The sequence below is a fragment of the Micropterus salmoides genome, unplaced genomic scaffold (genome assembly GCF_014851395.1).
Source record: "Micropterus salmoides isolate LMB-PRFRI ecotype aquatic unplaced genomic scaffold, ASM1485139v1 Ms_hic_scaffold_2, whole genome shotgun sequence".
In the NCBI taxonomy this organism is placed as follows: domain Eukaryota; kingdom Metazoa; phylum Chordata; class Actinopteri; order Centrarchiformes; family Centrarchidae; genus Micropterus; species Micropterus salmoides.
The window spans coordinates 31696729-31840178 of NW_024041150.1; the positions used below are offsets into that span (position 1 = coordinate 31696729).

Sequence of the window (143450 nt, forward strand, 5' to 3'; positions counted from 1 at the left end):
TTTAAGATTTTGTCTGCAAGTTATTTTAGTTTTAATTATTTAATTATATTTTAAATTTCTCTGTAAAGCACTGTGGTCAGCAACTATTGCTTCTAAAAAGGGCTTTACAAAATCAATTTGACTTTTAGCCACAATTTAAAATTCTTTAGTTGTTTCATACATTGTTTTATACTGAAACATAAGCAAAAGGTTTGTCAAAAGTTTGTTTACTCTGGTATTTTGTAAGGCCTTTCTAAAATACCTTGGAAACTGTTTTTTGTCTTCTAACAGCAGTTACATGTTTTAATATTAAAACTCTGAAAACCATTAGCTTGTTTGACAATTTGGCAGATTCCCTTCTCTCTGTTTATGGTGAGGCTGAGAGAAGATAACTACCGGACATGTTCACACATCGCGATCTGTTGGACATTTGCTTATTTAGCATATCCTTTACAATTTAACCAAATAATCTGTTCTTTATGGCTTCACGTAGGAAAACAGGAGACAGTACAAACATAATTTCTTTCTTAAATGTGTAGATTTGAAGCCAAGCAGGCCATCTTTAAAACAGGGTGAACATGCTCTTTTTATTTTATCTGGTTTTCAATCACATATCAAAAGAAAGGTCATCCGTTTGGCGGGGTGAATTGGAGACAAAAAAAAAAAAAAAGGGAGAGTACATCTTTTTAGTTTTTTTGTAAAGATTTTCTCTAATGTTAAATCTTTTGTTTGTTTACAACCGCAAAACCAACTTTGAGGGGACCTTTTGGAGTGTTCTTACTCCGAGACCTTAAAATCATGGCCCTGCTTTAAATTTAAGTGTATTCACTCCTCAGTCTCCCTGGATAAAACACATTTTAAAAGTAAAGTTACCCAGTCTTACTCTTGAACAGGAAACATGACAACTGCAAGTATCAAATACGTCATGTTTATCAGTTAGCAGATGTTGTTACCAAATAGCAGGCCGACCTGTCGAAGCCGATGACTACACTCACCAGCTCATTTGGGTAACGCAACAGAACAGGTTGGACTGGGACTCCGGCAAGGAAGGCACCTGGTCACAGTGAGATGGGAAAAAATGAGACAAGAGTGGAGAGACTGGATTGAGTCATTTTATTAAAGACAGTAGTTGATCATTCAGAAACAAAACAATCCGCTGCTACGCCCTCTCACACCATGCATGCCTCTCATTCCAATGTAATGATTTGCACAAACAGCGGCCACCTTTAATAATTTTAATAATAATAATAATAATAATAATAATAATAAGCGTTATGAATACATAATACCTTTCTTAACAATGTTAGAACTAGCTTATGTTACGGTTTGTGCCGAGAACCACTACTCACCAGGCTTGAATTTGATGAGAGCGCTCCCGTTGGTCGTGGTTCCCTCAGGAAACATCAGCATCTAGCCAAGAAATAAGAAACGTAATTCATGGAGTTAATTCAAGGCTTGTGCCGACTAAACGATTTTCAGCATCAGCCGATGGCCGTGTCGTTCACACTACACAACTTGTGACAGGAGTCTTGAAGTCGTTTTGGCGTTCACACTACGTGACTGATTGGTGACAGGGGGTCACACACTACACGAGCTGACAGCAGCTAAGTCACCCGACGCTGGTCTCCAAACCACATTTTTTCAAGAAAACATGGAAAATGTGAAACGGGAAATGACACGAACCTAAAGACAACAGCTGTTTGTTATTATAAAGATAACAATTATAAAGACAAAGAATATGGGTGAAAGAATGGATTAGCACACGCAGGTAGCAGGGATTGACTGAGCTACAGAGAAAGCTGCAGGTCAGTAAAATGTGTTTTGCAGAGAAAAAGTAGCTGCCTGCTCTCATTGGCTTACTCCTCCAAATATTTGCATGCTAGATATCTGGCAGTCGTTGGCAATGTGTCAGAAATGTGTCAGGGAGCCGTTTCGATGAGTCGTTGAGTAGTTCACACATAACGACTGATTTACCCCCAATCACAGCCTGACAGTCGCTGAGCTTGCCCAGCGGCAAATCAGGCAAAAAATTGTGTAGTGTGAGCAAGGATTAAGGTGTGACTGCAGCTCTGTGCACTTCCAGCAGGTGAATTTACAGGCTTTCAACACAACATTAAAACCTGCATCAAAGAAACAACTACTATACTGATAATTAGGGCTGCGACTAAATTATTTTCATTGTCGATTATTTTCACGATTAGTTGTTTGGTCTATAAAATGTCAGAAAATGTTAAAAATGTCAGTGTTTCCCAAAGCTCAAAATGACTTCCTCGTCGACAACCCAAAGGATATTCAGTTTACTGTCATAGAGGACTAAAGAAACCAGAAAATATTCACATTTAAGAAGCTGAAATCAGAGAATTTTTACTTTTTCCCCCTTTAATAAATTAGTCAAACAGATTAATTCATTATCAATATAGCTGATAATTCATTTAATATTGACAACTAATCAAATTATTGTTGCATCTCCACTGACAACGTATCTTAAGGCCAAGCTTGTGGTTCTGTACAGATGGACTGGTTTTAATTTGATTAAACGCTCAGCATCTTCTGTTTATTCCCACTAAAGGACTGACCTGAGGTTAACTTTGTGCCATTTCCCACCCCAAAGACTTCATCTAATCTTGATCATCTGTTTTCAGGTGCTGAAGCAGAGATCTATAACGCTAATCCTGACAAGTCATTTGTTAGTTATTCTTTTTGAACGGTTTCTGGTTTGTCTTGTTATTGTTGTTTAAGTGACTACAGCATCACCCTATTTGTTGCAGGATGAAGTAGATAAGTGCTTATCTGCCTTTTCACTTAAATAAACAAGGTGCACCAGATAATCTTTTGTCAACACTCTTAATAGCGTTCGGTTGTCGATCATCAACACATTTTACCTGAGGCCAGTAGCCATTGGAGGTCAGCCTCTCTTTGACCTGCGCGACTGCCTTTTTCCTCGACTGTGGATCCTTCCTGCTCACCAGCACAGACTGGTTGAACTCCAGCAGAGCTGAAACACACACACAGTCAGGCAAGACCAGAACCAAGGGAGGAGTCCAGAGCAGACGGCCAAAACTTCAAGACAGGAAGTGCCAAAGCAGGCAGAGCTGAATAGAAGCCAAGGAGTGAGTCAGGAGTGAGTTGTTTATCTTTGGACTTCTCACATACTTTAATTTTGCTCTTGACCCCTGTATTCAAGATGTTAACCCTGGTTGTTTGCCAAACAGGTGGGCGACCCGGGTTGAGATTTCCCATCTTCGAGCACTGTAAAACGCACTGTGCCCTGCAAGTTAGTGTGCAAGAAACATAGAAGAAAAATTTCCAGCTGAGATTAAAACCAAAATTTGGTAAGAACATAATTTCATCCAAGCATAAATACAAACATGACAAGTGACTTCATCCTGCTGGATACAAGCTGGCAGTACTACGTTTTTGGCAGGATGCTCTCCATTCAATACCTCCTATTGCTTGCCCAAGTGAAAGTTTTACACTTTCCTCTGCGTGCCTTCTATTACGTCTCGGCAAAGATATTTTCCATTGCTCTGTTTCTCCTGTTGTCCTTCACATTTTCACTGTCTCCTACGAGGAAAGTATGCAGATACAAGGAGAAGGGGGAATAGGTAAAGATGAAACTCTACAGCTTTTGAAGCCTTTATGTTGACATGAATTTCTAAAATCACCATTAAAAAAAAAAAAAAAAAAAAAGTATGGAAAATTACCAATTGAGAAAAACTTAACCCACGATCTATGTGCGTTTTTCTGCTATGGGACAGTCAAACATCTTGCATCTAACACAGTACAGAGTGTGGCCACTTTCAACACATTTCAAATAAACAATGAACTTCACACCCAAACCAAAAGACAAGACAGGAGTGTCTTACAACAGCAGGTAAGAAAAAAGCAGGTGAACAAGGTGAATAGTGTGCAGTGCAGGGTCAGAGGCAACATAATTTATTTGTTTTTTAACGAACAAAAGGAGAGGTTGTCCACACGATGAGTTCAAAGTCTAAAGAGGCTAAGTTTTGACCAACAGGGGCACTAGCACTTTTTCCAAGCAGGTAAACATGGCTTCCCCACCCCTCTCTCCGCCTCCATGACAGAGCTACCTGGTACCAAGTGACTGCATTAATGAACTACAGCAGTTAACAAGTGTCTGGGCTGCGACTAATTATATTTTAATGATCACTTACCTGCCAGTTACTTTCTTGGATTACTTATTTGGTCCACTTACGAAAAATGTCCATCACCATTATCCCGGAGTCCAAGGATGATGTTGAGTGCTACCAACAATCCAATTATTATTAATAATAATTTTTACATTTATTGAGTTTTAGCTGACGCTTTTATCCAAAGCGACTTTCAATTTCAATTTCTCTTTCTCTCTCATTGATTCATTTATCAATCAACTAATCATGTCAGCACTGGTTAGATGATCCAACTGCAGTTTTAGAAGGAACAACCAACATGTCAGACTAACTCATTCACAGCCCCTCACCTCCTATGACTGGCAGGCTGGTGTTCTCCGACCGCGACACCACCGTTGCCAGCTGGGTTTGACACAGAACCATCATGTCCAGAAAGCTGCTGTGAGGTGCCACCACCAGCACCGGTGCCTCCTTCAGGTCTGCCCTGCGACCTTTGACCTTCACCCACAGAAAGCCCAAAAAGAAGAAGGCAGCTCGGCTCAGCCACAACAGCATCGGGTGGAGGAGCCAGAGCCGCCAGCCCTTGACGGGCCGAGAGCGTTCCTCCTCAGGCAGGCCGGCCAATCGTAGCCGGGCAAGAGGCCACATGATGAGGAAGCAAAGAGCCGCCAGGATCACGCGTAGAGGGAAGAGGATGCTGCCCAGGATGATGCCCTATATATATATATATATATATATATATATTTTAGAAGAAAAAGAAGGTACATTTAAAACATAATTTAGGTCTACATCTTGTAAAATCACAAACATGGTTGATGTTAAAACTCTGACACAATCACTTTTTATTGATTTAACACATTACTTAAACGCAAAGTAATTTGTACTGTCACAATGTATCATGATCAAAATAAATTATTTAATAGTCTTTTGTCTGGTGTATAGCAGCACACCATTTACTGCATTGACAATCACTTTTTTAGATAGATTCATTTGCCATATTTTGCTTTCTATCAGTATATCATTTTCTTATGAGCATCATGAAACCAATTTAAGGCCATGTTGTCCAGCCCAGCTTGCACGTTTGTCATAGGAGTTATGCAACTCTGTGGTATGTAATCAGTCATGCTTTTTCTATGCAAAAAACATTTATGACTCGTCTGTTTTGCTTAAGCACAACACTCAAAAGAGAGCTGTGACTTTGTTCTCTTATGAGCAAAGAAGTTGGGAAACAGAAATGAGGCATGTTTTAAAAAAAGACCATAAAAGGTAATTTTATAAATATAGCATCATTATCTCACGGACTCTTTGAAATCACAGTAAGTTGCGTTTACAAGTTAGGATGGAGGTCAAATTACTACTTGAGTTTCCTCAGGTGGCCGATTTTGTGAGAGCTGAGTGAAGCCCTTCTTATCTAGCTATCAAAAAGTACAGCGTCTTTTCCTCTCCGCTCCACTGCAGCCCTGAAATCAAATGTTCAGACTTTAAATTTGGACATTACCTTGATCCTCTGCGCCCTGGTCAGCTTCAGGTCATGAATGAAGGGATCTGGATGCTCGTGCGTTGCTGAGTAACCGTCGTAGCTCTCCATGGCGAGGCAAACTTGACAGTTAAACAAAAAATAAATAACAAACTTGAATAAAAAATGTTTTATATCCACTCCCTTATCGGTTGAAGAAAAGAAAAACAAGTCAAACAAGATGTTGGTAAAATAACGTTAGGCTTGTTTTTGTGTTGACGGTTTCCCAATTTGTCGAACAAACGTTACAAGTGTTTTGCGCAGTCCGATTAAAAATAGACCGTTCGCTAAAAGATAAAACCAACGGCTGGGGACAAACACACAAGAGACGACGTCGACGACGACAACAACGACAACGACAACAACAACAACAACAACCTGGCTAAAAACAAACTTCTCTGATCTCCAACCAACACATGGCGAAACACACGCTAAAGAAATCCAACCCACCTACCACTCTCTCTTTCTTTCTTCTATGCTTTCTCCTCACCTGTCCCGCCCCTTCTCTCTGACAGCCAGGCCTACCACCACGGCTCAGGGTTGGGTCAGGCGAGTCGAACCGGTCCCTGAAACTGAACTACGGTGTGTCCCTAGACTTTTTTGGGGGAGATGTATGGAAGCCCGCTACTGCTAGGAATAGAAAACGAAAAAATCGATGTCATGTTGAATCATACAAATAAAAATACCCCTAGTAATTCTGAAATCTGAGTTAAAATTCTAAGAAAAATCTGAATTATATGCCTACCAGCTGTTAGCTAACTCAGAAAGAAAGAAGAAGGAAGTTTGAGGATGAAGAGTTTTTTCTGCATTTTGACAATAAAGTTGAAATGTCCAAATGATGATAGCAAAGTTGAAGTAGCCTACCATTTCAACTTTATTCTCATAATTTCAACTTTATTCTCAAAATGGTACTTCAACTAAATTCTCATCATGTTGACTTTATTCTCGTAATTATAATTTTTATTTTCATTGTGTTGACTTATTGGCTTGTTTTCCTTTGTATAGCCTACATTTAAATCCTCCTGAAGCTATTTTTTGCACAGGCACTTAGGCTACAACATGAATAAAAATATATTTTATATAATACAAACATTTGTCAAGAAATATCACAGTATTGCACTCAATCCCAATCACTTCTGGTGTAGGCACAATGGGTAAATAAATGCAAGAGAAAACCCCCCAAAACGTAATCTCATGAGTTTGCTTCTCTTAAAGTTGAGCCCTGTAAACCGTCCTCAACTGACATTAACTTTAACAAGAGCAGTTAAAGTGGGCGTCAAACGTTTTCTGTAGGTTTTTTCTGCATATTTGACATCTACATAGGCTACATCACTGAAAGCAGGTGGATATTAAATATTATGGTAACTTGTGTGGATTTAAGAGAAAAAAAAACAGAAAAAAAGAAAACAATTTCTGTCCAAATTAAATTACTTGTTTGCCAATTAAACTGTTAATGCCCTCCTCTTACACTTCCATCATCCATAACAAAAGCTTTCTGCCTCTAAAGTTTTTGCCCCACCTAACCTGCTTTTGTTCTCCCTCCAGGGTGTTGCTGGTGATACTAACACAAACTCCTTCTGTGGAATAAAAATACACCCACCCTGTCAAGGATAACATTAAATAGCACAATTTACAGAAAGAAGGAAAAGTACAAGGTTGAGAGGTTTAAATAGTTTTTTTAAATTTTATTTCTGGTTAAACTAAACAGAACGTTTTACATAATGTATAGGCCTTCAACTCATAGGTTGCCAAGTTGTCACACTTTTAGTTAGCAGTAATTAAGTAACAATATTGTAACAAAGTAGCTGTGGTTGCTCATAATTTATTTTTTTATGATCTCCAGGTCATGTACTAGCCGAAGTATCTTATTTTCTCAAGAAACACCTTAGTGCCCCTTCAGTAACTTTAGAGTTACACTAAAATAAATTCAAATAAGGACAATGGGCAGGTAGTCTACTTTTGCTATGCCAGTAAAATAATAATAATAAAAAATAAAAAAGGTACATCCTCACACTGATGTAAAACTCCTATACACAGGCTATTGTTTATTTGTACATTTATTTGCAATAAACACCCGGGTGGGTGGTGATGGTACAGTGGATAAGACCCATGACCTGGGTTCAACTCCCCACTGTGACTCACCAATGTGTCCCTGAGCAAGACACTTAGCCCCTAGTTGCTCCAGAGGTGTGCAACTTCTGACATAAATAGCAATTGTAAGTCGCTCTGAATAAAAGCTAAATGAATAAATGTAACCAGAGATGTAAGATTTGCTAGAAACAGTAGGCCTATAGCTAGATTTGTGAAGTTCTAATGTCTCATTTCATAATGTTGCATAATCATACTTGAATTGTTTATCATTGTTAGCTTGAGATATCAAACCTGGTTTTCTCGTGGTTGTGACTGAAATATCTTATTATCTTAAGTAAACAAATTCATGTTTTTTCATGATTGACTCTATACCAGGTGTGTCCAAACTACGCCCCGCGGGCCAACTGCAGCCCACTGCATGATTTTAAATGGCCTGTGGGGAATCTCTAAAAATTAAATTAGAAAATGGCTTGAGCTTATTTCTAATAAACTGCACTGTACCTACATTGCACATCATAGTTCCTCCCTAGGATCCTCAACTCCCAGTCAGGACGCCATCATCTTTCTGCTCAACCACATCTACGCCCACCTGGACAAGCCGGTGAGGGTCATGTTTTTTTGACTTCTCCAGTGCTTTGAACACCATCCGTCCGGCCCTGCTGGGTGAGAAGTTGACAGCGATGCAGGTGGATGCCCCACACGTGACCACAGCACGTACACCTGCAACACTCTGTGTCGGACAGCGTGATCAGTAACACCAGGGCCCCGCAGGGGACTGTCCTGTCTCTCTTTCTCTTCACCATCTACACCACAGACTTCAACCACCACACAGTGTCCTGCCAGCTTCAGAAGCATTACAAATACCTGGGAGTGCACAATGACAATAAACTGGACTGGGCCGACAACACTCAAGCCCTCTACAGGAAGGGCAAGAGCCGCCTTGTCTTCTGAGGAGGCTGAGGATGTTTAAAGAGTCTGTTGTGGACAGTGCTATCCGCTTTGTCGATGCAAGTCGGGGAAGCAATCAGAATTCAAGATTCCCAGAGCAAGATTAAATCTTTTTTTCCATCCAACACGTTTATTGACACAGTTGAAAACACTTTAAATTCAGCCAATAAGAATTTATTTCATTTACAACATTTTTATAGAGCAAATCTAATATAAATTAAACAGACCTATAAATTAGACAGGTTAGTAAAAGTTGCTGGCTAGCGTGCTGAAATCATGTTGACAAAAAAAACGAATGAAATAATGGAAAAAAGAAGAAAATTCTACTGTAATACAATCTAATAAGACTCCTTCCCTGACAAACCCTTTACTGACCGATACCTGTATTTTTTGAGTTTTAGATATATAAAGTTCTCTTTTAATAACGTCTCCTCCTCCCAAAGCTTGCTATAATTCTGTATTCTGTAAAATAACCTCTTAAATAACCTTGTTGTGTTAAAAAGAAAAATACAGTGGTTCAACAGTAGTCAACATGATGATCTGCTGGCTATTAAATCTTTATCAAAAGAATCATGAAGCAGAGCAGCAGGCTGAAGTAAAGCAACATTAATGTTTCTGTCAAAGAAGGCAAACAAAATGTGTGTTTGGGTGTGTGGCGGACGAGGCCCGTCCGCACACCCCGCTGCTGATTTAAGAAACGTCGTGCCTGTTGTACCTGCCGTTGTAGAGGTTGAATGTGTCGTGGACAAGAGCTAGAGAGCTTTTAACAGGTAGCCAGGCTGCGTAGACAGGTGGAGAATGTACAGTATGTAACCTCTGTAAATATTTCAATCTGGTATGTGCACCTCCTCTTCACAACACCATCCCTCCACCCATGATCTCCATCCTCTGTTGAGAAGAAACAAAAACAAAAAGGGGTCAATTAGGTCTGTGTTTGGTGAAACTGGCTTTCGGTTTTAAACTGGAAAGAACTACTTTCTAGGTTCTTTGTGTTTATTTTCTTTGTTCTCTACACTTCACTGAACACACATGCTCACACCCAGCACACTACTGTTGTTACTGATTTACATACTTTTATATCTCGATTGGTTAATTTCCATTTTGTTAAATAAATCTTTAGCTAAAAGTCGAGTGTTTTTCCTCTTCTCTTTGAGCCCGGCTGTGACCAGATAGATCTGTGTTGGCTTATATATGTCAGCCTATAAATGACAAGAAATTAAAGAATAGAAATGCCAAAGATATGTTTTGAAACAGTGTCACTAGGGCTGGCTATCGGTACCCTAAAAAGGTATAAATAGCCCAGTAGCAAGTAGAATCGAACCTTTTTCCACTCAAACGATTCCTGCATTCAATCCTTTTTGTAACCAGATGTGGAGAAATAAAATTACTATTTGTTTGGTTTTACTTGCAGCGAATCACTGCAAGTGTTTTTCAATTCATTGCAATGTATGATTGTATGTATTGTAGCTGCTGCAACCAGTCTGTGGTGAAGTCGAGCGCAGTGTGTTTGACAGAGTTGGCAGTCCAGCGTGCCGACATTCCACCAAAACGTTCAAAAGTACAGCTGTACTACAGGCATGTGGAGTCTGATTACAATTGTGCTCAGCTTCTGTATATCTGTCACGACTTTTAAAGAATGGTAAAAAATCAAACATTTGCTCTCCCTCGTCTATGTTACAAAGTAATCTGACATGTACTTTGCTATAAATCAGTTACCACACACATCAAGTATAAGAACACCACTGTTAAAGTGCTTCTTTAGATTTAACACTGTTAAAAATAAACCAGTTTGCCTTGACTTGAAATTACAATTTTAATGATAAAATAGGTGTGTTCTGCCATCTACTGGCTTAAAAGTGAGTGAACAACACATGAGACTTTGTCAGCACTTCTGAGAATCAGAGACCAGAGATGAGTCAGAGCCCCAAAACCAGCAGTAAAATGAGACGTACAGAAAAAGTCTGTAATACTCAAAAATAAAAGATTAACTGGTAGCAAAGGAGACCGCCAACGCACTTTCTCATAGGCCCTGAAGGTTTTTTGTACTTGTATAATAATTCGGTGGTTTGTGGGTAATATTTATGGTGTTGAATTTTTCTATAAATTCTATTGTTATTTAACACATAAATGAATGAAATATGAAATGATTGAATCTTGTGAGTTTATTACGAAACTTCCACTATTAGTTATTGATGTTTAAGGTACCAGCAAGATTTGAGAACATCTATTTATGAATGGATTTTGTTTTTATTTTTTGGCTGGCATTCATTATACAGAAATCTACATCACTGGGATAATATATTCATGCTATTATAGAGTGTTGTATTTAAGCCCTATCTATACTAATGGAAATGTGAATTAATGTTTTGTAATGTTGCCTTTCATATGGAAGATGGCTTCTCAGTATGCGACACCATTTTCCTGACAAAGGTCTAGTACCGATACTTTGCCAGCTTATAAATGTATTTTTGCAAGTTAGACAGTGTGCAGGTGTTTCTTTGCAAATTTATTGACCAGCTTGTCGCCCTCTGATGCGCCTGTCTCACGTTATAGATGTAACTTTCTATTTAGTGCCGTTCAGTAAAAACTACAATCTTCTACGTTTACCTGAGGCGGTTCTATGAAAGCCAGCCAATCGGACGAGTGTGTTGGGAGCAGCCCCATCGACTGACACTTGTAGATGGCTAACGCCGAGCCCAGGAGGTTACCGACCAGGTAGACGAGGCCCTGAAGCCACTGCTGACTGGAGCTCTCCAACAGCTTGAAGGCTGAGAAACAAGAGGACAAAGGAATGAATGAAAAAGCCCAGAAAACCTTGACAAAGACGTTAGCTTGATGTGAGCTGATTTGAGAACGGTCTCTGATCCAGACAAGGAAAAGAAATAAGGATTTCCACACAGTTTTAACAGGAGTAGGTGTCCAGTTTAAGATGCTGCGTACTCACTGGCAGACATGGACATGAGCGCCTGTATGGGCCTCCAGGCCATCATGCAGACCATCATGATGGGGAAGATGGAGATGGTGTTGCCTGACATGTACATGATGAACAGGTTCATGGGGATCTGTTTTAGGGGCCCGAGAGCCACGTCCCAGCAGCGCTGAACGACAAAGGAGGAAAGAGACAGAGGTGCATATACTTCATTATTGTCTTTATTTCTGCTCCAACGTGTTTCACTCCTGTATGGGTGATTATTGTAAACCACTTGTTTTGGGAGGATCACAGTAAAAACACCAGAAATGGTCGTAATTCCTGGTATTTATTTCTGTTTACCATTTTTCATAATTGATTCTGTATTAATGTATATTGTCTGCTATGTAGCAGAAGGGAGTTACAAAACTCAACTTCACTCTATAACTTCTTATAATGTGACAAACCTAACTACCTATATCATGTAATAACTGTAATTGTGTAAACATTTGTGGTATTTTCTATGAAAACTAACAATGAAATGTTTGAAAGAACTGAACTAATGTTTTGTTTGTGGGGAAGTTAACCTAAATATAGTACGATTTAAGAAATTAGTAGGATGTGTTCATGAAACATAAGAAACCCTGAATAACCACTAACCCTCACCGGTGACAGATATATTTTTAACAATCTCAATGTAGAGCTTAAGTCCCTTGCTTCTGCCCCATGAGACCTTATTTCGGAAAACTATGTACGGTAGGCGAGAGACAACACATTTTTTGATCCGGTTTGAATTATGCCCTGAATTACACACTTTGTTTATAAGTTTAAAATATAAGTTTGTCCGTCAATAAAGTTGCAGCTAAAACAGCAAAGTAACATTTAGTTCCATTACATTTGCATCTCTCGTCTCGCACAATATACATCACCAACATGTTAACGCGTTAATGCTAACTAATATTTATTGCTTGCTTGCAACTAGCGAAGTAACTTATATATTCCACGCATAATGTGTTTAATCAAACGACTCTCGGCCCTTTCATCACATCATCTACACACGTTGTTTGACGATAGCTTCAGTAATGTTAAAAGTTATGACGTCACATCCTTGACCTTTGGGTTTGTGGTCTTTATAATTATGTGTTTTCACAGTCTTATATTTCAAATGTATATTTTAAATTGACAAACATCGTCAGTGTCATTCAGGGCACAAATCAAATGGGATCAAAAAATTAGTTGTCTCTCGCCTACTGTACATTTTCTTGCTGAAATCAGGTCCCATGGTGGTCCACTGAAAAGGGAGGGCCTCCCTGCTTACCTTCTCCACCAGGTTCTTGTCTGTCTCCTGGATGCTGGTGTCGGGAACGGGCTTCTCAGAGTACCCGATGGGGTAAACGACGTCTCCCTGACCGCCCTGCCGGTCACCGCGACTCCTGCAGCACAAAGAAAACACAAAAATATCAGCTTTTATTCCGCATGACCAACTGTGAGTCTTTCATTTTGCTCTGTCTTTTAAAATTACAGAGAAGAGCTTTGCTGTGACTGAGAGCTGTTGTCACCGCCAGTTAGTTAATGATCAGAGTCAAAGTCATGAAAAGCAATTTAAGTCACACGTTCGTGCACTTTGAAGTGGTGAAGAGGCTCGAACCATAAAACTCTGTCTGAACTTGCTGTTGTTCAGCTTCATATTAGGGCTGCAAGTGTCAAAATAATCGCAATATGATGATGATTTTTTTACCATATCGTGCAGCCATAAGTTTGAAGTATCCAGCTGTGGGTCACCTTTATCAACATGAGGACGTTATGATTGGACGTATGCCCTTAGGCCGCCAGGCAACAGGGAGGGCACGAGTTTCCTACAGCTCTAAGTGGTTTTGTAGATTTCCAGGTTGACAAATTGGGTAGTATTATGTGAGGGTTTGTGTAACTATCTGAATTTTTACTTGGAATTACCTGGTGTTGCCCAAGCTCAGCTCCAGAGCCCACTTCATCCTCCTGGCCCCGCTGCCTCCTCTCGTCGACAGAGCTCCTCCTCCTTGTCCCGCTGGAGACGTCATGGCTACTTGCTGCTCTGCTGGACCTCAAGAGACAGAAAAGTACCTACAGAGATAAAAAACAACAACAACAACAAAAGAAACAGACATGCGATGAGTCTTTGCTTTTTGTTCAGCTCTCTACCAGCATCCACGTAGAGGGTTCTGGGTGTAAACAACCAACAAACCATCAAAGTACAACAGGACCAAAACCTGAGTGCTTGGTCGTCAGTTTGTGTTGAAAGGTGGTGGGGACATAGGGGCTCAGATCAGGGGTGTGAAGAGACACTTTACTCACGAGACGTATCGATACACAGTAGTGAGTTTATGAGAACGAGAAGATCTGTTAACAGTGCTTTAAAGAGATCTTCAATGCTGAGCTATATGAGCGGGTCCTCCCCCATAAGATTTTGAGCATTAAACAGTTAATTTCCTGCATCCTGGTGAATTTTCCTGCTTCAATTTATGGTGGGAATGTATTTTTTTAAGTAAAGGGAACCCAAAATTCAGATGGCAGATGACAATTTAAAATCTACACCTCTAACAGAATATAATGCAGTGCAGCTCTCAGGCTTTCTGTGTTGCTTGTTTCAGATATATTTTCTCCTGCAGATCGACTTTGCTCATTTAATATCATCCCTGCTGAGTCAGTCAGCACACATGCAGACAGGATTTAGACTCCCCTCCTCTTTTGTCATGTTTACAGGGAGAAAAAGGAAAACTTGGCCAATAAGAAAGCCTCAGTTTCCCTTATTTAACAATCATCTGTAACGGTTCGTGCCAATCTTTCTCCCGTTAAATGCCCGAGGGAGGGCTGTTACAAGGTTATTGATTAATGACAACGTCGCTGTGATTCCAGCAGCAAGCACCTTCGCACGGTTTCTCCTGCACAAGTAAAATACAAGTAAAATCAGTGCCAGCACGACAAATCAAACAGAAAAGCTGATAATTAAAAAAGCAGGATGTTAACGTTAACGTTGCCCTCACTTCACGTCGCCGTTGTTAAGTTAAGCAGCTCAGACGTAACGTAACATGCCGATATTTAAACACTTACCGTACCTTATAGGAACATCCAAACGACAGCTAGCGGGTTTATTTAACGTTATTTTTGACGAAATTGCGAATAGTAGCTTGCTGCGCCGAGGAATAAAAATCGACCCCTCGTCGAGTTGTTTCCGGGGCTCGTAATGATGACGCAGTTACGCTGCAGACGCAAATATTGCGTCACGGCCGCCCTCTAGCGACTCCCCTTAAAATTAATAAAAGAATAATGACAAAAAGACAAAAAAACACTAAAATTAATGCTATCAATCAACTGTTTCTGCAAGACACTACAATTACACCTCCTGCCTTATCGTATTTGTCCAGTTTTATGGGAAATATATAGATTACGACCCTTTGTTCTGACCAGCAAAGCCACAGATATCCTTTAAAATGCTTCATAGATTTTATCCAACCACTTAAATATTTATAGAAACCTGAGAAAAGTTGTACGGAAGCTCATTTGTTTCAGCCTTTTCGGCCTCACCTGTGGATACATCGTAAGATTTATTGTTCATCATTTCTACTCTACTTTGTAAAACATGTTTTTTAGATTCACTGGACAGGAACTCCTGCTCTCACATCTATTTAATTCATTTATTTTGACCACATTTTATATGCATACATGAAAATTTGGAAGGAAAACATTTCAGAGCGGATTATCTACCATTTGTCAATTAATATATTTATAGATGAATTTACAAACAAAAGCTGTAGTAACTTCCTACATCTGTTTAAATGAAGATTATTGGGGGGAAAAGAACTACCTCAATAACATAATTAAATGGGTATATTTCATACACAAAACAAACTTTCTCCTAATGTAACCTTAAAAATATTTAGATATTCTTAAAGACTAATGAAATATATTCACTTACTGTTACTTTTGTTTTTATATTATTTTATATTAAGGTATTAATTCGACTTTATTGTCCCCCAGAGGAAAATTCTTTTTCACATCACTGTAGATCATCAATTAACATACATCATTTCCCTCCTCACAAATGTCATGCTATGGCTGCAGGTACCAGGAAAACTTACTGTCTGCAGCTGCTGTATAATCTGTGCATGTTTGTGGATAGATTTCAATAAAAAAAAGTGAGACAAGTATAAACAAACTGAAAGAGTATCAGAGCATTTATTAGCAAGGACATGGTCCCCATCGTGTGCAGCTGTAATATATTAAACAACCTGTAAGTGATACAAAAGTTTAAACATCTGTGTGCAGTGTTTACAGTCAGTTTAAAGGCAATGATATCATATTTACACATACTGACGTGTAAATGAAGCAGTGCAAATTGAATTGGAAAGTGTACGTGTTACACGTTACAGGCACAGTGGTTCTGAGTGTTAGCTTTATTAAAGGCACAGGAAAACTCAGGTGTCAAGACCTTTACTGCCACCCAGCAAATACATTTTCTCACATTTCCCGTCATTTGTTCGATAGCCCCATGAGATGCTGTGCATCATACTGTTGTTCTCATGTGAATGTTTCTTGATTGTCACATTTTTATTTTGTGTGAAGAGATCACATGTAGCTCTGAGGTCCAGTTCAGTCCTTTGAAAACGGCACAACTTGTCTAAATGGTTTCAAACTTAAACGCACATTGTCCAGGTGGTCTTTCAAACTGATCAGCAATCAATTACAATTAGAGCTGAACTGATACTGAATATTATTTATATATTTATTTTTTAACTTTAACACATAATTAGAACTAATATTTTATTTGGCTCAGTTTCCAAATGACCTCAAAACACGTTTAACATCTGTACTGCATTTTTGTTACTTATTAGGTAACATATCTCTTTGCTTGGATTATGAACTAGAGTCAGGTATTTATTTATTAATAGGAAAACAGGATGCTTAGCTCTGTGACTTGAACGTAATGGTTACACATGATGAATCACCCAAGATGCATTTTACTGTGAAGTGTAAACAGGGCAGAAATTCATTACGGTTACTCAAAAAAAGTCATATTTCGGACGTGTATGGTTTTCTTCTGACAGATAAGCCTAAGACCCTGAGGAGAACATGTTTGTGTCCGTTGCACAGCGCCTTGTTCACTTGTACAGGCTGAGCTCAGGGCTGTGGTACAGACACATGTAGGAGTCGCAGAGCAGGCGGCGGGTGGACTCTCGTAAGGAGGCGGGGTCAACTCTGCTCAGCTCCTGCTCTGACAAGCTGAGGTAGCGGCCCACCTCGGGACATGCCTTCACCTGGGGGATGTTGAAGCCGTTCTCGCCGCCTGGGTGAGAGCACAGAGAGATATGGGAGCGCTTTAATAGCCGTGTTTCATTTTTTGACTCTGAAACTGAAATCCTTGTTACCAGAACCAAGTGAGGATCTCTCACCTTCCCGGTCTGCCATGCTGTCAAAAAACAGCCAGTTGGCAGGGAGGGGTCCGTGCTTGACGAAGCTCACGTAATGGCTGGTCTCGATGCATGTCACTGCAAAGAGAGACATTCGCTGGCGGGTGCAGTGAAGAGGACCGGTCAACACCCCCCCGGGGACGGCAACCTTCACAGGGACGTGGGACTCCCGCTTCCTGTGACTGTGGACCTGATGATCGACAGAAAAGACAGAGTCAATATGTACGAGACAATGAAGCTCAGAGTGCTTTACATTTGGTCTAAACCTCTCCATCATTATTAATCATCATCAATCATTTAAACCTGCAGTCAGGGCTTTGCAATATGACTAAAATCTCTTATCCCGATAACGACACATATCCACCGATACAGAACATTCTTTGTAAATTCAATGAAATATGATTATAATATAAAGGCGGCAACAACAGCACATCATGGTGAACTAGGAAGTAAGCTGAATGTCCGTGGGCAAGACATTTAACGTTAACTGACCATTGCTTGAACTGCTGTATTAGTGTCTCCCCCATGTTTGTTTATTCTGAATGCCAATATCGTACAGCGGTGAAGTTAATATCAAGTTGGATGGTAGTTTTAAGGAGGATATTCAACAGAAGTCTGTCCCCTCGTGTTGAATTTGTGACACAACGAAATAAACGATATAGCATCATTATAAAGAATAGATGTTCTTCTATCGTCAAACAAAATATGTCGTCATATCGCACAGCCCTACCTGCAATCAGTTTTTAGCCACTTGGAGACAGCGACATGTTAAAATAAAGTTAATATGGCAAACGTGTGCCAAATAACAGCAACATTCAGACTGATTTAAAGTTGTGTGTGTTGTGTGGGCCATCTGATGAAGAGCTCTGTTTTGGCCTCCACCAAGTCCTGAGGGAAACACCTGCCTCTTCAGCTGCTAAATGCTTCACTATTTTCACCAGCGAGTTGCTACTGGGTCTGTCTGCTGTTTGGTGCTGAGCAGGTGAGTGCAGTGAGTTTATATCAGAGCTTTTTCTGATCTTCCAGTTGTCGTCTGGACACAAAGTTAATGAGAGTGAACCAAAACAGTAGAGTTGTGCACCAGAACACCAAAACAATGAGCTGAAAGACACCAAACTGCTCTGCAGAGACGAAGGGAACTGAGTCCGGTGATAATTCTCTGTGGGTTCATCAGTACGAGCAACACCTTTTATATTCCTGGATCCATTGTTAATATAAAAATATGATCATTATAAAAACTCAGAAAAGGTCAGTCGCATCCACATACCTTAACAAACATTTCTAATCATAAACGGATCGGATGTTTAGAAGTTTGGAAACTTTTCAATGCACCAAAACAAAAGTAGGACCGATGACTAAGACTGGCGAAGACTCGTTTTAGTCTGTCGAGGCTACAACTCGGTCTAGGGTCCAAAGTAAGAAATGACTACCTGTGTGTTGCAGGTCTGGCAGTACTGTTTGAGACGACCGGGAGTGATGTCCGGGTCTTCATAACACTGCAGACACTCCCACTCAGCTACAGTCTGACAGATGCTGCACTGTCTCAGAGCTGGAAAGACGAAGAGAGACAAAAACTACACTTTACACATTTAGTACAGTACACAATAAACTCTTATGTGTGCTTTGATAAATCTGAAGTAACTATATAACATCTTGACCAAACCAGAAACAAGCTAAAATGCAGATTGTCCTTACTGTCGTCCAGCAGGTCTGTGATGTCCAGGCTGAGAGAGGGCAAGATGGCGTCAAACATTTTGAAGTCCTTTCCAAACCTGGGCATGAGCAGTACGAGGCAGGAGGGAGCCTGGTGGGGGGGATCAATACACGTGATCTGATCGCTACAGTAGAGTGATTTCTTTTAACAACATGCTGAGTTTTTCTCCAAAACGACCCTGACATGAACTTGTTTCTGATACCTCGACAAACTTGAGGCCGGCGTGGAGGAAGGAGGATTCCAGCAGCGCCTGGACGCTGGCGACTCTCATCCGACTGGGCGAGGTTAGGGGGATGGGGGAGTCAACTGGGGAGAGAGGCGAGGGCGAAGAGGGAGAGGGAGGCAGGGTAGGCGGGAAGAGTTGGTAGAGGTGACACTCCTGAGGCTGCTGAGTCATCGACCTTAAAGAGAGGAGAGGAGGGAGAAAAGAGACAAAGTGTCAGTAAATCGACAGGTGTTTTCTTTATGGATCTGCAGTAACAGACTGTATATCAAAAATAGAACAACAGAGGGTTTTTTTTTCCCCTCAGATGCCTCACAAGGTTTTGCATGCCCACAAAAACTGCAGCCCATTTCCATAGTTGCACAATTTTGAAGTACTCCTCCGAGACATAGTTTGACACTAGAAAGACGTTTCTCTGTGCTCACCTTAAATCTGAGGCACGTCTTTTAAACACAGGCCATTGAATCTTTTTGTGAAAAAAAACATCACATCAGACACAAATTATTATTCAAAGAAAGAAATGTCTACTGTTTTAGAGATTTGGAGAGGCAACATTCACATAACATGAGGAATAAACACAATTTTGTGAGGTGGAAATGAGTGTTTTCCCCGTACTTTCCTGTTCTGTTAATCATCTTGAAACCCCTTGTGGATGTTTTAAACCACTCTACAATCAAGTTGAGATGGCAAATAGATTTGACTCAGATTCTCTACCCGTATGAATTCACTGATTATCATATATCTGTCAAACTCAGACACCGTGTCTTTTACTTAGGCACTGGAAACTTTAACAACTAAAGACAGATCACCAGCTATAAACCTAAATCCCCCCCACTCCATGAACGACTCACGCCTTGCCAACGAGTTGAACCAGTTTTACTGTCGCTTTGAAAGACAATGGGACAGACCTGACACCATCCCCCATTGGCCACAGTCCACCATCTCATCAGTGGGCTTCCTCAACAAGGCCCGGGTCCCCACGGTCACTGACTCTCATGCCACCCTCTCATGCCACCCACACACACACACACACTTTGACCTAAAACACAAGCAGGTAAACTTTCCTGTGGCTGTTTGGACAAAAGAAAACACGTCCCAGGTGTTTTTACAGAGATTACTTTCTCATGCCAGAATGCAGAAAATAGCTGAGGTAAAGTGAGTTCAGCTTGCAGCCTGTGTGACAGCCTTTTTTTTTTTTAAACAACTGGCCCGTGTGATGATGAAGCAACGTGTGTGTGCGCGTGTGACTGCCTTCAGGTAAAAGCCTAACAAACAGCGTGTGAACCAATGGCTCGTGAGACAGTGTGTTACTACTACGTACTGATTTTACATTGAGCCTGTAAACAAAAAGAGTGGTGGTGAGATTACCTAATCTTGAGGAGCGGCTCGACTCGGAGGAGCTGGAAAAGCTTGTTGAGGAACTCCTCAGGATCTGACGGACAGAACAGCGGCAGCATGACAGCATTCCTCAGTCTGATCACACACAAAACGCTGTTCATGGCAGGAAGCACTCGTACCTTTCTCCTGGTTGGTGAAGCCTGTGTTGCTGTTCGCAGCCTCCAGCAGTCGTCTCAAGGCCATGGTCTTACTAGCACACACGTAGCCATACCTAGGAAACAAGCCAGTACACAAATACTTCAGGAACGCTTGGTATTTTACATAAAATCAAACAGCGTGTTGTGTTAAGTGACAATTTCACTTCTGAGCCAGTCTTTCATTTCAACATGTTCACAGCTGGAATGTCGACTGTGCACATTTCATTATATGTTATGTTTGCAGCGGTTGCAAGTTGATCTTTTCCACAAACAAAAGCTGCAATAGTGAAGAAATACTACGTTGAAAGTAATTTTACTCAAGTACAAAAGCATTAGCATCAAAATATATTAAGTAAAAGAATGATGTATATTATTATAATTATAGATGCATTAATGTGTACATCACTGGTAAAGGTGAAGCTTAGTGCAATGACTTTCTACACTGACATAATAATACATCATCACTTATTAGTTGATTTATATTTTGTATTAATAAATAAATAACAATGCTGCAGCTGACCAGTAGCGCCTGGTAAGTGGCACTGTAGTTTCTTGTAATAGTAAAAAATAGTAGCGTGTGATTAGAAAAATCCCTGCCCAACCACACACAGACACGTTTACACACCTCCGCAGGGGGTTGACTATCTCACAGCGCAGCAGGTCCTGAGCCTGACTCGAGTCAGTTTCAGGATCAGAGGGCCAAAACAAGACCCAGTCTGCTGAGCTGCAGCAGGAGAACAGACTGTAGAGAGACAGTGGACACAACAGAGGAAATACAATAAGCAACAGTACTTTTGTATTTGTATTTGTTATGTATGAATTCAGCATAATGTGGAGCCAAACACTTTTAGTGAGGTTGATCCCAAAACGTTCTACAAGTTTATTTTTTTATTTTTATTTATATGCATTTGATTTTTTTTACATCCTCATCCCTGTTCATGGGAATCAGTATTCATCATATTTATTCTAAATTTAATAAAACCACTTCAGTTCGTTCAATTAATGTTTCATTTCATTAATCAGAAGCAATGAGGAGCAATAAAACCAACAGCTTTAAGAATATAGTAACCATAATTTACTATTTATTTATTTTTATGTGTAGGTATGTGCGTTTGTAGATGTTTTTACGCATTGTTGTGGGTCAGATTTGGACCTTGACTCTGTAATAAAGTTTTGATTGATTGAATGAATGAATGAATATGTTGCATATTACACATCATGGTAGGCAAACAGTGTTTATAATGAAGGGTTCACCACACTGACATGTTTTACAAGATTACTACAATATGTTTACCAGTTTATTTATGACACACATGCTCATTAATCTACAACTGTTAAATCTGTATTCACGACATGTTATATACATCACTCCACAGGGGTGCTGAGTGATCTGAATTTTATGTCGATATATTTAATATATTTCAAAAACATGTCTACCCTTTGATCCTTTCTGTTACTACCAGTATGTAGATAGTGTCAGATTTTACCTGAACAGCGTAGCGTCCAGGTAGCAGGAGTTGAGGTGACCCTGGATGCCTCTCTTCCAGCCCCGGTAGAGCTCACAGGCCTCGTCCCCGTCCACAGGAGGAGTGTGCTCCTCCACTCGCTCGCTGCCCCACTCTGCAAAGGCTGGGAGCCACGAGGACACAGGAAGCAGTATCAGATGTTAGGGGTGTCACGATTCTCAAAATCCACGTTTCGGTTTGACATATGAAAAAGGTCACAATTGGATTTATAATATAAAGGAGGCCAATTATACTGCATTTTAGGGCTGAACGATTTGATGATATAATCTAATTGCGATTTTTCTGCCAGATATTGCCGTTACGAATCGATTAGCAATTTGTTTTTGTTTTTTAAGTTTAGCTTTATTTCAATACTGTAAGTCTATTTTTGATTGTACCAGCGTTAAGCAGCACAGAGCAGCTGAACCGGGCAAGAAGTCAGGCGCAGAACATCATAGAGAATCCGGTTAATTTTCAAAATAAAACCCCCTGCGCACACTCCCGATTGCATATCAATAATGAACACAGTTAAAACAGATAAAAAAGAAAACAAAATCTGAACAAGTCAGCAAAATTAGGCAGGCAAAACGCTTTTATTATGAAATACTTCATGTGGATGTAGCCGAGCGGAGAGAAACGGGCTCACAGAAAGCTGTTATCGGTAGTTGAAGCACACAGAATGACAAATTAACAACACGTCAACAGCGCAGGCCAGGCTAAACGCTTTTAACTGCATGACTGTTTAAAACGGGTCAGATGCTGTATAATTAATCTACATTTTGCTCACCAACTTGATGATTAGCTAGTGCCGTTCTTTAAAATCGCAATTTCGATTAATCGTTCAGCTCTACTGCATTTCCAGCCCTACATTGTAGTTCTGTGACTCCTCTATGGATTCCAGGTTCACATTTTTTTCAGCTTATACTGGCCCTTCATGCAGGCCCTCATTTCAGCCTCTGTCTGGATCAAGCTGGAGATGCTCCTGTCTCTTTAATTCTATGCCAGGAGCAAATCACCATATATGGAAATCCAGCTCTGTCTGAAGTCATACCGGACAATTAGTCGAAAAAACAAAACAAAAAAACGGAGCTTTCATAACAGTGGGAAGTCTGAGGTTTTTGGCTCACAGACATTTCTTTTAAATACTTCATTATTTGAAGTTTTGGCCACGGACAACAGCTTGACTTTCCTCACCTGCAAAAACGCCACCTGGATTAGCTGTTAGTCCAACAGAGACAACTGTCACGGCTGAGTGAATAAATGCATATGTATTCCGTTCCCCTTTAACGATGAGTTAGAAGTCGGCCCTATGGTCTCTTTTTTCACAAACATTTTTTAAAAGTCTTCTTCAGCCACTACAGTCATGTTTTCCTACCTATAGAGTTGCATCGCTCTACTTGATTGACAGGCGTCTCAGGGGCAGGAAACCTGGAGTCCCGTCTACAGTTGCGAAGCTTGACAAACAACCCTTTATTAGCCGGGCAACGGAAGTGACGTTCCCCGAGGTAACTGCCATCTGTTCCAGCAGACAGCTCCTGGTCCTGAGGCAAACAGAGGGTACAGTTTAGTTTGACGACGTGGCAAAAAAACTATTTGCATATTATATCAGTGGAAACCTTTTTGTCATGGATCAAAGAGACCAAGTGAGTCATCCCTCTTCATATATAGTCTATGGTCAGCACTAAGTTAGATGGCAATGCAACACGACATTCGTGCACTTCCATCAAGAATTGAACTCACAAATAAATGAAACAACTACATCTTTACTCATTACTTACAGCTCAACTTAACGGTCGCCATCACTTACATGAAAACAAAGGTGGGCGCAGTAGTTATTTCTTTTGGACAATGTCAATGAAGAGCTTAATTCACACACACACAATTTAACGTTTATTGTTTGTCTTAATGATTAAAAATGTAAACTGATCATAACTGAAAATACAGGCCAGTTTTAACATGTAAACAAACTCTGAACAGCACCAGAAAACAATAATAACTGTAATTAGTTGTTAAGTGCTAATCTTGCATCTGTTCCTAGAATAAAAGATCACTTTGAGACTGTTAACAGTTTTGGTAGTAACATTACCCTTTTGCTAACGTTTAGATAATGGGATTGTACCTTAAACTAAGACTATAAAAACTAGTATAAACAAATGTCAGTGGATACTGAATGAAGTCCCCTTACCAGCTCGATGCCTGCCACTGCCTCTGTAATCCCACTGATCCGTCCAATCCAGCGAACAACACCAAAAAGCGGCGGGTCATTCACTTCAACCATCGACCCAACCTCCAGCTCGCCCTCCGGTCTGGCCTCTCCAATCACCCCTGTGTCGTCAACAATGTCTGGCGATCGCAGCGGCGAAGGAGGGCCATGTACGCCATTGGTGTGGTGCTGCAGGTCGGTGGTGGTGGGTGATGTCGGGCTGCGGGGTTTGGGAGGCGGGAGAGGGGGCGGAGGCACGGGCATTTGTGTGGGTTTTGGTGGCGGCAGGGGAGGAGGTTTAAGTGCTTGTTTGCCGGGAGGCATCAGGGCGACCTTTGGAGCAGATGCGGGTGGTGACGTGGGGCCCTGTTTAGAGCTGGGGGGCGGCACAGGCTTCAGGATGGATTTGGGAATCTGAGAAGGGTTGTGACGGAGGGATTTAGGTTCTGGGGGCATAGAAATGGAACAAGGGTTAGGTGTTTCCTCATAATGTTTGCATGCAAAATAGATTCCTGCATATGAAGCTCAGGCATACACTTTTTTATCAATTGTTCCAAACATATCCGGTCTCGCCACCGGAGCAGCATGAGAAAAGCCGGTGTCACTCTGTGAAAGAGACAGTTACGTTACGTGTCATCTGCAGTTAAAGCGGTAAGACAGATGAAAACAGGGATAAGATAAAAAAGGTTTAGCTTTGGATCGCTGGCCAATTAACGTTAGCTGTATTGCTGCCTTTTGTTTTTCAACTTTTCATAAAGCCGATGTCACTTCTCTTCAACCGACCAATCACAGACTGGATGAGGCGGGACATTACAAAAAAAGTTTGACGTGCTACAGCAAATCATTAAATGTTGAACAATATGATTATTTGAAAGTTAATACTCAGCATTAACAAATTAGAGACCAATGTAGATAATTTTGCTTGCACAAGGATTAAATAAGTACAACCAACCCACAGAAATGAAACTGCTGTAACTGGATGTAATATTCAATTAGTGGTAAAATAGTACACTATTATATGCAATTATAAAGAATATGGAATTTAATATATTAACATTATACATACAGTATACTATTAACTGATCATTATACTCTTTATTTAATGTTATAATATTATACTAAAACACTCATTTACGCCAGTTCCTCCTCCAGGCTGTGGATAGAGCCTCTGCAGTGGACAGATTAGATTTAGATCCAGGATGCCAGTGTGCCAACATTTGCTCCGTTTAGCCGTCTCCTCCTGAGAGCAACACACTCCCCTTGTTCTGTTTTACTAAAGTTATTGTTATAAATATTGTTGTTATTGTACAAGTTGAAAGAAAGAAAAAAAAAACATTTCAAAATGTCAGCATTTTGTGCATTTTCCTTAACATCAAGTATGACCTTTTCTCTAAATCGTGCAGCCCTACCGAAAGTGAACAAAAAACATGGTTGACCGTGACAAACTCTTTGTAAAGTATAGGCTATACGCAGTTGCACCCTCAGCACTGCCCTTGGTGTTAATTACAAGTATGGCCGTTTTAACAGTCCTCAAAAGAGAGAAAATGTTGTACATTATACTTCCAAATGTTTTCAAATGTTCTGGCTTTTTTACATTTTACTGAATAACTTTTGTGCAGAGAACATAACTCAGAGATTCTTTAGTGTAACCAGCTACCTAGTAACATATTTCTACATCAATTCACATGACGAACATGTTTCACTATATGATAGAATTTATACTTTTAATTAAATCCATGCAAATATGTTTTATATTGCCTTTTCGGTTATTGTTTACCATTTACAACGTGTACCTTCATGGGAGCTGCCACTGTTGTGTGATGTCATTCGACTGCTACTCATGAAAGTCGGAGTACATGTTTAAATTCAAGTTCAAAAGTAGGAAGTTTGACTTCATGTGGCGTTCCTTGTTACTTTTTCTAGTTTGAGGTTGGAAAATTCTGAGTTCCGAGTTGCCATGAACGCAGCGTAAGTCTCAGATTTTTATTTGATACCTTCCATTTAAACACAACTGCCCCGTTACAAGATCAGTTTCTATTGTTACTTTTTGGTCTTTTAGTGTTAGAGCAAGTTGTTCTTTCAACTTTGAAATCTGTTTTATTACCTTAGCAGATTGGCCTTTTTCATAGGCGACGTTGTGACATGTCACAGTAAGAAAAGTACAGCTATAATATAATTATTATAATAAAATAAATGATGCCTGATGGGGCTGGGCGATATGGCCAAAAATGATCGATAATTATCACGATACATTTCAAATCATTATTTCTTAAAATTTTTGGTCCTGAGTGAAAGTTGAAGAAAACAGATGGCAAATCTTTTTTCTATCCCTTTTCCTCAACAAAATATCGTAATAGAAAAATTAAGTGCTAATTTGTTTGCAATTCAAATAAATGAAATCAAACATTTATTGAACATTTGTTAAATTGTTATGAAGGAAAATTAGGTTATATTGCGATCATTATCATTATTGTTTTATTGCTCAGCCCTTGTTTTATTGCCCAGCCCTCGATCTTAAGGTTGATAAACAGCCATATATTCTGTACCCTTAAACAGTTAATGCTTCTGAATATCCGTGTGGACTAATGCTTCACACACACTGCGAGTGTCTGGGGCCTTGTTGTGTGACAGTTGCCATACCTGAGGACACCTTGGTGATCGGCAGTAGTAGTCCATAGAGGCTGGTGGGAATGTGACAGAGCTTCTCTCCCTTACAAAGCCCATCCCAGTTACCAACAGGAGCGTCCTGCAACGTAAAACACACAGTCAAACACAAACCTGCAGACAAAACTGGAGAATCAAATGTAGAGAGAATTAGTGAAAATTAATTTACACATCAAGACGTAAGAAGTATTTTTTTTTTACACATTTTGTCACATAAATTCTTTAGGTGTTTTCAGTAACATCCAGCTTCATTTGTGAGCCTGGAATTTTTTTCTTACAATTATTTTGGGAATTGTATGCCTGTATTAGAGCCAACTGAGAAGGATGACAGGAAATGATGGGAGAGAGAAAGACATTTATTTAAAAAAGAAAAGAAAAAAAAAAAAGAAAAAAAAAATGGATCAGACTCTTCATACAATCCGTATCTCCTGTGTCGTACTGACCAGCAGGACTCCGACGTAGATCCCGGAAGAGGATCGGCCAGGCAGGGGACCACAGAAGCGGACCTCCCCCCCATAGACATTGTCTTCCAGTGGGAAACACACCCGCTGGCCGACATGGAACAGTGGAGGTGACGCCGGGCCTCGGAACTGGACCTGGTGTGGAACTGCGACGGGCACCGACTCTGCTCTGCGAGCGAGGACGGTGAAAGCTTGCGGCTGAGGAGGGCTGCCGTGATGATGCTGGTGGTAACTAATACGACGACTGTGCTGCTGTTGATTTGGGTGTTCGTTGTTGCTGTTGTGCCCGCTGCTGGGCTGACTGTTGCTGCTGCGGTCTCGCTCGCGGACTCTCTCGTGTGCGTCGGAGCCATTGCTCGAAGACCAGTGGCGGAGCTTGATGAGGCTGACTGGGACGAAGAGGGCGCAGCCTTCGGGGCAAGTGAAGAGCCGCTGGCCTTTAAATGAACCACTGCCCACTCCTTTACCTGCTGCTGAACCCTGCAGAGGAGAGAATGACAGATTGAAGTATTTACAGTTGGTGATTAAGTGCTCTTTCCCTTCTTTGTTGGTATGAATGTTTTTATTTGCTGTGGTGGCATTAAGTCCAGTTTTGTTATATTAAAGTTAATGTTAATGATTTTGATAAACTCAAACTCCAGTTCTCATGCATTCTGTTAATACCTGTGTATATAATATTCATTGTTAGTGGCCACCATTTCCCTGCTAGATTTAAACTGCCTAACTTTGAATGAGAGATTCACAGGAGACGGACCATGCATGTAATTACAGAGTTACTGTTTTTAATTTTATTTCACTGTAAACCCTGTAGAGTGTTTTAAGTCACAGCTGAAAACTTATCTTTTTTTTAAGTGCGTCTGTCCATGAGTTCAAATGGAATTGATTTTGTTTGTCATTGTTTCTATTTTTTGAGCAGCTGTCTGCTCTTTCAATGCTTCTTTTGACCTCTAACCTCTGTGATGCTTTTATTGTGCTATCTCCATCCCTCTGTAAAGCACTTTGTAACCTTGGTTTTGAAAGGCGCTATATAAATAAAATCTGACTTGACTTGATTATTGTAAAGTAGATGCTATTGTAAGTACTGATTTGAACTGTTCATCAACAATACATCTACAAAACATCTGCAGCGTAATTGAACAGCCAGAAGCCTCCAACTCCTCAGCCAGGTAACAAACTCTATTTACTGTGCCTGGCTGATGTGTGGAAAACAACAAAGTGGCTCAATTTTCTGTCTTCTTTATTAAGACAAACTGAAACGTTTGGCTGCACTAGGGCTGCAGCTAATGGTGATTTTAGTACTCAAAGCTTCTACAGATTATTTCATCAATTCATCGACTAACCCTAATCCCATACTTTGGACACTTTCTTCTCCGTCCCTCAATATTTTCTCTCTCTTACTCCACTTTGCAAACAGCGCCATCATAATCACGTCGTAATAAATGTCTGTGCGAAACAGTGAGCTATATAGTTGTATGGATGACACAAAGCATTTCAGTAATCAAATTAATCGATTTAATCGCTGTTTCGTTTCGTTCCCTAGGCTGCACTATAAACAGATCCACATTAGGTTAAATCCTCAAAACTACGTAGGATGCTAAAATGTTTACACTCATATCCTCGATTCAAGTTTACCTTGAGCTGCACCCCAAAATACACGGCGCTGCTGCCTCTGGTCAGTGGCCCGATGTATTTAAGCTCTGCCTCTGCCAGCTCGTCCTGTTGGTTTATTTGGACCCACAGCGGAGCATCAACAGGCAAACTAGCAAGCTGCTGCAGCTTCCCGGGATTGCCTGAAAAACACAAAACAATAAATAAAAAATAAAAAACTTACTACAGAGGGAAGGGATAACTAATTACATTTGAAAAAAATAGGTTAGTTATGAATTTAGTGGTCAGTTAGAGAAGACAAAAATTTGATATGGCTTTACCAGATCATTTTCATGTATCATTATTGCCCCTGCTCCTATGTCTATTGATAATATTACTACTACAACAATTACTAATGTGTCATTATTTGGCTACTATTACTATTGATCATCATTACCGCTATTTCCATTACGAGCAGTCATGCTACTGCCGTCACTGATTTGATCAATATTTCTACCACTGCAATAATCACAATTCTTCTACTAACAGACATGTTCTTTATACTAATACAAGTACACAAGCACTCTACAGCTATAAATGCTGCAAACACTACTGGTGCTATAATCTGTCATTACTCCAACTAAGTAACTAACTAATGTGTTACTTAGAAGTTTTAGGCGGGCCTCCGGCTCCCATACAGGCTCCAACAGGCCGTTGAGGTCTGCCGGAACTTCGTGCAGGTACTTCCTCTCTAGTTTTAGCATGATGCCATTGTCTAACACCTGCGGTAAGAGAGAAAGATAAATATGCGGGAGAGAAAAGGAAATAAATTAGTGGCAAATTTGAAGGTAAACAAACCACATAGTTTCAGACTCTTACACTCAGAGGGTGTAAGAGTGGTTTTAAATATGTCCACCATTTAAAAGGCTGACTCAACAGCACGTGGAACAAACTCTCATGTGAACAATGCAATACAGCCAAGAATAAAATAGCCAAACCATGTACAAATACATAATTAAACGTGATTTAACTAATGACAGCGGCCAGTAAGTTAACTGATGTTTGACTGCCCGACCTAACATTTTACACAAAAAGTACCAAAGGCCAGGTCTGAGGTGAGAAATTATTTTATCTCTTTTGCCATCAAACTATCTTAGGGGTATATGACAGAGGTAGGAACTACTGGCTATTTGCCTTAAGATACTAATGAGTTCCTATAATGTTGTAATTCTTGTAACTTATGCATGTTTAATATATATTTTTTATGTTTTTTGATCTGTTTGGATACTAATCACATTCTTGCTGCTTGCATTTTAATATTTTGTATAAGATGTTGATTTTATAAATGTATATACAGAAAAAATGGAATGTACTGCTCCCGTGACCTACACAGGGTATACTTAGCACACCTGTGAGGGTTTTTGTAATTTCACTGTGTGAGCCTGAAGAAGCAATGGGCGAAAGAGTTGCTCACAATAAATGCAGTAAAGTCAGATCAGTGTGCCATAGCTTGTTTTTGACTTTTAATAGCCTCATCCCGCTATCTACCAGCACCTGATTGCTGTGGCTGTGCTCATGGAATTTCTTGTTTTATTATTGCTTTATATATATATATATATATATATTATATATATATATATATATATATGTATATGTATGTATATATGTATATGTATATGTATGTGTGTGTGTGTGTGTGTGTGTGTGTATATATGTATATATATTTAAATAAGGTCAAACATTTGGACAAAATTCTGAATTTAAATTTAAAAAAGAAAACAGTAATAATTGTTTTCAGTTTCAATTAACCTGCTAGTTATTTTCTTGATAAATTAATTTCTTTGTCTGCCAAAACATTGTAAAAATGGCCATTATAATTTCCCATAGCCCAAGCATTTAAATAAATAATTGTATTTAAAATAACCCAAAGATAATCGATTTACTATCATTGTCAACACTTATACTGTCTCCTTGTAACATTGTGATATAGAAAGTAGACCTACAGGTCTCTCTAGCCAGGTATCAAAATGTCCCCGTACCCTGAATGTGTTAACTCTAAATCTAATTCAATTTAATGTGTGTTTATACCTTGACCCAAAGGGATTCGCCTCTGTTCTTGCCCGAGTCTTGCTCCTGGCAGATGAACCCCCGCTCCAGCCGAATGGTACCGTCCAGCTGGTCCTGGACCTTCAGGTCGGTCGAGATCAAGAACATTTTTGGGGGGCGGCGCTTCCTGTTTTGCTCATGCGGCCCTGACATCTTTTGCGCGTGTTTTTTATATTTATGTAGCTGGGCTCACAGAGAACTTAACACTTTCATTTCCCTATAAAATTAAAAAACTATTAACAAACGAAAGGCAAAGAGGCCCGACGTGTGTCCGTTCACCTCAACTCACAGTAACGGCAGGTAAGTGAACGACTATTAAGAAACGTTTACATTTAAACTGAATAAAATTTGTGGGAACTGTTCAAACAGCACAAGCTACATTCCCGCCAGACTCTCGACTAACAATCTACGCTGTTAACTTTGAGTTGTAGGCGTTCATCAAACACTCACCAACTTCATAAACTCTGACCGTCAACATTTCCCGTCACATTTGAATGAGCTACGCGTCTTCAATAACAAACTGCACAGCGAAGCAGGAAGCAGAGTGACTAACAGCGGCGTGAGCCAATAGCGAGTGATAAAACTTTAAAAGGGGAGTGCTTTTAACCAATCAGATCAGCCTGTGGGCGTTCCCGTGAATGAGGGAAATTCCACAGGTCTTTAAAGGCACACACGTAGGAAGCTAGTACACCAACACATAACTGGTTGTATTTTCTTTTAATTACTTTATAAATAGAGTAGAAAAATATTTCCCTGTTCTAAACATACTCAAGGTCTTGTTTTCCATTCACACTTCACTTCATCCCTCACAGAAATATATACTTAAAAGAAACAGAGATTGTGTAATGCAGAACTCCCTTTAAAAAATCCAACACATTAGAAAGTGCAATGTCAAATGTGTGCGTTAGGTTATTTGACTTTTCATGGCACAACCATAGACTGTAGGGCACAACACATCATTATGCCTGGGTGCAGACGTGTTACAGCATTAAGTGACAGTTTTGGGGCAGTAATGGGTAGGGAAAACATTATTTTAAATGTACATGGCTGCAGTAAATCTCTCCGGCTCTATTGCTAAGCCATACGTTTTGGGATTGTGACCCCTTAAATAAGTCAATGTCAACAAGTTCATTGGGTGTGAGAACCTTGAACTAGTTTCCCTTCCTAGGTTGTTTTCAGTGGGTTTAATATGTATAACTAACTGGGATTTCACAATTAAAGCATAGCTTAGAGAAAAATTTTATACAGTATATATATTTTCTGTTTTTTTCCTCTTTCCTATTCTGTTAATCATCTCGTGACCTCTCAGATTTCACTTGTCACCCACTGGAGGTTGGGAACCAGTGGAAAAGACCAATCATTGTCACAGAACTATTTAAAGTACACAACATTTCCCCTACATTTCAAGACACAGCATGTTCTGTACAAACATACTCTTGATACAAAACATTTAGAGCTGGAAAAATGCTTATTTGAGACATAAGCTACAGTATCCTTCATAAAACAACAGTAATCTTTGGTACATCTGAGATGGATACCTACAGTATTAATCATACATGAACACTGTTTTATGAGTGGACAGCGCACATTATTTCTTTTCCTGCCAGAGTTACGAGAACTCTGCTTCTGCTTGGTTAGTACCCTTTGTCTCTGTTAGTTAGGGTTAGGCAATCAGAGGCAGGACTAGACGCATGGCTGGTGTCCGTCAAATTAAAGTTGTTAAGTGTACAAATAAAATAAAAGCACAATTCATTCATTATGTTTTCAGAACAATACAGTGTTGTTACAGTGCAATACAAAGTTTTTGTGATGGGGACTTGACCCGCCTCATATAGTTTCACAGGACAACCCAGATACAGAGAGCAACGTGGTTTGCCATTAAATGGTCCGTGAGTAGTTGTAGTCTTCATTTAACCAGTCAGGATTTTATTTAGTGTCTCATCCCAAAGACAAAGGTCCTTCGAAGGATGTTGATGATTTCACAGGTTCTACACCTCTGTTTCAGCATTGAGTCAGTGCAGACGTTCGTGATATTGACAGGCTTGAGTATACATATTGTACTACTTTACAGTCCTGTGTGTATCCCTATGGGCAACCAGAATGACTCATGTCAGGTTAGTTGCAACAGTTCAAAAGATCTGGTATGTCAGGTTCGTTCAAACAAACGCTAACAAGAATTTGCAGCTAACGAGTTGGACCCATCATTTGACTGCGGAAGTCAGAACTGAGGAGACAGTTGGTCCGTGTTAACGAAGTAGGTGGTGAGTTTCCCTTTGCCCTTCACGTCGATGACTCCTCTGAGAGTGACGGTGTACCCCACACTCTCGACCATCTGAGATGTCTCCTCCGTCACCTGGGAGCCGAAAGAAAAGAATTGCACATTAAAGGCACACGCAGCATTTAATGTTTAATCCATCCACCCACAGTGGCCGACAGATGGAAACAAGAATCAAGAGAAATGTGATGTGAACAAAACAAATAAACCCTTTTAGAGAAGATGACAGTGGATAAACAAAAGATGTCTCCCCCTTCGGGTGGGGTGAATGTTTGTCAATATGTCCGCTTATAAAATGAACCCAAAAGGAAAAATGTCATTGTTAATATCATAGTATGAACTGTTAAGTGTTATTTGTGTCTGTTTGGGGCAAACACAGCCTGGATTAGGTTTAATTATAAATGTTTTTTTCCTTCAGGTCTCTTTTAGGCTTTCCGTTAATCTGTTTCAGATCAGGTCCAAAGGGAGATTCTGGACCTTGCCTATTAAGTTGTTAAAGTTAAAGTTCACCATTTTTCAAGTCTGACTTGCAACAACAGACGCCCATATGAACATTGAAACAGGTTTTGCAAATTATTCCTCCTGCTCATGCTGGCCATTTAAAGATCTGATCCCGATGTGCTGTTTTTTTGTTACTGATTCTTTACTGCAGCTGGTCAGGGGAAGAAGAAGAAAGAATTTTGTCCTAACAAGACTTATCTTGTTCTAACGAGACTGGAAGATACCCACTTGATTTGTCTAAGTCCCACTGCTGGAGCCTCAAATTAACCTCAGATAAACTTTGGAATACATTTTTGTACAGAGCACTGAGCAGGAAGAATGATTACACAAGCAAAACCTGTTTCAGCACTCATATGGGCTCTTGAATGTTTTAAGACAGACTTGAAACATTGTGAACCTGTCCTATAAGTAATATGTTGCATCTTATACACATATTTTATGTTCCTTATATTAAAAATAGGAAATTTTAGATTTCTCTATATTTATTATTGTGTTGTAATGTCTGCTTCACATATTTCGGCAAAGATAGTAAAATATAAAATGTGACAGAAATGTCAGCCAGTTAGATCGGTTAGAGTGAAAGCTGTTGTTTTAAAAGTTCAAATTAAAAAACCTTTTGGTTCCTCAATTTGCATTTCTTATTGAGACAGGATGCAAGATATGTTTCACCACCTCTACCCTTTTGTTGACTCTTTTCTCTTACCTGAATCTTGTCCAACAATCCTGTGCTGTCCATCCTGCTGGCCACATTAACAGTGTTGCCCCAGATGTCATACTGAGGCTTATGAGCTCCAATCACTCCTGCGATCACGGGACCGTGGTTTATTCCTGGAAGTAAACAACAGGGAGGGATTTTTAAATGTTCATAAACATGTTACATTTATGTCTTAAAATCTAAAAAAATTAGGTTTAATTACAGTTAAATGCATGCACAAAACTACAAGATAGAAAACATTTAAGGTTCTATTTTCCATATAAAATTTTAATATAGTTTCAACCTTTGTTTGTACAATTTAAACACTGAAATTGTGCGCAGGAATCTGCAGCATGTACAAATTATATTGCAGTCAGTTTTATTGAACACTACTCATTCAAAGTCGTTTTCACCTTAAAAATGGCAGATTGAAATTTGGGGACAAAGAAACAAGACTTGGGCACGTGGCTTTTGTTTTAGTTACCATTCAAGCAATATTCATCTAGAATAGACTCACCGATCCTGAGTTTGAAGCTGTTAAAAGAGTGTGTGTTAATGAGCTCCAGTTTGGCCATCAGAGCGATGGCAAACTCCACCATGGAGCGCACGTGACTGTAGGACATCTCCACTTTCTGTAGGGGGAGCCAGAGATCACATTAGTGAAGGGTGTCTATACAAGAGTTTTCTTGTAAAACTTTTGGTAGATTCCTTTAAAAAACAGACGAGAGCACTTTGGTCTGAGACACTAAAGAGCAAGGAGAGTTCAAATGGAAACTAAGCAAACCTTTGTTTCGTCCTCTACAGGCGTGTTTGTCAGGCCTGCAGCAGCCATGTACGTGCTGCCAATAGTCTTTATCTTCTCCACTGAACAGAATTTGGGCTTAGAGAGGAGCTGCATGACAAGAGACACGAGGCGGAGCAGGAGGAGAAAGAAAAACAGAGTGACAAAATGTTCCAGCCTGGTGATGCTGACACTGTCAGAGCATAATAGTATCTTCTTCCTCATACCTCATCAAAGTCTGATATGATCTCGTTGAGGAAGCGCAAACACTCCAGACCGTCCCTGTTGGCGCTGCTCTCACTGTAAAACTCTTTGAACTGAGGCACCGAGGCGAACATCACACACACGCAGTCATATGACTGACTATACAGGTCCTGAAACACAGTTTTTAAAAGACTTAATTTCAAGATAACATGCATTATGTAGCCAATGCAATAAGTCATAATCAAACCTGTAGGGCTGAATGAAAAAAAAAATCATATTGTATTTTGCTTTGACAGGGAAAGGTAATGTTTGCATTTCATTTTCACTGGGAAATTTTTTAAAATGATGATGTGATTTTTTGCTGGGGTGTGTACCAAACAAGCAACATGTTGCCTCACATCTGGAGGACATTGGCATAGCTAACAGAGTGGCAGGCTAACAACGGAGTACAATTAAAAGGGAAAAAAAGCTTGTGGATAGGTGATGAATATCTATGTACATTTCTGCCGTGTTTCGTTTTCTTCACCTGGTTTTGAATAGTTTTGCCCACGAAGAAGGAGGCGACATTGAGAGGCAGCACGTTCTGAAGGAGGAGCCTGTTAATGTTCTCCATGGTCTCCATCTCCTCTCTCTCCGTCTGGAAATAATGCTCCAGCAGAAAGTCTACACGGCAACCCAGCTCGTCCTGAGAGGAAGACAGAGAGTAAAATTATATAAAATTATAAATGTGTATGTATGAACAAATCTGCATGTAAGCTGATGTGTTTCAAAATGAGCCAAAACTATCCAGTTCTGGCAGAACTGAAGAAGTCCTTTGTATGAGGGACGAAACGTCTTCCAGTATCTTCAACCAAGTCCAGTTGCCCTTGATTTTAACCTTTGTTGGATAACTATGAACTGGATGACTGAGAATCTTCATAGACATCGAGCCAAAACTAGTATTTGCACATGCACACACACACACATATTCACACAAGACACACAAACATTTTTCTGCTGCCACACCACCAGATTGCAGAGCAGCCCCCCCCAAGCTATCAGACTCTTAAACTCTAATTCATCCTCAGCACTGCTCCATTGATTATAGTTTATTTCTGTTTACTATTTTTACAATTGCTTCTGTATTAATGTATATTCTCTGCTATGTAGCAGTAGGGAGTTACAAACCTCAATTTCACTCTATAACTTGTTATATTGTGACAATAAACCAACCTACACACTCGCACACTCCCCTTTCTTTCTTTAAAATGCAGAAAAGACATGTTAAAATGTGTATACACATACCTGTCTGGCCAGTATGAGGCATACAATGTAGAAGATGACCAGCCAAACCCCGGACATGATTTGAGGGTCCTTCAGCACTCCAGGCCTGTAGATAAACACATTCAGATATTAAGAGTCACATATTCGGGACTGCTGATCTACGGTCAGTCTATTTTTGTTGCATTGCATAATTCCTCAGACTGGAGTGTCCTGTATCTCCCTGTCAGTGGGGTTCTGTATAAATTATGCTGATGTGAAACTCCAGACAGCAGTCACAATCTGGACTCTGATTGGCAGACAAAAGGCAGGAAATCTAACACCTTGGCTGAGCAAGACAGAGAGTGTGATGACTATAGATAGGGGTGAATGAATGTGGATGAGTGAGAAGTGAACTTCAGCAGGATTACAGAGTCTGTGTGGACAGCCAGCAAGGCTGAACACATACATATATTCATGTCTGTGCATTTTCATGCATCTTATTTCACAGTTTGTCTATTAACATGATGTAACACAGACAGAATATTACATACTCTACTTGATAACTGAACAATCGTACTCAAAGATGTTAAATCCTACTTACTTTAAATTCTGCATTTCTTACCTTATTGTTTTGTTTTTGTGTGTTGATGTTTTCTTGCTCTTTGTAAAGTGCTAAATAAATTTTATATAATCCACCTCACCTAAATGGAACTACTGACACGTTTTCACACAACACTGCAGTACAATAAACAGCAGGTTAGCATCTAATGCTGTTAAATCTATCGTTCTGTAGACTAGAAACATGTTCAGCAGTAACTATCAATAATCTTTACTATTGATTAATCTGAGTATTTATCCAACTTGCAATTAATTGTCACGATTTCCAAGTGCCAAGACAAGCCTTAGAATTGCTTGTTAAAAAACCCAAAGATGATCAATTTATAATGATCGAAATAGTGACAGACCGATTTATTCATCGGCATTTTGAAATAATCTGTATAATCCGATACCTGCACTAACAAGGTTGATATAAAATGTCTGCGGACACATCTGCAGGCAGCCTCGTCAGTGTGGCTGCTGTTGAACGATGTCAGCGCTCCGTCAGTCACCATCGTCTTTTCTAAATGTTATCACGTTTCTTCTAAATGACAGCTAATCTAATCTAAAACCATTACTGGCTAGCGTTAAGTAGTTATACTTTAGGGAATAATACAGCTGAATGACACCAGTCATGTTATGAAATCTATCTAAAATAACACATTATTGGCTACAATAACATGTATATTAGATTGTACTGTGCATGATATAATGAATTTATACATGACTTTTCTTTGATATTGACATTATATATAAGTAATCGGGCGCCCTGCTCTCTAAATATCGGCATCAGCCGTCGAAAAAACTGGTATCGGTCGAGCATTAGATCCAAATACTCAAATGTGGCAGTTTTTCCCTGGTAAACGATTTAAATGGTTAAAAAAACTGACTAATCATTTTACCACTAGAAAGCTGCTCATTGCTGTTTAAAAGGGTTGGATTTCACTCGTATTTCTCTATTGAAACACTTCTCTTGTGAGTCAATACTCAAAAATCCGAGCTCCTCCGCTGCTGCTTCATTTTAACTGTCAACGTAACGTTCAGGCACATAAAGCTACCTTGAACACGCTGCGCTTAAATGTCACCACATGTGCGGCCTCACTCACTGGGTGCCGTTGGTGCCGTTGTAAAGCAGTGTGACGAGGCAGTAGGACCTCGGGGCGTAAACATGGAGGAAGAGGGCCAGGTAAACCACCACAGCCAGCGTGAGCAGCAGGGCCTTCACAGACATGCACGTCCTGACGAACACGATCACTCCAAGCATGGCAAGCAGGCAGCAGTACAGGTAGTACTGGATGTTTGGAGAAAGAGGTTGGTATGAGGAGAAAAAAATGTGGGTTATGTTATGTAAGGTAGGTGTGATGTTACCCTGAAGCTCTCAACAAGAGCAAATAAAGAATCAATAATGTGGTTAGAAACTACGTTAATGAAGGAAGGGAAAAGGATTACTCCTTTATATATGAAGAAAGAATGAAGGCAAAATATTGTATTAGTCGTTTAATAGTAAAAAACCTGAAGCACCAACTGTTGATCAGTGGCAGAAAAGACACTTTAGTTGCCTGGCCATGGAAAAGCTGACAAATTCTACTAAAGGCCACCTACAAACATTCAAAACAATATGTTACCTGCTGACTGATCAGCAGAAAAGCCTAAACATACCACAGAATCACTATACTTTCCCACAGGAATTAAAAGACACAATAAAGACACATAAATAGCATGGTGAAATACTTATTTGGGGGTACTTACAGGCACAGTGAAGAGGTTAAGATCCTCCAGCGTCGTACTGTTGGTAGCCGACATACAGTCGTCTCCTGGGAGGAAGCACTGAAAGAACAGCAACACGGTGAAAGAAAGACAAAATCAAAATGGACAACAGGGGGAAATGGACTGATGGAACAGCCAATGTATCTGTGGATGACAGGAACAAAGAAAAGTATGACAAAAACTGGGAGGCAGAAGAGGAACTCACAAAGTTGAGGATGGCCATAAGCAGGGTGATGAGCACACAGATGGTGATCACAAACAGTCGCAGCACCACCCTGATGGAGACGCCGTGGGACAGTCCTGAGATCCACTGAACACCCGGCGGTATCTTGGAACGCCACTTCTGTAAACAATCATACATTCAAACATTTAACGCAAAAATGCTGAGGCTCACTGTAATCACATTACCTGTTCCAAAACAAAGTGCCACAAAGCAACTGATCAATTATGGTATTAAAAATAAATGATAACCAGTGAATGCCAGGAAAATAAGAAACAATCTACAAATATGTTGTACACTAAAGAAAATAATCAGCAATAAAGTATACGCAGTCAACATAGAAAAACACCAGCAACATACAAGTTGTTCTTGAGCAATGACTTCAAATCCATTATTCACATCTTTTTAGGATGAGTTTTTGCACCTCATCTACACTAAACCATACTGTTTGTTTTTAACACTGTTGCTCACCTGTTGATATGAAACTCTTACCAACTTACCAACACTGCTCAGTGTTGTTACAAACACACCGCAAGGGTTAACTTACCTCCAAGTATCCAGTGAAAGCGACGGAGAGAAGCAGCACCAGCACAGGGAAGGAGGCACCGTAGGACACGGCCATCACAAAATTTCTGGGAGGAGTAAAAACGAATACTTTACACTGTTCACCCTCATTCAAGAGTAAGTGAATACAGGCGCACATGTATGTGAGTTGATGACTAAGGCTCGAAATAACCGGGGAATTAACAAGATAGGATTTTACTGCAGTATTTTAGGCTCAGGCAAAGTTATTTAAAGGTGGTAAAAAACATTTTGATTTAATTCAGAGAATAAAGAGTATAAGCAAGTGACAAACTGAAGTGCGGCTGCACGTGTGAATGTGACTCAAGCGCTACTCACTTCTTGGAGACAAGCATCTGGACAGCAAAAACAGTAACGAAGATCAAAGCTACGCAGCTTATTGAGTGGTGTAAATCCTTCACCTCTGACGTGCGGAACTAAAACAAACACACAGACGTTAGACACAGTAGAAATACGTGATTTGCAAGCACACACAGGCACACAAACATACTGTACATCGTGTTTGTTTCTGCTCTTTCACGCATACGTGCTGCTGCTATCCGATTTATTTTGCACGCGAGTTAGACCAGAGAATGAAGCTACCTGTCTCTCCAGGCTCAGGTTGTTGAACAGCAGAGTCACACAGTTGAGCTTCTTTGTTTTCTTCCTTGATGGATGAATAAAAAGGAGGAACAAAATAAATAATCCCAAAATAAGAGACTGAGAAAATGATCGTATAAAATAAAGGAGAAATCAAAGGAGTTATCTATTTTTGCAAGTATAGCCTAACATGTTGCGTTTTTCCTCCCGACATATTTCTTGTGACTTTCTACCAATTATTTTTTACTTACACTGCAGTGTCAATCGTGTCCAGCGATCCTCTAACACGATTATCCACAACCAAACTGGGACAAAACAAGAACACATTATACACTTTTTGTTGGAAGCATATTCACCTTGAATGACCTCATTAGTGCTTCAACATGTGCTTAATTCTTATTCCACTTCAGTTAACAATGCTGGTTTATTTTGCATATTTTTTCTCAGGTGCTTTTAATGTCTGGGAACTTACCAGACGGGGTTGTTCTGGAAAGGTGGCCTTTCCTGAAGCAAACACACACACACAGTCAACAGAATGTGTGACCTTGCGTCACCTCTCAGTACTTTATAATCAAACTACAGTACAGACATTATGATCAGACGCTGGTGAGAGGCGGACGAAAGATCAGAGGCAGTGTGTTAAAATCTGCAGAAAGACTAGCCACTACTAACTAAGATTGTGGGTTTCTGGAGAACTTGTGTGCGCTTACAACAACAAAACGATATGATTTAAGTGATTTATGTATACCTACTGGATTTGTGTATATTACATATAGTTTTACTGTTATGCACAGCTCAATGTGTAAGAGAAACTAAGCAACAAGGAGGGAAGAAGCACCAATAAAAAAGCAATAAAAAAATAATGATAATTATCACAATATAATTTTCCTCAATAACAATATAACAAATATTCCATTTTTAAAAATTTTTGGTTAAGATATATATTTATTTTGTTGAGGAAAAAGGGACTGAAAGATTTTAATTAATTTTACTAATGCATATTTGATTTTATACTGAATGTTCTACCTCAGATTTGTTAAGTGATCCACTGTTTGCTATCAAGTATTTTTTCTGACCATAAAGGAAAGTTTAAAACCACAATTAAACATCTGGTTTCTTGACATATATCGTGATAATTATCGATATTGAATAATATGACATTTTTTATCTTGATAACATATTTGGCCGTATCGCCCAGCCCTAGCACCAATACGTACTGCAGACAGCTGTGATTGGTTTGTGACATTATTGGTGGGGATGACATGCTTCTTGGATGGCTTGGCTTCAGGGTTGCTTAGGTCTGCAAAGGGGTGGATAGTCTGCCAGGACCGAAGGTACTGAGACATCCGGACCGATGCCCGCTGCCTGTTCTCTCCTGCTGCAAGAGTGTTTCCCTGAAATTAAGATGGAGATTAGTTTATTTGACTTTTCTTGCCATAGCATAGTGCCATCACAACAATGCAGAAATCAGTGCCCTGCTCTAGAGCACGTCTGCAGGGGTTGACAGCACCAAAGATGCCCATACAGTCTATGTCAGGAAGTTCATACTTAAGATTACCCAGCCAGAATCCTTAGTTTGTCAATTCTGTTATCAATTATAAGTTACATTTTCAGATAAATTTTAAGAAGTACAGGTTCAACAAAAAACGTAAACAATCCTATACAGATAACATGCTGTTAATTGAACTATAACAATTACATACATATAACAATGATCACATCAAGAAAGTGCCCTTTAGGTGTAGATGTGCATACGTGAGACACAAAAAATGTTTTCTGAAACTTGACAATAGTCTAAAATACATGGACTTCACATGCACACGTTGCACACAAACATGTGTACACCTACCATTTTAGGTCTCCTGGAAATGCTGTGCGGCTGGGGGTCAATCACCAGGTAGGTTTTTCTTCCTGTAAGAAGAGAATCCCGACTCCCCCCGTCCGCATCCTCCACTTGATACGCTCCATTCAGGTGCTGCAGTGTCTCCTCTGTGATGTGGACTCGCCTATTAATCATAAGAGAATTAATAATAAAAAATTGGTATCTACCTTGTTGCATCATCAGTTTGTATTTATTACACCATCTCTATCATTTTCTCACCCAGGAACACCTCCAGACTCCATGTGGTTGGCTAACGTAACGTCATCTGACCACACGTCGTACTGCCACTTCTGCAAGCCAATCACACCACAGAGCACGTTGCCAGTGTGGACACCCACCCGCATGCTAACCTCAACCCCCGTCGCCTCTTGCAGTTTGCTGCAAAGAAACAAACATTTTTTTTAACAAAAATCTGAACTACGGTGTCTTGCAAAAACCCCCTTACTTCTGGAACTTATTGTTGGGCTATCAAGTGACACGAAAATAAACTTTTGTTCAATATTCTGTCTGAGTTGTACGCATAGCGCTCATTTTGGATTTTTCATTTCTCAACTATCACACTGTAAAACAAGACAGAAGGCGCAGATCTTTCCATAAGAAAGACATAGGGATAAAGGATTTATACCCAAAACTTCTCTTTCATCTCACTATAAATTAAATTCCATAAAACTGAGCACTAAAATCCCCGTTAAAGGCAAGGAAAGAGAACCAAATAATCTACATGGTGCAAATACAACAAGACCTCACTGAAAATGTGCAGAATATTATTGACTATTTACATATCATAGTGCTTCCACCTTCTCTAACAGCGCTTTGACTGTAATATATAGTGTTGTGAGTAGTGCCCTGAAAGCCATGAGGAAGTTGTACAGAGTAACATTAATGTCAGATGCAAATTAAGATCACTCACTAGCTTTTATTCCCTTTGGCTGGAAAAACAGAAGTCAAGTGGGAGGCTCGTCAACATAATTTAAAGCACAAATTACAACAAACCAGATGTTGTTGTTTTATAATAACATTTTTAATTATAGAAGAAGATAGACACATCAAATAATGTTGGGTAATAGAACTTTAGATCACTTCAGATAAACTGACCTGATGGCCGTGCACATGTCCAGCCCCATCTTAACACAGTTCTTGGCGTGGGTGGGAATAGGATCAGGTAGACCAGATACACAGTAGTAGCAGTCCCCTAAGATCTTAATGCGAAGACAGTCATTTTTCTACAGAGAGGCGGGGACAGTCAAAGTCAGACGAATATTGGACTACTTCATAAATAACACAAAACTGCTTTTTGTGAAGAAGTAAAACTTTTATTTTGGGCTGGATGTGCTGGTATTTTCACCTTGGCGATGTCATCGAATCGGCCAAAGAGCTTGTTGAGCACGGCGACCAGCTCTTCTGGCGTACAGTTACTCGCCAGCTTTGTGAAGCCTACAATGTCTGCATACAGGATGCTACACAAAGCCACAAAAATAGCTTTTAGTGACTCAGCACTATAGAATAAATACAATAAATAAAAGGCAAAATATACAAATTTCTCTAATTTATCAGCAGCTCAATTTTAGTTTAGAGATCCATTGCTAAATTCACCCGTTCTCCTGCTACTCCAGTGGTATTGTACTCTCGGCCAACTTTTTTGTGATTGTTGTCTAATAGATTTTTTGTGTGTTTTTCCTGTGCTCCAGGATTCCTGTGCCCTTCACCTTTCTTCATAACTCACTTCAAGCCACAACCGTTAACCCTCTTCTAACCTGCCTGCCTCCTACCTTCGTCTGCCCTGACAACCACCTCACCTACACATCGTTTGTCAATAAACGCTTTTACTAAGACTGTTGTGATCTGTGTCTGCATCTGGGTCTACGTCAACCGAGGGCAAATCAGGCCATCAATTCTGAGCACACAGACATGATACACATATTTTTAGATATAGCGCGATTTCTGACAACATCATTATCGGCACGTCCACTGTGAATAAATGTCCATAAATCTGTTTTGAAATCAAAGAGGATGCTACTTAAAATGCCAGCACATTTTTAAGTTTACAAAGTAATCCAGTGATAGTTATCTGTACGCCCATGGGTACACTGCAAACAGCAACTGCTAATTTGGGGCCAATTTGCAAAAATTTAAACAAATATTGGCTAAATAAGGCTCTAGTAGTTGCCTACAGCGTTATCTCACTGACTCCATGGCAACATCTCACTTCCTGTTTACATCTGTCAAAGCATTATGTGTGCTGTTTTCTCATTTTTGTCTGAGGGGAAGACTACAGCGTCAGCTTTTAAAACCCCTGATGTGGGTCAAAAGTGACAAGTCTGTAAAAATCCTGACTTAACGTCTGTATTTACACACTTAAGTACACACCTTTATGTCAACTATTAGTGTATTTGTATAATACAATTATCACTAGTAACTAATATTAAAACTGGTCAAAATTAAGTCTATTTTTCTTTCTTCTGGCCTTAAACATTTACGCTTTTGAATGCAACTTTAATCTCCAATTCACTGTCATTAAAAGCAACCTGCTGTGCTGTAAGGAGCACATGGGTCTAAGACGTAATAGTCAACAATAAGCAAAATAAGTTCATGGGAAGGAGGAAGGAGAGAAACAACTTATGGCTCAGCTGTAATGTTCTAAAAAGCAAACATACTCAACGTCACCCCAACACTGTAACAGTATGATCTCTACCTGACGTCTTTGTGCTGCCGTACGTAGAGGCTGTGAAAGTCAGGCCTACGTTGAGGCTGAAGAAAGCTGGACTCTTTCTTCTCATCGCTCTTGGGCTTGGTAAGCCTCTTTATCACCTCTGTTTTCAGCTCCATGGCGATGTACCGGGGCAACACCGACAGGAGGAGCTGCTCCTGTTGCAAAGGACACAGGGAGGACGGGGTTAAAAATGTGCTTGGAGAAGGTGGGTGATGAGTTATTAAAACCTTGTACATTGGATCCCTGGATTTCTGTCTTAGAGAGGTAACAATCTGTTCACAAAGGCTATAAAAGAAACAGGCGGCCATCAAAGGCCTCTTTGAAGCGATGTTTACTTGGATCTCATTTCATCTATTTGTTTGCTTCCTGTGAATAGTGTTCATTCTGCTTTGCCTATTCTATTGCTGCTGGGCTTCAGATAAGTGAATGATTAATCTATTGGCCTAATAGCCAGAAAAGCATACAGTAACCAAACCCCGGTGAAGAGAGCTTTTAATGAAAGCAATTACACATAACAATTTTAAATTGAGAGTAACTGAAACAAGCTGCAGTGAAGAGTTTTTACATGAGAAGTGACCTCGACAGTAGTAAACTAAGACAAGCAGAGCAAATATAGGCCTAGACAAATTAATTTTGCTAAACTGAGCTGTCATCTTTCCTTTAGCTGAAGAGCCAAAGAAATTATTCTGAATTTAAATTAAAGCTATACTGTCGAATGAGTCAAAGCCAGTTTTTTAACCTGCTGATATTTTTTTATTTCCTTCTGGGAGCGTATGGCGCTGAACTGTTCTCTCTTCTGAGAGGATATCCTGAGATCCTGCGCCGTCATCCACAGATGGAAAATCCCAATGCAGTTCACACACACAAACAGCAGTGCATTCGCCACCAGCTGAGAAGGAAGTCAGAGGAAAGGGGATTATTGATACTTAATTAATTAATTTATCATGCATTGCTAACACAATAAAAGCAACGCAGCTGAACCACTATTACTGGTAATATGTCAGTCAGTCAGTGACAGAGAGATGCAAAACTGATATTTATTAATATTCAAGGACATTATTACTTTGAATTTATGTACAGAAATAATGTTTAGTGTGTTACTAACTGAAAACCACACTGTTATTTACCATGTATGACACCAGTAAACAGTGATCATTTGCATATTTTTACATTTACATTTTTTAATAATAAACAGCAAGTAGTTAAAAGTGAAAGGTAATTGGGAAAACTTTCTTACATAGAACCAGAACAGAATCATACCGCTAACAAAAAAGTACTTCAAGCTCGACAAGGTAAACATATAATTAAGCTACTAGGTACACATACATATTTACACACACACACATATATGTACGTATATTTGTATTGGATTTGTTGATTGTACAGATGTTAAAAAATAATCTGTGTATATAAACAAGGAGAATAAGGATTTACAGGTACAGTGGAGTCACAGGTTTATTGCACAGTCTGTCTGTTATATAAGCATAATGTCATTTAGAGAGCTTCAGAGGTGCTCGTAGGTGGATTTTCTGTACTTTTGTGCAGAGCAAGGTGGGCTGTTTCACCCCCTTTCCAGTCTTTTCCAGCCAAGCTAAGCTACACCACTCATGGCTCTAGCTTCATGTTTAGCTTACAGACATGAAGGCAAGAAGGGAACATTGTAACTATTTATTTAAATCTTTTCAAACACAAACAAAGCCTTACCTGCACAGCAAGGTGGGGTGTATCTGGGCTTGTGACGGGGACATAGACGCTGATGATGATGATGTGCGAAAGACTGGTCCCTATCCCGAACATGAGGGCCCATGCCATAGAGAGAGGCAGCACTGTGTACACGCTCAGAGAGAGGAAGAGGAAAAACGCTACCTGAGAAGGTAAGAGAGACGGAGAGGAGAGTGAAGGAGAAGAAAGAGAGGCGTGAAGGAAGATGCAGAGACTCAGAGGTCAACTACAGTTAAATAATAAATTCTCTTCTTGCTTCCTTCTCACCTGTTCCCATGTAGTGACAGGTCCTCCAGTGAAGATGAAGACTATGGCAGTGACGTACAGCGTCCCCCAGACGAAGAGGGCCAGGGCTCCTCCACAGCGCCTCACCGTGGCCAGCCAGGGCAGGCAGACGAGCAGGATGGCACTCAGACAGAGAACCACGCACAACACCGACAGAGCACCTACGTGGACGATGATGTTCTGCATAGAGATGGGCGAAAACCTCAAATGAGACAAACAACAAAGCAACATCTCAAGTGTCTTAAAGTTAAACCCGCTAAAGTTGAATTTAAAGGCAGCGACAGCTTCAAAGGTTTTCTCTCCCGCTGCGTAGACGCTTTGTGGCAATCAGTGTTAAAACGCTTTGAACAAATCTCATTAGCAGACACAAAGAGGAAAAAGGAGCAATTCATGTTAATATGCATTTGCATAGACCTACCTTGCATTGTCCTATTTTGACTCCTGTGGCACCTGTCTGCTCTACGCTAAGGGCTCAAATTAAAATGCCTTTATTCATCAGACATGAAATCCAGGCGGAGCTTTAAACAGCTGGTGCAATGTTTTATCAGTCTGCTCCTGCCACGTGAAGTAAAGGTATTTTCATTGTTGTAATGAGACAACATGATACTCTTTTTTTTTTCCTCACAGGAGATTAACACTGTTGTTCTTCAACATGTTAGTGTGTGTCACACAAACTTTGATCCGTGAAATCCATAAAATGTGGAAGACAGAGCTGAATTATTAAATACATTTAAACAGAGTGAAAATGCACACAAAACACTGGCTAAGCTTTAACAAAACAATATTTTACAAGTTTAATCATTCTAAAAAGCTCTGTGTGATTGGTTGGCACCAGGGTCTTTTGCACTTATGATTGTTAGAAAACAAACAAGCCAAACCAAAGTAGAAAAGCAGGTTGTTCTGTCTGATTTCTGTTTATCATAAAGAAAAAAACGTTTTAAATCCTCTGAAAAAGTACAGGTTTGCACCTCTTTAATAATCTGTACACCACTTATCCCCAAATGCAACTCTGAAGGGTCTCAAGTTTAGCCAAATGCCTCTTTACATGCTGTTTGAGCGATCTACGGCACTGCTAAGTTTATATTTTAAGATGGAAAAAGTCATTACATAGAGCTTTAAAGTCTTTTTTTATTACATTGTTGTGGTTTTGTCTAATAGTGTGGACACAAGAGCTCCACTGGAAACTGTTTTCACAGTCAAAAGAGGCAAATATTAACCTCAGTTAATACCTAAGCATTATTGTGAGGTCAAAAAGAAGGGTATTTTTCAACACAGATGACCTAAATATGTACTGCTTTATGGGAATGAGAAGTCACGCGGACTGATTGAAGCACGAGAATGCTGCGGTGTTTCGGAAGAACAGGTTTGATGCTCTGCTTCTTTGGCCGGGCCCCCACTGAAGCTGGCTGTAAACCTTTTCTTCATCAAAGTGCTCGTGTTGAATAAACACTACACTGATGTAATGGAGACTTTACTTCTTCTTCGTCCGGCCATCTGTTGTGACCTCAAGCTGAGGCGCACTTGGGTTCTGCAGCAGGACAATGATCCAAAACACACCAGCGAGTCCACCTCTGAAAGGCTTAAGAAATACAAAATGAAGACTTTGGAGTGACCTAGTCAAAGTCCTGACCAGAATGCGATTGAGGTGTTGTGGCATGACCTTAAAAAAGGCAGTAAGTCTTGAAAACCATCCTATGTGGCTGAATTACAACAGTTCTGCATGAGTGGGCCAAAATTGCTCCACAGCGCTGTAAAAGACTCATTGCCAGTTATCGTTTCAGTTAACACTTGATTGCAGTTTGCAGCTTGATTGCTGCCAAGGGTGGCCCAACCAGTTTTTAGGTTTAGAGGGCAATCACATTTTCACACAGGGCCATGTAGGAAAAAAAAGGAAGGGGGAAAACACTTATCACACAGCTGTGGTTCTCACAGGACAGTGATGCTACAAACATGTGATAATCTTATAGATTATTATGCATTGCTGTAGACTGAAATACCCAACAGGATTTAAAGTAGTTAAAATGCAACATACACATTAATGCAGCAGGAATATTAATCCTGTTGTTGCATAAACTGTTCAAAATTATGGATATCTTCAGTCGGAGGCTCCTTCATCTTGGCAGTAATAAAGGACCAGTACAGGATATTCATTCGTCTTAACCTCCATCATCCTTGTTTGTCACATAACTCGTGAATTTTGTGTAAGTTGTGTTCGTTTCGTAACTGTGGTTGTGTGTTTATTTTAGTTATGTAAACTGATGCAAACTATGACTCTGCAGTTTCTCATCCGGGAATAATAAAACGTCTCTCTCTCTCTCTCTCTATCTATCAAAAACATCATAATAGTAAAACACTGACAGGGTAAATTTACTGCACTATGAGTACTTTTACTTGTGTTGTTTTTAAAGGTTCAGTGTGTAATATATGAGGATCTATTGACAGAAATGCAATATAATATTCATATATATGTTTTCAGTGGTGTCCTTCGATAATAAACCGTTATGTTTTCATTACCTTAGAATGAGCCATTTCTATCTACATACACCGCGGGTCTCTTACGCGGAAGTCGCCATGTTGCCCCGCCATGTTTCTACAGTAGCCTTAAACGGACAAACGGCTCTCCGGAGCGTGTTTCGTCACTACGTTGAATACGGACGAAGAAGAAGAAAGAAGAAGACGAAGTATTAGTTGTAGTAGGTGTGTAGTAGGCTACTCGTCATCTGGTTTATTAGAAGTAAGAAGAGATGTGAAATTTGGACAAATGGAGGCCCACACATAGTATTTAGCACTCGTAGCTTCTCCTGCGCGCTTCCTGTAGCGAAGGGAGGAGGGAGCACTGACTGACCACAAGATGCCACTAAAACCTCCACACTGAACCTTTAAGTACATTTTGCTGATAATACTTAGATACTTTTACTTATGTAAGGTTTTGAATGCAGGAGTATTACTTGTAGCGGAGTATTTTCTCAGTGTCATATTACTTTTAGTAAAGGATCTGAATACTTCTTCCAGCACTGCTTCCAGCATTGAACATTTTTTAAACCCACTGTGTGTTTTGAACTTTTGGTCAGACAAAACATGACCTTTCAAGACGTCACCTTGGGCTTCAGGACGTTGTGATGGGCATTTTTCACTAGCTTTTGAAAATTCATAGAGGGTTAAATGAAGCAATTCTCAGCAGATGAATCAATAATGAAAGCAATAGTTAGTTGTAGCCTTAATCTATCCATTTTTCTCACCCCCAATTAACGACATATCATTTACTCCATAGAAAAACATTCACTAGTTCAGAGTCTAAGGAGATATAGTCAAATCATAGAGATTTTCTCTCTATGAATTGATTATCAAAACCTATATGTATTTGTCAGATCAATACGCGGCAGGATGGGAAGCAAATGTAAAGTTTAAAAGTTTATGTATGTCTACATACGCAACAAACACAACAGCACACACTCCATGTCTCACCCTTCCTGTGGCGGGGATGAGGACGATGAGAGCCACGCAGAAGGCCAAAGACAGCACCAGCCCAGACACCATGGCCGGAGTCTCCTCCACGCACTGCAGGAAAGCCCTGTGGAACGCCTGATAGCAGCAACACATCCCCTCTTTCACACTCTGTCTGGAATGGGTGCTTCGCCTGTCCTCGTCTCCGTCCCCCTCGTCCCTCCTGACATTGGTGCTGCCCCTTGTTTGGTAGGATGAGACGCCAGGGAGTTCGGGCGAGCTGCCACTGAGTGAGTTTTCCGCTTTACGATTGACAATCAGGTCTGTTTTGGAATCTGTGTCGTCGTCTGAATTATTTCTGGTGTTGTGGTTGGAATGAGAAGAGTCTAAACTGGGTTCGGAGAAATTGAGCGGAGAGATGTGGTTCGTCTTTTCAAAGGAGCGTGCATCAAGCTCAGATAACAGACTGCACTTGTTGGTTTGCGAAGAGGTACTTCTGTCGATTTGCAGCTCATCAGAAGATGAGTTGACCAGGGCATCGTGACCATCCGTAGCCTGCGGGGTCACACCTGTTCCCCTCAACAAAGAATTGGCCTTGAGAGGTTCAGCGGCCTGCGCTGTTTTTGCCACACCCACCTCTACGGAAACCTGGGATTCACTGAGTCCTGATGGCAAAATGTTAACATTACTGCTTTCTGCAGATTGTTCTGTTGTTTGTGTGAAGTCTTCAAGCTCGAGGACTTCGAGGTCATCACTCGAGGGAACTATAATGTCCGGCATTATAGACACCTGTGATGCTTCTCCTCCAGGCCTCCCCTTTTCCTGAAAGCCATGTGACTCGTCTGGCATTGTGACCTGTGTGAGTGTGAGGGAAGACGGCATCTGTCGACTTGTCACTTTTCTTTTTCTGGCTGTCAGTCTCTCTGTCCAGCTTGTCTACATGATAAATTCTCACTAGAATAGTGTTTACTTCTTCCTCTTGTCAGGTGTTGTTTATGTCTGTGCAGCAGGGAGAACTTCCACCTACGTCTGTGTGTCAGATTAAATTAATTAAAACAAACAAAAAGAGTCAAGTTCCTCTGTTTTGAACACTCTTCTACGGTTATCCTCCTAAGATATCATCAAAACAGATGGTGATGGAAGATGGTGAGATTACATAGATCCGTTAAGATCCCAAAGATCGCTGATAAGGAATCTTAAACCATAGCATAATCTCCTTTGACGAGTGCTGATCCATTCTGGACGGAGGAAGAGTGTCGCTGCCAAAAAAGAAAAGATGAACAATTAGAAAAGTTACAGCACAATCAGCACAGAACAAATAATGAACACTGCTACTGTCTGTGTGCCATAAGCACAGCAATAATGACAGCAAGGAACTCATACTTGCGCATAGTTTTAATGCCACGTTCCCCAGTATGCCAAAAACTTGTTAGTCTAGTTGTGGGCTCTTCCCCAGTGACACACACGAGCACACTATTCAGGTGGACTGACATGCCTGCGACACGCCCAGTGCACATTAATAAAATTTTTTCCCTCAAGTCACCACGTACACTGAGAGGTTTACCCTGATCTGCCTCTCTGCTGCTTTCCTCTTTTGCCTCTTCTTCCCTGTCATCTGACAAAAACACAACAACCGTGAGACTGCACCCTTTCAGCGTATGATATAAGTATCATGACCACCTTCATCATACGCAGTCTGCTCCAATGTCACCATTAATTCCAGGATTAAAAACCTCTCTCTAATCTGTCTCTTCTGCTACAGGTACACATCTGATTTAATATCAAAGCCACAGAGGGATTAAGCAGTAATTTGTCTGATTCATCCATCCACCTTGATTGACCTGCCCAGTGTAGCAGATCAGCCTTCTGCTGTGCCCTTTTTCCTGTGTGTCTTTTCAAAGCCAACACACTTCTGTGAGAGTAGGAGGTAACGACAGTACATTTATTGTTCTTACTCGTGTGTACTGTTGCTCCACCGGTGTCCTTTTTCCCTCTCTGCTGGTTTCACTACTCTGTTCTGCTTGTCTGTACAGCCCTTGCCAAAAAGAAGAGGGGTTTTCCAAAGCACACTCAGCTTTGCTTTAGCTCAAAGACAAACCAGGGGCATTGCTATCATTTGTTCTTAAAACTTAAATTGTCCAACTTCTTCAGTGCTTTGCCAGTAGAGATCAAAGTGGACCCTGTTAGTCCTGTCAGTCACTTTTAGATGTGTGACGTATTTCAAATTACAGACGCAGGTTAACATCTCCTGTCGTACTTTAACCCAGGGCTGCAACTATCTTTTTATTATTGATTAATGGGTCCACTATTTTCTCAAATAATTCATAAGCCTGATTGTTTTTTTTTATGTTAGAAATAAGTTTAAAATGTCAAACAAAGAAAAGCAGCTGTTTATAGATGAATCAACCAACTCCTTGTTTCAGCTGTATTTGTTTATATTGAATATTACATGTATCAGATACAGATTTAGTTTCTTCAGTGACTCTGAATACATTTTTAATGCAAAACTCTCCTCCTGTACAGTGTCTCATTAGGTCAACGCTGACCAACATAATTTTAGAAATAACCTGCCCAAACACACAATTCACAAATAGTTAGCTATATCTCTAATGTTGATTTCTTGAGTTTGGCAGGCAAATTAGGCTATGGCACAAGATGCCACCAAAAGGAAGAAATAATGACTATATCAACAAAGTTATCTTTAAAATCTAACTTTATCTAGCAGGTGTAATCACCATGATAAATCCCTTCATGGGCTACGTTAGGACAAAAAACTACAACTGAAAGTAATTTGTTTATAGTTAAGGTATTGAACAGTTAAGGCTGGCTCTTATGATATCGATATTAGGCTATTGGTTCAGTAACTTATTTGACGTTATTAAAACAGTGATGACAGATCAAACACTTGGACATTATAACAAAAAGCTAACGCACGAAAATCAATTTGAAGGAAGCAAACGTTAACAGCTAATGACTATAAAGATAAATATAATCCTTACCTCATTGTTTGTTAACGTCTCTCGCTCATCGTGTCTCTCTCCCTCACACACACACACACACGATACGGTTAATTTCCCTCTGCGTCTTTATTGCCCAACTTCCTCCGCTAACCTTTTACTGTTGACAGAGAGCTCTCACAGCCACGTTCAGCCTTTCAAAGGGGGTAAAAAGTCCGCATTATCCCTTTTAAAAAAAGCGCGTTTTCCTTTCCGAAAGCAGACGTAAGGAGAGAGAAGTCTGCGTCTGGATCTGCGCGAGGGAGTGTGAAGCTCGAGCAGGTGAGTGCGGGGGTTGTGCGCACGAGCAAGAGCGCCCTGGTCCAGCTATGCAAATAGGATGAGGTAAATAGAGAGGCACAGGGATGGAGAGGGAGGACGAGTTAAAGGTCAGGCTGCAGGTGTCTTAAACGACAGGTAGATGCTTTTAGCGTTTACTGACATTACTAAAAAAGACATGTTGTCAAAGCCTGTAAAGATCAGCTGATAGATAGATAGATAGTAGATAGATAGATAGATAGATAGATAGATAGATAGATAGATAGATAGATAGATAGATAGATAGAGGACCAAAATGGTTGTATATGAAATGTACAACTAAATAAATAGAACAAACTACATATTCGAAGAACAATTTTAATAGTTAGAAGCAGGTCAGTTGCAGGTTTCTCTAATGGACAGAGAGAAGAGAGGCAGGGGCACATTTGCATTTTTCACATATTTCAGGGTTAGTTATAGCTAGTTTTCTTTTACAAATATAGGATGTACTACTTTGAGTGCTTCTCCTATTGTGTCCATCCCAATTATAAAAACATCGCAGAATAATGGATTCACCCCAAACTACAACTTCCAAATTGATCAAAAAATTGTTTCAGGAGTAGCTGTTGTATAATATTGCCTTAGTTTAGCTACATGGACCTAATACAACTGCACGAGTACACAATATATGAATAATTTAAATAATCCATCCAATTAATAAATAATATAGTAGTGATATACAATGTATGTGATGAAAACAACAACTTACTGCTAACTCTTTACACTTAACACCCTTTTCCCTGGCTTGCCTAGCAAATTACAACTTGTCCAAATACTGCTCATTAACCAGGTCTAGAAAATTATCATATTACCCCTTGTTTCATTACAGTGGCTCCCTGCATGGTCTGATTTCAATAGTCTGACTTTTAATATAAAAAGATATTACACAGACTTGCACCATCCAGCTTATCACCTCTCCTCGTACACCTGTTGGGGCTCTATGACAAGGCTGGTCTCCTGACTATCAATAATAAATAAAAATAAAAATCACACATCAGTTTAGGTGGCAGCATGGCTTTCTCTTACCAATTCCCTCTTCTCTGGAGTCATCCTCATATGCAAAAATTGGTTTACTCAATCAAGAGTAAACTCAAAGCACATCTTTTCACATCGGCCTTCAACCTCATTTATTTTACAGTTAACCAACTTATATTCAGTTATCTGCTATGTACGCATGGTTATGTATATGCGCTGTATGTTACATGTTTTTGTATGTGTGTGTTTTTATCTGGATCCAGGTATGATTGTACAGGAGTCCCATGTACATATTGTTGTATTTTACCTGTTGTTGCTCATTATTGTTTTACTTTGTAAACAGCCCTGTGAATACTGTGTGATTCTGTAATCGACTTGACTTGTTCTACAGCATATGAAAACAGAGAAGCCAAAAATTGTCCTAGGGAAACATGCTTTATGACTAATGTAATATATTCTCTTTCCAGTTCAGCCACATGAGCAGTTTCACCAAGGAGAGTTGGAATAAGATCTTATCTTGATGAGGAGTTAGGTACCACACAAGACTCCCATTTCAGGGGGAAAATCTGGGGAAAATGTTTTCATATTCTGGGCATTTATAATAAATAAAAAGGTGCATTACTTTAATAGAGCACTCTGTATTTCTCTCACCTCTTTGTGCCCCTCTGCCTTATTTGTTTTTTCAAATGTTTATTGGTGTAGTAATATTTCCCTACATTGCCAGTCAAGCAATTTTACAACATCAGCAAACACACACACACTGATATTTTTTGAAGATGGTGCAACTGCAGGTTTTAGTGCCAGATGAAAGCTGTGCCGTAGTCTTCATGGCGAGCCTCGCATGAATTGTGATACTAAAGACAAGTCAAAGTCACTCGTGTATCTGTGCTAGATTCATGCTATAAGTGTGATTTGTTTAGAAAAGTTTGTCACTTTTTTGAAAGACTTTTCTGCATTTCGTCCAGAGGTATTTCTAGTACATTTACTCAGGTAGAGCGCAGTCTAGAGTTGCATCCACCCTCTGTAAGTATTTCCATTTTGGCGAAGTTTTCAAAAGTAAATGTTTTTCAATCCACAACATTTACCTGAGAGCTGTTCTTACTTTGAAGATTACAATTTAACGTTTATTGGTCCACCTGCCTTAAAATATTATCTGCATGCTATTTAACATATAAGTAATTCATAACCATGTAAACCTTTCTTTATAATGGCTGGTTATGTTTTTGTTATTAGAATGCTGAACGTTGTAACGTAAAGTCTCCACATCTGCCTCAACGCATTGCATTACATGAATTACTCTCAGCACTTTTCATTTTAAAAGACATTTATTTATAGTTACTAACTATTTTTAGAGTTTCTTGCCTTTTGCAGTACTTGTTTTCTCTTTTTTCTCTTACTATCTTTATTTTTATGCACCAAAATACCAAAGCAAATTCCCAGTGTGTGAAAACCTACTCAGAAATAACCCGATTTGGATTAGATTAACTGTGAATGCTTCTTTACTCTAAAATACATTTTTGAATTCAGGACCTTTAGCCCTTTTGTTTAGAAGCTTATTGTTAATTGCTCTGTCCACTTACTGTATGCTGTGCATGTTCATCATCTGTATTGTGCATTGTGGTGTAACATTCACTGACCAGCTAATACACAGGAACACACAACACACAGGTCGGCTTGCAGTTTCACTTTCTCTTCATCTTTTTTTCTGTATCTTGAAATAGTGAAACTAGTACCCAAAATGGGTAAAGTGGCAGTGAGTTATGCTCCAAACACCTTTCTTTAAATAACATCTGATGCATTGCATCAGAAAATTCAATTCAGTTATTCAATTCTGTATGTGTACTGAGTCTGTCCTATCAAATAATCTAAATTGAATTAAATTAAATATTTTGGCCCAACACATTGCAATAGGTACTTAACATTTATTGAAGGAAGGTACAATGAATGCCCACACACACACACACACACACACACACACACACACACACACACACACACACACACACACACACACACACATACACACACACACATACACAGAATTTGAAGAAATGAAACTGTGAGTTAAAAATAAGACAACTTAGAGACAATGACAGTGTGCGTTCAGGACAAAGCATCAGTGCAGCAATACATCTTCAACATACTCACATCTGAAGCTGTCACCAAACTTCCACTTTCAAACAACACTTGCAGTCAGTTGCATGTCATAGTGACTGAAATGGACACAAATGAAATGTAGGAGCAAATTGTCAAACACAATTATACTATTAGCACAGTAGAAACATGCACATAAAGAGACTGGTGTCCACAAATCTGCTCCCCTAGTGCATGCTGGGAGGCATGTGCCCGCGCCCTTCTGGGACTTGTTACATTAACTATAATTGATAATTTTTTCTAATTCAGTTTATCATCTAGTACACCGTTTTTGGGCAAAACGTATCAGATTAGAGTCATGTGTGTCTATTAAAAAGCACTCCCATAAAACCAGTTTGTTGAAGTCACTGTTACCTGCCTGTACTTCTAATTATTATGTGGTATGCATGTGTTAAGCTGGTGTGACAAAAACAGAACAAACCTACAGCCGCCACCCACTGTTGAATATCATACACGGGGCAAGTCCATTCAGCGGCCTCTGAACATTCTCTGTGTTGCACAGGATGTTCCCAATATAGATGTGCTGTCTATTTTAACTATTATTTACAACTCACCCAACCAGTTTAATATCTATTCTTGGAAAGAGGTGACTTAATCCTCCTCTGTAAAGTCCAAACAAGAAACAAGTCGTCTTCCATTTGGGCTTAATCTTCATTTTTAATGTGTGAACATATCCTTTTGTTATATGCTCTGGACAAACAACAAATAAGTCTCAACAGCAAAAGGAAAAGGAAGAAGGTGAAGAAGACAGAAAAGCAATGCCACAAACACAATGACATTATGAACATTTTGCACATGCAGCTGCTTCTGTATTCTTCTCTCACTTTTACTTCTCAGCCATGTTGGAGAAAACCTCCATCTGCAGACTAACTGCAGTGTCATCTTATTTAAGTTGTTTGTTGATGTTGAATAGTTTGGTCAAGTAGTTTTGTCAATTTGTTAACTAACATATTTTCAGGTCAGACCAGTCCGCTCTATAACATATGAACAAACTCAGAAAGGCTGTTTCACGAGGCTCGGAGAAGACTTATTAATCGCTGTTTTTGGCCATTAAGCTTAAAAATTTGCATCTGCTGCAGTAGTTTCTGTATCGGTGATGAGGGAAACATCATAATAAGCTTTTACCAATCCTGTTTTAACACACTCTTACAAAAACTGAGCCAACAAAGAGGCAAAATCACTGCAGAGAGGTTTGAAGATGAAACTGTAGCAAAATAAAAAAGCTGTTGGGAAAAGGCAGAAACAAGGAGCTGAAGTATCAAAACATTGATGTATGAAAAACATGTATAGCAGTATTATAGTATAGCATTTGCATTATTGCATACTGACATTCATTTAATTATATTATCTGGTGTTTGTGAAGTGCGGCCTCTGGTGGAAATAGTCATGAACAGCAGTTTCATTCAAAGATAAATTTATTGTTAAATGCCTGCTTACACGAGACAGAAAAGAAGAGATTCATATTCTGAATACATGGCGTGTATGGTAATAACACAACATCTGACTACCATCCACTAAAATGTGGACTGAAACTAAAGTTGAATGGACACGGCACACACATGGATATTTTGACCAGTCAACACACGTTTAACAGATGTTATAAACTACACTTTATATAACAAGTCAAAATGTCTGCTGTGAAAAAGTTTCATGAGTCAGAAAGATTTAAAAACGCTCTGATGGTGCAAGGCTGTCAATCGTTGGGCATGAAAAGACTGGGAAATAGTTTAGATTTACTAATATATATATTTTTTATTAAAGTAGATATTTATTTTAGAAGATATTTTTTATAACTAGGTGTATGGGTATTCAAACTAATACTAATGAATCCATGTCCAGCTTGAACCTGCTGAGCCTGTCTGCCCGTCTTATGCTGTAGTGCATGTATATTTCAACATTTTAACTTTATTTCTAGCCCTGTAACGTAGATCATTCCCAGTAAGCATCATCTAGATTACATGCAACTGCTGTTTCAAAAGCATTTTACTGTCTACACATTTTATTTATTTTATATTAAATGTATATTATATTGTATGTAGGACCTGCTTCAAATATAGCTGACACATTGGTTATATGTAACCTAGACAACACTTAATGACCCCGTTTTTGTCTTTTAAACTTAAAAATCAATAAATTAATGCCAACAGGCTTGGTGATAACCCCTATAAACTCCACCACTAAACTGTTTTAGTTCCCTCAACTCTGATGATGATGGTTTTATAAATAAGTGGGTTTTGCCTTGTATGTCAAACTTTCTTGATTTGCGCTGGTTCCAGGACAGAGAAAACTGGAATAAGTAATATAGAGATATATTTAAAGGCAGAGAGTACCACAGAAACACATAAAAGACAAACAGTTAACTTCAACTTATTTTTTTTTCATCCGTTAAATCAAGAAACACTTATAATACAGAAAACATAGGTAGAATTCAGCATCAAGATCTTAAAATGCACATAAATAAACAAGACAAATTATGTTGTTCTATCTGACAATTGATGAACAATGGTGATCTTACCCTCAAAGCAGTATAAATATAAATATAAAACTGAGTGTACAGAATACTTTAACGATTGTTTCACTATTTTTCCATCCACTCACAGCTGGTAATGTATACATTTTACCCAAACCACCTCCTACAACAATTATCCACCACTATTCTCAAAATTAACCATGTGCATCCCACACCTTATTTCCTGCAATAGTTTCTACACAAACAGGTAGCTATAAAACTGTTAAGGAAGTTTAGCAGGTTACAATAAATTCAGAATGACAACAACAACAAAAAACCAAACTGATTTTTTAAATATTGCTCTTGTTCTAAAAAGGATTTTCTTAAAGATATTAACCCTCTCCCAAAGAGGAGTCCCTGTTCAAGCAGTAAAAGAGAACACAAGGAGAATGAATTATCTCATTAACATGGCTGATTGGTTGAAAATCAACCAATATCAAACAGTGTCCTCAAACCGTTGAGCCAACCCTGAAGAGGATGGTTCATAGGCATCATAACGCTTTGGCCCCATGTAAAAAGACATTAAACAAGAGTCTGCAGTCAAGCAAACATGCTCACAATGAAAATGCTTGTTGATGCTTAGCATGTAATTTTCACCATACCGCCGAGACTCACGTGAAATTTCATAATTCCTGCTGGTATTTGGTCATTAATCAAAGTACTGGACAAAGTTAAATCTTGACATGATGATGGCACTAGAGGAAAAGTCAACATAATTTTTGTTAAGACATGTTACACAAAACCACAAATGTCAACGTCATGATGGCGTGGATCATCAAAGTCATTAGGATTAATCTCCTGGGGAACATGAATGTCTTTACAAAATGTCGTGGCATTAGTTGCTGAGATATTTCATGGCTAAACACCTGGTGGATATCTCTACTCTACAGCACCTTTGAGTCCATCATCTTGGACTTTTTTCTTTATTTATGTGAAGATTGAAGGGAACATTCCTACAGAGGCAAGTATCCCATTTGTTGTAAGTGACAAAGAAGGTGGATAATTATGATTTTACAATTTGTGCCTATATAGGTGCTTGTTTATATCTATATTTGTTATTGTCTGCAGATAATTTATTACAGGGAATAATTCTGTGGCGTTATTCTCCCACCAAATGGTCCATCTCCTTATGGATCCTAGTGACCATGGCTAGCAGCTCTTTGAATCTCTTTCCACCTGTCTTTTCTAGCCTAATTTATCTTCCAATTTGGTCCTTTCTCCTGAATAGGATCAACATGGGATGCTAACGGAGAAGTGAGGGATGCAGGCAGAGAAGAGGAAGGTGAGGTAGATGGGGGACGATGAGCCGAGGCCACTGAAGGTCAAGGAGGAGTCAAAATGGCTTTGGATAACTTTGATTTGAAAAGTGGTCAAATAGCCCTGATGGAAAGTTTGACAAAGCTGGTCTGGTTCCAGCTCTGTCTCCAACAACAAGTAAGCAGGATTTACGGTTTCATGCTTGGTCCGGTAACTAGACTGAAGACAAAACTATAGTCCAACCTTGCTTGATAAATCTAAAATCTAATTTCCTGAAAAAAGAACAAGGTTAGCGTCATTAGATGCTCTGCTGAATCATACTCATACCTTTACATTTATATGATAGTATGTATCTTTTTTTATCTATATGTATGGGTAACTCTAATCCATTATGTAAAATTACTTTAAAAATATATATTTTTTATATTATTAGACAGTTGACAGTGGAGAGCAACAGCAAACATGGGAGGGAATACACAAGAAAAGAACCTAAAATGCTAAACATCATAGTTAAATTATGTGTGTGGTGGACAGTCAACAGTAAGTTTCACCACTCATCTGATAATTGGGTCTTTTTGTAAAGTCCTTGCTAATGCAGATCAGTGTTTGGTCAGTGTGATTTGTTGTAGTTGCTTTGGTCTACAGCACGTAAACCAGGGAAAAATTCAATGTAAGGTAAGTTTGATTCAACCCAAGGAAAACGCGAAGACAAAATATCTAGTCTTTCTGCTGCTCCAAGATCAGATCAGACAGCACATTGATGTCCGTCTCTGCCGGGTGGCACTGCAGAACCAGCGCCACCATGTTGTCCTGATCCAGAAAAACCTGACAGAGCTGCTCTCTTAGGCTGTTTGTTTCCTCTGGACTCCTGTCTGCGCTGGACACAAGTCCAGGACCTGAAGCTTCAAGCTGCCTGTGCTGGTCCCATCCCTTTCCATGTCCTCTCCCTCTACCCCGGCCCCTTCCGCCTGCCGCATCCAGAGCTCCACCCAGTGTTCGGTCGCGGAAGTTCAGGACTTCCGTTTGGGAGCGTGGAGGTTTGGAGGAATTAAACGTGGTGGCTACACCGGCAAAAGAGTGGTTTCCAGGGTCAGGAGTCCTGAGAGGAAATAAAGAGCTTAATTCAGAGAACACAGCATTACAAAGTTATTTTCTTATGATATCCTAAATCTCTGTCACCACCAAAATCAAACAAATATTTTTAAGTTTCTGAGCTACCCTGCGAAAGCAGTCTTAGGGGAATTCAAAATACGCAAATAACACATGCTTTGTAATTAAACATGAAGGCAAAGTAAGTGTGTCTATCTGTGTGACTGGTTGTTGATACCTGTGCTCTGAGCGTAGGAAGTCATCCAGGTGAGGCCCTCCTCTGCCAAGAGGGTCATCCGGCACCATGAAGTGATCCCCAACAAACGTGTACTGAAGAAGTCTGCAGAGGAAACAGACGATCACACCACAGTAAGGGGACTAGCTGTTTAAGCAGTTTTCATTCAGGAGACTAATGGGAGTGTATTCAGCTCCATAAAATATTGAATGTTTATTTATTATAAAGAAAGATTGCGGACGATGTTTTTTTAACACCCAAACGTTACATCTATACGTATATACAGGGGTATTACTTCATATACAGTAGAAGAAGTAGAAAAGAAGCTCTTTTGGGGAGTACTTGAGTTAAAGAGGTGGTATTAAGCTCATTTTCAGGTTCAAAATTAATTCTTAATTAGGGGTTGTACCAGAACAGGTTTACATGATTTAATTTTCAAAAAACACCATATTTTTGTCATACTGCACATTGCTGCAGCTCCTCTTTTGATCCTGTGTTGAATGCTTCGTTTTAGCTATGGAGTGATACATCTTGCCTCTACGCGATCTTTGCTAGGAGTTCCACGTGCACAGTTCCTTGTTAAGGACTACTAGCCAATCAGAAGCAGAGAAGGGTGGGTCAGTGAGAAGCCGGTGAGTTATTAATGTGTAACAAATATATTTTTCATCCATAAAGTTTTAACTGAGCTCTGTCTCTACATCACAGTAACAACTTTATGTCCACTGACTGCTTGGAGGGTAGCTAGTGTTTGGAAGGGAGAGGAGAGGTGTGCTGCAGCTCAGTGTTTTTCCACCTGTGTTTTTGAAGGCGTGTCGGAGTAGCCGCTTGGCGAGCGTTATATGAGGCGCATTTTTCTTTCAAAGGGAAAGGGCTGGACTACAAACGACCTGCTTTCAGGCAGTTCAGAGCAGAGTTGTCTGTGGGAGATGGGAACTCCCTTTGAGGTGGACTTTGGGTTTTTTCACCCTGCAAACCTGTTACATGCACAAAAAAGATATAAACTTAATAAAAGGAGAGGTAAAAAGCCAAAAAGCCAAATATGACCTCTTTATAGGCTCTTTCATTACATTTGGTAACTGTGTGAAAAAGTAGTGGCCATCTTTCATTATCACAAAGCTTTTTCACAGATCAGGTTATGAGGGAAAAGAGGTTCAAAGCAAATTCAACATTGAAAATCATGTGAAAATCAAATTTAAATTAAAGGAAAACTGCTGATTTTAGAGCTTAAAAAATATATTACATAATATACATAATCCTGATTCAACTAGTAGGAAGGGTTTATACCTCTTCTTGATGATGTCCCTCCATACAGGGGACTCATCTGAAAGGTCTCTCAGGTTGTCGTTAGTCACGATCACTCCATCTGTCTTTTGTGCAAGCTGCAGCATAAGTCTATGGAAACAGGCAAAAGACAAATGAAAGACTTCAAAGCAACCAGGAAAAGAACATGACATCTTCTTAAGTCGGTGACGCCCCACAGTGGTGACCTCAAACATTTATGAATGGGCTAAATGCAACACAATTGCCTTGTCCCAAATCCATACTACATGCTGATTCTAAGCAGGTTTTGAGTATAGTGTTTTCACAATGAATTATACACAAAGCAGACAGCGGTTTATGAGTCTACAGTTGAAACAAACAATTCTCCCAAAATGCAATGCACAGGGAAATGAAGGGCCCACAGCTGCAAAACAATTTGTAATAATATGGCTATAAATAATAATAATAATAATTTGCCAGCAGCCATACCAATGTAAACCCTGCTACTGCTGAATGACCGAAGCTAGCCAGGTTTGGGCTTGGCCAGTACCTGGATGGGATACCTCCTAGGAAAACTAAGTTGCTGCTGGAAGTGGTGTTGGTGGGCCAGTAGGGCGCAGTCTTCCCTCTGGTCCTAATAATAAGATCCCAGTGCAGTAATGAGGATACTGCGCTGTAGGAGCTGCCGTCCTTCGGATGACACGTTAAACTGTGGTCCTGACTCATTGTGGTCATTAAAGATCCCATGGCACTTGTCGTAAAGAGTACGGGGTTCCCCAGTGTCATGGCAAAATTCGCAACCTAGCTTTCTCCATCTAATCATCCCCCATAGTAATTGGCTCAATGTTTCCCTCCATCTCTGCCTCAAGCTGATGTGTGGTGAGCGATCTGATGCTAAATAGCTGCAGTGCATCACCCAGCTGGTTGCTACACATAGTGGTTGAGGTGAGTCCCCCCCCCCCCCCCCACTTTGAGTATCTATGATAAAGCACTATATAAATGTAATTCATTAATATTGTGCTGCGTTCCAAATCACATACCTTTTCTTTTTACTTGCAGTATGTAGTACAGCAGCTGCCATTACAAAGTACTTACTGTTGCATGCAGTATGCAATTGGGACATACCACATCATGCTGCACAGAGGACTGCGGGTCAGAACAGCCCGAAAAGCATGCTGACTTGCATTTTGCAAAATGCAACCTGATGCATCAGGACATCCTGCTATTTTAGTCATACTGCATCTGGAAAGCTATTTATTGGACAATACAAAATCATTTTCTGGCATACTAAAGTAAGTATTAAACAAAACATTTTAACTTCTATTTGTAATCTTCATTGGCAGTACTTGCCATCTGATATCACAGATATTGTTTATTTTCTGTTAATAAAAAATCTTAAAAAGTATGTTGATATTTTGTATACTATGGCGATCAGTATGTAGTACATACTGTATAGAATTAGTATGGATTTGGGACACCCTTGTACTGCACAGTTTTACAACAACAAATGATATCATTAGAAGGATCTGAGATATGCATCCCAACATCCTGTCTCACACTCACAACTGCAGACAGCTGAACATTTAACAGCTTCACTTGCTCAAGAGCACACAGGAAGGTGAGAGTGTTTCTCATTCACTTTCACACCGATATTAACAGCCAGTAAGTGAAACCAATAACTTTCTATTCATACACTTGTTTCTTTATTCTCAAGACCTCCACCTTCACAGACACAACTTTTATTTAAGCAGCAGTACAACAGCAAAGTCTGTCTACCTATCGTCGTACGAGCTGATCCTCTTGCCCTGGACCTCCCTGGAGGGGGTGTAGGAGACCAGGCCCAGCTTCTGCAGCTCACCTAGATAGTGCTGCTCTGAGAGGCAGGAACAAACAACACCATGTTTAGTCTGCACTAAAGGGAAAAACACACGCCCACACACACACACATTTGGCCAATTCTGATGTGTTTTCCCCCTTACATGTGACTCAGAATCAAATATAAACAGCACACAGGCACGGAAGCGCAGAGGCCTTTGTCATTTTAAAACCACACTATGCATTTGACAAAGGGTAACTGTGGCACCAAAAACTATACTGGAAACAGTTTTTCTTGGGCTTCAAATGTTAAATGCTAGAGCAGACAGCTAAATAAAGGAAATAAAGTAGTACTAATTCCAAATGGAGTACAAAAGAGGTATTATGGATTGAAGAGGACAAAATGCTATTTTTTTCCCCCCAATTACAGGCCATACATGTTAATGCCAGGTACTGTTTCATCTTATTTTGTATACATCTCTTATATTTTAATATTTAGACTACACCTAAATACATAAATAAACAAGGGTAAAGTAAATGCTTCATTATGTGTAGTAAATTGGATAAAATATGCACATGAATACATAATGTAAATTCACTATTTCTGTAAGCATTTTAGAACTGAAACAATTGTTACTTGTAATTGTAACTTCTGTGATTATAAATTGATCATTTTGTGGTTTTGACTATTGATTGGACAAAAATCAAAACATCCAAAAATATCTGAAGACATCAACAATTAATCAGAACATTAATCCATCAATCGGAGCCAATCCCAGCTGACCAGGGCCACACATAGACAAACAACCACTCACGCCCACACTAACACCTAACGACAATTTAGGGTCACCAATTAACCTAGTCTGCATGTCTTTAGATGGTGGGAAGAAGCCAGAGCACTCGGAGAGAACCTACACAGACACGGGGAGAACATGCAAACTCCACACAGAAAGGCAGGGGTTTGAACCCGCGACCTACATGCTGTGAGGCGACAGTGCTAACCACTGTATCACCGTGCCACCCAGAACATTAATCAATGATGAAAATAACTAAATAAATACGTGTTCACACTATGCAAACTATTCTGTCTAAACTATTAGTTTTTTTGTTCCTTAACAGATCATAACATCAAATTTGGCAGTGTTACCTTTGATCCTGGGGTCGATCTTCTGTCTCCACTGGGGCAGTAGGGCGCTGATGCGACGATGGCCTCGGTCCCAAAAGTGCTGGACGGCCAGAGCGATTCCTCGACAGGAGAAGAAATGTCCCAAGCCGTGACTGTGGAAAACATGCGAACAACAGTATATGTAGAGTTTTATAACAAAACCAGACGTCAACCAAGATGGAACCCACTTTTACAACATCATGATGAAAAAGATCTTAAGACCTTAGTTTTTCTTCTAACAGTTAAACCCTGAATCTTTAAAATAGTTGCTAATTCTCTTTGTTAGCTACCCTACTGTACAGGAAGTGTGGCTTTTTATTTATCCAGCAACATCAACAGCTCTTTAACCAACAACCAAAACAACACTGACAGTACAGACCACATTGTGGCAGAAATACAAAGCAATGAGTGCTAAGATGTTGCTACAATAAAATGAAACAATACAAAAATGTATAATAAACAAATTATGACTGAGGCTGTTTACAACTTTACATAGAGACAGACCATTTTTGCTCATCGGAAATTGAATCTTAACTATCAACAGAATTTATGACTTGAGTGTCTCGCTCCAAGCTTTTACAATTACATTGTAGAGTTTGCTTTTACGAACGGGTCCCCATTTTGTGTGTATAAAGATGTGAGCACAGGGGTGATGCAATACACATTCCTACTGCTGGCAGAGGAGAGGAAGATTTGGATGTTAACAACACATGGATTTAAAATATTTTTGCTAATGTGAGTTTTGGTGACAAACAATGAAATTAAAAACATAAATTTGTTTGTAAGAAAAACAGACTGTATGGTTTATGGCATATTGTGGTGGTGTAATATGCTATTACCTTGCATTTTCTAAATATAATATTAAGAACAAGAGAAACATTGCATGTAGATCCCCACCCCTGTAGTCAATATTTTTTTTAAATGTCAGAACAATCCCTTACATTTTACCGTCCACTAAATTCCATCCCATAATAACCTTAGTAACACAAATCAATTCATGTTTTATAAAATATACACATTAGAAAAGGTTTACAACACTGTTTTCCAACGCTTTCTGCATTCCCCACCTCATGGCCACGTTGCTCCCGTCAATGATGATCGTCCTCAGTTTCGGGTCTCCAGGCTCATCTGTTAGCTGAAGGTCAAAGGGCGTCTGCAAGCCTTCCAGGAAACGCTGCTCCCCCGTCACTACCACTGAAGAAGGGGCCATGAAGGCCCGTCTTTCCCTCGTTCGGGTGGGAGACGAGTCGTTTCTTGTGAAGATGGGGGGTGGAGGGCCTTGGAGTGCTCGTTTTAAGGAGTTTGAAGACTGGGGCTTTGGGTTTAAGACGTTGTCTTGTTTTGAGGTGGATGGATTATGCCAGTAGGTTTGGCCATGTTGTATGTTGGTTTGGAAATCTGCGTGTGGAGGATGAGATGAGGAATAAGTAGACATGGGTGGCCCTTTGACTTCAGGAAGGATAATTTGGTGTGGAGTTTGTGACTTGTAAGGCTGGTGTCGCTTAGGTTGTGAGGTGTACTGACCCGTGGGAGGCTGCTGGGGCTTTTCAATCCAAGGAAACAAATCTGGCTCTGCAACAGATACAGTTAGGTTTGGCACTTTTACCCATCCTTCATCGTCAGATTCGGTCTTTTTTGCAGGTATAAAAAGCTCAATTTCTCCTCTACCTTTGTTCTCTGCTGGTCCAACTTTCGGTCCCTCTTTCTCCAGCACCACATCATCCATCTCCCTCGGCCCCTCCCTAAAGGCGTCCGTCTCTTTAATCCCTTCTCTCTGCAGCTCCAGGAGCAGCTGGTGGGTGGAGTGTTCAGGCAACATGTTGTAGACTTTTGCCACTTTCTGCTCCTTGTACCCACAGCTGGCCGCAGCTTTCTTCAACACTCCCAAAACAAAGTCTTCCTCGTGTCCTTCCTCCTTTTCCTCGGCACTACCCTCTCCTTGAAAGTGTCTCGTGCCTCCTGTTGCTCCATTCTCTTCTCCCTCACAAACTTCTCCCACCTCTCCATTACTTCTGACCACCTTATCTCCTCCTGCTGCCATTTCGTCATTTTCTCTGTGCTCAGTCTCACAAGGTCGGTTCCTCACACTTTGATTCAAGGCAGCACCGTCTTGATTTTTCTGGCCTGGACGCTGAATTGTCTGCTCCCGGTCACTGCGATCCTGCTCCTGTTGAACCAAGTCCAGTATCTGCGAGGCCTCTTTAGGTCCCGTTCGGGCAAGGACTCGTTTCACAACATCGTCTGTATAACCCATTGCTGTGAAAAACTTCAAAAGAAGGAACTCCTTGTTTCCCACTGACAATTGCATCTCCTGTTCTTCCTCATCCCCTAGTCCCTCTTTCACCGTGGTACCTAACGTTGCCACTGCCTCCAGCTGCCCCTCTTCTCCCACCTCCTGTGGAGAATGCGCAAGTCTTTCCTCAGCACCCTCTGCCCTCCCTCGGGCGCCTGCAGATGTGGACAAAGACTGAAAGAAAGAGTTCTTGGCTGCAGAATCTTTCCCAGAACCTGCAGTCATCCCTTCAACCCACCGATCAGTAGTGCTGTCCCATCTACCCTCCAGATCCTCATGTGGTCTTGCCCCTGCATTACCATCCGTCAGTGCTGGGATGGGGCTTGATCCAAGCCCAGACTCTTTGACCAAATCCAGCAGGATTTCCTTCACTGACCACGGTAGCACCAGAAGATCCAGGATGTGCCTGTCATCCCATTGCTCCACCAGAGTTTTGAAGGCCCGGCGTGAATCCAGAGACTCGCCCGAGCCTCTGTCACCAGTCTCAAAGCGTCTGGACTGTGTGCCCTCATACCTCTCCACCAGATCTGTAATAAGGGAGTAGGCTCGCACCACTGGCTCTTCAAGACCTGATATAAGCAGGCATCCTGTGGAGCCAACCTGGTTTGGGAAGAGGAAAAGAATGAATTAATCTTAGTCTGTTTTATGAAATCAAAATCAAAATTATGGCTGTTCAGGCCGAAAACAGCCCTCCATTTTAACAATGAAAGCAGCTCCAACACTGGCAGGCCCGGCCCTGACCCTGCTGCTTTTTTCAACTAAATGAGGTGTCTGCAATATTTCACACAGGGCTAAAGTCAGTTTCAACGTGGCCCAAGAAGTAAAAGTACTGGGTGGACTGCCCCCCCAAAAAAACCCTTGAACCTTAAAATAAACTTTCCCACATACTGATATTGGTCCTTTAGAATATTCTTAGCAGAGAAATAAACCTTTTACTAGTTATATGGTTATTTCTATAAAAATAGAAACTAATAGTGAAAAAGAAAGTTGTCAAAGTAATAAAATTTCCCTGAGTTGTATTTGCCTTCTAACAAACCGATTCATATTATGTTTAAAATTTCCAGTGACAACACCAACAGGCAGTTGTTACTTCACAAGGGGTAGGACACATTTTTACTGATGATAAAATAGTGATATTGACTAATAATGTAATTTCTTGAAACAATAATAAGAATGACAAAATCTGTAAAACGGCCAAGTGAGGCACGTAGGGAGAGACGTAAGTCGGGAACAATTTGTAATCCTTCCTTGAGTCATAACTAAGCACAGACAGGCTATACATATTTTTAGATTCAGCCTGACTTAGAGGAAACCATTATCCCAGATGTTCATTGCGAATAAACATCTATAAATCTGCTTAGAAATGATAGAATAACGCTGTTTCTTTTAGCTCCAGAACTTGCCAGAGAGTCCTCAAGTTTTCTTCAATATCAAAGTAACCCAGTAATAATTGGGCTATTGTAGCCGACAGTTAACAGACTCCATAGGTGGTGGGGACACAGTTGTCTCAGTTTTATCTGAGGGGGAATCCAAAGTGTCAGACCTTGAAAGCCCCTGCTTGTCATAGATCTAATGGTATGAATGTGGCCAAGAAAAGACCCAGAGTCCAACACTCACCACTATATGTGCTGAGGTGCTTTTTATCAGGCAGTCCATGAACAGCCCTCTGGCTCCACTGAAGACACAGTGAAGAACCCCGGGATAGGACACCTCCTGCTGCTCTTCCTGGTTCACAACTCCTTTCACAAATAACTACAAGGCAGAAATAAGTTTGTATTATTATTGTATTGTCATAAAATTACCTATACATAACTACATACCTATAGTAGTAGACAAAATCGAAATACGAGCGTGTTTAAGACCTTTTAACTGTATCACATGGTCTTCATTGGGAGATATAGTAATGGTGAAAGTGTTAAAAAAATAAATTTTATGGTTTGGTTTACATTGATAATTTCAATAAAGAAACTCATGGACTGAAATCCCTTTAAGTTTAATGTAAAAAGGCTGCAATGTAACAAGGTTATAATGTTTAAATTCAGACTTCAGTGCTGCAGCTTTAAATGAGAAGTGCACAGTCTGTCTTAGAATACAAACAGTAGTCAAGTACTAGTTGTTATGTTGTACATGCTTGTTAAACTAACTAAATTGTTAATTCCCTCTGCAATTTAACTACTATTCCACATTTAGCTCCAATTTATTTGTGTGTTTGTACGTTCCTGTGTTTTGTGTACAATAAGCTGCTGTAAACAAATTGCCCCTAGTGGTATTAAGTTGTTTGTATGGTATTGCATTATTGCATGTGAACAGGTTTTACTTACTTACGGTTTGCATTACTGCAGCCTGTTTGCCGTTGAACTGTTTAAGTTCAAACTTAGCCTGGTTATAACGTGTATTATTACTGAGTTGTGCATTTATCATCACTAAAATAAAAAGGGGTTGCACCACTGAGATAAGTAGGTAAGGTTTCAGCTGTCCGAGTTAGACAAATCAATATTCCAAAGTTCCAAAGTTAACTGAGTGTAAAATTCTCTGTTTGTGTTACTGACAACAAGGAAACGCTATCCATGGAAACAGAAAGAGGGAATTTTCTACTTTAGAGATGGAGAAACCCACTTGATTTGAGTAACTCACACTGCTGAAGCCTCATTTAGCGCCAGATAAACTTTTATTGTATCAACTGAATGTATTTATGCACAAAAAAAATATATCAACCTTCCGCCTTGTTGACAGGTACCCATCTTCTTCACCTATCTGCCAGCCACTTTTTATTATTTGCACCAGAATTATGCTTATGATTGCAAGCCAAAAACACTTGCTATGACCTTTAATGGGTGGCTATATGTTCAAACATCACCGTAGTCATTGCAGTCTGTCTATAGATTATCTCTCTTTATGATCTACTATATATATATATATGTTGTTCTTCTTTCTTGTGGTTGTGTGCCTCTTTCTTTTTTAGTCTATATTCTGTGTGTGTGTGTGTCAGTTCTATGTCTTATCTGAAAGTGCTCTGGGTGCAGCAGATTATTTTAAAGGGAGAAAAACAAAAATATATTAAGATATTGCTCTGCCCAACTGAGTTTTGTCTCTGCTAAAATGCCTCTAAGCAAAGAGGTAATACACCTTAGCACTGTTTGCTTATTATCTTGTATATATAGCAGACAATCATGTGATTACTAGTTTTATTGTTTTGTTATTTTATGAAGACACGTGTTGCTCGGTAGAGCTGCCGCCCTGGTGTAGCGACCACACAACAAAAATAACGTTGCAGTTCAGTTTTAAGTCATCTACTTGCTTGAAATAAAATTCATTTTCATCTGACCACAGGCTGACCACAAATTTAGACCGAAACTCAACAAAGACTTGTGTTTTAAAAATCCACAATGAGTCATTTCTCAGGAACACTGCCCTGAGTACACTGTAGGCTAACACTATCGTAATGACAACATCACATTTACTGGTATGGCACCTTTCCAAACAAAGGTCAGGACTAATGTACTAAAACTCAAGAACTGAAGAAGTCTCTCAAATGAGGGACGAAATCTTCAAGTATCTTCAACCAAGTACAGTTGCCCTTGACTTTAGCCTTCCTTGGATTACCAATGTACTATAAAACAAGGAAGGAAATCATGCCTTACTTTGGCAGCTTTCACATTGCTGCTCTTCCCTTGTAGTTTCAGCCATATCTGTCCGTTGTTGCCTTGAGACGAATCATCTGCCCCGATCCTAAATGTCACCCTGAAAATCCGCTCCACTGTGCTGTGCAGGGAGGCCAGAGATCCCCGCAGCATCCCAGCACACGCAAACTCATCCTCCACTTCCAGTTCTCCTCCTCCGCCTCCATCATTTCTCTCACCGTCCATCCCTTGTTCTTAAATCGGTGTCAAAGAGTTGAACATACTGCAAAAAAAACGACAAAATTATAAACTGCAGGCATTTTGATCAACATTGCAAATATTGCTTTGCGTTATATTTAGATCAATTTGTGTAAATTACTTCATGGAGTTTCAAAATCCTTTACACACAATTTAACTTATAGTAATGATAAAATTCAAAGACAAATTGTCATTTACATGATGATTTATGCTTTAATGAGTTCCTAATGTGAGGATGATCCATTCTCATCACTTAAAAAGCTATAATATGGTGTTCGTTTTAAGTGCAGCTTCAAACATGATCTGAATATAGGAACATCTGTTAACAACATTAACTAAATGTATCAGACTGTGTACTTTAGGAGATAAAATCAACTACGAGTACAAGTAGCACTTGTATTATCTATAAATATCTAGTCGACAAGCTTTTGTAGCATGAATTAAAAGCTCTTCATCTTTGTCTTCTTATTGTAATGACAAAGCATTTATCACGTATCGGAACTCTAATCTTGATTTGATTCGCTTCTTCTTGCAACGACTGAGGCAGCGGAGTATCAAACCCCCTGAAAATATGTGCTTTGTCAATAACAAATATTAACATTCATAAATAACAACCACAGTATATTGTTATAGTTACTATTAATTATCCACGACCATTCTGGTGATTCTGAAGTTAACAACATATTTTCATCATAAATAAAAGTAAATGTTTTTAATTTAAAAGCAACATTTTAAATGTGATGGTAAAATGTCTCTTTCTGTCACAAAGTAAGTGTGAAGTAAGTGCCAGTGATGGGCTCACTGGCAGTTTGAATGGACGATGCTGTGATTTGTGGATGGATACAGTAGCCTACATATTTAGCAGGTATTTAGCCTACTGTACACCGATTTAAGGAGGGACCTCTGTATTCTGTGTGCTCTCTCATTATTCTATTACTATATCATAGTCAACATTCCTCAAATCTACAGGGCTTATTATGCATCCTCTGTGAACAATTCCTCTCTCAATTTTTGTTTTTCTTGTAAAATACTGGATTTTTTTATTTTTTTTAACTCTTTGGGATTCAAACAGGTATTGAGAAAAATGGAAGGGGAAAGAAAAATAAATAAGTAAAATATATTTCTTTTAATTAATTATTTTTTTGCAATATAGATGATTAGATGAACTGAGATTGTTATGATTATTTAATTTACCTGTCAATTTATTGTAATTGTTTTAATGTTTTATATTAATGTAATTATATTGGTGGATGCATTGCTAATGTTATAAATGTAGGCTAATGTAATTCGTTGACCAGCCTATAATTTATTTGAATATGGAACCCTTACTTATCTAAACAGTGCATTGTATTTTACAGGCTTATCACATATTTTCATGTAAAATCTTGAAAACCTGAAAGCAGCAATACTTGTCAAATGAATAGTGGAGTAAAAAGTAAAATGTTTCCCTCTTAAATGTAGCGAAGTAGAAGTATAAAATAGCATAAAATGGAAATATTGCAGTAAAGTAGGCCAACCTTTCCAACACTTTGCACCTGATGCGCATACTTTGGCAAACTCCAACATGTAAACAAGCCTGCAGTGTCTGCCTCTCCGCTTCTAACCCATTATTAATATAACCTACAACTACTTTCTCACATTCACATCACACGCGCTGCTTCTGCAACTCAAATGTAACAATACGTGGTTTCAAGGCGTGTAGAAAGAAACTGCGTGTAAAATAGGGGCCTATTGCCAGATAAACTGAGTATTATGAAACATTTCATCTTGATGTAGCCTTAAACAGACCGATTACTGGACGTGTGTTTCAGCGAAGACAAAGCAGGGAAACAGATAATCCGCCTGACAGCACAGAAAAACAGAACCTTAAAATCAACCAAAGTATAAAAATGATCATCTTTCTGTGTCGTTTTCTTACGTGAGGTCGATCGCCCTGCGCCTTTTCAAAGTTTCGTTTCCAGCAGCCTGCGACAGGGAGGCAGCGCGGCTCGCTTCAGGCTTCCGCAATCATAAAAACAACATGTATCAGCCCAAAGTTCAACACTCGCCGCTGTGTCGCAAAATTATCGACAATCGGCTGCTAACAAAACCGTCCCTGTTGTTGCTGGGGCGGATGAGGAAGTCTGCGCTGCGTAAGGACATCAGATCACCGGTGAAAACCCCACAGACAAAAACGAAACTAAACGAAAAACCACTACACAGCTTAGCTCCCAGAGAAGGGAGGTACTTCTGGCAGTCACGGTGTCGCTGTAATACCCCGATAATATTCTTTTTAATTATAGTCCTACATGCTCAAATGTGCCTGTGGACTCTTTTACCATGTTAAAAACGTATCTACACGTCCTACTGTTCCATTAATAACAGACCTGAGTTAAATTTGCATTTATTAAACATTAATCATTATTATAGCCAATAGAAACCTGACAAAGTGTACGTATAGCGTATCTTTTTGAATAGGCTAGCCTATATTTAAAATTATGTTGACTTGGTGTCAGGGTCAAACAGGAGATGCAGGGGGTTTCCACTGACGTCAGAAGGGTTTTTTCTTTTTTTTGTTAACTCCTCCTCTACACTCACAGATGGGCTTTATAGAGGTGAATGGAGGCTGTTTGTAACACTTGACATTGCTGTCTCCATATCCCCTAGTTCAATAGATAAAGAGTTTTTGTTTTAAAAAATCACTTTTATCTGTTTACAATGTGGTTTCCAAATCTCCATCTCCGCAGGGACAAAATAAGTCTAAAGACAGGAAGAGAAAGGTCACCTCCTACACAACATCCTGTGTTTGTCAGGGTAAAATGTAGCATCTAATGGTATACATTGAATAATAAAATGTAATTTAAAGGATAAGTCATGCAACATTCTGCATTTTTCTTATTGTCAACAAATCCAAAAAACAACAATTGCTTCCTTCTGTTGTCTGTGTGTATCCAAAGTCCGATTATTCCTTGGAGCTCCATTGTTGCACAAAAACTATAAATAACCCCCCACACACATACACACACATCAAGGAGCCACACAGTTATATGAACATGGCCACTTCCGTTTATGTTCCTGCCAGGGTGTATTAATCTGCGACTGAAAAAAGTCCCCAACAACTTCACTGATTATTTCTGTTTGAGTAACATTTCTTCGAAACTACAGTTTCTATCGCCACATATGTCTGTGAAGGTTCTCAGTCATCCAGGTCATAGTTATCCAACGAAGGTTGAGGTCAAGGGCAACTGGACTTTTTTCTACAAAGTCCAGTTGCCCTTGACCTCAACTTTCGTTGGATAACTGTCGCCACATACAAATGTACGTTCGGTTCACAGTAACAAGCAAATATAGATTGCACCAGGCATAAAGAGCAGTTCTTGTTTATTTAAGCTAAACAACTTTGTGTATGTGTAAAAATAGTACTCCACTGATCAAACTCAATGCAGCAGAACAAGACATGTTGTCCTTTGAATTCCAAACATTCTCCTTCCTTGTCAAAACCTGGCACATACATTACCCACAATGCAACTTGACTGCAAACAGTCAGAGATTTGGGTGTGTTACGTTAATAGCCGCTTATTTAGCCTCAAGCTGTTAGCCTCAAGTAGAGATGAGTAGCAGGTTGCAGAGGTCTGGTTAATGCACTTCTTTCTAACTCCACACCACCAGATTTTTGTTTTCATTTTCAAACTTGTAGTCATCAATGCCCAACAAACACTGACTCAAGTGACATCAACTGGGGGTGAGTGATCTCTCTACCGCCCTCTGGAGCTAGGACCACTAAATGTATATTCCAAAAAAACCCCAACAAAATAAAACTCCCTCATAAAAGGCTTTCTGGGACTAGTTTCAGATATGCAGTAGTGCTCAATCAGTGGACTTCCCCTTTAACTTGAATGTGGATTGGTAGCGGTGAAGTCCTGCCTTATCATGTGACTGTGTATAAAAACCACTCTACTCCAGGGACTACGTTAGGTTTCAAGGCACAAGTTTCAACTTTATATGTCACAATATTTGCAATGTAATAATGACTTCTGAGGGTCATGATGACATTCCAGGATTGCATTAGGTAATCCTGGTTTGGTGCTAGTCAATGGTCTAATATAAACCACCCATTTACTATAAGTCATTTTGCAGACTACGCCCTCTGCTGGCAAGTCTTCTCTGGATCCTTTTAGTATAAATTTTGTGATGTGGTTCGTCATCACGGTTGTCATAGTGGCTTTCGTGGTCTAAGGGTGCCTTATAACCACAACTTCCCTTGTTTGAATCCACGTAGGGAAGCTTTGTCGTTGTCTTTCCCTTCTCCCCATATGACACAGTCAGCTTCTTAACTATCAATGACTGATCACAGCAAAACAAGATAATTGGCTGTAAAGTTCTTGAGAGTCCTCATAAACTCTGAATACCTCAGAGTACATCTGAGGTATTTAAAACAACTACTATGACACAAACACTCTCAAGTTCCCCTAAACGGAGGGAGGAGCAGCAAAAGGCCTAGGCTATTAATTTTTTTTCACAAATTAAATCATATCACCAAGCAAAAACAAACACTCAAAAAAAATATAGGCAGCTTAACCTCCGAAATGGAAAATTGTTGAATTAAAAAACAAAATCAAAACCTTGCCTGTTAGCTGAGCAGTCCAGAAGCAGAAGTAAAATAGAGATGTATGGGATGAGCTGTTTCACTTCTGCTTTCGCCTGGTAAGGTGGAACAAGAGCTACTGGCGCGAGTAGAAAGTCACTGAATGAGCAGGAGGATTTTTACACTCGCTTACATCCGTCGGTACGGTTGAATGATGAGGAAGGACAGTAGGCTATATCCCCGACGGTGAGTGGTTTCCCCTTATTGAAAAATCACCTTGATATTGTGTTTTAAGTGTCTGAGGTACCGATTTGAAAGTGAAATGGTCATGTTTTGTAGTGGTTTCTACCTTTTAGCTTTTGTTATCTTTTGATAGTATTATGTTTGTTGTGTTAAACTCATATGCTTTAACTTTTGTAGGTTTAGAACTTTCTATTAGATCTTTCAAACTATAAAGGGGGGAAGTATAGATTATATTTGGGGGGTGGAGGAAATAGCAGGTAGCCTGTAGGCTACCTTTTAATATAATGCAAACAACAACACAAAGTACCAGCGAGTTAAATTAACATATTCTCAATAAAAATCTAACACTATAAGATTCACAGGTAATAAAAACGGCTGGACTGTTGCATTATTAAATTTCACAGGTGTTCCTTTCGTTTTGTCTGCCCCCTGGCCTCTTTAGGTAGCCTAAATAACAATGTGGTTTCCTGTGTGTAGGTGTAGGCCTAGGTGTGACTTGTGTGCTTGTAAAATTCATGTGCCGCCGTGTGAAATATCAAACCATCGCACATTTAACACAAATGGATCTTAGGCAACCTGACGTGACGTTTAGTCCTTTTCTTTGATGAGTTAAAAATTCAGAGAAGACATGAAAGATATTATATTTATCACCCTGGAAAACCCTGCTACCGCTAACAGTATTTGATTTACTTCCTGATTGACCAGACAGAAAGCGTATGACATCTAGGACGGGGAGTTGAGCTGAAGAAAGGGTTTTTAAACTTTCAAGAGAAAAGGCAAAGATTCCCAAAGGTAAGTATTTTCTCACAAAACATGCAACTTGAAGACATTAGAAAAGCATCTGGAAAATGGGCATTTACTTTCACTGTCACTACCTGGTCATTTTATAAACCAAAAGAAATAAGTTTAGTTACAGCTCCGGATAATACACACGTGTCTCGATACAAGGTACATGATCTGATACAAAACCAAAACCGACATAGATACATTTGTATTGATACGGTACTGTGAGATTTTAAAGCTGATCTCTCAATTTCATTTTTGCATTCAGGATTAAAAGTATAGTCTGTATTTAACATGCCTAATGAGTGTACCTAAATCAGTATTTCAGTTCAGTTTTTATTCCAATAACCCAATCACAAAGAAAAGTTAAGTTAACCGTCACAACAACATGTGCAATGATACACTGACAGGGCCATAGCCTGAATTTTATAAATGCTAAAGGTCATAAAGGCTCAAATCATATGTGTAATGAGTGTCGTGAGAATTATCAGTCAACCCTGCTGTTCGCCTCAGCTATATGGAGATTTATAGCGTCTTTAACTTTTGTTTTTTTGGCCCACAACTTTACTGTTTGGGTTCACTCACACTGCTCTTTGTTTTTATTAGTGTATTTCGGGAAAGCAGCAAGAAAACAACACCAAACGTCAGTTAGAGACGGTTAACAACTAGCTGGTGAACATAGCAAAGCATTTGGCAGATAAAGAGACAGATATTTCTGCCAGGGTTAGGGTTACATTGGGCAGTCGGACACAAACATGTCTCCAAATTAATGTTACGCTTTCCATGACTGTTTGATGTGTAAATGAGCCACTGTTTGAAAACAAGCTCACAGTGTCCAATTGAAAGTTGATGCTATATCATGGTTGTAAGGCCTATGTGTTTACAGCTTCATTCCACTGCCCACTAGTGGCAAAAAACAAAACACTAAACTAAACTAAACCCCACATTGCCAGACGGAACACTGAGCAAACAGCAACCCGTTAATACAAACTCTTCGGGTCTGTCAGAGTTTAATTGACGTGAATAATTTCCTCCTCCAGTGAACTATGGCACTGTCCAGCTGTCCAGCTCCAGCATTGATTGCAGACTCCTGCCTGGAGGGCTGGAAGGTGATTGGCTCTGGGGGTTTTGGACAAATCTACAAAGCCAGGCATCGTCAGTGGTGCTGCGATGTGGCCATTAAACTGCTTCATTACGACGACGGGTAAGTGGTTACAAACAGTTTCTGTTTACTGCAATGAAAAGAAGTAATGAATGACTGATAATGCAAACACACACAGGACCAGTAAGTCTTTGCTGCATGAGATCGACATGATGCGTCAAGGAAGCAGCCCGTACGTTATTCAGGTCCTCGGGGTTTTCAAAGGTCGGCTGCCCTCGTCTGTCACGTCAACGCAACTCGGTCTGGTCATGGAGGTCATGGAGAGAGGATCACTGGCCTCCCTACAGGTAACCAGGGGTGGAAGAAGCACTCAGAAGTAGCAATAAAACTCCCTTTTACAAGTAAAAGTCTTGCAGTCAAATATTTACTTAAGTATAAGAACTATGGTATCATTAGCAAAATGTATTTATTAAAAGTACTTGCTGGGTGAGTACATGTAACCCCTTTGTATGCATTTGGAATATTATTACTGGCGCATTGACAGATAAGCGCCATGTTATTATCACAGGGGGAGCATTCTTTTTACTACAGTATACATTGTTGTATTGTATCATACTTTATAAACTGATCATGTGATTTATATGCAAAATCATAATCTGCAAAATAATTGGTAACTACGGACTAAAAAAAGGGGAATTCTCAAAATTGTACTTAGTTAAATGTACTTAGTTACACTCCACAGCAAGTAGCCTACTGTATTTATCCGCCTTCCTGCTTACTTACCTGCCTGCTTTATTCTTTCCTTGCTATTCAATATTTGTGATGTACCCTATTTCTTTTGACCTAATTCTATATTCAAACTTCAACTATACAACTAAAACTACAAAACTATGCAATATAATATTGTGTTATAACACTAGGGACAATGCTTAACTCTGCAATATACTAACAATACGGTTGCTTTATTTCCACGTCTTCTAATGGATCATCAACTGGTGAGGATGCTGACTTTCTTTCCTGGGAACTGCCAGCTTTAGCCGCATTCTTTCAATAACATTACATTACATTACATTACTCTTAACAGGACACCTTAGATGTAGCTATTCCCTGGCCGCTAGTCGTGCGACTGGCTCACCAAGTGGCTTTGGGGATAAACTTCCTCCACAGTATGTCCCCTGCACTGCTCCACCTGGACCTGAAGCCCAGCAACGTGCTGCTGGACTCCTATCTCAATGCCAAGGTGAGTCCAGGGCTTTCAGCCTCATCCTGCTGCATGCTTAAATTATCTTCTTATACTAGTTTGCACTCATTAGCATACAGAATATGGATATATTGGTGTACAGTAGCAGCTCCCCTCAGTCTTTATTGAGACTAAATGGAGGCGGAAAGTTATGCAAGCCTAAAACACAGAGACATGGGTTTCCCCCCTAAATGTTGTAACTTGATAATAAGCAGAAATGATGTTTGATAAAATAGGTAGTGAAAGGGTATTTACTTTTTTACAACAGAGCAAAACTGCAGGCCTTGACAAGTAAGCACGTGGCACACATGATTATCCCATTATGATGAAGCATTAATAAGAGAAGTAAAACTGCTTTTTGCCTAAATAAGACAATCTTGTTCATTATAATAAATTCATTCACATGTGTGCATGAGTTTGTAGGTTCCTATGTGCATACATGAGTTTGCTGTGAGCTGGAAATGTTTTTTTCAATGTCATAGGAAAAGTCAAACATTTCACATTATTTCCAATGAAAAGTTATGATCTTAATTTTTGCAACACCACTTACCACTCTTCTTGATGATGTTTACACTGAGTGACACACCTGAGACTGTTTATGGTTGAACTATTCCACAAAATGGAAGAATCATCCTGTGCTTAATTTCTCACGCCTTTCCTAATAAAAAGACTGAAAAACAAGATTGGCCAGTTGTAATGCCCTTATTGCCACATGCACATTTCCACTCTGCAATAAAATACACATTTGGTGTCTCAACCACAATTTTAAATAAAGTCTTGTGGGATTGAACAATGTTTGTCTGCACAGCGTGATTAACTAGTTACATGTCATTTAGTTACGTAATTTAATTACAAAATAAATGTAACTGTAATCCATTGCAGTTATGAGGAAAACAATTACAGTTACTTATGAAAATGTTCATGGTTACATTGGGGGTTACATCTGAATATTTCTGTGAAAAGCTACGTGTTAAACATCTGCTTTGCATGTTTTTCATGTTCACGATGTCTTCCTTTGGCATTTCCAGCTGTTTAGGAAATTTTGATGATTTTCTGATGCTTTTGATTGGTTTTCATGTTTTCTTGTTCAATTTTCAGCACCACCCGTCTGCCACTTAAGTAGCCTCTCAAGCTGTCTTTTGAAAATGGTTAACAGTTGGAAACAAGTAATTAAAATGTAATTTAATGTTATAAGTTACATTACTTTAACAAAAAGTAATTGAAAAAGTTGCCTTACTATTACATTTTAAATGGGGTAACCTATTACATTACCAATGTAACCTCAATCCTGCTGGTGCCGAATGGTTTAGTGTGGGTCAGAATTTTGGCCATGGTTTTATACTTACAAAGATACAACTAACCATCATTTTCATAATCTATTAATCTGCTGACTGTTTTCTCAATTAATCAGTAAAAAGTTTGGTCAATAAAATCTTTAGTGAAAAATGTCCATCACAGTATGAAAGTATTAAAATGTCTACTATCAGAAAAGACAAAGAAAGCGGCAAATCCTCACATTTGAGTTGATGGACACATTTCCTCTGAATTGGGTCACATGCTTCAGTTTCAGTTCAGTCTTTTGGATGGGTGGGTTTCCTTGGGTGCTCAGGCTCTCTTTCCACACACAACTAAAGCTGACCAGAAACTCTAATTTCCCTGCAATTGTGAATGTAAATGAGTAATTATCTGTAAATCTGTCTCCCCTGTTCGATGGACTGGCTGTTTCCCTGATTTGTGTCCTGTACTGGGATCCCCTCCAGGTGCAACACAGCCCGGACACAGCCAAGGGTTCACAGCCAATAAACAGACATTACACAATCAACCACCTGAATGTGTTAGCTGACAAAAATCGACATTTAACACTGTACTTCTGTGCGCACAATTACCCCCAACAGCATATTTTTATGGTCGCCCTGTGGAAGACTGAAAGATCTTTGTAAAATATTTTTGTTGTCGAAACAAACTGCCATTTTTGTGCCATCATTGACCTTTATCCCCCTCCTTCCTCCTTTCTCTGCGTGTTAATTGTTTTCTCTATTCCCCCTTCTCTCCAGCTTACAGATTTTGGCCTTGCCCGGTTTTACCACAGCGTCACTCGGGCTTCCAAGAAGGACAGCGAAGGGGAAGGGGGGACGATCAGCTATATGCCACCAGAGGCATTTAACCTATCTTACACACCCACCCGAGCCTCTGATGTTTACAGGTATGAGAACACTGAAACAACTCTTGGATAAAAGTGTTTTATGTACTTCCTAGGGAAAACAGGTAGCTGTACTTCCTTTACTTCCTTAAAGCGAAAATACAAATAGGCTGGCAGAACATGTGCAGTGTAGGTCACAGTGTGTCCGTTAAGTCTGTATCTTATCTGCCCTGTAAAGCGCTTCACCACCCTGAGTTTCCTTGATGTAATTATGTTGTGTTTTTGTGCTAAATTGCAAAATGTTCAAAATCCCTACACAGGGTGTCTGTCGGCTCTTAAAAAGTCTTAATGGGTAATAAATACATTTTGAGAAAATTAAGGTCATTAAAAAGTATTAAAGAGTCTTAATCGCCATTAAACAAGGTGTTAAAATTTGAAGATATTTTTTTCAATGTGAAAATCCTGTTTGTCCAAAGGTTTGGTTTGCTAAAAGTGTAGGTGAACGTATTTATTTATAATGCATAGCCAAAAATACTAGACAGGCAGTGAGTATAGTGACTGTGATTCGTTTCTGTAACGTTAGGCGCAGGGATCTACCGAGCGCCTATTTCACTCTTAAACGCTCCAAAAAATAATCCGTGCGAACCGGAAAATGATTTACGAGTAGGCTACAACCGACCGTAATTTCCCACCCCGCCGAACCCACAATGTTAATCGTCCAAAACATAGTCGGAGTAGCGATCAGGAGAAACGGGATTAACCCGGTTGGCCGGTCGCTCTGTGGCCACTTTTAAAAGCCTGAAAAACAAGAACGAGATGCGCCGACAGCAGCGGAATCGGTAAGACAGAAGACAACAGGGAAAATCCAAGGAGCGTGTGGGTTTGGCTAACGTTTGCCGGCTATTTACCTAAATCGGTGCCTTTTATTGAAACACATTCAACTTTTCATAAAGCCGATGCTCTCGTCAGTGTCACTATTTGTGAACAAATCAATGACAGCCTGGATGGAGAGGGATTTAAAAAAAAGCTTGATGTGCTGCAACAAACTTGAAAAATGTTGAACTCAGTGTTCTGCATAAACAGTTATGATTATTGACGAGTTAGTAGCCTGCCCAAAATCAAGGTTGGAGACTATCATGTAGCCTAGAGCATTTTTCTTGCACAAAGTTAATGAATAAAAACCAACCCCAAACTGAAACAGCTGTAATTTGAATTAACATTATACTAGTGGTAAGGTATACTATTATATGAAATTATATTGAATTTAGTGACATAATGAATATATTAATACCAAACTTACAGATTACTATTAAATTAACAATATACTTTCAATTTAATGTTATACTAATACAGTCATTAAGACTAGTTCCTCCTCCAGGTTGTGCCTGTGCTACACCGCCAACACTACTTACGTTATCACTCAGTTTATTCTCTTCATCTTTGTTCCCTCCTGGCCTTTTTGAATTTTGTTGTATTGATCCAGTGGATGCTAAAAGATATCACACATATTATCTAGTTTAAACCAGCTAAAACACAAAATCACACTGTGTTTCACATGATTTGCTGTAATATTGCGTTCATAAATGTCATAGCTTATGTAAGGCAGTTGCTTTTCACAGGAAATCTGACCAGTCTGATCAACTGTTGGCCCATACAGGCTGTTATAGGCAACTGAGAAAGTTGTTGGATGCCTCAATATTTAGGTGGCGTTACAACCTGATGACATATAGGCAATAAATATGTTATAAATATACTTAAATTTGTTTTAAAACCTCAAAAATGTCCCTCTTAAAGGTGTGTGGCTGATTTAATTGGTTACAGCTCAAAGTGGTGCGGCAGTCTTAAAATATGTTGAAAAAGTCTTGAAAAGGTCTTAAAAAGGTATTGAATTTCACAGATTGTTCATAAAGTGAAGAAACATAAATAAAAGTTGTTTTCCTGCGCAAAATGTGTGTGACTTTATTTAAAGCAAACAATGATGTGTTATAAGGTCTTATAATTAGTTCATATGGTATTATGTCCACCTGTAATATATTATACAGGGATAGATATTTTAACACTTTACTTAAAGCAAACAAAGACATGCTATATAACTTTAAACATTACTATAACCTATTATTCCATTTTATATCACTAATTGTAAATGGTGACTAGTACACTAGTAAGTGTATTTATAACGAGGCAGAGTCGGTGGTTATAATGTGTTATGGAACATGGTCGGAGATTCTTGCCGCACATTGATATAAACTGGTATTAATATAGTTATAAAACATTAAATCAAAAGGTCATAATACGTTATGAACTTTGCTATAGCGCCTAATGAATGTTTGTAAGTGATTATAACAACTGTTAATATTTGACAACAACAAACGCAAGATATACAAGATATACAAGATATATATTATTAGCAATCCTGGCATGTAACTCTTTCTGTCTCCCTTTCAGTTATGGTATACTCTTATGGTCCATAGTCACAGGGAAACAACCATATGCAAGTAAGTATTATGACTATTTTGTCTTTTTGTTCCCTTCCTTTTTGTCTTTTCACACCTTGCCTTTCTTGGCCTCACTCTCTCACTATCTTTGCCCTTGTCGTTTTTATTTGAGTAACAGTCTTGTTGTCTTGTTTTGTAAATTTAAGGTACTGGTGTATTTTCCTAAACAACTATAACAGCAAAATCTTGCTTTTACATGCACAAGTCATAGAAATCTAATGATATAATATATAATAATATCACAGTCACAGAACCCTTTTTTCTACTTGGAGTACTTTTACTTTTAACACTTTAAGGACTGGGTGGGGAATAAACAAAATAATAGTCCTCTTACCTTAAAGTGACTAGTTAGAGGATTTTAAAAGTACCATAGAAAAATGAGACAATGCCAGTAAAAAGTGGTGCACCCTATGTGTTTCTTCCAGCCCATTAATTTGAGGGAGAGGAGGGTGGGCACCTAGTGATAATATTAAATTCTACACAGCCACACAGTAATTAATAAATAAGTAAATTAATAAAGTAAATAACATTATCACCTTATAAAGTTTGTATGTCTTCTTCTAAATGCTTCACAATGTTTGCTAGCTAGTTGGTAACTTTGTCTGTCTGCTGTTTGGTGCTGGGCAGGTAGGGGTTTATCAAAGCTTTTTTGCTAAAAACAACTGCCCGCTGCTTGAAATGGTGTTGATTAGGCAGTGAGTCTGCAATGAGACGGGGTGTAAAATAGCAACTGGTGAATGATGATTTAGAGCTGAGATGAACTGCAGAGTTGGTTGAACATGGTCTGTGGATTGACACCACACACACACACACACACACACACACACACACACACACACACAGCATTTGTGTCTAGAAGGGAACCTTGTATTGGCAAATATGTGTGCCTTCCTCATATTGCACAGTTTAACAACAATGGCAAACCTACTTAAAACTCCTAAAATAAGTTTCTTGTGACCTGTCCCTGAAATGATAACATCCACTCCAAAAAAATCTAATTTGGGAGCTTTGCGACCCTCTCCTCCTGTTCTTTTATCTCCTGTCTTTTCTTGAAACAATTTTTATGTAGGAATGGCATGACTGCTAGCTTGCAGGTGTGTTCTGCTAGTCTGCTTGTCAGATTTTTGTTTCACCTAGCAGTTGTCTTGTCACGTGATCAAATAGAAACTTAATATTGGCATACAGTATAGGCTACATACATTACCCAGCAATCATCATTGCATAATGTAGGCTATGTGACACGAATACAAAAGAAAATACGACAAAATTCATTCTGTTGAATCTGTGGACTATATATTTTTTATAGGCTTCTTTACTTCCTACCATAGACTGTATATAAGAAGTGTATGTTGTCATCATGATGTCAACTAGCTAGCTTGCTTAGCTAAGTGCATCTGTTTTCATTTTAACAGGGCTGACAATTTTGTCTAGCGAACAAGAGTCTTAAAACTTAATGTACTCACCAGGGAAAGTGAACAGCCAACTCCTAATAAGCTTTTTCAATGGCGCTGGTTAAATTTACACAGTGCCGTGGTTACGCGTCACTCTAGCCCAGTGGTTCTTAATCTGGGGGTCGGGATCCCCCTGGGGGTCAGGGGCATCGCGAAAATGCTACACAGACACAAAAATAGAAAAAAAAAACAACTTAAAAATAACTAGACGGACTATAGTTGTGAATGGAATCACTTTGGGTGTAAATATTTAATGTTTAATCCATTAGGTGGCTGTAATGCCAACCGCTAACGTCAAAGAAGAATCAGGCCCTGATCAGACAGAAAGCGCTTTGCAGGTTCGAAAACGCGAGACGCACAGCAATGCCTTTTTTTGGTTAAATTTAGAAAATAGCAAAGCGCTGCGGTTTTTATCATGTTGCTAGGCAACCACTGAATCAGCTGTAATCAAAGATTATATGATATATAGATTATAGCGCCAGCGATCTGTAACTTTTGGTTTGCTGCTAAGTAATAACGGTCATATCAGAAACATCTCACAGGTCTGTGTCTTTTGTTGCTAAAAGCATCTGCTTTAAAAAAAATAGACAAATGGAGGGTGCCTGCTCTGGCATTGTTTGAGGGTGAGAGGTGTACAAACACGCTGGAGACAGGGAAAGAGAGATCTATGTGGGCACATGAGACCCTCAGAAAGAGGAGACACCGCTGGTAGTAGCCTACCAGTTGGTCCAGGGGCTTCTTCTTAATGATGGTCGGTTTAAGGCTTATTTTTGGGATGAGTCAGGGACAGTTTGTTGACTCTCCGGACAATCCAAGTAACTGTACACTTCCGTCAGCACAACTGAGGACCCATCTCTCCCTTGTGAAATATTTTCAACCTCAAAAAGGGGTCGGACTGCCAGAAAGGTTAAGAACCCCTGCTCTAGCCTGATTGACAGGTTGCCATGGTAATGACTAAAATAATCTACTAAACGAACATCATGTTGTATTGAAGAAGACTTGAAACTAGCGATTGAGACCATAAACTTATTAAGAAAATGTTTACTGAGGTAATAAATCAGGTGAGAAGTAGGGTCATTTTACTATTATTTCTAATGGAACCGGACTTCTTTTAGCAATCAGAAGATCGCCCCCTGCTGGCCGTTCAACAGAATACAGGGTTAAGGGACCTCCGCATTGGATTCATGTCTCAGACCGGAAGCTTCCCACTTGCTTGCTACAGACTTTTTTGAGGGTAAAACTACTGACTGACACCACGGCAAAGGTGGATGTGCACATTTGAGGGTATATATACCACTTGATCTCGTTGAAACCATCATTGTTTTAAGTCACATGGGAACCTTGATGATCTGTAAAATACTTTTACCATGTAACTGTTTAGAGCCTGTAACCTGACGTGCCCCCTCCCGTCACGGGCCTCTGTATACGATGGGCCCCTGTGTGGCTGCACTGTCTGCACTGTCTACGCCCCTGGTCCGGACCTTTTATTTATTTATTTGTGGGTTCATTTTTAACAGGACACAGTCACAGACTAGCTGTCTAACCTCAGGGCCACTCTGATGCCTCTTTTTATCCTTCCTCCACTGTAGATGCGATGTCCAGTATAGTGCGGTTTCGCATCCCACAGGGAGACCGTCCATCGCTGGATGAGATCAGGGGCCAGTGTGCGGGAAGAACTGGGTTAATAGGACTGATGGAGCTCATGGAAAAATGCTGGGAAGACAAACCCGACCAAAGGCCTTCCTCCCTTGGTGAGAAAACGCCTTCATTTACCATTAAAATCACCATGCTGGAGCTTGAGGAGTGGATAAACCTAGATTAGAATACCTTGATAATAATGGGCTGATGCTAAATCTTAGCCTGATAATCAGACTGATTATACCATTTTGTTTCACAGTTTTAACATGAGTGTCACTATTTGAATCTCTGAACAAATCAGATAACTGGATGGCAATTCAGAGGTCTGAAACCAGTCTAGCTAAAACTCTGGATTGAAACATAAAGTTTTACGTTTTAATAATTTGCCCAAATGTGACATCTTTACTATATGTTGTTCGCAGAGTGTACAACTGTGACAGAAGAACTGTATAAGATGCACAAACATGCAATTGTTGATGCTGTCCATCAAGTGCTTAAGAGATTGGTAAGGAACAAATCTGAGTCATGATGAGATTGTGTAAAAATTTGACATGATGCAGCATTACTATTTTTATAATTTTAAGTTACTGCCCGACTCTCTCTTTCTCTTCCTCTTTCCAGGACCAAAAGGAAGAAGAAAGAATAAGAGAGCAGGTTGAGACAATTAATTTCAATCAGGCTTCAGGTCTGTTTTTATATTTACTTTTCCTCCTCTATTTTTATATTATATTTTTATATTTCTTCAGCATGCTTATTTGCTCTCATGCCAGAAAGTGCAAGAAAGTTAAATAAAATAATAGATACCACATCTATACGCTAACTCTGAGGCTACAGCCAGCAGCCAGTAAACTTAGCAGAAAAACTGGAAATAGGTCAAACAACTGGGAGCATTATTTGGAGGAGCCAGGTTAGCTGTTGCTCTTGCTTTTACTCCCTTACTGTGAGTATTTATGCTAGCTAAGCTAACCATGAATAATATAAGAAATTAATCACTTTCTTGTTAGATGAGATGATCAATACCACTCCCATAGCCATTTGTTCAATATGAAGCTGCAACCAGTCCGGCACACACTTGTTGTAGCTTTGCATAAAGACTGGGAAAATAGAGAGTGATGTCAGTCTTTCCGCCTACCTCTTGGCGATAAAGCAAATACACATTTTTCCCAAAAAATCAAACTATTTCTTTGACTCTTTTTGAGTTGTGTGTGATATTTTGAGTTTGCAGCCTAATGTATTTTGTGCTAAACTGAGGAAAATGGGACCAAAGCACTTGCAGTCTTCACGACTAACAAGAATTTGACTAAGTTTGATTGTGCCAGTAGGCAAGGCAAGGCAAATTTATTTATATAGCACCTTCCATACACTACAGTTAATCAAAGTGCTTTACAGACACAAAGATACAAAAATAGATACAAAGGTACTTTATAATATAAAGCTAGATAATTAATGAGCAATAGATAATAAAATCAAGATTAAAACCATAAAAATCTTATCTGTCAAAGTGCATTACATATAGCCAGAAGAGAAATTGCTTTGTTGCTGTAAATGTAAACTTACTGCACTAGTTTTCACTTTGACATTTTTTTTGCAGTGAATACCAAAGTTGGAGTAACAGATGTTTGTGACAACGTGCCGACAGGGCGCCCCCCAGTTCAGGTGAGGTACAGACAAAATTGAGACTGTTGCTGCATCCTGCCAAGACTCTAATAAAGAAACATTTCCTTCTTGTCTTTAACACTCAGGAAACACTAACTTCATAATTCAGTCTCTTTCTAGCACAGCTCTGATGAAATTGTTCTACTTTTAACCCAATGAACTGACAGTGTGGTCTTTTTTTTTTTTTTCTTTGACTCAAATTGGTCAATACTGTGGTGTTTCTGCACTGCACATGCTTTTCTACCGATGTGGGGAAATATTACATGCATCACAGGAATTTTCACAAGACGCAGTAAAGGCAAAAATCTAGATGAAGTGCATAAAGTTTGGATCAAGGTTGGGCATGCAGTGATAGAATGTAACATGATTATAATCACGTTTATGAGTTACATGACATTTATTGATCCAGACATTTTTATTTTAAATAACATTCTCATATAGAAAAAAATTACAAAATTCACTGTTCAGTCTTTTGTGTATACTTACTCAGACAGTTTACACCTCCATTTACGTGAATTTAATAACTCCCAGAGCCCTCACACATAGTTCAACATTTGGAAAATTTCCACTTTCTTGCTGAGAGTTAGATGAGAAGATTGATACCACTCATATCGCTGAATATGTAGCTGGAGCCATCAGCCAGTTATCTTAGCTTAGCATAAAGGCTGGGGAAAAAATAGGGGGGAGGAGGGGGTCTGGTCTACCAGAACCTCTAAACGAATCCCTTATTAAATCCATGCAACAACCAAAGTGTAAAAACAACAATTTATAGTTTTACAGGAGATTGTTTTCTCACAACTAGTTGTTGAGCTTTGGAGGTTTTGCCAGACCAATTTTGTTACCTTCGGACACATCTAGACTTGCTGCTTCCCCCTTCTTATCTTATTCTCAGCTAGACAGTGTATTTCCCGTATTAGAAAGGGTTTCCCAAAATGTCTTGTGAATCATTGCTATCAACCATTTTTTGGTTTCTCCTTTTTTACCTCTGTGTTTTCTATTCTTCTTTCACAAGCAAAACAGTACAGGCTGACAAAACAAAAGCAAATTAAAACTAGTGATAGTGATTTTTTAATCAGACATATGTTTAAACTTCTACTTATAATTATTATAATTATAAAGTTTGAAACGATTTCAAGTGATGTGAAAATGGTAAGCTAGTTTGTTTCTTTTGTCTTCTACGTAAAATGTGTGTACAAACCGGCATTTAGCTGTTGTCTTTATGTTGTTTTACAGTGCAAGTTTTACTTCCTTTTGTTGCAGGAAATGGCTGATGGTTGGACTGAAAATCAAAGAGACAAATCAAGAGTCAAAGGTACAAAGGAAGTAGTTGTTTAAGCTGCATAAAAACCACTAAAGTAGAAGGGATATGCCAAATCAGACAAATCGATCAATCATTTACATCTATCATGGCTTAGTATTTTCAGATAAATGTCTTCCCTTTCAGATTCGCCTTCACCTCAACCAGCTAGTATGTCTTATGTTGGCTCGAGGCGCTCACCAACAGACCATGAAGTGAAAGTGTCCTCTGTTCACCCCATTCAATCCTCACAATCTTCAAGGTTACCTGCAGAAAGAACAACAAAACCTTCTCAGCCAGACTTAAAGAAAATCCTGTTTCCACCGTACCAAGTGGGTTTTTTTACTTTTCATCAGCACAATGAGAGAGATCTAGACCTCCAAATAGCCTACTGCATACATAAATAAAGTATATTTCCTAATCTAAATGGTATATATTTTATATTAAAGGTAGGTTTTTTTCCCATCAAAATATTTACAGCATATTTACTATATTGTTTTCCCCAGAATGGAATTCATTGTCATTAAAAAATATATTGCTGCTCTCTCTCTTATTGTTGTATCCGCAGCGTCAGTTTTCCAGCCCAGAGACTTCCACCTGCCATCTTCCGCCTGCTGCAGGTGGAGTCAACATCCACCTTAGCAATGTGGTTGGATTTCAGCATGGCAACAACAACAACATGCATCTCTACACCACAGACCCCTTGGACAGGAAACGGCACCCAACAGCACCACCTAGTGTCAACCTCCTGCTTCCACATTCAGGAAGCAGCAAGGACAAGAAGGGAGGAGTTGGCTAAGTTCTCATTGTTTTCTCATTGAGAGAAGCTCTTTGTATGAAGGTGTAACTGCATTAAAAAAAATAATTTTTGTTTTTTTAAATGCAGTTACAAATCTGTCAAATCTGGACAGGATTCAGATATTGGTTAAGCAGCATGCAGGTGTTTAAAATCATGTATTGGTATTTTTTTAACAATATTTATTTTGCTTCTTTTGTTGGAAAATTTTAAGCCAATGAGCTTCTCCTCACACCACCCCTTTTGCCCTGTCAGCAGTTTAAATATGTGCCATGTCTGGTCATATGGTTCACCAACTGTGGTCAACAAATATACACAGTTGTAGTGCCAGCTCGCCATCAGGTGCCAGAAATCGCCTTTACAGCAGATTATTAATCAAAACAGCTTGATGTATGTCTTATTTATGTCTTTATAGTTTTTATATATATTATGTTGTATAGTCTTAATACCAGGTACACATGAAGTGTCAGAAATTTAGTAAGTCCTTAATACTTTAAGCATTTTTCTAATACTGGAATCTATACCCCCTTCGGTATATCTTTTCAAAGTCAAAATTTGCAGGTATTATTTTTGATCATGACTGGCTACATTCTCTTGCACAGAAATATTGAATTAAATTGAATCATCAAAATATACTGTGTATATACTTGTTTTTGGAAAGTACAAATATTTATTTTTTGTGCTTACTGCATTTATTTGGCTAGCTATGCGTACTTTTGTGGGTACATCTTTACAAACTCATTAAGTGCAGCCAAAAAAGTGTTTAAAGTGCCCCAAAGAACTTCCTTATACATTTGATATGTTTTTAAAGGATCTTTGAAATGTACATTTGTTTTTAGTGTTTTTTCTAAAAATGTCAAACACATGTTTTTTAACATGTGTGTGTGTTTGCAATTGTGCACAAGAGATCCAGAGTTTTGCAGTTGATGTAATGGTGCTACCATAAAATTTTGGCATCTTGAATACTTCACTTAGTACAAGACTGGTGTAGCTTCAATGAAGTGTTGGAACGAACGTGTATGCAATATTCATGTCGTACTGTTTTGCATTATGCGAAAAGAATGGCTTTATCTTAATGGATAAGTCTGGTGTTATTCTATGTTTTTGTTATTGTCAACAAATCCCACAAAAAGACCAACAACCATGTACTTTCTGACTTCCCTACCCTCTCTTTTTTTAAGGCTCAGGCATTTCCTAACACTGCTGGACACAATTTTTAGCAAATGTTACTCAAACAGGACTAAATGTTAAACTAATATGTGGGATAAACACAAAGTAAACTACAGAGGACAACAATGGAGCTCAGTGCAGAGGAAGAAGATAAATTAGATACACAATCACACTTGTTAGTAGAATCAATTTATTGTTGTTTTGGTCTTTAAAATGATTTGTTGACTATAAGAAATATAAAAGCATCTCCAATACTTATCCTTAATTCCGAAGGTACTTAAGTGGAAATTTACAGAAAGGGTAACATTAAGAACATTTATTGTATTAGTTAAAAAGTACAATTTACTAAGCTTCAGAATTCTTAATAAATTCAATGTTTGTACTCAAATGTTGTTGGCGTTATGTTGCATTTTTGTTATGTTTTGTGGTCCAGTTTTAAATTCCCAAAGTCATGTTTCATTTGGGCGGTAGCAGCTCAGTCTGTAGGGCCTTGGCTTGAAAACGTTCTGGGTACAATAGAGGTTCCCCAGAGTATTAATATAGGCATCTATAGGTTTGTATTTATAAGTTAAGATATACTTTATTGTCAATATACAATAGGCAATGACTTTTTTGTCCTTTTCCATATGAGTACTAATAACATATACATACCGTCCCCCACACATATGTATTTCATCACAGAGGTCAGGTCGTAGGATTGCCTGCAGTGCAGCATTTCGGAGTTCTGTGCCTTGGTCAAGGATATGCAGGCAGACATATTGGGCACTGTAGATGTGATGCCAGCCAACTCACAGCTTGAATACCTTCCTGTCAGTGGATCAAATCAACTATTTCGGTTACTGTGTGGCCTCTTTTAGCTCTAGATCATCCTTCCTCCCTTTATGTGTGTCTTTCCACCATCTTTTCACATTAACATTTACATGTCTGTAGGTTTGTGAGCATGTGTGTGTGTATGAAAAAATAAAAGAGTGAAAACACTTACTTCCCAAAGGGGACAAATAGAAATGCTTATAATTATTTCAAAGATAAACCTTACATTTTATAAAATGAAATATAAGATCCATCTTAATAACTTTAGAATAGTCCCTAAAATCCTTTTAAAAAATGTATGTTTAGTGCTATGTGGTGCTTGTGCTCTGCCATGTGTGTGTGCCAGTTTGGGTGGAAACTTTCCTTGGGTTTTCTGTTAATGAACTGTAGGTGGCACTCCCGTTTTTCTTTTCAGCTGGAAACTTGCTCCCACAAGAAAACACAGCTGTTTTTTAGGAAAACTAGTTAATGTATAGTTTTAATTAAAAAAACAAAACAAATGTCTCATATTTATAACTTTACATACACTGTTGACAAAAAATGCTTTCATTTTTGTTAAGTATTTTCTGTATGACGTTCCTGTGTGGCTGTGTATGTTTGTCAGTATTGCAATGGATATGTGGTTTTCTGTTTGAGGAGCTGGTTGCAGTGGTCCCAGTGCTCCACAGGAGATAAAAGCTCCACGTTCAAGATGATGTCTCTCTCTCATCCTCCCTGCCAGCGGTTACACCTTTTGGTTTTTGTTATATGTTTGCTATATTTGGGCACTGTAACACTTTACACCATGATCACCCATCCACACTTACATTACTGATGCTGCCATCCCATAATTTAAGCGTTATTTTGGTCTTACATTACAATAAAACCTTGTTAATTGAAGTGCTGTGTCTTTCCCCACTTTTTGCCATGGTCTAGTCATGACATCTGTGATAAGCTTGGCGTTGATCTAATTTTGCAACCAAAGTTTTCATTGTTTTGTACCCCAGACACAAATCTCCAAAGTGCTAACACAGGCCTCTACTGTGCACCAGCGTGTTGAGACTAATCGGTTGTGATGGTCCAGTGTGAACTCAGCAGGCTTCTGGCACCGGATGCCTCCCTTCACTGCAAATCCTCCATCTGCCACCGGATGCACTGCAGAGAGACACACTGTCGCTGTGTGTCACCAGGATGACAAATTTACACAAGGACGTGGGAAAATGTGTATAGTTAAAGGTTTTTACAATAAAGCAGCAATTTTGATGCTTAACTTATATTTTCACTTGAAGCTGGTAGAGCACTGTATGTGAGAAAAACATGTGAAATGGAGTGTGAGGATGTTTTTGGTAAACATTTCGTAGTGTAAGCCTTAATGCAGCTCTTGGGGCACACAGCAGGGCTACACATTATTTTCAGAACAACCGTCTGTCTGCATCAAGTGATCTCTAGAGTGCATGTGAAGTGAGGGTGGAGAACAGTTTGGAGGCCATACAGTTAACAGTATCAGCATTTACCAAGGTGGTACCAATGTGGTAAGTTGTCCTCTGACAAGGACAGATAGACACACTAGGTTAATGAACTGTAACAGTAAATGTTAAAATTTATAAAACGTCAAAAAAAAATCTAATGGAAAATAGTAAAATATATATAAATAATACTGCAAGTTGCACAATTTGAATCTAATTTCATACTCCTTCTTGGAGTCATAAATCAGTAAAACCTTAACACACAGACACGATACACGGTTTTGGGTTCAGTGTCACTTACACTTCCAAGTCCATTTCGAATAAATGTTCATAAATCTTGAAGTCAGAGAAATCATGACACACTTTAAACTGCAGATTTTGCCTGAGAATTCTCAGAAATTTTCTTCAGTATCAAAGTAATCCAGTAATAGTTGTAGATTCATGGGTACACTGCAAACAGGAACTGCTAATAGCTGATTTGGCGTACTTTTAATGGTGCCAATTTGTCAAAATGTTAACATATATAGCCCACAGATAAGTAACCTTGGCAGCACTGTACTTCTAGTGAATAACACAATCATTTTCTTTATTGCCACAAAGATTTGCAACTCTGTATTGCATGCATTAAAGGACAATCACAGACCTGACAGACTGACATCTGGTGTAAGCAAGCATGGACGACACATTACAGTGGTCAGACAAAAGTGAGCCATAAAAGTGATTACATTCAGGATTATTTGGTGCAGAGTGAATTCACCAATTCATGTGATACTTATGAAGATGCATCAAAGCCATTTGATGCATCTTCAGCATGGAATTCAATGTGTATCTATGGATCCTTCCTCGTTTCTGTCAAATAACACCCCAAAACTATTTAATTTTATACCCTGATCACCCCTCCATGCCATTGACTATGACAAGAACATGATCTCCCATCATCCCTAAACCTAATTTACAAGGGGAACACAAGAAACCCGGAGAAGGTGGAGTACTTCCACCCTCCCATCAGGTTCCCCCTCTCCAGTTTCAGGTAAGCCTTGTCTCCTCTTTCCATCATCACTAGCCCGGCATTGGTGGCAGCTTCCCTGGTCACGTCCTGATCACCTGCAAAAGCTGAAATCACGGGCCAGCCGTTGAGAACCAAACTCACCTGGGAAAGATGGGTGAGAAGATAGAGCAGGTGAAAAGGAAGAAAAGGGTAGAGTGAGTGAAGGTGATGTTGTAATAGACATTTGCAGGAAAATAGTGTTGAATTTTATAATAACGTATTTTTCCCAGGATGCATTTAACTTTAAATGGTAAATGATCTGTATTTGTAGAGCCTTTCCAACCACTCAAAGTACTTATATTAAATCACATTCACTCCATATTCACCCGCTGATGAGTGGAAAATAACGCGCCAACTGCTCATCAGAAACAGAAATGAACTCATTCCTTCACACACCAATGGTTACGTCACCAGGAGCATTTTGGGGTTCAGTGTCTTGCCCAAGGACACTTTGACATGCAGATTTTGCTCGCTGGCTAGAGTAATTTCTTAACCCATAGTAAATAATTGGAACAATCAACAATGATAATTAAATGTTAATAGGTTTGAGCAGCTGTCCTAACCGCTTTGTGAGTGAGCAAGCAATAAACATTTGTCAGCACTTTGACATTTTGGGAAATACATTAATAGCTTTCTGGTGGAGGGTTACATTAGAAGATTGCTTTCACTGTCATGTCTGGCCGGTAGACATTAAGCTAGCTTAGCACAAACACTGAAAAAAGGGAAACAGCTAGCTTCGCTCTCTCCAAAGATAAACAAATCTGCCTCCCAGCAACACTAAACCTCACGAATTAACACATTATACCTTGTTATCTTGTTTAGTGGCCGTGACCAGTAACTTTCTGGATTCTTCGCTGGTTGCTTTGCAAGACTATGAAATATCTGTTTTTTTTAAAAGGATCAAATAACTTAAATATGTTAATTAGAGGAGGCGGGAGATGGGTTGTTTTACTTTTGTTTGAAGCCAGGCTAGCTGTTGTCTACAGTCTTTATGCTATGCTAAGCTAGCCAATTGTAGCATAATATTAAGCCAAATGTCAAGCAATTCCTTTGAAACCAAACTTTCTTCTAAGCATATTTCCCAAAATGTCGAACTATTATTTAAATGTTAAATTGTTGTACGTACTTGTATTGTCTGCCGGTTGTAAACTTTGACAACATGAAAGCTGAAACTGTAGACTCCTTTTCTAGGGGCTACGAAGACACTCCTCGCTGGATCAAAATGGCTGCCAACGTTTACAAGGATCTAAGAAGAAAAGGACATGAAGAGAGAGAATAAATAGCTACTACTAGTGTATTAATTCTTGACATTTTTTGTAAAATCTGTAATTTTGGGATGGTTTTTTTGTTGTTGTCACAATTGTGTTTATTTATAAAGGTTTATAGTATTAAAAAAAAAGCACTAAATTCTTGCCTGCTTTTTTAAAAGGAATATTGAATGGATATTTAGATCAGGTTGTTAAAGGATATTAATGTGTGTTTGGCCTTACATAATATAAGATACACGACTAATCATTATTTGGATTGTGTTATTTGAGTTCTTTCACACCTCCTATAAATTGTATTCATTGTTTAGCATCACCACTCAGAATTGCAATTGTATAATACTGTACGTTCCTGCCTACACAAACTATAATTAAGAATACATGCGTAGCCCAGTGTGAACTGATTTATAGCTTCCAGGATGTGACTAAAGTGCTCACACTGTGGTAATAACTCAGATCGTAATGACAGTTGTTAGAATTGCCCGCAGTTAGACAGTGTCCATTTTGTGCGTTCATTGTGAATCCATGACAGTTGACAGTTGAAACTGGGGTTTTCAAAGACAATAAATCTTGTTGCAAGACAGCAGGAGGAGACAGAATTTTTGTGTGTGTGAGTGTCAGTGTCAGTTAATCGGTGGGAAAATTTCAAATGGAAATTTGAAGCAAATAGAAATTTGAAGCAAAGGAGACGCTTGTGGTTTCCAAAGGATGAATCTTTCTATGGTTACTTTCTTTGGTTAGCTATCCTTTCAGGATAGTCAGAAATAACTTTGGATATCCTTTTGGAGATACTCTGAATTTGCCTCTAGCACCATCATTACCTAAAAATTTTACTTTAACCAATACTTAATACAGGGCTCTCAAGCCTCACGCATTCACCGTGAGACACATGCATTTAAACCAGTTTACATGCTCACACGCCACACCTTGTATTTCTCACACCGAGAAGTAGGCCTATTATGAGATAATTCCCTCGAAGTTGTCCCTCTATATTCAATTAATGGACGATAGCGCTGATTTAGCTCCATGTTGCCTACTAAATGCCAGAGCAGTAGATCAGAAATGTTGTTTCTGGGTAAATTCCGTGAGCCCGCTGCAAGCACGTTTATTACCAGGCAACAAGGATGCGTGTGCACACACGGAGTGGAAGTTGGAAGTGCAAGACCCGATGGATGGATTTTGATTTTACGCTTCCTGGACAAAATCACTAGCCTGTGACCAAAGATAGGGAGAGCAGCTGATGATGGGGAGTACAGCCACATTCGTGCAAAATAATTATTGATGCAGTCAAAAACTCTGCAACCTCTTTGCAACCAGAAGCTTTGGCTTTTTTAACTAGTGGTGAACAAAGTAACTTGGGCCTATTAAGATCCTTCTTTAAAAAAAAAAGAAGTACTGATACCTTATTGTAAAAATACTCAGCAAGTACTGCATTGAAAAAGTCAAGTAAAAGTATGTAAGTAGGCTATAAGCAGGAAATGTAGAAGTAGGCTAGCCTATTAAAAATAAAAGTAGCCTACTCAAAGCAGAAAGAAAAAGACTATTATACACACTTATTATACTATACTATATTATAACTATTGTATATTATATAATTAGATTATTATTCCTCATGCATTAATGTAGTTGGTTGAGGTACAACTATTTAGTATCAAACTGTAATTAATGATTAATTTTATTAAGTATTAATCAGCTGATTACTTTCTCCATTAATTGATTGTAAGAAATTCTGTAAATAGTGAGAAATGTTGGAAATGTTGTTACCCAGAGCCCTAAGTGAGACGTTCACAGTGCTTGTTTTGTCAGTCCAAATCTTCATGTTTGTGAAGCTGGAACCATGAAATATTTTTACATGAAAAATTACTAATAACAAAACAGTAGCTAATTCAGTTTCTGTCAATTAGCCTAACTTAAGTAGTTCTACTAGCTGGACTTCTATAAACTGTTAAGTAATATAATTTAGATCAAAACATCCTCATTTTTAAACTCTTCATACTTTTTGTATGTAAAAATGTAAATCTTTAAAGTCGCCTAACCAGTAACTGAACCTAGAAGAAGAGGAAGAAGAAGAAGATACTCGTACTAGAACCTGTCAGATAAAGTAAAAAGTACAATATTTCCCTTTGAGATGTGGTGGAGTAGCGTTAGAAAGTGGCATGAAAAGAAAATACTCAAGTTCGGTACAAATACATCATGTACTTAAGTAGCTACAGTACTACTTTGTTACTGTCCACCACTGAGCTTAGCTTTGGCTACCTGAAACTAAGGAAAGGACTAGAGATGTTTTTCTATATTGTGGCTGTGGACGGAAAACTAAATAAATGGCTGACCTTGAGACACAGGCCTCTAAGTGGGAGCCCCCTACCCCATCATTAAGGCATTAAAATGTGCAGCAAACACTTACAACACAAAACACCATTCAAAAGCTGAAAAGTGAAGTCTACTCACACACACAGCTTGGCATACAGGCGTAGGGCAAGTTCTGACATCCTACTGTAGGCCTATGTGTACAGAACTGCTGTTCAGAGGGCTCGTTTGGGGCCAAATTTATTTTTATTTTTGATACATCTGTATTTTTAAAATATAAAATAGTCTTTTATGGGATTTACCTATTGTAAAATGTTCTATTTGTTCGGGTAAATTACCAGCTATAGGTAAAATATAACTGCTAGTAAAAACTTGAGAGAATTGGCAGGGGCCGAGGGGCCGCTGCTACAAATATTTGAGTGGTTCTTCCTCTAACAAGCGTTATCTCACTCCAAACTTTTGATAAAACTTGAGAGCCCTGCTAAATACATGCAAAACTAATGCCATGCCGTCACTTTCAGCTGAACTTTGTGGTTACTGCTTATTAGCAAATGTTGGCATGCTATCACACTAAACAAGATACATGTTACACTTGCTAAGCATCAGCTTAACATAAGGTGCTTTAACACTGGCTTATTTTCTGGGATTATCTCACTATATGCCGGCTCGCTGCACTGTATGAAAAGTACAGAGCCAGAAAGGGGGGTCTGATTTGATCTGCCTCTGAGCCGGGAATGTTGGTAGTAAGAGAGCTGAAACGATGTCTGCCACAGCCGGCATGCTAAAACAGGCATGGCTTTTAAACGCTGCTGTAGTTTCCTGAATCAATCCAGAGTTGAATGGTTAGTGTCATGAACACTGCAGCACAAATTTGTCCTAAAATGAATGCATTCAAGTTAACTCTGATAAGTTAGTCCTTCTATGTTCTTAACAGAACGATGCTAATCTTGGAGACCCACCTTCAAATAAGTTAATAGCAAGCATGTAAGGAGCCTAGATAATAAAGATAGCAATGTTAATGTTAGAACACAGCGGGGTTGTCGAGGATAGTTTAGTTATTTGACACAAAGTGTAGGCTGTGTACATGTACATGTCAACTAATTTTACCCAGTGGTTCTCAAAGTGGGGTTCTCAAGTTGAGAGGTTTCCAGAGGGTCCCCAGCAAAAACAGGAATAATTTATTTTCAATATCATTCCATCCATAACTAACCACTGATTTAACCGCCCAAAACCCACAGCACCACAAATAGAATCTAATTCTGTGGCAAACACTGGATGGTAACCCATTTGTGAAATTTCACACACACAAAATTGATTTAGAACAGTGGAACTTGAGAATACTTTAAAAACTGGAGCTGGAAAACTGGATTAGTTTTGTCTTGAAGACTAAATATGTTGTTTTAAAGAGCGACAAATTGTTTGGAAAAACTAAGGCTATCAAAGTCAAAGTGACAAAGGCTTTAAAAGTCAGGTGTAGCCTCCTTTTCTAGGAGCAACGAAGACACTCCTCGCTGGATCAAAATGGCTGCCAACGTTTACTAGGAAAAGAAGATTAAGAGAGAAAATAAAAAGTATAACCAGGCCAGAGCGAAGCTACTACTAATATATTAAAATCTTGGAATATCTGGTAAAATCTGTAATTTGGGATGTTTTTTTGTTGTTGTCATGATTGTGTTTATTTATAAAAGGTTTGTGGTATTAGAAAAAAACAGGTCAGAATTTGGCGCTAAATTTTTGGCTGCTTTTACTTTGGTCTGCTGAGCAGGATGCCAGGAGAGCAACAACGTGAGGATATTAATATGTGATCTGGCAGTACAAAATATACACGACTAATCATTATTTGGATTGTCTTATTTGAGTTCTTTCACACCTCCTATAAATTGTATTCATTGTTTAGCATCACCACGCAGTATTGCAATTGTGCAATACTGTATGTTCCTGCCTACACAAACTATGACATGCGTAGCACAGTGTGAGGATGTGACCAAAGTGCTCACACTGTGGTAATAACTCAGATCGTAATGACAGTTGTTAGAATTGCCCGCAGTTAGACAGTGTCCATTTTGTGCGTTCATTGTGAATCCATGACAGTTGACAGTTGAAACTGGGGTTTTCAAAGACAATCAATCTTGTTGCAAGACAGCAGGAGGAGACAGAATTTTTGTGTGTGTGTCAGTGTCAGTTAACTGGTGGGAAAATTTACATTTGCTTCCATTTCCATTTGAAGCAAAGGAGCAAATTTCAATTTGAAGCAACTTTGGTTAACTTTCTATGGTTACTTTCTTTGGTTAACTATCCTTTCAGGATAGTTAGAAATAACTTTGGAGATCCTCTTCAGATAACTTTGGAGATACTCTGAATACTGAATTTGCCTCTAGCACCATCATTACCTAAAAATATTACTTTAACCAATACTTAAGGCTCAAGCCTTACGCATTCACTGTGAGACACACGCATTTAAACCAGTTCACATGAATTTTTTTTATGTGTCAATGTCAGCCACTTTGCTTCAAATGGAAATTTGAAGCAAAGGAGACGCTTGTGGTTTCCAAAGGATGAATCCAAATAACTTTAGTTAACTTTGTGACTATCCTCTCAGGATAGTCAGAAATAACTTTGGTGATCCTCTTGGAGATACTCTGAATTTACCTCTAGCATGTAAAAATGTTACTTTGACCAATACTTAGACAAAATACCTGCAAAACTAATGCCATGCCGTCAATTTCAGCTGAACTTTGTTCGCTTCAAAACAGTCTTGTCTTGCTGCGTTGGAAGACTAAATTTGTTGTTTTAAAGAGCGACAAATTGTTTGGAAAAACAAGTAAATCTGACAAAGGAAGTCTATAAAGAGTGACTTATAGGTCCAAATAGAGAAGAGGTTTTGGTGGATGAATTGGTCAAAAACAGGACTTTCTCTTTTTGAAATTATTTTAAATTTTCATTTCTTGCAGAAAGCCCTGAAGGCAAATTTTACTCATGCAGAAACAACGCATACATATCTGAATCTTAACAAAAATGAATTGTAATTTTTTACATTAATACAGAAGCATGTTTTGTCTACACAGTTTATCTGTTTTCGAATTTAAATAGCTTTCATCTCATATGTATTTTCTATGCATGTGTCACGCATGTGTCTCAGCCCTCACACACCTTGAGAAAAACAACACCTACATCAGAATGCTGTTTGTGGATTTCAGCTCAGCATTCAACACAATCTCCCCCATGAAACTGATCAGCAACTCAGCACTCTGGGTTTAAATGCAACACTCTGCAACTGGATGTTGGACTTCCTCACAAACAGACCCCAGTCAGTTCGGATTGGCGGACACAACTCCTCCACTCTAGTGCTCAACACCAGAAACCCCCCAGCGCTGTGTGCTCAGCTCCCTCCTGTTCACGCTGTACACTCACGACTGCATCCCCCGACATGGGGAGAACTCCACCACCGGGATGACACCACCATCATCGGCCAGATTTCAAACAACGATGAGACTTCATATCGGGAGGAAATTGATAATCTTGCAGAATGGTGTACAGAGAACAACCTACTGCTCAACGTCAGCAAAACTAAGGAGCTAATTGTTGATTTTAGGAAGAAGGATACTAAAGGACAGTACCCACCCAGCCACAGCCTGTTCACCCTGCTGCCTTCAGGGAAGAGATACAGAAGTTTCAGTTGCCACACCACCAGACTGCAGAGCAGCTTTTCCCCCAAGCTATCAGACTCTTAAACTGTAATTCTTCCTCAGCACTGCTCCATTGATTACAGTTTATTTCTGTTTATCATTTTTATAATGATTCTGTATTAATGTTGTCTGCTATGTAGCAGAAGGGAGTTACAAAACTCAGTTTCACTCTATAACTTCTTATATTGTGACAATAAACCTACCTACCTTTAAGACTTTTTTGCATTTGAGAGTTTTTGTATCATCTATACACATACACTACTGAAACCCACCTGGTCAAAGTAGATGGTCATAGTGCGGTTGCTCATTTCCGAGGGTTCATGGTTGGTATTACGGATGGCTGAAAACGCCACACGACCGGTTCCTGACCTCACCGACATGCCCAAAGCATTACCCGATGGCTCTGCAGAGGGGGTGGAGTCGCACACCACCAGACACTTTCCCTCCAACACGATTGGCTCTGTGTCATTCTGGCAACTGACCTCTAAGGGCCCCCACTGGGCCAGAAGCAGCAGTCCAGTGAAAAAGACTGAACGGGGTGCAAGATAGGGAAAAGAGGGAGGAGATGGACAGGGCATAGTTCCAAATGAGCTTTGGGTATTTTGGGAGCTATGTTGGTGTTTTTATTCACGGCACAGTGACAGTATGGCCACCACAAAACTTCAGCGACAAAGTGTTGTCTTGGAGTATACCTTACATTAGCAACAGGATCATAATTTCACCCGGACAGAACACTTCAACCAATGATTTCTTGCTTCTCATGGGACATTAAATGATTCAGGTAATCCTCAGCTAACAGTTCTGCCAACACTATGTAGAGATGGGCTGGAGAGGACTGTTAGTTGTCATCAAGATGGTGGCTATCCATAACAGCAGACAGGAAGTCCTTATACGAACAGTATAGGTGAAGGCTATCCAGTTCCTCACACCACAGGGAGAATGGCCATCCGCCAGCTGGGCGCTGACACACAAATCCTGTTTTGGAGGCTGTCAAGGCTTCAGGCCTGCAGTAAACACAATTTGCACATATAAAATTTTAACAAAACTAAGACTGGAGTTTGGCAACTTTAAGATGCTTTTCTATTGGGGTATTATGTTTAATATTATTAGAATTGTTGAGGAAGGTTTGATTACACTTTGAACTACACTTCTTCTTGACTCTTCCAATTCAAAAATGGAAGTTTTACGAATACACAAAATTCAGCAACAGCTGCTTTATGGTGACAGAAACAGAAACTCTTGAGAGCTACTAGTACCTTATAATATGCACTGAAGCAATATGCTTATTTTATAGATCCATCATATAATCAGTCCTGACTTTCTCTGACTGTAGGTATGGGAATTTATATTTGAGCTACAGGAATCAACTCTTGTCAAGGTAGTGCGTAAAACCACTGGTGAGCAGCTTGGTTACTACACAGCTTAGCTGTTTATCTTAACTCCAGTCTTTCTGTTGCTGCTTTACTTTGCTTTTAGCACATGGACCTTTTAATGTACTGCATAATGTGTGCATAGTATCAGTATTTTTTATATATTCAATCTGGCAACTATGGCAGTAAACCAGTTCTTTATACTTGTATAAACAGTAAACAGTTTGTCACACCAATATACTTAACAGTGCAAAAAATTAGTCTTCTGTGCTGTAACATTAAATGCAATAAAAAAAGTTAACCCAAGTGCTCAATGGCAAGCAGAAAATTATTATGTTGATGAAGAAAATAAGTAGAAGAAGTGATGAGGTAATGTTTTGGCCAGGAAGAGTCCCGCGTGAGTACTGCCAGCTGGACTCAGGAGGGGGGACAGTGGACTATCACACTTCCACCACTGAGAGGCCATCTGTGGGTAAACACTCCCACATTTTCTCCCATTACACCTTTCCAATTAAATTCCTGTTTCTGCACTTGCATTCCTTTACGCAAACACACATGAACACATACTATAAATACAGATATTACAATACAAGCTCAAACATTATTTGAGTGGCAGATAAGTAAACACCAATTACCATATTTCACACAGCAGCTGACTCTTCGTGCATTGCAGGAAAGCATTAAATAAATGCTAAAACATGTATTATAAAAAGTAAACATTTCTTATATTTAAGCTAGAGGAGTTTAATAGAAACAGTTGAGGAAATCTTTTTCAGTGTTAGATGACTCCCTGCATTTTGTACCTTAACAACACACCAAACAACAAAGAAGTACAATCATTTCCACAAAAAACAACCCTTACAATATGCATACAGAAATAATGAAAATACACCAACCTCTGACTTTAAGCGTTCGCTCTGCAGTGCCATACAGAAACCAGCTTTCTTTAGGAAAGATAGGGCATCCCAAGAGCCTCGTTCCCTTGTTACCTGCAGCTTTATCTTTGTTCCTCTCCCTCGCTTTGCCCCATCTCTCTCTCTCTAACTATTTGCTCCAGGGAACCCCTGTGTTCAAGCAGACGTTTAATCACATCTCGAGCATCACAGCCCTTCTGTTTTCACGGCTCCTTGACCCCCCACTGTCCCAGTTTCCCCTCCCTCCTTGTACCTCAGATGTCACACAACGTATGGCGGAACTGAAAAGCTCCATCACAAACAGATATATATGTGGTGTATTGGGGAACATTTTCACGATCCTGTCCTGAGCTTGTCTGGGTTATATTATTTTGGCCATGCCTTCTCTGTGTCTATGTTTCAGTCCAGTCTGTTTGTGGTCTTGTATCCAGTCTTCCTGTTTGTTCTGATCTGTCCTGTTATCTCTGTGTCTGCCTTAGTACTTGTTTAGTTCTGTTCCTGTCTCTCATGTGTTAGTTCTGTACCATTGTGCGTGGGTTCTGTCTGTCTGTTTGTAGGTGTCAATTTTTGTTCTCTGCCGGTTTCATTATTAATCTGATCATTCTGCTTTAGTCTCTGTGTAGCCTTGTTTATTATTTTATTCATCTGCATCTCTATTTACTTCATATCTGGCTTGTCTCATATCTCAGTTCCTAGTTTGGTGTCTTAGTTCCTAGTCCTGTATCTTAGTTCATGTCTTTGTGTTTACTCCTGGTCTGTGTACTTCTGTGTTGTGTTGCCCATGTCTGCTCTGAGTTCTGTTTTATCTTAGCTTCAGTCTGTGTTCCTTGATATTAGTGTATTCACAGTCTGTCTGCTTGTGTCTGGATTAGTTTGTTATTTTTATTATTCTGAAAAATAATAAATAAGTTACTACTTACTTTGATATGGTCCATGTCCATGCTGTCTCTCTGCCTGCCTGTCTCGTTGGTCCTGATACCTGTCACCTGTGTTGCTCCTGCCCTGCTCGTTAGCCCCTGTGTATAAATGTTTGGTGTTTCTGTTCATTCTCTGTCCGGTCATTGTAGATTTTTATGGCTCTGTCTCGTGCTGTGTCCTGTCCTGTCCTGTCCTGTCCTGCCACATCCATGGTTATTTGGAGTATGCCTTTGAGTTCTTTTGGATTACCGGCTTCGATTGGATTGTTATTTCTTTTGGATTACTTGGACTCAGCCGCTCAGTTTGTAAGTGTACTCGCTTTGTGTTGCCACAATAAACCTTTTGAACTGTACCTGCTCTGCTCTGTGTCCTGCATTTGGGTCCACCAACCTGCTCACCATACCGCACCCGCACAATAGTTACGTGTTTTTTTTCCAGTTAAGGTTTGGGTAGGATCATCATCTTGGATAAATATTGAAAATCCAAAAGTGATTTGAAGCAGAAGGCGGGAGACCCTGCCTCTGAATATAATCCAGACAGCAAAAGCTTATACTAAGACTTGAATAAGGGCTTGTTGGTCTTAAAGAGAAACTTAAGTATGTACTGTTATAACTTGAGATGTGAAAGAAAATTACTTTGTCCCTCCTCTGGAAATGAATATAGTAGAATGAGAAAAGGACTGGGCCTAGGATTGATCCCTGAGGGTCTCCACATGTAAATCCAGGGAATGAAGATGCTTGTCTTACTAAAAGTTAGAATGTTTGGTGAAAAATATAATAAACCACTGAAGTGCAGAGGACCATTTGTCAAGCTAATGTAAAAAGGTAGTTTGATCATTGTGAGCGTTTAATCACACATCACTGCAATTCTTTCAATTTTTCCATATCTGTTTGCAAAGTACTGTACATTTGTCATATCCCTATTCTTTACAACTTTTGACAATGCAAGATTGTTTTAGTTTTTAGTTATTATTCGTGTTGTAGTCAAGACTGCCCAAACTGAGAGTCAAGAGTTTATCGAGACTGAGACAAGACCAAGATTTTTAGGGGCTGAGACCAAGTTGAGACCAAGACCAAGGGAGCGTGAGACTGAGTCAAGACCAAGACCAGTTCCCCACATTACATGACACACAATAAAATGTGGAACGAGATCATAGGTACTTCTCAGATTGCTCTGAAAGATCCACATTCCCATTAAAACACCTACATACTAGTGGGGTAAATTTTTGGGGAAACCAAGTAAGAGGGGCTGTGCTTTTTGGAGGGCAATTATCTAATGCATTGTGCTATTACAGTGCGTTGTATAATTTTACAAAAATGTAATCAAACTTTAAAGAAGCACACTATCTGTTATCAATACACACGCTAAAAGTTGCATTTACCGAGACGTTCTCTCTCTCTCTCTCTCTCTCTCTCTCTCACCCCAAATAGCATACATAGCCTGATTGTTCTCGAGTACCACAACACTAGTTATTATAACCACCTGGAACAATCTGAATAAAACCTGAATAAATATCCTGAATTTATATTGTACTATATACAACATAATACTGCCCTAAAGCCTTTTTTATTGTGTACTTCTATAATTATTATTATCTAAAAGAGTAGTCTTTTACACATTTGAGAAATCATTAATAGCATTAATGTAATGAATTAGGCATCAAACAGTGAATACATTTTCTCAGTGCTTTATTTTCTTGTCGCAGTAGTCTAATATCAATACCCTCTTCTGTCTTTGGGTTGTCATTTTGAGTGCCCTGCTTGTCCTTGCCAATGCAGCACATAACACAGATACAGAGTGCATGAAGTTTATGTACTTCTCATTGTCACTTCTTGTTTGTAGTGGGATTAGTCACTCTGTTTAGTGTTTAGCTCTCCCCTGCAGGGCATTTTCCCACATCACGGGTTTTAAAATGTACCCTGAGGTCATGTAATTGAACTGGAGCTGCATGCTTGAAAGGTTGGGTTGCTTGGAGCTGAAACCAGAGTAGCTAAATATGTGACCTATAATCTTTTAATTGCTCAGGATAATACATGTGTGAGTGTGTGTACAAAAATAGAATGTAGAAACCACCTGAGACAATAATAGGCACACAAACATCAGAAAATGTTCCATGTGCTCTTCTTCTGAACCAGCATGTAAGTGTATCCTCATTAAATGTATATTATAAATTTTTGATGAAACTTACCTGTTCAATTGCTTGTTGACACAAATAGCTAGTCAGCCAATCATGGCAGCATCTCAGTGCATCTAGACATGTAGACGTGGTCAAGACAACTTGTTGAAGTTCTAACCGAGTATTAGAATGGGGGAGAAAAGGGATTTAAATAACTTTGAACTTGGCATGGTTGCTGGTGCCAGACAGGATGGTTTCAGTATTTCAGAAACTGCTGATCTACTGGGATTTTCACGCACAACCATCTCTAGGGTTTCCAGAGAATGGTCTGAAAATGTCCAGTGAGCAGCAGTTGTGTGAACGAAAATGTCTTGTTGATCAGAGGTCAGAGGAGAATGGGCAGACTGGTTTGAGATGACAGAAAGAAAAAACAGTAACTTAAATAACCACTCGTTACAACCAAGGTATGCAGAATACCATCTCTGAACACACAGCACATAGAACATTGAAACAGATGGGCCACAGCAGCAGAAGAACACACCTGGTGTCACTCCTATCAGTTAAGAACTGGAAACTGAGGCTACAATTCACACAGGCTCACCAAAATTGGACAATAGAAGATTGGAAAAACATTGCCAGGTCTGAGGAGTCTCGATATCAGCTGCAACATTCAAATGGTAGGGTCAGAATTTGGTGTAAACAACATGAAAGGATGGATCCATCATGCCTTGAATCAACGGTTCAGGCTGCTGGTGGTGGTGTAATGGTGTGGGGGATATTTTCTTGGCACACTTCGGGCACCTTAGTACAAACTGAGCATCGCTTAAACTTGACAGCCTACCTAAGTATTGTTGCTGTCCATGTCCATCCCTTTATGACCACAGTGTACAGTGTCTTCTGATGTCTACTTCCAGCAGGATAATGCACCATGTCACAAAGCTCAAATCATCTCAAACTGGTTTCTTGAATTGGATGTGGTGGAACGGGAGATTTGCATCATGGATGTGAAGCCAACAAATCTGCAGCAACTGCGTGATACGTCAGGTCAATATGGACCAAAGTCCCTGAGGAATGTTTCCCCCACCTTGTTGAAAGTATGCCACGAAGAATTAAGGCAGTTCTGAAGGCAAATGGGTCCAACCCAGTACTAGCAAGGTTTACCCAAAAAGTGTCCAGTGAGGGTATATATATATATATATATATATACATATATATATATATAAAACCTAATCTAAGAACTTCTACAAACATATCTTTAGTCACAAAATTCATAAATCACTGACAAAAAACATTTTCTGTTTAGTAATAAATGCTAATGAAATAGTGCAAACCTCCCTCTCATCCAGGCTTTTATTTTCAGAACACTTTTTTATCATATGTAAACCACAATATTACCGCTTTTTTAAAAGCCATTTAATCAAACATTGACTCCTAAAGCAGTACAAAAGAAAATGCAACATATTTTTCACTTCTCCCAAACCACACAATGTGTTTTAATCTGAATAAAAAAAATACCAGTCCTCAACTGTGTAACTTAAGATGTTTAGCTTCTACATAAATACATCAAGATATATCTTAAGTGGATACATTGCTGAGGTCCATCATTGTACATGCAGACCATTTAACAAAGGACTTAAAGTCATGAAAAGAAACATGTTGATTCAATTCGTAAGGGTTGTTTTACTTTTGTCTCTTTCAGAAAAATAGAGGAAAACAGTACCTATGCGTGGGCTGCAATGTCAAAAATTGTACTGGATGTCGTTTTTGTTTGTCAGCTTGGTTTTGCTGCAACTTTCATGGGAAGAAAAACTTGTTTTACAAGGTTCCATCTTTTTTTCTTTGTCTTTTTACAGAAGAATAAGCAAAACCCACCTTTTCACATGTCAGATGGAAAAGATTGTCTTTCAGTGCATGTAAAGGTCAAACAAAATAGATCCAAAATTATAGCTTACGTAGTGAAGAAAGGGAAACACTGAAAAAGATCACCTCTTTGTATCAGAGACCTTACTTTTGAGAATTTTAGATGCTGCAGTAGTGCATCATATTTTATAAGCTGATGATTTGTTTTATATGCAAAATCTGAATCTGAATCAGAATCAGAAGGAGCTTCATTGTCAAGTGAAAAAAGGGGAAAAGGAGGGTTGTTCACTTTACAAATAAACAGTTCGCATACATGACACAACTGATTTATGTTCCTTCTCTGAAAATATGTCAATCGTGTAGAATTATTCTAATCTTGATGGATGTTTAATTTTTAAGTCTCAGTCATGTTAAGAGCAAAGGAAGTTGTTATGTTTTGTCTGGAAACTCCGCCCACTGGGAGCACCTCTGGGAGCGCCATTTTTCGGTCGGTTGAATTCATCAGTCTGGACAGCTCTTCACACAGGAAAGGTAATACAACTTTGTCATGTTGGTCAGAAACAGATGTAAGTTAGTCACGTTAGGTGCATCATTTTGACTGTGTTGAGGTTTTTATCTGCCAGTAACATCAAGCGACATGAATTAGTCAATGTCAAAGTCAAGGTTAGCTAACGTTACCACTCGCTTACGTTAGCTTTGCTAAAGCCAGGGTCCGAAATTAACTTTTTGGCTCACCTGCTACGGGGACTGGTAGATGAAAAAATCCACCAGCCAAGCATATTTTTTACCGGCCAAATCACATATACATTAATTTCAGTACATTTAATTGATGTGGTATTTTTAATGAATAAGTGTACATAGAAGTCAAAACAGAGCAACAAATAGTAAGACATGGAAGAGGTGGAACTAGCGCTCATAACAGTACATTTGAAGGTTTTGTAAAACTATCAGAACTTAAACCTCATAGTCATCCGACGACTCACTCTCTACCGCAATTACACTTTTTGCATGGTCCATGAATTCTGGCCTCCTACTCCTAACAGAGTTTTGGTGCCACAGCATCACAGCTTTGCTCGGATCATACTCCCTGATTTCTGGAGAGGTCAGCTGGACCATAAGGAGATCTGACAATGTATCAGCCACGGTTTTCACCTGTTTCATGGTACTAAAACCTCTTTCACATTCCGCTGTGGAGGCAGGGAAGGACAGGACAAGGTCAACCAATGCCAGCAAATCAGGGCAGGAATGCTGATGGATGACATGGAACCAAGATATCTTCTCCAGGGACTGAGGCTCTTGGTATATCAGCACCTTCAGGACTGTCCACTGGTCAGGGATTCTTTCAACATGAATGCCAGAGGCCTCAAGGACAGGCTTGAAGTGGTCCACCAAGGTTTCCAGTTCAGAGTCACCAAAATCTAGAATAATGTTATACAACATTACAACAAGCATCATGCAGTTTTACTTCTCAAACTATAAGAATATGATCATGAACCTAAACCTAACCTGACTGCCCTGTAATACAAAACATAAAGTAACCTGCTACTGCATCTCCTGACTCTGGCCAGTTGGTGAAGCTGACCAGCTTGGTTGCACACAGGACCCCTACACTGGCATCCTGGAACCTGTCAGTCATACTCTCCACTAAACTGTCAAGTCCTGTGAGACGACGTGGGTCTTTATGTCACCTCTGGTCAGTGAAATTCCCTCATAGCTGTTGCCCATTGTGGCATTCATCATGGGCCCTTTTCTGATGATAAAAGAAACTCTTTCACATTCTCCCTCTCTTATTGATGTAATGATTTCTCTTAATTCTCTTTAAGTATTTCTTATTGCAGCTTTAATTCACATACTTGGTTTTGTACTTCTTAAGTACGGCCTGTGTTGAGCACAATGAGCTGTGGGCTTCTGCTATGGTGATTGTGGACCTCTGCAGACAGGCAGACAGGTTGCTCAGGTGGGTTAGTGTGTCATGCAGGAAGCCACAGAAGCGGACAACAACAGCCTCCCTCACAGTACTGTAGTATTTCCTGGCCTTGGCTTGCTGGACAACTCTGACATTTTGGGCATCAGCAGATTGAATCTAAAATGCATAAAGAACAAAGACATACAAATAGACAATTACTTGCTGTTAAAAAAGAATAATGACATGTTTTATTAGTGTTTCATTGACTAATTGTTATATTACTTCTAGTTATTTACTTGACAATTCACATTACATATTGATGATGATGTTTGGAGTACATAATATACTGTAGAAATCTAGACCAATACCTGTTCCAGGTGCTGGACAAGCCCCTGGTAACCTCGCAGAAAGTGATCAAGGGCACGCAATAGGTGTCCTACCCATCGAGTCCCACCAATTCTGGTGGGCACCAGTGGTGTGTGCCCAAGAGCCTGGAAGCTGTTTACGAGGTTTGCCCTGTTCAGCGAACTGGTGTGGTAGAATGTGCTATTTTCTGAAACATCACGTTGGAACGGATGGCATCAGAAAAGGCCAGTTCAAGGCGGTGTGCCATACAGTGGATACCGATGATGTAGGCCCTGTCCCCCTTCAGCCGGCTGACCACACCACTCTTGGCTCCAGTCATAACAGCAGCTCCATCAGTTCCCAGAGCGGCCAACTTGCTCTCCCACTCATCACACACTCCCTCCATGATGTCACTGATGGCTTTACTTATATGTGCGGCATCTGCCTTCTCCACTGCATTAATTCCAACAAACACAGATTCAGATAGGCTTCTCAGAGGTTACTCAACATGTTTTATTATGACAGGTTTTAAAAATAATGAATGAAATGATGATAGAAATAATGTCTCTTCTGTGAGAAAAATAAATATATAAATAATAAATAACTAAAAGAAATACCTCCAAATTGAACAAAAATAGCTCTCACAAACTTACAAAAACAAACTAACAAAATATATTTATATCTTTAGTTTTCTTCCTCTTTATCCTGTTTTTCTTCCTCATCCTCCATTTTTGCCCATATATTTTGCTGTAGAGCTGATCTTTCCCAGCAGTTTTTTGAAAATGTATTCATTTATAAAAATAAAAAAAAACAGCCAGGGCGGCCAGGACAGGACGTGAAAACAGGACATGTCCTGGGAAAACAGGACTGATGGTCACCCTACCATAGCTTCATATAAAATGTTAGTCTAGCAAACATTACAGGAGGAAAAACAGTTTCACTTACTCGCACATCCACTCGAAGTCAGAAAGTGGCCTGGCCTTCTTGCCAATGGCATGTACAGTAGTCTTCTTCGACCACATTCTTCACAACTTATTATTAATAAGGTTAGTCCAGGCTAAAGTGTAACTGCAGTTTTTTTATGACAGTGCACATGTTCTGTATTAATTAGAAAGCAGCACTTGATAAAGTTGGTAAAGTTAATGTTCTGTGTTTTCTAAATTTAGCTTGGTGAAAGGTAAACTGCTCATAACATCAGCACTTATTTACAATACATAGATATCCCTCCAACATCCTCTTTATCTCCAGTAACTCCATGTAGAGGACGTGCATTACTCTGATTAGAGCGATTCTTACTTTATCCTTAATGTTTAATAATTTACATTTTCTGTTGGAATTAATTAAAGCTTGGATGTGCTGCCTGAGATTAAAATTGGCAAGAAAATTAATCTCAAATCAAGTTTATTGACTTAAAATGTTTTATTTTTGTTAAATATTGTGATGGAAAAGGATGAATGCTGAGTATTATTCAAATACCTTTATAATTTTAATTTTAAACTTGGATACGCTGTGTCACAAACAGGATGCTTCACCAGCTAGTAGAAATAATATGTATACATCCTTTTCTGGATAGGTATTTGTTGTTTCTCCAGTTGAGATCTCTGCTTCGTACCTTAGGCCATGTAGTAAATGGTGAGTAATATACAAAAGTTTTTATTTTATTTGACATCCATCCATCCATTGTTTCCCATACGTTCATTTATTTGTGGCGGCCCTCCACAATATCAATGCTGACTGCCACATATTGATTTTTTTGCACAATTTTGCAAGACATTTCTGCATTAATCTGGCTGTTGCTAGCAGAATGTTTACAATGCACTCGATAACTTGGCTACCAAGTGTCTATGTAAGGAAAAAGGTGCTTTGTTTTAATGTGAGAATGGTTTGTATATGTATCCCTTTATTTGTGTATACATTGCATTGAACCAATAATGACAATACAATTTCAAAAGAAATGTTTGTGTGTGCCTTATTTGTTCTGAAAATGTTACAGGAGTAAAACTGTAGGTAAGATTGAAGAGAAATAAGCGTACAGAAATACTTTTAGTATGTAGAATTTATGCAGAATCTATATATATTATTTTTATGTAAGTTCAACAGACTTTTTTTTTCAGTGTGTTTTATACATATGTAGTGGATCAGCCAGTGTGGATTTGTTCATTTTATATCAAATAAATTTGGAGATCCCAAATTCTTTCTCTCTACCTGAGAGAAAGAAAAGGAGGGGGGTTGAGATATCAACCCTCAGCAGACAGCTGAAGTGACCCCAAAGTAGGGGTGAAAGGTTTGCTTTCCCTAAATGCTTTTGGGCAGTTCGATCGTAAAACTTGCCACCTTTGGTGCAGCTGAGATAAGACTCTGTGCCTGACTGTTAAAATGACAAATGCTAACACTAACCAGGAATTAACTTTCCCCTGAACAGCCTATCAGAACTCCTTTTTGGAAGGAGGGCAGTAAACCCTAAACTGCCCCCCCTTTAGTTTTTCATTATCTGCCGATAGTCTGAATGTGTTTTGACAGCATTTCATAAAATACAAAATGAGCAAGATTTTATTAATGTAACAAAGACGTCTAAAACTTCACAGTCAGTTTGAACCTAGACACATTTTACATTACAAAAAAAATCATTAATAGGCATAGGCCTACTGAGTCAGACTGTCACTTTACAATCACATGTCTATGAGCAGCCTAAATTGTTTCTAATCTGTTCGATTAATATTTTCATCTTCAGTTATTGCCAGTTAGTCCTGTCAGGTTACAGCTGAATAAACAGGACTGTAGCTATTTAAAATGAATAACAGGCTGTAGGAGAATTGTAAATAATGAATGAGCAACGCTGTATAAAAGTAATAATGTTAATGTCCACGTTGGCACGCATTCATATTTATAGCTCCACCCAATTAAAATGGAGGATCTGCCTTTATTTACCCGTTGCCATGGTGAATTGTAGTATTGGAGCTCCATTGATGATGGCTTTTTTTCATCCCCATGCACGCGCTTCACTCAGGATCAACATACTCAGGGTTGACTGAACTTATTCTGATCGGCCTTTCTGAAATGGTTTGACAGCTCAGACTTCGTCAACCCAGAGTTCAGGTTTACACTCAGTTTGTTGAACCTGCTTTCTGAAACAGGGCCCTGGTTTTGTCATAAGGTGGAGCACATGTTTTTTTATTTGTGTGTTCGCTAAGTTGCTAAATTGTTTTTTGAACAGTGAGAACAGCATATTGTTTAATGAAAAATTGGACTGAACAATTTTGCCTGTCTATCTGTTTGACTGACGGCTTTATTGAACACTGAGATAGCACTGTTTTGGAATGAAGTTGGTACAACATAAAAAATAATAATAAAATCTATTTTTACCATATTCCTGTGGGTTAGCTTGTTACACCAACCTGAGGGGTAGCTTCAATGTAATGAACATTTACGTTGCATTTATTTATTTAGCTGATGCTTTTATCCAAAGGAACTTACACTTGCTTCACATGTCAAAGGTCACACACTTCTGGAGCAACGAGGGGTTAAGTGTTTTTCTCAGGGACATATTTGTGGATGTGTCACAGTGGGGAATTGAACCTAGGTCTCTCACACCAAATGCATGTGTCTTAGCCACTGAACCATCCTCACCCCTTTAATGTAGCTTCATTTAATGAAGAGTTAAGTGTTAGCTAAGCTCACTGCATTTTCCAAGTAGCTTGCCCAACATTTCACCTGTGTGCACCCCCATTTATGTTTTAGTTTAGGTGTGTTTCCCCTTGTTTGCTGCCATTCTTTGTCATGTTGTCAAGTGTGCTTGCCTTTTTCCAGTGCTTTCCTGTGTTTTTACCCCTTTTATTTACTGGACTTCATTTGGATATATGGACTCCTGTGTCTACTCTTGAACTAAATGTGACAGTTCGAGAAGATAGAATGAGACAATTTCGCAGTTTCTATATTTAAAAATTTTAATTTTCAGTTTCACAACTTGCATCATATTATGCCTATAAAGGCTTTGAAATAAAGTTTTGCAGTGCTTCCACAAGCATCTTATATATCTTTAAATACACAGAAATAGGACAGGTGTATTTTGTGAAGATTCATTATGATCCATCATGAATATTAAACAGTAAAAAACAGTTTTTAAGAAAACTATTCCCACAGAATAAACATCATGTATTCCTTTTAGTATTGCTGAGTTTTTATAAACAGAAATAAACTTGTGAATTTCAGCCTGTTGCAGTCCAATGTCAGATACTGCTACAGTATAATAAATGTGTGCAAACCAAAATAGGTTCATAAATGTTCTTCTTCTAAAAAAACCCCTAAAATATCTGTTTTCAACATTAGTTAACATCATGCTTTCTAATGACACATCACACATCTGACTCAACAGTCATGACCTGTCCTTCCCCGATCCTTCTCTCAAGAGAACAGATTATCAGCGGGGTGGTGTTCTTCCCATTATCTTGCACACAGGGGTTGAAGTATGGGTAGAGAGGCTCAGAGAAATGACAATCGCTGTAAGTGTAAATAAGAGTCTTTGCATCCGCGTCATAGAAAGACACCAACCCTTCCTCGTAGTCCACGAAGATACCCACTTTCTGCGGGGTTTCCTGGGGTTGGAGTGTGACGGAGGGCCGGGTGCAGGCACTGAGACTGCCACCTTTTCGCCGGCAGATCGCCCAGTAACCGCTGTCGGGACGAACAGTGATGGTTCCCTTCCTGTTGATGGACTTTCTTGCCACGCCAAGATCCCAGTCGGTTTTATCTCCAACCTGAAACACAACGCATACCGAGTCAGACACACAAACACAACCAGCTCAGACATACAGCACATGCGACCTTAATCAATAAAAATAAATGAGTGTATAATCTTGTTATTATTAGGCTTTACCTTTAAATAAGATGTTACTTCAACTGAAAGAGATTCAAAATGGCAGATTTTTTACCCAAATGTGACACCATATTTAGCTGCAGTATGTCACATGATTTAAAAATAAAAATGATACTTAAGTCTAATTGTGTGAAACCAGTCAAAAGCTGGTAGCGTACGTTTCTAGTGGCACTGGCTTTTGTGGTAGGTAGGAGCCTAATTTAAGTAGGCCATGCTGCTAAAGTGTATTTTCTTGTTTCTGAGCTCCTACCTGAACCACCCAGTAGCGTCTTCCAGATGTGAAGCTTTGTTTCCCCAAAACGCAGACGCAGGTGTCAAATCGCTGAGGATTGTCTGAGAGTGAGGCTCTCTGTCTGCTGACGCTCACCTGTGGATCAATAAAATCATGGTTATATTAAGCATCAGTCTCATTAGCAACATTGACGTTGTCACCCCTACCAATTAATAGCCTTATAATCTTTTACAGTCAAAGCATTTTAGCCTGATGTTGACCCCTTTGCAGCTAATTCTCACATTCTTTTTAACCTTTTACAGTTTTCATGTAAGAAAATGTCACTATGTGGAGCAACCTGTTGTGACAGATGCTACAAAAACTTTACTTGTTCTGTCCTTACAGATTTAAATGTGAGACACCCAAACTATCCTGAAAAAAATTCCCAAAGAAGACTGTGCTCTTCACACATTTAAGTAAATGATCAGACAACAAGACAATACCTTCTTTCTGTCTGGAGACAGGACCAACCAGCCTGAAGCAGTCTCAGGATCCAGAGTGACATCAACTGCAGAAACAAAGAAAAACAGTGAGACCATAGCTAAAAAGTAAAACTAGTAAAGGTTAAACTAGGTTATTGAATTAGGCAATAGATGTAGGATTGTGAACATACATGCATATTGATCCATTCTGCCTGCTTCTGCAAAAGAGGGGAAGAAAAATGTTATTTTCATGCACTGATTTTCACAATAATCTCTTGAATCTCTGGTCATTTTTTGAAGTAGATAAAAAGACTACTGACCCTCTGCAGATAGTTTGTTCCCAAGTTCCTGGCAGACGACCACCAGCGTAGAGACGGCTCTCCTTACTGCCCCCAAGCAGTTATCTGAGTGGACTGCCACCTCAGACCACTCTTTATTAGTTGGGAGTTTACTTAGAGATGAGAAACTCTAAAATGTGGAAAACACATGGGGTTCCTAATAAGTACAGTTCTTTAAATGTTGATGCATCACAGAAAAGTTGAAATGCAGTTCAGGTATCTAACCTGTAGGAGGTGAAGAGGGTGCTGAATGAGCTCCAGGTGCTGGAGCTCGCTGCTTCTCGTCTGCAGTTTGATGATTTCCTGCTCCAGCTCGTCGAGCAGCTCCACGGCTCTCCTCTCAGCTTCTTTCTGCCTCTCCTGGAGCTCTTTGACCAGCTCAGCCTGTTGTATCTTAATGGTTGTCATAAGCAGATTGCAGACCTCAGCGCTGCTCTGAATCTCTCTCTCTGTGATTTTCTGTTGATTGAAACAACAGACCATGTTAATTTACTCATAGAAAACAGACAAACCGTAGAAGTAAACTCATTTTGAACATGCATCCTTATGATAACTCCAAACTCACTCTGCTGAGATGAACTGAATTTTTAATCTGGTCCATTTTTCTTAGTCTGTTGTGGATCATCTGTTGAATGTTGTCCTTTGTATCATTCAAATGTAACTGCAAAAATATAATAATATATAATATAATAAAATTCACATGTTGAATATAATGTGCTGAAAATGGCTTCAAAGGAAAACATGTCACTTAAAAATACAAAATACAGAAAAGCAGCCAGAAAGGACTGCTTTTCTGTATTTATATTTATATATATATTCATATATTCCTCACCTTGATGCTCTCGCTCTCCTTCTCCATGGGGACAGTCTCATGGTGTTTATGGTGGCTCTCTGTGCATCTGACACACACAGGTGTCTGGTCTTTCTTGCAGAACATCGTCAGTCGCTTGTTGTGTTTCCTGCAGAGGTGACTGGTGGGGAAGATGGCCGGATCCGTCAGCCGATGTCTCTGCAGGGCTGGTTCCCTCAGGTGTGGTGTGAGGTGAAGCTCACAGTAAGACACCTGGCACACGAGGCACGACTTGACCGATGTTGACTTGTCTCCGTGGCAAATGTTACAGGGAACTTCCTCAGCTTCGACAAGTTGGTCTGGGGAATATTGGACAAAGTCGACATCCTCTTGTTGTGTTTTTGTGGACATCATTGACCTTTGGTTTGAATTAAATTGTGTTAAATCTCAATTCAATTCAAATATTCAGCTATGTTATGCTTTGCAATAAGAAAAAAAGTTTCAAAACAAACCTTTTAAAGATTTCAATGATTTCAGCAAACCCATGATTGATCCTAAGTTCTGGACGTTTTCTGAATGTCTCTTTGCACAGCGGACACTCCGAAATGTCCTTCGTATCCCAGAAGCCTTCGATGCAGTCCAGGCAAAAGTTGTGTCCACATGGGATGGAGACAGGATTGTTGTAAGTGTCCAGACAGATGCAGCACCTGAACTGCACATCAGATGGCACCGAGGCTGTGTTTCGGGCTGGAAATAAACCCCATTATATTACTTAAACATGGAACACAGAGTGACAGAACTCACTATTACTTGTTATAGCATCAGAATTTGCAATTAATTGACCAAACACAGCTGCCGATTGCCAGCTCTATAGCACTGTTAGTGGATTTGTGGGACTAGTTAGTGGTCACAATAAGTTTTAAAACTACAGATCAAAATGTGGGACCAACATCTTACAAAGACAGAAGTTAGAAAAACTGACAAAGGACATTTAATTTGAAGTAACTACTGAATTATTGAAAATAGTGAAATGGAAGTAGAAGCTAAATAATTCCTTTAATGTTATAATTATGCATCAAATAGTCAATACATTTATCAGTGTATTTTAATTTTGCAGTCATCTAATATCAAAACCCTCTTACCTGTTTGTGTTGTCATGTCGAGTGTCCTGCTTGTCCTAACGGATACAGCACATATGCAGATTGTAGAGTGCATTCAGTTTAAATACTCCTCAACGTCACACCTTATTGGCTGTGGGATTAGTCACTCTGTTCAGGGATCTACCTGGTAAATCTGGTCCTTCTGGCTTTTACTGCAGTCTGTGTTAAACAAAACTTTCCCAGTGGTTACACTGCCAAGCTTCTCTAGAACATAATTTTTGAAAGAACTGCAGAGGTGTGTTTGTAATTCTTTCCAGTCACATGCAGAATCAGTAGCTAGAAAGTGTGATAAGTGATCATTATTCAATGTAGAAAACCACCTGAGATATTAATAACACATTACAAAAAAAAAATTATCAACAAAATTCTCCGGTGCTCCGATTTCCACCCACCATCAAAGACATGCATGCTAAAATCCATAATTTTGCCAAAGTAATCATTGTGCGGGTTCCTAGCCGCACAATTCAAAATGAATGCATTGTTGAAATACACGTAATGTGAATTGTCCCCTATAAATTGTCCCCTCCCGGGCCGCCCTCCTGAAGCAGTGGTAGGGGAAACCTCCTGCTTACCCTCGGCCCTATTTCCTGGACTCTGATTCTTTGCCTGATCCCCACTGTCTTGTTTATTTCAGCTCTTCTGGGTTTGTCCCTTGCTTGTTTATAGAATTAATCTTGCATACTTTGACTATACTCTGATTGTTTCAGTGTTAATCATTACATAATGAGGCAACCTTCTTAAGCAACAAACCTGTTTTGTTCAACCTTTTTTTTCAGATGAAGAAAAAAATTCACCTCAGATCAAGAACAAGCGTTTAATGGAGAGGCGTGTCTGCGGTCTTTGTTTAACAGAACCTCCCCCTTGTCAAGCTCGTCTGAGCAACATGCTTGAAAGAGAAGCTGCTGAGGTTTGTTCCTCATTTTGTAAGATACCAAGTAATTATTTCCACTCAGCAGCCAGAACATGTGAATGAATCAGCAGCCAGAACATGTGATCATTTAATACAATAATGGTAAAGGATAATAAATGTGTGTGTGTAAAAATTCAACCACCTGACCACCTGAGACATTGAAAACATGCACATTTTCTCTTTTGAGAAAATTAATGGAAAATTATTTTTAAAATGATCATAGTACAAAAGAAAATGCAACATACATCCACTTCTCCCAAACCACACATGTTTTGAAATGTTTTAATCTGCAAAAGTCAGCGGCCAGAGGACAAAAACTAGTTCTCCAGTGTGCAACTTAAGATCATTGATATCAAGATAAACAAGATCTAACACATGATTTAGGGCAAAACGAAGTTTACGATATGGTAACCCTAGTTCTATTGGCACAGGCGGAGCCCTCTACTGGACTCTATGGGTACTACCTCTCCTCCTATCACTCGCACGTACTCGCCCACTGAAATTTTGCATACTGTAAACAGCCGACAAATTGGTACAGTGGGTGGAGCCCGGTGACTGTCCGCCCAACCGCGAAAAGCCACAGCTCACCTCACCGACACAATCGGCCACAGGTCACCAGCCACAGGCCCTAAGCTGCCTTCATCCTAAGCGATGGGGCAGTGGGCCACCCCTCAGAAAGGTCACTAGACCGCTAGGGGTTTGGCATGACCAAGAGGGATCTGATCCAGCCAGATCCAACACCTGAACTGTCCTGACCCCTTACAGGGACATCACAGTCAGTGTAAAAATGTTTTCCCCGACAACTGGTAGTCTATGGTAGACACCAGGTTCCTTCTTCACAGATCCTGAGTCGCACCTGCGAGCACAGATCCTGAGAAGGAGCCCGACACATGCAAGAGGTAAAAACACACAAATGGACATGGTGAAGACCACGATGCCGTTGTGCAAATCTCCTCGACGCTCACCCCGTTGAAGAGGGCCGTAGACACACCCCGTGTGGAGTGAGCCCGGACCACAGAGGGTGGGTCTTTCCCCGCCTGCACGTAGGCCTGTGAGATACAGTCACAAAGCCATCTGGCTAGGCGCTTCTTGGATAGAGCTTTACCGATCGCACTGTCACCAAAGTAAACAAGCAGTTGATCAGTGCGTCGAATGGGGGCTGTCCGCTTCATATAATGTGCTAAGGCGCGCAAAGGACACAACAGATGCAACCTCGCCTCCCTAGGCCCAGGGTGGGGCGGAGGGTGGAAGGCATCCAAATGTATGGTCCTCGACCTGAACGAGCTTCTTATGTTCTTAGGAACAAAGGAAGGGTTCAGTCTTAACACTGCTGCACTGTGGTCACCACGAAGCAGCATGCAGCTGGGATGAACCAATAGGGCGCACAGACAGTCCCTTCTCCATTAGGCCCTGTAAGAAGGAAAGGATGGATCCCACTGGGCAGGTTATGGGATCCATTTCCTTCTCAATGCACCAGTGCTGAAAGCCCAGCCGCTTAGCTTTGTAGCAGGAAGTGGTGGCGCCTGCCCTCGCTGCCTGGATGGACAGCCCAATGGCACCTGACTCCTGTGAAGGGGGAGCTCTTCTCCCAGTTGATTGCAAAGCCAGAACTTGTGTTTAGTATGTATCAAGATATTATGTATGTTGATTTGTTTTGGTGGAGTAATCAAATCAGGCCATTTAACAAAGGAATTAATAAGCAGTGAACATTATTTGCCAGATTGTACATTCGATTATACATTCACTAAGCTTTCCAGCAATTACTCCCAGCCAACTAATTGCTAGCGCCTGATTTCCCGGACCCTGATTCTTTGCCTGATCCTCGCTGGTAATGTTAGTTGGTGTTTTCTCTTACAGACTTCCTGGTTTTGACCCTCGCTTGTTTATGGAATAAATCTGGCATACTTGGACTGTACACTTATTGTTTCAGTGTTGTGCTTGTTCTGCCAGCTCTGAGTCACTGCAATAACAAAATAAATAAAAAAAATAGCCCACGTAGTACAGAAAGAGGAACACCAAATAACTTTTGATCATCTCTTTGTATCAAAAACTCATTGTATCAGAATCTACTGTCTTCTTGCTCTATTAGTAGTCTGATCATTTACTTAGTAAAAGCATCAATATTGCAGGTCTCTACCAACTCTCTGCTAAACGCTTTGAGTTGTCGGAAGACTAAAAAAACGCAACCTGGTATCACAGTTTATTCATTGTTTCATTACTGTACACCTGCCTATCACAGCATTATATTATATTTTCATCGATACATCATATTTCATAATGAATATATTTAACGTATGCCCTATTTCATTTCTTAGATTCTCTTTTACTCTTTACATACTCACTACATATTGTTTGAGGATTGAATTCAATCAGTCAAGAATTTCATTCTATTCCAGTAACTGCCTCACTGTATTGTGGAGCATATGACAATAAAGAACTTCAGTGTAAAGAAAGCTGAGTGTGCCAAAACAGTAAATTTAAAGGACTGACAGCTAGAGATGTGAGATGAAACTCAATCTAAAGCCCCACATAGCCAAGGGGAGCTGCAGATTCAGATCATACTTCTTCGTAGGTTTCATATTGGAATACAAGTTCATGTTTTGTTTTCCTGTAAAAACTCTTTTCGTACATTACACAGTGGAAAGTAGAATAAAATGGAAATACCCAAGTCAGCACCTGAGTCACTGTATTTAGTTACTCTCATTTTCTTAAACATTTTCAAAGTAGGTTACAACCATAGACTGTATAAAACAAGTGGACGTAGTCATTGTGACGTCATCCACTTGTTTCTGGACCGCCGTTTTGAAGCCTGGAGTTTGGCTGTTAGGCTATTGACCAGGAACCGGACGTGATTGACAGACTCACTTTTCAGACCCGGAGGTTCCTGCTTGGATACAACATTTTGACAAGTTTTGCAAAAGAAAGGAAAAACTCTGTGATGGCTATGTGAGACAGTGCAAACATGCTAATGTTTAACAGGTTTACCATAAATTTTTACCATATTCACCATCTTATTTTAATGTGTAACAATTTTTTATTGCTATCCATCCAAAAGTTATTGAGATATTACATTATTTCATATTACTTCATTTAACCAGGTAAAAGATGAAAGTAGTAGTAGTAGGAACAGTCTCAGTTTTAAAATGTAGGTTCTGCAGATTCATATTTTTTAATCTGATATCATGTGATGGCAAATAAATAGCATGCTGGACATTCGCATGTGCGCACTTTAACAGATCAGACAGAATTTGTTTTACAGATGCTGCATTTAAAGTGTTTTTGACATGCAGGAAAGGAAAAGCTCAGGGGACCTTTGTCGTCATTGGAACAATAACACGTGAAATAACTTAAGACGTTGGCGTGTTATTTATACATCATTTGGTCATACCAGGGTGTATTTCATGGATAAAGCAGCATAAGAGTGGTTAGAAGTTACATCTTACAGAATATAGTGCAGTTATACAATAGAAATGTTACAACATTTGTGTGCAGATAACAAACAACTGTTCAACTACTGCCATTTGATGTATCGTCTACTCTCTGTAGATTATCTTATGTCTAGTCTGTTATCAAGTTTCTTTACCTTTCTTTTAATTATTTTCTCTTCTGGTCTCTTTGTGTCTTTGTGTCTGGTTGTTGTCTGGACTGTGTTGTTGTCCTGCGTTCTCTGTCTATTGTTTATGTTATTTTATTTAATCCTGGTACCCTTTCCCACAAGAGGCCTATGTCTCCTGCCAGGCCGTTATAAGAAACTGTTCTTAATTAACTTGCCTAAAATAAAGGTATATAAAAAAAATATCAGATCAATGTTCTCAAACTCATCACTTGACCGAAAAATGCATTCAGTTTCTGTGTTCAAGTAAACTGAAAACTTGGAAAATAACTTGCTAGATAAGAAAACTAAATGTGCTTTAATCCAGTTGTTTGCAGATTATAGTGTACATTATTAAAAATGTGTAGCTTTGTGAAGATTCACATTTCATTGTTCAAAAATTTGTAATTGCGCTTTTGCAAATATCAGTCCTGAGTATAAAGATTCCACTTGCTAGAACGGAATGTTCTTCTTCCTCAAATGAACAACAAAATAGACGCATGTATTGTTTTCATCCACAATGACACTGCCATCTGTTAGGTCTCAAGCATATCAAATTCACTATTGTGCAGTTGGTGCCTGGGGCGTGTGTCACAGTAATGTGTGAACAGTACATTCTTATGTCAAGATTAAGACCTACAGTGCAGAATGTCCTAACCAGGATCAAAACCATTTGTACATGTGAGGGTGGAGCGAGGTGGGTTTTTTTTACTTCATGAATTAAGTTTATATCCTTACGGTAGATAAATGTCGAGGCAGAACGGTCGGGGCCACCCACCCTGAGTCATGGTTCTGCTCGAGGTTTCTCCTTTTTCCTGTCGCCTAGTGCTTGCTCATGGTGGGAATTGTAGGGTCTCTGTAAATAATATCAGAAAGAGTACAGTTTAGACCTGCTCTATATCAAAAGTGCAATGTGATAACTGTTGTTGTGATTTGGCGCTATATAAAAAGAAATGAACTGAACTAAATAAACCTAACTAAGAAAGTTTGTGAAAAAGATGTGCACAGTAGGTACAGAAACTCAACCTGCCCTGTGACACTCTATATACACTTACTATACTTAGTTGCTGAGTGCTACCTAGCTTATTATTGCTGTTTGTCTGACTAATAAAAACCATAGACTGCAACTTCATGGACATACGTAGAGTCTGTGACTGGGACACAATTTTCCTTGAAGCTGTCCCCAATCAACCTGCTTGTTAATCTGAAATGTCTCCTCAAACGTAGCATTAGTCAGACCTGCGCACGCGCACACACACACACACACACACACACACACACACACACACACACACACTCCACTTACCAGCAGCGAGGAAGAGAAAGACAGACACAGATCATTGTGAAATCTTGAATCTGATTGGTAGTCATAATTGTGCACATGTACACACCTGTGCTCTGCTTTTGCGGACATAGTGACACATGAGACATGTGGAAACAATGCATCCAACTCAGTTTCTTTTGTATGATTAACAGTGGTGCAATAAGCATTTTAATGAATAACGTGGTCGAGGTTGAGCTAACTTAACTACTCTTAATGCTTTTTATCAAGAAAGTTAATAAGTCAAAGTTTTCAAAGTAACTAGTAACTCTTGCTGTCAAATGGAGTAAAAAGTAAAATTTTTGCATCTAGAGTGGAAAGTAGAAAAAATGGAAATACCCAAGTTAAGTACAAGGAACTCAAAGCTAAAGCAACACTTGAGTAGTATGACATGCTGTGTCTGGTCTGCACAATATGAGTCAGTAAGCAAAAAATAAGTTAAAAATGTGACAAAAAGTGTCGACTCAAGACATTGGTGTGTTATTCATACATCATTTGGGGATACCAGGGTGTATTTCAAAACAGCATAAAAGCGGGTTGAAAGTTAAATCTTTTACAGATTTCTTAACAAATCACAGAGAATTGAGATGTCAGTGGTGGGTAAGCAACATCTTATAACTTGACTGTAAAGTGCATACAGTTTCTGCGTTCAAGTGAACCAAAACCTTGGGAGACAACTTGATAAGAAAACTAAATTTGCTTTAATCCAGTTGTTAGGTTTTAGTGTGAATTGTTAAAATGTAGTTTAATAATAAAGATTCATATTTCATTGCTCAAGAATATCTACTTGGGTTTTTTCAAATCAGTATAAAGATTCCCTTTCAGAAAAGTTACAGAGTTTCAAAATGAAAGAACAGAATGTCCTCCTTTGTGATCAGCAAAAGAGACACGTGTAATGTTTCACCTTTATCATATTCACTATTGTGCAGTTGGTTCCTGAAGCTTGTGTACAGGAACAGTATTGTTTATACAGTACATTCCTACATTAAGATTAAGATCTGCGGTACAGAATGTCCTAACCAGCATCAAAACTATTGGACCTGAAAAGTGGAGAAAAGTTTTTTTGGATTTACACTAAAGCTCACACGAATATGTGTATTCTGAAAAATTATGTTCACAAGATCATAAAGAAATAACTTCAACTTCAAGCTGTTTCAAAAGCTACTTATATCAGTTGGCTGCAATTCATGATCTAATACAAAATGATCCCTAGAAGCTAATAAAAGATAGCTATATTTATCCTTTTAAAGGAGGAGAACAGCCAGATGCTTTTAAAGATCTGGGGCCAAGCCAAAATTGTCCAGTGTTTTTTTGTGACGTGTGCTCAAAAGGTATCACTTTACCTACGACTTATCTAAACTGATTAATGGTGGTTACTGCACTGCTTACTTTTGTGTCCCATTAATATAAAGCTTTGGATAAATTACTATCTGATCACTTGTTTGTAGATTTACTTGAATTGTCAGTGTCAACACAAAAAAAACCTAACTTACAAAGATTTACAAAAAGCTGTGTACAGTATGTACAGGAACTCAGTCTGCCCTGTGACTCTCAGCTAATTAGTTGTTAAGTGCTACCTAGCTTGTTATTGTTATTGTTATTGTTATTGACTACTAAAAAACATAAACTGCAAAGAACATGGACATTGTGTTTGTGACATGTCCCTATTATTACGATGAACATGAGTATCTGCAGTGGAAAATAGTCCCCAACAAATGCACGATTTAATCATGTTTGAGTAACATTTGAGTATTTTGAGTATTAGGGCCACATTGAGGAGTAAAAAAAAAGATTATGAGAGTAAAGTCGTAATATTAGGAGAATAAAGTCGTAATATTAGGAGAATAAAGTCGTAATATTAGGAGAATAAAGTCGTATTTTTAAGCTACATGGGGAAATATTATACTTCACTATAGGTTTCACAAATAACGACATACTAAATTTCTTACCAAATAAGTTTCAGGACTTTGAAAGTCTATGCAAGAAACTGTCTCTATTCTGAAGAAAGAATCACACGGACTTGGAGGTTGCCTCTTTTGTGGAAGAGGAAATGGCTGGTAGTGGTCGACTGCAAGGCTATCGTTGCTTACATCTGCGTGCTATTAAAAGGGGTTTTGTGGTTTCTCAAGAAACCTATACTGAAGTATAACTTCACAAGATGCTCCACGTTCCTCATTTTAATGCATGGAGGCGGTAAAAATACAACTTTATTCTCATAATCTCTGATTTCTTTTACTCCTCAATGTGGCACTAATACTCCATCGTAGCTAAAAACTAACAGTGTCCAGTCGTTTTAGAAAATGATTCAGCCTTTTTAGCCTTGCTAGTGATGCGGCACTGTTGGCCTGTTGGTCTGCAGGTTGGTCCATCATAGAGTGCAAGTTCCACATGGACAATGGAAGGTGACACATTTCAAAAACAAGGAAATTCAAAGTGCTTTACGTAAAACATACAAAAATGTAAAGAAACAAGATTTTTAAATACAATTTTTAAAAAGAGTTTGGAAAGCAGCAGATGGCTTCAGCCACAAACAGGCTGCAGTGGCTTCAACGTAATCCTTCGGATTTGATAAAGAGCGGTATGGGCTTTTTCTGTGTCTCATGCACATTCATCACCAGAATTACACAAACTTTTTTTAACCTATGAGTTACATAAACATTTTTTTACCTAGGCTTTACATAAGTTTTTAAAGCTATGCATTACATAAACATTTTTTTACCTAGGCATTACATAAACATTTTTTTACCTAGGCATTACATAAGTTTTTAAAGCTATGCATTACATAAACGAGGAAGTAGTAGAAGTGGTAGCAATGTTCATCTGGTTTGTTACAAGTAAGAAGAGAAGTGTAATTTGGACAAATGGAAGACCCGATCTATTATTTAGCACAAGAGCTGACAGAGCGTTTCGACCACCGTAGCTTCTCCTACGGGCTTGGAAAGGGAGCGGTGACTGAGCAGTTGGTTGTAATTTGCAACCCTCACCACTACATGCCACTAAAACTTACACACTGAACCTTTAACATCAACATGCTAACTATGCTTTATACCTCAACAGATCCTGTATCACATACGTATATTTTTTCATAAGCGATTCCAGCCTGGACTTTTTTCCTGGCCAGTCAATTGGTGAAACCAAATTCTCATGAGGTCTGTTGGATTTCAAAGGCTCCTTCAAATGGGGCCTTCTTTTGTCCAAATAACAGGAGTGTCAGTTTGTAGCCCTCAATTTACAGTGTGTAAGACAGCTGTGAGCAGTCAGGTGATTATTTTCAACGGTGCTGGCATTCATATAGTTATCAGACATTGGTAAAAACATAACCTCACACATCTGTGGACCAATGAAAGGAATGTAAGAAACTGACAGAACCTGGATTACCTGCAGAGCAACTGTGAAACATGGGATGTCAAACAGAAAGTATGCTGTCAAAACACTTTAGCTGAAACGAAACCCAACATGCTCTTCAAGGTTTTGTAAGTAGGCTTTTCTTGGGAGCAATGGGTTGACAGGAGTCAACAAGAGAAAAAACAACACTGTGTGCAGACTATTCATTCATGTGTGGTGATTCTGCACAACCGGTTCCTGTCCTCATACTCAGCTTTAACTGAAGGCACAGCACAGGGTGTGCAGTCACAAAGCTTCAGGGACTTTCCCATAAATGGCTGATTTATTCAGTAGTAACACACACCGCCTAGTGAGTGTTTTGATTCAAAGCAGCTTTAGTTCTGTCATGGAGGAGTTCACACAATCACGTCTGCTTCATTATACATATAAAACTGCTATGTTTATGTTATTAAAATGACTTCAGAGACAATTAGTAAATTGAATTTACTGTTTTTTTTTTTTACAAATACAAGCTATAATGTTTCTCATAACAGTTCTACAAATAAGGACATAAAGGACAAAAATCTGTATTGTTTTAAGTTGAAGTTTATTTATTTAGTGTAAAAGTATATAGAGTCATTTGTACATTGAAAGTAGGGCTGCAGCTAACGATGATTTTAGTATTCGAAGCTTCTCTAGATTATTTCAACGATTCATCGATGCGTCGTTTAAGAAGTACTTTTGCTTGGTGCCCCCCACTTAACGGGATCAGCTGTGCACGTTTATAGGTGATAGATATTTATTAGTCCTTTCGGAAATTCATAGTGTGTCATAAAGCAAACATAAGACCAACAACCAGACAGCTGCTTTACAAACACAAACAAGTTACACTACTACAAGTTATACTACAGGCTAGTGCAGACTACACGACTTTCAACGTCGGCCCATGGCCGTGCAGTTCACAAAACTTGCCGTAACATGACGGCAGTCTTGAAGTCGTTGTGGCATTCACACTACTTGACTGATAAGTGACAGCTATGTTGAGATGTATGAGGTTACAACTCACGGCCCAGAAAGGAGAACAACAAACGCACGTGTTTACATTTTCAGCTGAGGTCTGCAGCTTACTTTGGCTAGCCTTCAACTCAACAATCAATCATGATTTCAGTTAAATGCTAAAGTTGCTGTTACTGTTACATTGTCTGTGGGCTGCTGGTAGAACACCGGCTGCTTTCTGATAAGGCGTTGTCGTGCTGTTGGTGAGGCGACAAAAGTTTTGTTTTACAGTGGACGGACGGTAACATTACAGAGTTGTCGTTTTCTTTAGCTTGAAATAATCCCATACTTTGGACACTTTCTTTTTTGTCCCTAACTGTTTTCTCTCTCTTCACCCACTTTGCAAACAGCTCCATCATAATCGCGTCGTGTTGACAGCATAAATGCGATGTGCGACAGTTATAAATGTCCCTGCGAAACACTGTGCTGCATAGATACATGGATTAAACGAAGCATCGATGCAAAGATTTGTGTCGAAGCATTTTATGAATCAATTTTATCGATTTAATCGATGAATCAGGCCTAATTGAAAGCTTACACATTTACTGAATCCTGGACAGCGTACTTCACCTACCGGGATTTAATCTCTGATTAATCGTGCTGATCGTGTAACGGAGCTCACGGGAAAAACAAGGGGAGGTGGACTCTGTCTCTACATAAACCAAGGTTGGTGCACAGATGTCACAGCGTTGAAGAAATCATGCAGCCCTCACTTAGAGACATTATTTATAAACTGTAAGCCTTTAGTTTTCCTTGTTTGTCGTGGTCGCTGTTTACATTCCACCTCAGGCCTGTGTTAGTGAGGTGTTACTACACCTGGCGGACCAGATAACTAACGTGGAGATAAAACATCCAGACTCTCTGCTCATTGTTCTTGGGGACTTCAAAAGAGGAAACGTCAGCCATGAACTTCCAAAATACAGACAGCATATTAAGTGTCCCACCAGGGACACTAACACACAGGACCACTGCTACACTACATTAAAGGACGCCTATCGCTCTGTTCCCCGTGCTGCCTTGGGACTCTCTGATCACTGGTCTGGTTCATCTTATCCCAACATACAGGCAAAAACTGAAATCTGATAAACCTGTTGTAAAGTCTGTGAAAAGATGGACCAACGCAAGTTCAGTGGATGATGCAGTCAACTTGGGTCTGCATCACATCCTGCAACACCTCGACTCTCCAGGGACATTTGCAAGGAACCTGTTCGTGGACTTACGCTCAGCGTTCAACACCATCATCCCGGACATCCTCAGCACCAAACTCACCCAGCTAACTGTGCCAGCCTCCACCTGTCAGTGGATCACAAACTTCCTGGCTGACAGGAGTCAGCATGTGAGACTGGGGAACATCACATCCAGCACCAGGACTATTAGGCCCCATCCACACTACGGCATTTCGAATTAAAACGGAGACCTTCTGCTACGTTTGCACCTCCCATCCAGATTAAAACTCTGCCGACCCCGTTTTGCGTTTTGACTGCAGAGGACTTTAGAAATGATGACGCAGATGCTCACGCTCGGCTTTCTGATTGCAGAAAGCAGAAACACAATGCTACTTACAGAGCTTTTGACTTGGTATTTTTATTAAAATATTAAGTACCTTGCACATAACACTTAGGTATATCTGCCTACACTTGTACTGTGCATGTTGCCGTTTACTTTACGACCACTCCCAGTCTGGGTGTGTGCTCTCCCCACTGCTCTTCTCCCTCTACACCAATGACTGCACCTCAGGAGACAGATCTGTCAAACTCCTGAAGTTCGCTGATGACACAACAGTCATCGGCCTCATCCAGGACGGTGATGAGTCGGCCTACAGACAGGAGGTTGATCAGCTGGCTCTCTGGTGCGGTCAGAACAATCTGGAGCTTAACACGCTCAAAACTGTGGAGATGACCGTAGACTTCCGGAGGAGCCCCCCCACTCTGCCCCCCATCACCATACTCAACAGCCCTGTGTCTGCTGTGGAATCCTTCAGGTTTCTGGGATCCACTATATCCCAGGACCTGAAGTGGGAGCCCAACACTGACACCATCATCAAGAACGCCCAGCAGAGGATGTACTTCCTGCGTCAGCTCAGGAAGCTCAACCTGCCTAAGGAGCTGCTGATCCAGTTCTACACAGCCATCATCCAGTCTGTTCTCTACACCTCCATCACTGTCTGGTTTGGATCTGCCACCAAAAAGGACAGGAGCAGACTACAACGGACAGTTAGGAATGGACAGTTAGGACCTGCCCTCCATTCAGGACTTATACATTTCCAGAGTCAGGAAACGGGCAGGAAACATCACTGCAGATCCATCTCACCCCGGACACAACCTTCCAGCTGCTCCCCTCTGGTGGTAGGTGCTACAGTGCACTGTACGCCAAAACTAACAGACACAGAAGCAGTTTCTTCCCACAAGCCATCACTCTGATGAACAGCTGACACTGACTCACAATGTCAGGAACAATTCCTGTGCAATAACACAGTAACTCTGTCTCTATTCAGCCACCTGTTTATTGACTACCACCGATTATCTATTCATCATACTCTTGTTCTCTATTTCAGAGCTGTTCATATTGTACATACTGTATACCACAAAACACCTGCAGATAATACTTATTTATTCCAGTATCCTTTGCACTATGCTCCATCACACTGTGTACATGTATGCATGTCTGTGAATGTGTACAAGTATATCTCATCCATCTCCGACATGAACTTAGTAATAATAATGGTAATAATAATTTACTCCTGCATCCTTTACACTCTGTTCATTGCACTATTGACTCAATCTTTCTATTTTGTTTTTGTTTATAGTGTGTATATATGTGTTCTTTATAATTTAGCCTGTGTCTGATTTTATTATTGTATTAAGTTATGAGTTACCACATTGTCAGCAATGTACAATCCTGACTCAAATTCCTCGTTTTGTGTACACATACCTGGCAAATAAAGCTGATTGTGATTCTGAACTGTATCGATAGTTCCACAGTACTAAAAATGGCTTAAGTTGATTGTTATTTTCAGAACCAGATCATTAGAACATACTATCAGGTATTCAAAATCACTCCCTGTTTTTTTTTTTATCACAGTGCCCGCTTGTGCTCCCAGATATCTTAACAGCAACTTAAAAAAACACATGCAAACAAACAACAAGCAATTGTACAAATAAAACAAAATGTAACTGTCTCTTGCAAGTTTCTGCAACGTTGCCTACTTCAGCTTAAAGTAAAGTACTTGAGTTTAAGTAATTAATTACATTCCACCACTGTATGACAGGAAGGTCAAACTAATGTCTCGCGTGACCTAAACGACTCTTTAGGTGATTGAGGTTAAATGCCTAGATTTAAGTTGAAAATAAGCCTTTTGAATTAGAGGAGAAAGTCTTCAAGAATCTAAAGCAAGTAAATCTGCACACAACAAAATGGAATTACAACACAACTGAAACTTTCAGAAGGGGGCGCCAATGAACGCACCCAAACATACGGTTTGATGTTAACAACTCATCAATGGTGTTGGAAAATTATTTCACAATGTTCTTATTAGTTTTAACAATCTGATTGCAAGAGTCACATTAGCCAAGAGTATTTATGGCTCAGGGGATAAGACACATGCCTTTGGTGTGAGTGACCTGGGTTCAACTCCCTGCTGTGACACATTCACTACTGTGTCCCTGAGCAAGACACTTAACCCCAAGTTGCTTCAGAGGTGTGTGACTTCTGACATGTATAGTAATTGTAAGTGACTTCGGATAAACGTGTCAGCTAAATGTAATGTTTGCTGATTACTGGCATGTTCGTCAGTTTTTAGTGTCCCCAGGAAACATCGTTGTTGAGACATTGTTACATGTCTCCCTTTTTGCAGTGGTCCTTTATGCATTGTCAAATTGGTGAAAAAGTTTCTAAATGTGTCTTATGTATCCTTCTAAATGTTTGTGCTTTCTAAAGATTTGGCCAGTGTAGCACGTAGTAAAATTTGCAGAGGACTAGGTGCAACAACCAACATCAGGAAGTTTATCTTCGAAGAAGCGGTAATGTGCAGATTGGTCAAGATGTGGAAGTGTTCTCAATAAGAGGGCACACCTTTTTTTAAGGGCATCCAGTTAGGAGGGTACCTGAATACCAGGGTAGGAGTGTACCTGAGCTTTGATGGTATTGGTGCAACGGATCACAGAACTCACAGTTCGGATCATTCCGTGGTCACACACACAAATTTTTCAAATCAGCTAAAAAAATGTTAGGGCGGTCTGCAGCTCCCCTGCTAACAACACACTGCCAAACAACACTATCAGCTGACTGGAGTCTACCTGAACAAATAAAGGAAAGTATGTGATCATGGTGAGTTGGTCAAATGTCATTCAAATACATGAGTTAAATAATAATAAAAATAGCCCTCATCACTTCTCCTCTCCTGAAAACATTCACCGTACTTCCTACACCCCGTTATTCATTAACCTTTCCCGGTTTCGTCAGTGTTGCCGATTTACAGAGTTTGTCGCTATATTTAGCGAGTTTTCAGACTCTTTTTCAAAATAGACAAATGTAGTGACGTTTTCTGGCGTTATTGGAGACTTTTGGAGACTCTGACGTGAAAACAGTTTTTCGTTCTTACTCTTCATAAAGAGCTTCCCCGTCCCAAAGCACTCATAGGCGGCCCAGTCCTCACGCAGCAGTCAGAGCAGGAGAAGTTCTCCCCTCCGAGTCCAGAGACTTTAAATGAATCATACATGCGCAGATATGTTTAGAACTACATGATTGTAGTTTTAAAGGTATTTAGGGTGTTTGTTTTTCACTTTTTGTCTCTCACGCGACATTATTCCACTCTCCTACAGCATCCATGACAATTACTTGCACATGGCTGATTATGCAAATTAGGTGTTAACGTCTTTTAGCAACTTCTAACCACTTTTAGGTCAGCCAATAGCTACTTTCCTTACTGAGGAGTAGCAACGCTGGGTTTCCTCGCGGGTCACAGCAGTTTGTTTAATGTAACAGTAGGTGAGTGGTGGAGGCTACGCTGTTGACAGAGTTGAATAAGATTTATTTCTGAAAGAGTGTGGCAGTTCTAGTTAACGGTCCTATCATTTTTCCCAGTTCATCGCTTCTAAATATTTTACAGCTTTCACTAGTATCTATTGTTGGTCATAGATCTCTCACTTTTACTGATGCTTGTATGTTGTTCCTCAAATGTGAGTCGCGTTGGATAAAAGCATCTGCCAAATGAGTAAGTGTAATTGTAAATCAGACAATGGTAAAATCATGCCTTCGCACATCAGTGGACCAATGAAACAGCCCTGCAGGAGGAATATAAGAAACTGACAGAACCTGGATTACCTGCAGAGCAACTGTGAAACATAGGAAGTCAAACTGAAGGGGTGCTGTCAAAATGAACACTTTACCTGTCATTAACCCCAACATGCTTTTCGAAGTGTTGTAAGTTGGCTATTTTTGAGCAATGTGTTGACAAGAGCTGTTTGTCTACAAATGTCAATCATGAAAAACTAACAGCACTATGCTGGGTATTCATTAATGTGTGATGATTCTGCACAGATTTAGCAACAAGTCAAAAGATTTTTTTACAATTATAAACTATAATGTTAAAGTATTTTAATAGATGTTTTAGTCTAATAATAATTCCATAAATAAGGACATTTAGACCAAATTAAAATTTGAGAGAAATGTCAAAAACAAATGTAAATGTTTCATAAAGTTTATGATTTTTCATGCAAAAGAATATACAGTATTTTGTACAATGAAAGCTTACACCCTCAGAAAAAAACCCTGATCTTATGGTCATTTGTCTCTTTTCTTCACAAATGTAAACAAAACACACTAATCAATGCAGAGCATTGTTTAAAGAAGCTCGTATGAGGAGACAAAGGCATCAGCAGTACTGAGTCAAACAAAGTGTAATGCCAAACCAAATCTGAAGACGCCTTCTTGGTTGCACACTATTTATCCCTTTACTGTCCAATACAGTGAACAACAAATCCTAAACAAGGTCATTTTTTACTGGACTGAATATGTGTCTCTGAGTGTGACATGTTTCTGGCCTGTACATCATTTGTTACCTCATTAAGCCCACTAAGGGAAATTCCCTCACGATGACAAAATAATGAAAACACCCCATGGATATTTACTTAAACTTCTCAGCTGTTTTATATTAACATGATTGCTAATTAGCAGCATATATCAGCTGTAAATGAGGTCTGGCAAACAACAATTTGATATAGCAGTTATATAATAGTGACAACGAACAACATCAAAAGAAGACAAATGATCCGTTTACAAACTGCTGATGATTTGGGTCAAAAAGGAAAAATACTCAATGCTGCTGATTACTTTCTCTTTTTTTTAGTTGCATTAAAGTCAACAAACCAGTATTAGCCTTTAAAACTCAAAGCCTGTGAAACTGAAAAAACATGGTGCAGTCTGCTTGTGCCTTTGCACAATGTACTGTACATGTTTTCTTTTGGCTTTGAATGCATACTGTTGTTTATGTTTACGCCTACTGTATAGGCGTAGACTGTATATCCTAATGGCACTATACAGTTGGTTCTCTAAGATTCTTTGGCCACTTGAAAACCATGGCAAATGAAAACCAGGCGTGTGACTGATGTCTTAATGTGGATAAGTTTTTCTTATATAACCTGAGAATGTTCTGCAGGGCATCATTAACCTGTGGTATTTTAAGATCAAACTTCTTCTCAATTTATAAATGTACAGTGGGTACGGAAAGTATTCAGACCCCTTTAAATTTTTCACTCTTTGTTTCATTGCAGCCATTTTCCAAAAATCAAAAAAGTTCATTTTATTTCTCAGTAATGTACACTCAGCACACCATCTTGACAGAAAAAAACAGAAATGTAGAAATTTTTGCAAATTTATTAAAAAAGAAAAACTGAAATATCACATGGTCATAAGTATTCAGACCCTTTGCTCAGTATTTAGTAGAAGCACCCTTTTGATCTAATACAGCCATGAGTTGTTTTGGGAAAGATGCAACAAGTTTTTCACATCTGGATTTGGGTATCCTCTGCCATTCCTCCTTGCAGATCCTCTCCAGTTCTGTCAGGTTGGATGGTAAACGTTGGTGGACAGCCATTTTCAGGTCTCTCCAGAGATGCTCAATTGGGTTTAAGTCAGGGCTCTGGCTGGGCCATTCAAGAACAGCTCCTTCGTTATTTTAGCGGTGTGCTTAGGGTCTTGTTGGAAGGTAAACCTTCGGCCCAGTCTGAGGTCCAGAGCACTCTGGAAAAGGTTTTCGTCCAGGATATCCCTGTACTTGGCCGCATTCATCTTTCCCTCGATTGCAACCAGTCGTCCTGTCCCTGCAGCTGAAAAACACCCCCACAGCATGATGCTGCCACCACCATGCTTCACTGTTGAGACTGTATTGGACAGGTGATGAGCAGTGCCTGGTTTTCTCCACACATACCGCCTAGAATTAAGGCCAAAAAGTTCTATCTTGGTCTCATCAGACCAGAGGATCTTATTTATCACCATCTTGGAGTCCTTCAGGTGTTTTTTAGCAAACTCCATGCGGGCTTTCATGTGTCTTGCACTGAGGAGAGGCTTCCGTCGGGCCACTCTGCCATAAAGCCCCGACTGGTGGATTGCTGCAGTGATGGTTGACTTACTACAACTTTCTCCCATCTCCCGACTGCATCTCTGGAGCTCAGCCACAGTGACCTTTGGGTTCTTCTTTACCTCTCTCACCAAGGCTCTTCTCCCCCGATAGCTCAGTTTGGCCGGACGGCCAGCTCTAGGAAGGGTTCTGGTCGTCCCAAACGTCTTCCATTTGAGGATTATGGAGGCCACTGTGCTCTTAGGAACCTTAAGTGCAGCAGAAATTTTTTTGTAACCTTGGCCAGATCTGTGCCTTGCCACAATTCTGTCTCTGAGCTCTTCAGGCAGTTCCTTTGACCTCATGATTCTCATTTGCTCTGACATGCACTGTGAGCTGTAAGGTCTTATATATAGACAGGTGTGTGGCTTTCCTAATCAAGTCCAATCAGTATAATCAAACACAGCTGGACTCAAATGAAGGTGTAGAACCATCTCAAGGATGATCAGAAGAAACAGACAGCACCTGAGTTAAATATGAGTGTCACGGCAAAGGGTCTGAATACTTATGACCATGTGATATTTCAGTTTTTCTTTTTTAATAAATTTGCAAAAATTTCTACATTTCTGTTTTTTTCTGTCAAGATGGTGTGCTGAGTGTACATTACTGAGAAATAAAATGAACTTTTTTGATTTTTGGAAAATGGCTGCAATGAAACAAAGAGTGAAAAATTTAAAGGGGTCTGAATACTTTCCGTACCCACTGTAAATCAGAATACTGTGGAACATTTCTAAAACTAATGCCAAACATTTATGTGCATAAAAATTGACGATAAAGTGGGGATTATTTAAACAAATGCATAAACATAACTGTATCGACAGTTCCACATCATTAGAACATACAAGGTATTCAAAATCACTCCCTGTTTTCTTTTTAATCACAGTGCCCACGCAAATAAACAAGCAATTCTACAAATAAAACAAAATGTAACTGTCTCTTTCTGCAATGTTGCCTACCCCAGCTTTAAGTAATTAATATTGTAAATATCCACAATCCTTTATATTTTCTTTGTAGTTTATATTTTTACTCTGATATTTTTATACTTTTTTATATACACCAACTTTCTATTATTATTTATATTCCTTTTGCCTTGCTGTGCAATGTGTGCAACTGTGACACAGAGTTTTGCCCTCGGGTATCAATAAAAATGTCTGATTCTGAATTACATAACAATACTGTATGACAGCTAGGTGAAACTAATGACTCACACACGACCTCAACTATTTTCTAGGTGATTGAGATTAAATGCCTGGATTGAAGTTAAAAATAAGCCTTTTGAATTAGAGGAGAATGTCTTCAAAAATCTTCCCTTTCCAGGAGTCTTGTGCTTTCTCGTCCCTCTCCTCTCTCCTCCCATCACTTCCTGCAGGCGTTTCTGGCTCTGAGTGTGGATCTGTGGTTGCGAGTCACCTGCTGCCCCCATGTTCCTACTGGACACCCTCTGCTACAATTGTTATTACTAGCTTTTCATGTTTCCCTTTCAGTGTTTCTTTATTCATTGCCAAATTGGTGAATGAGTTTATTAATTTGTTTGTCTTATGTATGCTTCTAAATGCTTGTGCTTTCTGAAGATCCTGACCATTTTGGGATGACAACAAACATCAGGAAGTGTATCTTTGTATCTTTATAGAAGCAGTAATGCACACATTGGTTGAGATGTGGATGTATTCTCAGCAAGACGGCACACCTATTTAAAGGGCATTAGGGTAGGAGAGTACCTGAGCTTTGAAGGTAGTGGTTCAACAGATCACTAAACTCACGGTTCGGATTATTCTGTGGTCATTTATCAGATTGTTTTTCAAATCAGCTAAAAAAATGTTAAGGTTAATTTATTCAAGCCAAGTTGCGAAGAACCAGACTCTTGCTATTCAACACCAGTGTTAAATCCCTGCTGCTATACAGCGGAGAAACACACTTACAAAACCCAGATCTTTGTCTACAGTACCTAAGATCCATCTTGAAGTTATACTGGCCGAACACCAAGATGAGGAAAAGGAAGTGGGGTTGGACGCATCCTGTGGAAGCCCAAAACCAATATAACCAGACGTGCCCTAACATAGAACCCACAAGCGAAGACAAAACGAGGGAGACCCAGAAACAACAGTGATAATGTGTCAATAGACACAGAGAAACTAAAGTACATTTGGATGAAGCTGGAGAGAGCAGCGCTGGTCAAGGCGATGAGGAAAGGGTTGCAAATGACAATGTCATAATAGATAAGGAAATGTTCATGAACTTTGCCGTCTAAACAAGTGTGCCCTCAATCTCCTGTTCAAAAAGCTGCAGTCTCTTCAGTGAACCCAACGTTAACAGGACAGATAATCAATGGGGCAGTGTTCTTCCCATTGTCATGAAGACAGGGGTTTAAGTACGGGTAGAGAGCCTCAGTGAAGTTACATCCACTGTAAGTATAAATGTGAGTCTTTGCTTCTGCGTCGTAGAAAGACACCAATCCTTCTTCATAGTCCAGGTAGATGCCCACTTTCTGAGGGGTTTCCTGGAGGTTGAGGGTGACACAGGGGCCGGCACAAGCACTGAGACTGCCACCTTTCCGCCGGCAGATCGCCCAGTAACCGCTGTCAGGACGAACTGTGATGGGCCCCTTCCTCTTTATGGACTCTTTGGCCACACCAAGATCCCAGTCTGTTTTTTCTCCCACCTGAAACACAATATACAGAGTAGAGAGTTAGACAGGCAAGCAAATAATGGTGCAACAAGAGCTGCTGGTAAAGGGACACGAAAGAATCTCAAGACGCCGTGGTGAACATAATGCTGCCTGCATCATCCAGCATGATGGGATTGGCGGTAGGTCAGTAATGGTCTTCTACACCTTCTGTTCTGGATCTGCCTTTCTGTCGCTTTATAGAAACCACATCTAACTAAATCCAAGAATCAGTGTTTATGGTTGCACTATTATAGACAATGGGGGATTAAAAAAATCTAGATATTTAGCTTAAAACCTAATTTTTAGGATTGCAATAATGCATGTAAGCACGTTTGTAAGGATGGACCAGCTGGTGGAGAGTCAATAGTGTTTGAGGTTCAAATTGTGATTGGAGGCTGATTTCCTACCTCAACCACCCAGTAGCTTTTTCCGGTGGTGAATTTTTGTTTTCCCAGAACAGAGACGCAGGAATCGAACCTGCGGACGTCGTCAGAGGGAGAGGGTTTCCACTGCTGGCTGCCAAGACTCACCTGTGGATCATCACCATTGTAAATGAAAATAACAACTGACTTTCAGTTTACACACTATGGACATTGTAAGGAATGTTTTTAATTGTGGTGTAATTATCATCACGTTGCATTTGGTGAATATAGCTTTACGCATGAAATCTCACTGATCTTAAGAAATCTTATGAAAGGGAGACCTGAAAACAAATGAAATACATAAGATACCAGCAAGTCAATTATTCACACAAAATCAACCGTCATCCACACACACACACACAGAGCCACACTAATTAGAACAATCACAGATATTTTTAGAAAAACAGTAGTTCAGCTTTCAAGTTTCTCAGAGGGTGTCTCTCTCTTTCATTGGCGCATACTAACAAAACCAGTTTTCCCTAGGTCAGAGTTAGTATGAGGAACTTTTAAACCCAAACTATCCTGTGATCTGGTGTCAGGGTTATTAGCCTACTTGCTTGTCTACCTGGACGCACAATCTAGCTGTCTCTTAAACATTGCCCACCTTAGCTTTAATTAGCAAGGTCTTTAAATAAAGACACAGGTATCCTGATGCCTTTTACATATGTACCAGTGATTCTCATCCAATCTTTTCATAATTACACTTGTTATAGTTGCTGTTCCACCCCCTCAGCTCCATATGTGTTTCTTGATTTTAAACCATCAACAGCAAATGGGTCCAGATAACAACCCTGGTCGACAGGGAGCTGAAGGATGTCCTTACAGATGTATTGTATAATATATGTGTATTTGACGCATAACAGTTTAAAATAGCACTGTAGCAGCTGGACAGAGGGTCAGTGACCTAAGGGGAGAGTAGCGATTGGTGGTTATGTAGGGACTGAACCCTTCTATAGAATTTGACCTCTAAACCTTATTTTGTTACCTCAGAATAGCACTGAACCCTTCTATGGTATCTAACATACACCTACACATGTCCTATATAAGCTACGTTTGATGTACAGAAAGACAGAGTGGCCATCGGGCTGGGTCACTCTCCAAGCTGCTGCAGAGCTTGTAAATGATGCTGAACTCCTTGATGTAATAAACTTTTATGAGCGGATTTCTTCTCAACACATTGTCGCAGCATTATTGTTCAGACACCACACAGACATTCCCAATACCTTACTGTGTCAGGCTGTAATCCCCAGATGCTTAAAAAGCAAAATCATTCCTATTCCAAAGAAGTCACCACCTCCAGCTTCAATGACTACTACCCTATCGACTTACACGATCATGAAGTGCTTTGAAAGGCTAGTCTATAAGTCAATAAAATTAACTTTGACTTTGTATTTAGACATAACTGCACACATTAGTTTAGTATATTCAGATTTAATTTTGTGTATGGTTTATACTGTGTTGCTTGGTATTTGTTGTTTAGTTAATATATGGATTGACTGATCTGTGTTAGGATTTCAATAAAGTTCTTATAAAAAAAACCAACAGATTGAACTCTATCATCGATATAACGTGAACCATCTCTAAGCAGACAAATCCACAGAAACCAGCTTATTTAACCCTAAGTGCAAGACAAAGCCATCACAACTGGGTGGGCTAAGCAGGCAATTGCCTAGGGCTCAGAGC

General features: G+C 39.4%; 9 protein-coding genes across 16 annotated transcripts in view; 1 reads left to right on the forward strand and 8 right to left on the reverse strand.

The window, feature by feature from the left end:
- Positions 1-6098, reverse strand: part of lpcat4 (lysophosphatidylcholine acyltransferase 4) — a 12457-nt gene extending 6359 nt beyond the window's left edge. The window contains exons 1-6 of one of the 2 annotated variants that reach the window (XM_038731365.1): positions 6080-6098; positions 5608-5708; positions 4460-4823; positions 2862-2974; positions 1329-1389; positions 975-1033 (exon numbers count right to left, since the gene is read on the reverse strand). In XM_038731365.1, the coding sequence (XP_038587293.1) occupies positions 975-1033; positions 1329-1389; positions 2862-2974; positions 4460-4823; positions 5608-5697 (687 nt within the window). In that variant the 5' untranslated portion in view covers positions 5698-5708; positions 6080-6098. Of the gene's footprint in view, positions 1-974; positions 1034-1328; positions 1390-2861; positions 2975-4459; positions 4824-5607; positions 5709-6075 lie in introns of both variants that reach the window. The other variant, XM_038731366.1, reaches the window with a different exon arrangement.
- A 2674-nt stretch (positions 6099-8772) lies between these two features.
- Positions 8773-14802, reverse strand: emc4 (ER membrane protein complex subunit 4). Of its 2 annotated transcripts, none has more exons than XM_038732123.1 (6): positions 14665-14802; positions 13526-13672; positions 12891-13005; positions 11609-11762; positions 11272-11432; positions 8773-9552 (listed from the first exon to the last, which is right to left on the reverse strand). In XM_038732123.1, exons 2-6 carry the CDS (start codon positions 13627-13629, stop codon positions 9517-9519), a joined length of 570 nt encoding a protein of 189 aa, XP_038588051.1. In that variant the 5' UTR covers positions 13630-13672; positions 14665-14802; the 3' UTR covers positions 8773-9516. The 2 variants fall into 2 exon arrangements, with proteins under 2 accessions (XP_038588051.1, XP_038588052.1); XM_038732124.1 differs by having other exon boundaries at positions 14660-14799.
- Positions 14803-15765: 963 nt separating this feature from the next.
- si:cabz01101003.1 (ubiquitin carboxyl-terminal hydrolase CYLD) lies at positions 15766-31541 on the reverse strand. The gene is made up of 16 exons (XM_038731121.1): positions 30997-31541; positions 29573-29690; positions 28954-29111; positions 27304-27801; positions 26837-26942; positions 24179-24642; positions 23369-23534; positions 21976-22117; positions 21114-21230; positions 20471-20562; positions 20322-20385; positions 18933-19131; positions 18712-18820; positions 18447-18565; positions 16999-17206; positions 15766-16892 (listed from the first exon to the last, which is right to left on the reverse strand). Exons 1-16 carry the CDS (start codon positions 31165-31167, stop codon positions 16708-16710), a joined length of 2916 nt encoding a protein of 971 aa, XP_038587049.1. The 5' UTR covers positions 31168-31541; the 3' UTR covers positions 15766-16707.
- A 175-nt stretch (positions 31542-31716) lies between these two features.
- Positions 31717-53792, reverse strand: LOC119912112 (adenylate cyclase type 2-like). 2 transcript variants are annotated; one of them, XM_038731118.1, is made up of 26 exons: positions 53499-53791; positions 50521-51758; positions 47038-47235; positions 46753-46914; positions 45788-45937; positions 45031-45203; positions 43684-43795; positions 43434-43561; positions 42558-42716; positions 42306-42462; positions 41674-41850; positions 40929-40960; positions 40708-40761; positions 40460-40523; positions 40196-40293; positions 39843-39927; positions 39281-39418; positions 39058-39135; positions 38415-38599; positions 36754-36838; positions 35996-36154; positions 35493-35639; positions 35269-35376; positions 35002-35116; positions 34494-34618; positions 31717-33367 (listed from the first exon to the last, which is right to left on the reverse strand). In XM_038731118.1, the coding sequence occupies exons 2-26, from the start codon at positions 51379-51381 to the stop codon at positions 33233-33235; spliced, it is 3885 nt and encodes a 1294-aa protein (XP_038587046.1). In that variant the 5' UTR covers positions 51382-51758; positions 53499-53791; the 3' UTR covers positions 31717-33232. The 2 variants fall into 2 exon arrangements, with proteins under 2 accessions (XP_038587046.1, XP_038587047.1); XM_038731119.1 differs by having other exon boundaries at positions 33233-33367; positions 53611-53792.
- Positions 53793-58343: 4551 nt separating this feature from the next.
- Positions 58344-74651, reverse strand: khnyn (KH and NYN domain containing). The gene is made up of 9 exons (XM_038730800.1): positions 74362-74651; positions 72207-72468; positions 70183-70317; positions 67340-69165; positions 66255-66385; positions 65069-65165; positions 63317-63424; positions 62036-62137; positions 58344-61807 (listed from the first exon to the last, which is right to left on the reverse strand). Exons 2-9 carry the CDS (start codon positions 72429-72431, stop codon positions 61426-61428), a joined length of 3006 nt encoding a protein of 1001 aa, XP_038586728.1. The 5' UTR covers positions 72432-72468; positions 74362-74651; the 3' UTR covers positions 58344-61425.
- A 2454-nt stretch (positions 74652-77105) lies between these two features.
- On the forward strand, positions 77106-93406 carry ripk3 (receptor-interacting serine-threonine kinase 3). Of its 4 annotated transcripts, none has more exons than XM_038731519.1 (14): positions 77106-77253; positions 77956-78042; positions 79074-79237; positions 79314-79482; positions 80220-80375; positions 82430-82578; positions 84961-85010; positions 88051-88212; positions 88522-88604; positions 88721-88784; positions 89691-89755; positions 91016-91067; positions 91200-91384; positions 91621-93406. In XM_038731519.1, the coding sequence occupies exons 3-14, from the start codon at positions 79080-79082 to the stop codon at positions 91849-91851; spliced, it is 1524 nt and encodes a 507-aa protein (XP_038587447.1). In that variant the 5' UTR covers positions 77106-77253; positions 77956-78042; positions 79074-79079; the 3' UTR covers positions 91852-93406. The 4 variants fall into 4 exon arrangements, with proteins under 4 accessions (XP_038587447.1, XP_038587448.1, XP_038587450.1 ...); XM_038731520.1 differs by having other exon boundaries at positions 77107-77253; positions 77960-78042; XM_038731522.1 differs by lacking the exon at positions 77956-78042 and having other exon boundaries at positions 77122-77253.
- Positions 93407-95747: 2341 nt separating this feature from the next.
- Positions 95748-106054, reverse strand: si:dkeyp-74b6.2 (cerebellin-1). Its single transcript, XM_038731523.1, has 4 exons — positions 105846-106054; positions 103852-104583; positions 97448-97567; positions 95748-96423 (listed from the first exon to the last, which is right to left on the reverse strand). The coding sequence occupies exons 2-4, from the start codon at positions 104155-104157 to the stop codon at positions 96226-96228; spliced, it is 624 nt and encodes a 207-aa protein (XP_038587451.1). The 5' UTR covers positions 104158-104583; positions 105846-106054; the 3' UTR covers positions 95748-96225.
- A 10877-nt stretch (positions 106055-116931) lies between these two features.
- On the reverse strand, positions 116932-121002 carry LOC119913214 (E3 ubiquitin-protein ligase TRIM39-like). Of its 2 annotated transcripts, none has more exons than XM_038732579.1 (10): positions 120845-121002; positions 120215-120449; positions 119745-120061; positions 119478-119573; positions 119138-119371; positions 118895-119042; positions 118766-118792; positions 118596-118660; positions 118132-118248; positions 116932-117762 (listed from the first exon to the last, which is right to left on the reverse strand). In XM_038732579.1, exons 2-10 carry the CDS (start codon positions 120420-120422, stop codon positions 117361-117363), a joined length of 1614 nt encoding a protein of 537 aa, XP_038588507.1. In that variant the 5' UTR covers positions 120423-120449; positions 120845-121002; the 3' UTR covers positions 116932-117360. The 2 variants fall into 2 exon arrangements, with proteins under 2 accessions (XP_038588507.1, XP_038588506.1); XM_038732578.1 differs by having other exon boundaries at positions 119745-120120.
- An 18262-nt stretch (positions 121003-139264) lies between these two features.
- LOC119913215 (E3 ubiquitin-protein ligase TRIM21-like) overlaps positions 139265-143450 on the reverse strand; it is a 15206-nt gene continuing 11020 nt past the window's right edge. The window contains exons 9-10 of the mRNA XM_038732580.1: positions 141753-141875; positions 139265-141339 (exon numbers count right to left, since the gene is read on the reverse strand). Of these exons, the coding sequence (XP_038588508.1) occupies positions 140953-141339; positions 141753-141875 (510 nt within the window). The 3' untranslated portion in view covers positions 139265-140952. The remainder of the gene's footprint in view (positions 141340-141752; positions 141876-143450) is intronic.

Bases quoted from the DNA above. Each gene is read 5' to 3' on its own strand.
- emc4 (XM_038732123.1), bottom strand. From the start codon at position 13,629: ATGACGTCTCCAGCGGGACAAGGAGGAGGAGCTCTGTCGACGAGAGGA. The intron at 13,006-13,525 runs GTAATTCCAAGT...TTTGTGCTGCAG, and splicing joins CTGAGCTTGGGCAACACCAG to GAGTCGCGGTGACCGGCAGG. The intron at 11,763-12,890 runs GTAAGCAGGGAG...TTTGTCGTTCAG, and splicing joins ACAAGAACCTGGTGGAGAAG to CGCTGCTGGGACGTGGCTCT.
- si:cabz01101003.1 (XM_038731121.1), bottom strand. From the start codon at position 31,167: ATGTCAGGGCCGCATGAGCAAAACAGGAAGCGCCGCCCCCCAAAAATG. The intron at 29,691-30,996 runs GTATAAACACAC...CTCTTACCGCAG, and splicing joins GCGAATCCCTTTGGGTCAAG to GTGTTAGACAATGGCATCAT. The intron at 18,821-18,932 runs GTATCAGAAACA...CCCCCCCACCAG, and splicing joins CCGGCCTCAAGTTTGTCGAG to GCTCCCTCCTGCCTCGTACT.
- LOC119912112 (XM_038731118.1), bottom strand. From the start codon at position 51,381: ATGCCGTCTTCCCTCACACTCACACAGGTCACAATGCCAGACGAGTCA. The intron at 43,796-45,030 runs GTAGAGATCATA...GGCTTTGTGTAG, and splicing joins CGGCAGCACAAAGACGTCAG to CATCCTGTATGCAGACATTG. The intron at 39,928-40,195 runs GTGAGTAGCGCT...TACTCCTCCCAG, and splicing joins CAGATGCTTGTCTCCAAGAA to AAATTTTGTGATGGCCGTGT.
- khnyn (XM_038730800.1), bottom strand. From the start codon at position 72,431: ATGGACGGTGAGAGAAATGATGGAGGCGGAGGAGGAGAACTGGAAGTG. The intron at 69,166-70,182 runs GTGAGTGTTGGA...TTCCCAAACCAG, and splicing joins GCACCTCAGCACATATAGTG to GTTGGCTCCACAGGATGCCT. The intron at 63,425-65,068 runs GTAGACAGACTT...CTGTTTCCATAG, and splicing joins ATCAGCTCGTACGACGATAG to ACTTATGCTGCAGCTTGCAC.
- ripk3 (XM_038731519.1), top strand. From the start codon at position 79,080: ATGGCACTGTCCAGCTGTCCAGCTCCAGCATTGATTGCAGACTCCTGC. The intron at 79,238-79,313 runs GTAAGTGGTTAC...AAACACACACAG, and splicing joins CTGCTTCATTACGACGACGG to GACCAGTAAGTCTTTGCTGC. The intron at 91,068-91,199 runs GTACAAAGGAAG...CTTCCCTTTCAG, and splicing joins AGACAAATCAAGAGTCAAAG to ATTCGCCTTCACCTCAACCA.
- si:dkeyp-74b6.2 (XM_038731523.1), bottom strand. From the start codon at position 104,157: ATGCCCTGTCCATCTCCTCCCTCTTTTCCCTATCTTGCACCCCGTTCA. The intron at 97,568-103,851 runs GTGGGTTTCAGT...TTTTCTTCTTAG, and splicing joins TGACCATCTACTTTGACCAG to ATCCTTGTAAACGTTGGCAG. The intron at 96,424-97,447 runs GTACGTACAACA...CATCTTTCCCAG, and splicing joins ACAACCGGCAGACAATACAA to GTGAGTTTGGTTCTCAACGG.
- LOC119913214 (XM_038732578.1), bottom strand. From the start codon at position 120,917: ATGCACTCTACAATCTGCATATGTGCTGTATCCGTTAGGACAAGCAGG. The intron at 119,372-119,477 runs GTGAGTTTGGAG...TTCAATCAACAG, and splicing joins ATTCAGTTCATCTCAGCAGA to AAAATCACAGAGAGAGAGAT. The intron at 118,249-118,595 runs GTATTGTCTTGT...ATTGATCCACAG, and splicing joins TGTCTCCAGACAGAAAGAAG to GTGAGCGTCAGCAGACAGAG.